The 131,884-nt window shown below is 42.1% G+C and overlaps 18 protein-coding genes and 2 pseudogenes across 21 annotated transcripts; 6 read left to right on the top strand and 14 right to left on the bottom strand.

Moving 5' to 3' along the window:
* Positions 1-5,308: 5,308 nt before the first annotated feature.
* On the bottom strand, positions 5,309-9,429 carry LOC102703707 (protein FREE1). Its single transcript, XM_040526408.1, has 9 exons — positions 8,536-9,429; positions 8,299-8,385; positions 8,071-8,202; positions 7,385-7,519; positions 6,932-6,997; positions 6,733-6,843; positions 6,081-6,173; positions 5,764-5,868; positions 5,309-5,683 (listed from the first exon to the last, which is right to left on the bottom strand). Exons 1-9 carry the CDS (start codon positions 9,301-9,303, stop codon positions 5,606-5,608), a joined length of 1,575 nt encoding a protein of 524 aa, XP_040382342.1. The 5' UTR covers positions 9,304-9,429; the 3' UTR covers positions 5,309-5,605.
* Positions 9,430-13,014: 3,585 nt separating this feature from the next.
* On the bottom strand, positions 13,015-13,888 carry LOC121055032. Its single transcript, XM_040526402.1, has one exon. The coding sequence runs from the start codon at positions 13,697-13,699 to the stop codon at positions 13,328-13,330; it is 372 nt and encodes a 123-aa protein (XP_040382336.1). The 5' UTR covers positions 13,700-13,888; the 3' UTR covers positions 13,015-13,327.
* A 1,110-nt stretch (positions 13,889-14,998) lies between these two features.
* LOC102712551 (adenylyl-sulfate kinase 3) lies at positions 14,999-19,106 on the bottom strand. Its single transcript, XM_006657811.3, has 7 exons — positions 18,714-19,106; positions 17,955-18,104; positions 17,001-17,150; positions 16,742-16,860; positions 16,559-16,643; positions 16,041-16,087; positions 14,999-15,520 (listed from the first exon to the last, which is right to left on the bottom strand). Exons 1-7 carry the CDS (start codon positions 19,048-19,050, stop codon positions 15,422-15,424), a joined length of 987 nt encoding a protein of 328 aa, XP_006657874.1. The 5' UTR covers positions 19,051-19,106; the 3' UTR covers positions 14,999-15,421.
* A 3,487-nt stretch (positions 19,107-22,593) lies between these two features.
* Positions 22,594-23,009, bottom strand: LOC102712273. The gene has a single exon (XM_006657810.2). It carries the CDS (start codon positions 23,007-23,009, stop codon positions 22,626-22,628), a length of 384 nt encoding a protein of 127 aa, XP_006657873.1. The 3' UTR covers positions 22,594-22,625.
* Positions 23,010-26,119: 3,110 nt separating this feature from the next.
* LOC102711992 (40S ribosomal protein S13-2-like) lies at positions 26,120-27,038 on the bottom strand. Its single transcript, XM_006657809.3, has one exon. The coding sequence runs from the start codon at positions 26,957-26,959 to the stop codon at positions 26,504-26,506; it is 456 nt and encodes a 151-aa protein (XP_006657872.1). The 5' UTR covers positions 26,960-27,038; the 3' UTR covers positions 26,120-26,503.
* Positions 27,039-30,727: 3,689 nt separating this feature from the next.
* LOC102711714 (probable serine/threonine-protein kinase WNK1) lies at positions 30,728-33,994 on the bottom strand. Its single transcript, XM_006657808.3, has 7 exons — positions 33,706-33,994; positions 33,577-33,614; positions 33,235-33,462; positions 32,803-33,023; positions 32,531-32,688; positions 31,991-32,423; positions 30,728-31,887 (listed from the first exon to the last, which is right to left on the bottom strand). The coding sequence occupies exons 1-7, from the start codon at positions 33,787-33,789 to the stop codon at positions 30,935-30,937; spliced, it is 2,115 nt and encodes a 704-aa protein (XP_006657871.1). The 5' UTR covers positions 33,790-33,994; the 3' UTR covers positions 30,728-30,934.
* A 14,472-nt stretch (positions 33,995-48,466) lies between these two features.
* LOC102711445 (O-fucosyltransferase 36-like) lies at positions 48,467-52,764 on the bottom strand. The gene is made up of 3 exons (XM_006657807.3): positions 51,442-52,764; positions 49,263-49,512; positions 48,467-49,155 (listed from the first exon to the last, which is right to left on the bottom strand). Exons 1-3 carry the CDS (start codon positions 52,707-52,709, stop codon positions 48,979-48,981), a joined length of 1,695 nt encoding a protein of 564 aa, XP_006657870.1. The 5' UTR covers positions 52,710-52,764; the 3' UTR covers positions 48,467-48,978.
* Positions 52,765-55,314: 2,550 nt separating this feature from the next.
* LOC102703416 lies at positions 55,315-56,385 on the bottom strand (annotated as a pseudogene).
* Positions 56,386-60,032: 3,647 nt separating this feature from the next.
* LOC102711166 lies at positions 60,033-61,340 on the bottom strand. The gene is made up of 2 exons (XM_006657806.3): positions 60,842-61,340; positions 60,033-60,657 (listed from the first exon to the last, which is right to left on the bottom strand). Exons 1-2 carry the CDS (start codon positions 60,948-60,950, stop codon positions 60,527-60,529), a joined length of 240 nt encoding a protein of 79 aa, XP_006657869.1. The 5' UTR covers positions 60,951-61,340; the 3' UTR covers positions 60,033-60,526.
* Positions 61,341-63,288: 1,948 nt separating this feature from the next.
* On the bottom strand, positions 63,289-65,546 carry LOC102710887. Its single transcript, XM_006657805.3, has 2 exons — positions 65,094-65,546; positions 63,289-64,998 (listed from the first exon to the last, which is right to left on the bottom strand). Exon 2 carries the CDS (start codon positions 64,751-64,753, stop codon positions 63,899-63,901), a length of 855 nt encoding a protein of 284 aa, XP_006657868.1. The 5' UTR covers positions 64,754-64,998; positions 65,094-65,546; the 3' UTR covers positions 63,289-63,898.
* Positions 65,547-69,864: 4,318 nt separating this feature from the next.
* Positions 69,865-73,638, bottom strand: LOC102710603 (primary amine oxidase 2-like). The gene is made up of 4 exons (XM_006657804.3): positions 72,846-73,638; positions 71,383-71,773; positions 71,183-71,296; positions 69,865-71,095 (listed from the first exon to the last, which is right to left on the bottom strand). The coding sequence occupies exons 1-4, from the start codon at positions 73,622-73,624 to the stop codon at positions 70,328-70,330; spliced, it is 2,052 nt and encodes a 683-aa protein (XP_006657867.3). The 5' UTR covers positions 73,625-73,638; the 3' UTR covers positions 69,865-70,327.
* Positions 73,639-76,585: 2,947 nt separating this feature from the next.
* Positions 76,586-81,805, top strand: LOC102703142 (disease resistance protein RGA5-like). The gene is made up of 3 exons (XM_015839459.2): positions 76,586-77,434; positions 78,484-80,570; positions 80,816-81,805. The coding sequence occupies exons 1-2, from the start codon at positions 76,602-76,604 to the stop codon at positions 80,555-80,557; spliced, it is 2,907 nt and encodes a 968-aa protein (XP_015694945.1). The 5' UTR covers positions 76,586-76,601; the 3' UTR covers positions 80,558-80,570; positions 80,816-81,805.
* Positions 81,806-82,463: 658 nt separating this feature from the next.
* On the bottom strand, positions 82,464-85,022 carry LOC102702868 (COMPASS-like H3K4 histone methylase component WDR5B). The gene is made up of 2 exons (XM_006658657.3): positions 84,229-85,022; positions 82,464-82,996 (listed from the first exon to the last, which is right to left on the bottom strand). The coding sequence occupies exons 1-2, from the start codon at positions 84,961-84,963 to the stop codon at positions 82,706-82,708; spliced, it is 1,026 nt and encodes a 341-aa protein (XP_006658720.2). The 5' UTR covers positions 84,964-85,022; the 3' UTR covers positions 82,464-82,705.
* Positions 85,023-85,217: 195 nt separating this feature from the next.
* Positions 85,218-88,277, top strand: LOC102702583 (pre-mRNA-splicing factor 18-like). The gene is made up of 2 exons (XM_015839843.2): positions 85,218-86,228; positions 87,708-88,277. Exons 1-2 carry the CDS (start codon positions 85,326-85,328, stop codon positions 88,113-88,115), a joined length of 1,311 nt encoding a protein of 436 aa, XP_015695329.2. The 5' UTR covers positions 85,218-85,325; the 3' UTR covers positions 88,116-88,277.
* Positions 88,278-88,643: 366 nt separating this feature from the next.
* LOC102710316 (protein YABBY 7-like) lies at positions 88,644-90,245 on the bottom strand. The gene is made up of 6 exons (XM_006657803.3): positions 90,162-90,245; positions 89,949-90,080; positions 89,679-89,793; positions 89,329-89,377; positions 89,074-89,149; positions 88,644-88,939 (listed from the first exon to the last, which is right to left on the bottom strand). The coding sequence occupies exons 1-6, from the start codon at positions 90,243-90,245 to the stop codon at positions 88,901-88,903; spliced, it is 495 nt and encodes a 164-aa protein (XP_006657866.1). The 3' UTR covers positions 88,644-88,900.
* Positions 90,246-92,567: 2,322 nt separating this feature from the next.
* LOC102702305 (pentatricopeptide repeat-containing protein At1g25360) lies at positions 92,568-97,144 on the bottom strand. Of its 3 annotated transcripts, XM_015839441.2 has the most exons (5): positions 94,423-97,144; positions 94,129-94,343; positions 93,266-93,319; positions 93,078-93,127; positions 92,568-92,980 (listed from the first exon to the last, which is right to left on the bottom strand). In XM_015839441.2, exon 1 carries the CDS (start codon positions 97,120-97,122, stop codon positions 94,705-94,707), a length of 2,418 nt encoding a protein of 805 aa, XP_015694927.2. In that variant the 5' UTR covers positions 97,123-97,144; the 3' UTR covers positions 92,568-92,980; positions 93,078-93,127; positions 93,266-93,319; positions 94,129-94,343; positions 94,423-94,704. The 3 variants fall into 3 exon arrangements, with proteins under 3 accessions (XP_015694927.2, XP_040381588.1, XP_015694926.2); XM_040525654.1 differs by having other exon boundaries at positions 93,078-93,319; XM_015839440.2 differs by having other exon boundaries at positions 93,078-93,319; positions 94,172-94,343.
* A 4,122-nt stretch (positions 97,145-101,266) lies between these two features.
* On the top strand, positions 101,267-103,829 carry LOC102702027 (molybdopterin synthase catalytic subunit). Its single transcript, XM_040525722.1, is given in 4 exon segments — positions 101,267-101,499; positions 102,921-103,227; positions 103,229-103,407; positions 103,410-103,829. Coding segments are annotated over 3 exon segments (552 nt in total). The 5' UTR covers positions 101,267-101,499; positions 102,921-103,033; the 3' UTR covers positions 103,589-103,829.
* Positions 103,830-105,560: 1,731 nt separating this feature from the next.
* Positions 105,561-114,005, top strand: LOC102701745 (annotated as a pseudogene).
* Positions 114,006-116,264: 2,259 nt separating this feature from the next.
* LOC102701468 (fatty-acid-binding protein 1) lies at positions 116,265-119,165 on the top strand. The gene is made up of 4 exons (XM_006658654.3): positions 116,265-116,723; positions 116,825-117,071; positions 117,792-117,883; positions 118,740-119,165. Exons 1-4 carry the CDS (start codon positions 116,366-116,368, stop codon positions 118,877-118,879), a joined length of 837 nt encoding a protein of 278 aa, XP_006658717.3. The 5' UTR covers positions 116,265-116,365; the 3' UTR covers positions 118,880-119,165.
* A 1,944-nt stretch (positions 119,166-121,109) lies between these two features.
* On the top strand, positions 121,110-126,729 carry LOC102701192 (vacuole membrane protein KMS1-like). Of its 2 annotated transcripts, XR_001550756.2 has the most exons (9): positions 121,110-121,445; positions 122,338-122,549; positions 122,742-122,820; positions 122,979-123,266; positions 123,955-124,109; positions 124,424-124,540; positions 124,645-124,830; positions 125,290-126,413; positions 126,543-126,728. XR_001550756.2 is itself a non-coding variant. In XM_015839893.2 (8 exons), exons 1-8 carry the CDS (start codon positions 121,397-121,399, stop codon positions 125,473-125,475), a joined length of 1,272 nt encoding a protein of 423 aa, XP_015695379.1. In that variant the 5' UTR covers positions 121,110-121,396; the 3' UTR covers positions 125,476-126,729. The 2 variants fall into 2 exon arrangements, 1 of the variants encoding a protein (XP_015695379.1); XM_015839893.2 differs by having other exon boundaries at positions 125,290-126,729.
* The last annotated feature ends 5,155 nt before the right edge of the window (positions 126,730-131,884 follow it).

The following is a 131,884-nucleotide window of genomic DNA, read 5'->3' as shown; positions in this document are numbered from 1 at the left end:
AAACATAGGGTTCTGACATGAATGTAAGGGTAAAACAGAGGAAAAAACGTAGAAATGACGGTTTGATTGGACCATAAGAAAAACACCGAAATTTAAGGAGAGATAAAGACTCAAAGAATTTTTTCCATGAGGTTTTTACCTCCGGTTAACTTTCCTCTAAAACTTGTATAGAAAAAGGAATTTTATAGGATTCATTCCTTTGATCCAAAGGGTTTTGTAGGAAAAAATCCTATAGGATAAAATCTTTTAAAATTCCTATAAATTTTTTTTAATCATAGGGGGCCTTACAGTGAATATCTAACCGAGAAATAAAAGTCCACGTCCCAATAAAAACCTTAATTTGATCTCCTTTTCCACCACCTGGAAATGAACATGGTGAATGTAAACGACATCAACATCGATAATGGAACTGTAGCGTTAAATCTTATCTATTTTGATGCAACGGTCACAGGATACACACTATCAAATAACACACTGTAGCTCCTGAAGTAGCATGCTATAGGGGATCTCGTTCCCATAGCCGCAGCCTCGAAGGCGGCGGCGAAGAACGACACCAGAAGAGTGGACGGCTAGGGCCTAGGGCACGGGAGACGATCCGGGAGGCTAGCGATCTGAAGCAACCTGTTGTAAATCTTGCGTTCTTAATTTGAATGACAGAAGTGACCCTGTCCATTTCAGTTCTTAAACAACCATACTAGCTAAGAACGCACGGTTACTTGCTTAATCACACCATTGGACACAATTATAGGTTGTCCACTCAACTATTTGCCATGTCCCTGTCAAAACAACCTGGAAGCATTATCTATGCAGTCCAATCGAGGTCCATATCCAATGCAGTTATCAACTGTATAGTAGCATGCTGCTGGTGGCTGTCTACAAGTATGCCGAGCCTGATGGGCGAGTCTGAGCTAACTGGGACTCTGGGGTGTGTGGTGTTGCTGGGTGAGTCCATACAGTAATGATAATCATGCAGAGGACATGGTTGGGGAGATCACAGAACATGGCACTTGGATCAAATGGCTGCATAATGGACACAGATAGGGCCACAATGCATATGTCTGAAAGAGCATGGCCTGTTTGCTATACATGCATATAACTTTCTTTAGTCTTTTGGAATTTGGAATGACATGATCAGGTTTATCGTTTTGAACGTAATCAAGTGGATTGCCAATTGAAAGATGGGATCTGAGGTCCTAATTGAACAACTTGGGGTTACTTCAATTGGGAGAATGTACTGATCCAATCCACCAAACTGAGTTTGGTACTGTACATAGGGCTGCAGTGTTAACTTCAGATAGTACCAGATAAGAATGCCTTCTTAGTGCTCTTTGCTTCTCTATCCCTTAATTATTAGTTGCAACATGAAGAAGATTCTCATGGAGAAAGGAGGTACGGACTAAGGAATATATGGAGTGGAGCAATTAATCCATAAGGTTTCAAGAACTGAAAACGGCTAAACTTTCTGAAAGGGTGGAGTTCAAGAAAGCAACATATGTTTTCCCCTAGCAATGTAACATCCAAATGTGCAAGGACAATGCAGTTAGCAGTCCAGAAGCAATCAAGAATTGCTTGGGACAATTCGGAAGTTGGGTTGTCATACTATTTATGGATCAAATGCTGTTTCAAGATTGAATAGATTAGGTGACCACATGCAGTGGTACAAAACACAGGCAAGAAACACAGATGAACAAAATATTGACACAATTCGACATTGTCAGTTACAGAGTAATCATACAGTACGGCCCTGCCCAAAGCGACGGTCAAAGACAGCAAGCATCACAGCATGGTCCAGAAGGATTAGGAACAGAAACCTCGCATGCATTGCATTGCAGGCTCGGTTAGTTCTCTCGCCAAGAAGATAAAAAATACCACTCCGAGCTCGTTCAGCTCAACTGGACGCAACACCAAAAAGGCAGATCATTTCACTCCGACCCAGCAGCTCTCATTGTAGCCTGCAGAAACTTAAGCAGCTCTATGTCTCAAGAATCAACAAAACACTGAAACACAGTGTCACAGCGTCACTGTCTGAAGAATTCATCAACCACACTCGTCGTCTCACGTTGTATTCAGAGACAGGCTAAGGTTAGCTTTGCCGTGCAGTTTGGTCACTTGTTGCCGACGAGTGTTCTACTACTACTACTACCGATTTTCTGCACAGACTTTCCCGTGGTTACATGCCTGGATGGAAAGCTTTCAGCAGCAGAATGATGGTGTTTCCGCTTAAACGCCGCGGGTGGGGGTGAGGAGGAGGGGAAGAGACGCTGCTTTCGAGGAGAGATCAATCATGCCGCCAACGGTGCCGGTGTCCTCCTCCTGAAGGGTTAAAACCAGATCATCAGTGACCCCCCTGCTCTTCTTCTTCTCCTTCTCCTTGATGGTTAAACCGAATCATCATTGGCAGGACCCATGGCCCGGTGACCCTAGGCATGCAACCGTCCGGGCTCATCGGATCACTGTAGTACAAGAAGACCCACCATGACGCTACGTCACTGGTATCTTAGGACGTGTTTGCTTGCTGCACTCAACCGCGCCTAGCTCATGTGTTGTTCTCAGGCGTCCGATTTTGGTCATCTGCGGCCGGAACGATCTACTTGAGCGATGGGCTCCAGTCTAGGACAGCAACCAAACACCCCCTTACGATGCCATCAGCTAGCTATACTCATGGTGTGTATAACTTAGGATCTAGAAAATTCTTGGATCCGCACCGTTGAACCAGATCAATTAGATTCTATTTGTTTTCTCTATAAGATTTAGGATTTTCTTTTAACACACTTTCCAAGCTTATGACGGTGTGTTTCATGCAAAAAAAAAGAGATTATATATCAAATGTGTTTAGAATACTTGTCTAAAGTAACTTTTAACTTCGCAACTATTAGTTTATTTATTTGTACATTTAAACAGTTACCCCCGAACAGATAATCCTCCTACGAAAAATTAAATAATCATAAGATCCAAAATCTCGCACAAAAAGAAGAGGGCAATATCTCTCAAGAAGAGGACACAGGTTCATGTCGTTGTAGACCATGCTGCGTGGGGGCATCCTTTCGTCCATGGACACCAGCCACATGCATGCATGGATGCTGCCTGCGTTTGCTGCTGCTGGCCTGTGTGTGGCCTGGCCTGCTACGAGCTATCCTGATTCCCTGCACGCTCTTTGCCTGGAGCTAAAAATGACACTGCTACTGTGGAGCGTGTGCAGAACTACAGATGCGGCTGCTTCAGTTTGGGTCATGGTGTGGTCACTCACGCGATGGCTATTATTTTTTTGGTTTAAGGAAATGTTGCTTTTCGAGAGGCATGAATGATAGATGTTGAACAAGCTGCTAGTGAAAGTGAGTTTTGGTTTTTAGGCTCCTGGATGCTTCAACTCGGCAACAGTTTGATCTTTTACCCCACGTTCAGTTCTTGTCTAGCAAGTAGTATAGCGAGTAATAGCTCGCGTTTTAGGCAATCATTTGTCTCGCAAAGATGCGTCGTTAGTCCAGAGCTGACAGGAAGATTGCACACGTCTTGAACCATCTCAAAAACCATTTCATTTTGCTCCTTGGAAACACATTTGGAAGAGCTAGGTCCCTTCCCATCGTAAGTTTTCCGTTTGGTTGGCCGTCAATAGTAGATGTTGAACAACCGATCTGACATGCTAAGCGCGGATTGCAACATCCAATGGCCTGTCACCTTTGTGATCAGAATGAAGAATCCGTCCATCACATTTTGATTTCACGTGTTTTCTTCCGTCGAGTGTGGGCAACATTTTCTTAATATTAGGGTTTATTGATGTAACGGCTCAACCCTCATCTAATCGTTTTGTGAGATGATAGAGTCAAACTACTAAAGACCGGCCAAAGGAAGTAGGCAAGGTGCTTAACCCCATAGTTATCTTAATAGCTTGAGAGATTTAGAAGCATCGTCTTCAATACTGCTACTCCATCACAGTGTTAGGATGGTATGGTAAAAAATAAGGGTAATTTTTTGTTCTTAGCGGGAGCCCCTGTCCTCCAAAAAAGCTATACATACGATCAATCTCGTACGACACCGAACGGACGGGAAGGAGAGCAGACGAGGAGCACGTCGCACACAGGGTGCACGCGCACATGAATTGGACAGAAGTTAGCCATCGTACAACCGTAGTACAAGAAAGTCCGTACGTATAGCATCTCTCCTTATCCTCCACAAGCTTCTTTCTGGGCCAGCAAACCTAGTCAGGACACACTTCCAGGTGTTGGTTGGGTTGTGTGTAGGAGGTTTTGGTGGGAGGGCTTTGGTTCTAATTTGTAGGGATGACAAAATCTCCATCAAGACCAGGAGAAATTTTTTCCCCATTAAATTTCTGTTTTAAAAGCTCAATAGGTGAAATCGCCCTGTTAGAGCAGGTACAATAGTAGGATATAAGCTAACTATAAACATATTTTAAAGAGATAAAAGGGAGAGAGAAAAGAAGTGTGTTACTAATTTATAACCCGCTGCACACGTGCTCCAAGACATAGTGTGTGTATGATATGTGGAACCATGTATTAATGTTTTATAGGCAACTATCGTATAAATTGACTATTAGATTGACAATAGATAATTAGAGCTAGTAGTTGGCTATACTATTAAACTTGCTCTTATCAGTGCATATATATAAAACCCTACTCAAACCTAACTAGGGATGACAATGGGTAAATACCCATCGGGTATTGTTATCACATACTCATACTCACTAGTAAAATTTTGTACCATTAAAATACCCATACCCGTCACGGGTTACCCATCGGGTTATCCATATACCCACAAAAGTTCAAAACAATCTAAATATCATATTTTCCATACAGTATATACATAGACATTAGATACTTAGGACATCACATATTTATATAGTGTGGTGGAAAATGTATGGATGGTTTAAATACCTATGATTTTGGTTAATTAGACTAGGCTAATATGATATTAGGCCATGACATGCATTTAAACTTGCTGGTATTTATTACCCATGGGTAAATGGATATGAGGATCATACGAACGTTTTCATACCCACATACCCATCGGATACCCACGTACCCATCGGGTAAAAGTATTTACCAAATTACTTATCCACAAGTAATATATTTAACTCATACTCATACCCTAATAGAATAAATATCCATCGAATCTTAGGTCATGGGTCCCGTTGCCATCTCTACGCCTTACCCTAATATTTTCCCCTCCGACCCCACCCAGTCACCCACGCAGCCAGCCAGCCACTCCTCTCCTTGTCGCCGGCCTCCGCCCACCCCGCTGCCAACTCTACTCATTTGTTTTTCTCTTGCATTTTGAGAGAAAAATGTATGTAAAAAACTCCTGTTGAGATGTATATGTGTTTTGAAGCATGCCATCACAAAAGAATGTTTCTTTGATATTCTCCACAAACACCCAGCATGTTCCAATTTTTAGCAGCAATTGACCTGACCATATATATTTTAGGATGAACCCATGTACAAGAAAAAAAAATCTAGTATATCCTGTCGTGGTCATCAACACAACCAGGAAACATCCACATATTGAACACACGCTTATCATGTATAGAATAGCAAAATAACTGAGTTATAAACAGAATAATTGCTCTAGACATGCTGTGTCTCCCGGTGTATCAATTGGCGCTGACAAGGAAAGCATGCTGGCATACCCCACATTCCACTGTTTCTGAGCCAGAACTTGGAACCTGAACCTGCAATTGCAATTTTTAGTTTGTAAGCACCAAACAAATTTGAGTTGTATGAGACTGAAGCCCTGAAATCTGTGACCTACCTGAAGATGGACAGTGCAAGTAGGACATGCAACTTCCCTCATTCTGGTCCCTGATGCACCTCCCGATGCAGAACCCGAGGACCTGCGATTTCTCTCCATTTCATCCTGTTGATCAAAGCATAAATTTGGTTAAGATCAGACTCATAGAAATGGTGCACTTTCCTGATACAGATGTTAGGAACTAAAATTTTGGCTGCAAAACATGTGCCAACAAACATTTGCAACTCTTACATTCCAACAAAGTATACTCAATTAATCCGTCAAGTAAATGTATATTACAAAGGGAAGTACCATCTAGTTTTAAGAACACAAATCACCTTAAGTTTTCTTGCAAGATCTTCATGACTTTGCACAGTGGCAGACCTGTTGGCGGCTTCCTGCGCTATGCTAAGCCTTTGAGAGACTTCTGCCTGAGATAAGAAACATTGTGGTATATGAACTATGGCACTGACCTCCAAATTGCCAAAAATAGTTATAATGCACAGCTATTCACGTTTGGCATTTGGTCAGTGAAATACTGCACAGTTATAGAAGTATATAAAACTACTATAAAGCAACAGGCAAAGATAGGTGGGGTTGCTGCAGAGGTTATGTGAGCTGTGCTAAATTTGAAAACACCAGCAACAAGAGAAATATACAACCAAGAAGAAACACAATCAAGCAGTACATGGGGGTGATTGTTTAGCAAAAACAAATGGCATATTTACAAACGAAAAATAATTTGTAAATAAAAATTTTATATACATTCTTAGCGATCCAAAAGCCAAAGCTAGAAAATAAACTTCGGTGAAAAAACTTGAAATCAACTCCAAATTTAAGGTTGAAATTTAAATTTTGGCTCATAAGTATAGGCAGAAGTAAAAAGATGGGGCCATAGGGGTGCATGTTTAAAATGGTCTAAATATACCTAAGATAACATCCAGTGAATAAAAATGAATATATAATTAAGTAACAAGTCGCAGAACATACCATGCATCTATCACAAACCCGGACAAGTGGAGCATTATCTTCAGCAGTCAGAGCAGTTCTTCCTTGACTGCATTTGTCACAAAATATTTCACCACAGTTCCTACAATGATGCTGCAAAGAAAATATCATCTCAGCTCATAAAACAATCATCATAAAAGTAACAAATAAGCATATCTGACAAAGATTGTATTCAAATTACCCTGCGGTTAAAAGGATTAAAATCAGCAGCACATGAGTGGCACTTATTCGCAGCCTCATCTGGAACCTAGAAGGAGACAAAAGACAAATTAAGTCTATGCAGACATTGATGAAGACCAAGAGAAGAAACTAGACCATGAGATTCACAAAATTGTGGTACAAGATGGCAATACAATCAGTGGCTACTGGCTAGAGCAGTATCAGTAATGCTCGACCAAAATGGTTACAGAGTATATTGTCATGTAAAGGACTAATCAAAAGGCAAACTTAACACGCTTAAAAAAAGGGGGGTGGGGGTGGGGGATATTACAAGAAATTATCAAAAATAGGAAATGGAATAATTGCAAGTAAACAAATAATAACCTAAGATAGTTTCAGAATTATTCTAAGATAGTTTCAGAATTACTCTAACTAAAATCAAGTAGTAGATGTGTGCAACAGCACCTCGACTTACCCAATGGTCTTTGACTTCATCAACAGGTTTTGCAAACATCCAGTCAAAACCTTTCTTCTTCTCATTCGGTTGTGCAACAGGTTTGCTACTGTCTACAGTTCCTCTGACTCTTGCATCTCCACCTATCTCCTTAAACTATAAGAATTTCAAATAGCTAAAAATGTAAACATTTTGTCAAAATAAAAAATAAATGCATGTATGAATAAATCCTGTGAACAAACTTTATTGCCAATAAAGGCATGCCAAAGCAGAATTGTCTTTTTTACACAAAAAGAGAACTTTAGTTTTCTACAAATATATTCAGGTGAATGAGTACTGCTAATCAATATGGTATTCAACTTAGCCAACTTATATGTAATTCATATAGATATACAAGGGAGTAATTCAAACACAGAATGTTGGAATTTTTTTTAAAGGGCTATATAAAACAAATGAATAGCATTCCATCATATTTGTTGTAATATGATGTATCTCATGTGTCCAGTAATATTTTGGAAAAGCAAACCATTCATGATATAAGTAATATCTTGTCGTTCCTGTAAGTAATGGTTCAAATACTCATCATTTTGGTTCTTTAATTAACAATTTTTACACCAAAGGCAGCTATTAGTAACGTGTTATAGAGCAAAGAAAGTCTAAAGCTAAGAGTCTTAAAAATAGGTAACGGAAGGAAGATGGTCAATAACCTGCACGGTTGCTGCCGTCACAATGTCAAGCAAATTACTGGAGGTGTAGCTGTTTGACTTCAACCTTATTCGCTTTGGTTCAAAATCAACTGGAGTCTTTGCCCAGAATGCAAATACAGTTGAATCTAAAACCTGAATAAACACCATGACCATGAACCGTCCATTAGAAAAACAACATTGCCATTATGTATCTGTGTTAAGAAGAAATAAACATAATTGTCTGCTTACATCCCATTTTGTCAGTGTATCAAGGGGATAGATCCTTAGAGTTCTGATTGTGCTGGGATCAAGCATGCGAATTCCATCCAGACCAATCTGCAATAGCAACATGAAACTATTAAAGGAATATTGGAACTAGCAAGGCCGCAATCTAGCGCATATATAATCTGAAGAGTTTCAAACATCGTAGCTCCAAAATTTGTGTGTAATTTGACCAATCCTATCAGTAATTCCATGTCATCATACCTGACAAAACACATCGGTAGGGCTCCCGGCACCCTCAGGCAGCAATTTAACCCGGAACTTCTGCGGACCACCGCTGGCATCCTCCTGACTATCCGCTTTTGGAACAGCCCTCGCAATTTTCCCAAAGCTCCCAGCCACACTGCCGCCATCGCCACCGGTGGGCCGCTGCTCCGCCCCTCCCGACGAGAGCCCAATCGATCGGCCGTAGTCATCAAACATCGCTGCACCAGACCGCGTCGGCGCCGTGCCCCGCGCCCCGTACGGCTCGGAGCCTCCGTCGCCGCCGCTATAGGCGTACGCCCCCTCGTTCAGGTAATCATCGTCGGCGTACCCCGCGGTAGGCGGCTGGTAGCCTCCGTAGTACGGGGCGTCGTAGGGGAGCGGCGGCGGGTTGGGTTCCGCCGTCGGAGCGTGCTGGGCGGCCGTCGGCGGGTAGTTGTAGTACGGCGCAGGCGCAGGCGAGGGCTCCGGATGGAACAGCGCAGGCGCAGGCGAGGGCTCCGGATGGAACGGCGCGGGGCTGGGGTTGTAGGGCGGCGGCGCGTACCCGGCGTACTGGGGCGGCGGCTGCGAGTACGACGGGGCCGATGGCGGCTGATCGGAGTACCCTCCCGCCGAGTAGGGCGGCGCGGAGGCGTAGCTCGACGGGATCGGCGGGGGGGCGGCGGCCTCCGGGGGGTACGGCGGATTCGGCGCGTACTGCTGCGGGTAGTAGTGCCCCGCCGGGGGAGCCGACGAGGCGTAGTCTCCGCTGCCGCCGGTCTGCATCGCGGGTGGATCCGAACGGCGCGCCAACGACGACGGCGGCGAAGATGTGATTCGATCGGAAGGATGGAGGGAGCGAATCGCGTGGGCGACACGGCCGTCCTGGGGGGGAAAGGTTAAGAAGGTTGGGGTTGCTTCGCGAGGGAGATCGACCGACTCGGCGATGGAATTTTGGTTAGAGTTGGATTAGGTGCGTGCGCGGAGGGAGGACGCTGGCCGTTCGATCCGGTCGTGGGTCGGGTGGGGGAACGGACGGCTGTGACAGCATCCGCGGTGGTTTCGGGGTTTGTTGTTGTTGGGTTGTTCTTTAGTCGCGTGGGCAAGACGTCGTTGCCTATTTAATATACACAGCTAGCTAAATAGAAACTTTGTATAATAATTTATCTATTTAATGATTTATCTATTTATTTATTTATAAAATATTTAATTTATCCTTTGACACATAAACCAAGGTAATCAATAGTATTAGTGAATAGATGAGACGCAGCGTACAATAGTGCTAGCGGTGTCGGTTTGGTATTGGAGCACGCACTCCTGCCGTCTCTTCGCAAAGAGACGTCGTGCTCGTCTGTTACATGGAGAGGGGGTTTTTTTTTGCAAATTTCGTAACATACAGACGGCTTAAGGACAGACGTTGTATATGCCCTTAGAAAGTCTAAACGTGGCATCTCCCCGTCTGAATTATAATTGGGCCTTTGCATGGGTTTGGAAAGGCCTATTATTGAGAGCTGCAAGAGTTGCCCAGGTATTATTTAGGGCCCGTCTCTCTCATTATATGAGTGTTGACATGGAAGAGAGACAATAGGAGAGAGAAAAACAGTTGCATTGCATGTAGTCAACAAAACATCGACTCTTAGCGCATAAAACGTGATGAGACAACCAGAAAATCTATTTTATACGCGTGCTGACTTTAATCAGAAGCACCGACAGGATGGAATGTAAATGAGAAATTAATTAGTCTATAATTATAGAGAATCAGCTTGAGAGACATTCTTTTGTACGAGTTTTTTCTGCTGACGTGGCTTGAGATAAAACCCATTGAACATGCCATAGAAAATTTATGTTTTTTCCCTGAGTTATGGCATTGGTTTAGTTTGAATCTCTCAACCATAAAAACCGTTACAACTTTAGTTCCTTGCTCAAAACCCACAATGATTTTCGATGAAATAGTGTCACGTGATATTCTAGTTAGAGTTTTTTTTAATATATATAATGTATGGAAGATAAGCTTAGATACCACAATACTTTCTTTATTTTTATTTTATTTATTATTTTTACTATGTTGAGGTTTTTATTATTTGTGCAAGCCATCACTATTTTTTTATGTGGTACCAGGATCTTTAAAACCATCATGGTTTTAATCAAGTAACTAAAAGTAAATGGTTTCAAGATATGGCGATCAAAATGAACGGCTTCATAGATAGGAGACCAAAACCGAACCAACGGTACAGATGGAGGGACTAAATATGGACTTTATCTTTAACCTATACCGGAAGGATTTATGTATTAAAATAGTGCATAAATCGACTGTCAGATGACATGTCTCAGAGGCCAAAGGTATGCTCTTAAAAAATAGAGCAAGTGGCACATATGCGTTTGTTTAAAAATGCTTAACGTGTACCATTGATCTTTTACTACTTTACGAAATACAGTATATATACTGTATGGCATTGAAAACTATATTGCATGCAAATTTAAAGCTATTTATGAAAACAAATCTAGTACCTTTCTCAAATAATCTAGGGATTCGAAGGTTGATAGTCAATCTACGTGCTTTTTAAAGTGATAGTATCCTACCATTAAAGTACAAACACTTTTAGACTTCATATTTCATAATGTAAACATTTCAAAATATTTCATGATATAATTTGTCGCAGCAATTACATTACCCGTACCTGTCCTTCCACCCACCCACCCACACACACACACACACACATATATATATATATATCCCACAGTTATTAAGAGGCCCTAAAGTTTTTCTACTAATCTTATTAATCTATACTAAATCTTATATTTTGCAATGGGTGGGGCCGTGGGGGTATGTATAAAGGCAAAAACATTTTTAATGCGGTCCTGTAATTGTGTCTGTATGATTATGCACGAGCTTTAGAGGGAGGTGTCTTGGGTCATGAGTAGTGTTTGGTATTCTCTCTTGAGCTGGGTTGTATATGTGGGTCTTTCAACTATTTGCTACCTTTTCGTTGCCACATTCCCAAATGTCATTCTCTTTGTTAACCTTAATTTTTTGTTATTGGGATGTAAGAATTATTGATTTAATGTCATTCTCATCATATTATGCCTCCACATCAATGCCACATCATCTGGGCAAGTTGATAGCAGTGATAAAAGGACATTGCTATCCCTAACTTTTTTAAGCAAATTTGACAATACAGAGAGATACTTTGCATAGAACATGTGCACGCAATTCACAAACTTAACTCCTCAGATTTATACATCAATATAACATAGAAAATAAACACATCTTTCGCTGGCAAGAATGGTTGCATCAAGTGATTGGTGTGTAATGTGCTTGCCAGGAAAATATATGTTTATTTTCTATGTTATATTGATGTATAAATCTGAGGAGTTAAGTTTGTAAATTGATGTGCACATTTTCTATGTAAAGTATCTCTCTGTATTGTCAATTTTGCTCTAAAAAAGGTTAGGGGGTAGCAATGTCCTTTTATTACTGCTGTCAACTTGCCCAGATGATGTGGCATTGATGTGAAGGCATAATATGGTGAGAATGTCACTAAATCAATAATTTTTACATCCCAATGGTAAAAAATTAAGGTTAACAAAGAGAATGACATTAGAATGACATTTGAGAATACGACAACTAAGAAAGTGGCAAATAAGTGGCAAATAGTTAAAAGACCCTGTATATGTAGCATGCGTACGTGGTGAGGGTGACACGCGCGCGAATATCATCAGGTAAATTAAGGATTTGCTCCTTAACAAAAGAAAATTATTCGTAATTAGAAGCAAAAGCGAAAACATGAGGGTGATAATTTAATTTCAGAAACTAAAGTCTACTTTAAATATGCTGACGAATAATTAGTTAGTATAATATAAGTACATTTAGTATACAAAACTTATAATTTTAGATCCATACATCAAAGTACTTTCACACAATATTAGTTTTGTAGCTATAACAGATTTAATTCGTGAGAAATTAGTGGCCAGACTTTAATATTAAAAACTTTATGAAATTCAAATACACCTTATTATAAAAATAAACAAACCGGGGGTATTTGTACAAACTTAATTGCAGTCACTCTACGACGACTTCTTAAAAAATAATAGACGATCACGAGATTACTGTCTACACCAGTATGAATTATACACCGACTATTTTTCAACTAGGAGTACGTACCGAGTACTTCGTCACCCAGGATCCAAATCACCTGGCATTGCTAAGCAAAGGCAGGCTAGCACAGCTAAAAAGAAGAGAGAACAATAGGGTACTGTACTATAGCAATAAAAATAATAATATATTTAGTGTTTCTTCTCTGTCATTAGTATGAAATGGCAGAGGATCTAAACCCTTACCGAAGATGTATTGGATAAGAGAGAAGACTCCCTAGGAATACATGATGTCGAAAGAGACAACCCGATATGTTCTTAATTGCTCTGGTTGTCATCGGCCCAATTATTGTCCGGCCACCAAATACATATACTCAAGTTTTCTTCGAAAATAATTAACCGCCGTCCAAGTCCAACTATGGATGTTGCACTCATGTTAAGAACAAAGACATCATTTTGATACCCTACCTTTTTTTTCCTTAATCAACGAAGTTAATTATCGCAAAATCATCAAACACCTAAAATCTTAGAAACAGAACAATCTTTAAGACGTTAACCAACAAAATTAACAAAAACACCATTTCAATTTGTTGGTTCAATAACCCATATATGTACAAGTTACAAAGAATTTAGCAGAAAAAGAAGAAAAAAAACAATGACGAGACGACGAATAAACCACGATTGAATTTGCATCCTGTACACTTATGGTTGGCGCTTCCTAATCGTCAGAATAATAGTAGTACTGATCCGACGAGGACATGGACGAAGACGAGGAGGAGGACGACGACGGCGACGAGAGCAAGAGGGACCTCTGGTACCTACCGCCGGCGTAGAGGAGCGCGCCCGACGGCGCCCGCGCCACGAGCAGCCCGCCGCGGCCGGAGCCCGGCACGTAGTAGTCCGGCAGCGGGAGGCAGAAGAACACGAAGAGCCAGTCGGCGAGGCGCTCGAGCTCCCGCGCGGGCGGCAGGAGCAGCGCGCGCAGCACCTCGTCGGCGCGCAGCCGCCGCCTCCCCGGCCTCGGCGCGCCCTGGCACAGCTCCGCCGGCACCCTCGCCGCCGCCGCCAGCCACGCGACGTTGAACACCATACCGCCTCCCTCCCTCGCCGTCGCACGTACGTGCACGTTGTTGCGTGCGGTTTTTCGCGTCGGTCGCGTGGAGTGGCGTCGCGGGGGCCGGAGAAAGGGAGGGAGAGGGTGCTAGGTTTAGCGCTCGCGCGCGGGGGGAGAGAGACGAGGCGAGGCGGGGAGACCGGGAGAGGAGTTGGCGTGGTTGGGTGGGCGACGAAACGGAGGCGGTGACGTGGTGCCGTGCGGGAGGGGAAGACGAGGAAAGGAGAGAGAGAGGGCGGGGGGGGGGGGGGGGGGGGGGGATCGGAGGCAGCTGCTGCGTACGTGCGTCGCATCAGCCGCCGGTGCGGCCGCGCGGGGCGGGTTTCGTACGGTTTTTTCTTTTGTCGTGAGCCGCGGCGTTTGACCGGACCGGCGGTGCCGGGCGCGGTCGTGTATACGCGAACGCGTAGGCGGACGGGCGGGTGTGGGCCGTGTGGCCGGTAAATCTATCCAGCAAACATTTAACGGATGCTTCCTCCGTTCACGATAACTTTTTAGTTTTCTGTCGGGTGATCATCCATCTTATTTAAAAAAAATTTAAAATAATTTAAAATAATTAATCACATGTGAAATATTATTTCTGGTTTATTATCTAATAAAACAATAATATTAATCATAATTTTTTAAATAAGACGAAGAGTAAACATTATCTAATTGATTTATTTTGGGACGAAGGAAGTATTTTATTAACGACCATATATAAACTTTAGACATATAAACTTTACATGTGTAAACTTTAACAATTAAATTTTATATGTATAAAATTTAAGTATATAAACTTTATGTATATATATATTTAATATAGATATATAAACCTACGGATTTAAAATTAGAAAGATTGAATCCTAGTATTTGGGTCGGGCCGGCGTGTGGTCTCCTCCGCGGCGGAGCGCGATGGACGCAAAACGTGCCGTGTCACTCTGGGATCATTTTCCTGTATTCGACGGAGTCACAGAGATGGGTTGACCCTGTAAGAAACCGCACGCTGCAGCTAGCTTATCCAAGGACACTATCACGGTGGCAAGTAGTTTTACCATATATTAGTAGCAGTATGTACGAATTAAAAATGCATGTGTACGGAACTTAAACATTGAAAGTTATAAAAAAAAAGGTACTATGATAACAAAGAGGTCTTTCAGAGGATCAATGTGGTAAATTTCTTTATCTTCCTCGTAATTTCATATATCTGTATTTTGGTTCTCACATATTACTTAAAGATCATATAGCAACAGGGTTGCCGCTGATCACGGAAGTTGGAGGAACAAAAATCTCAAGTCAAGGCACTTTAGGCATTACCTTCGCCAGGAATCCGTACGATCTCAAGTCAAGGCCACAACAATCTCATGTCCAAACAGCCTTGAGCTTGGATTGTTTTCAGATAATACATGCATAGGTTCTGGTCAGATAATACAAGAACAGTACAACAGAACTAAATGATATCTCCTCAGATCAGTTATTATCTGGGAGGATTTTGGTTCCCAAAACAACAAACCTAGATACCCCACTATCCTGATTGTCATTTTACAGAACGTTTAGTTGTGCAGTGAAAAAGGGAAAAGAATTAATCCCTTTGCTAGATCAACGCCTGTAACCAATCTACTAAACAAGTATAAAGAAAAAAAATGCCACAGTTGACTTATTTTGCACTAATCTAATAATATGGAGCAGAGAACTCTACCATAGCTTGATGCATCCCATCTACTCGTGCAGAAAGCCTTTCTCCTCTAGATAAGTGACTACTTGTCCTGCCATGTCCGAAGGTGAAGGGCATACACCATCCACTTCTTTGATCTCAATCTGTCACAAAAAGAAAGCGTTCGTGCTACTGGGTAAATGCCAACTTCATGTGAAGGGCACAATAAATGATGCGATGATAAAGATATAGATGTATTACTAGAGAACTACTGAGATTGAGTAATTTAGGTGTCTTCCAGACTGCTATGGCTGTAGTTTAAAATCTAGGATAAAATACAATGAAGGTCACAGTCTATATTCAAATAGCAAAATAGATGTATAGTGTGGCAACAATCATAATGTAATATTTTCCACCCACGACAATCATTCCCATCAACCAGCCATCAATACATAATTTATCATCGCCTCTCCTAAAAAAGCAAGTAGTTCTACAAGACTATTACTTCGCTACAACTAGAAAGGGATCATACTCTGCAATCTAACGCAATTGTAAATTCAAAATATTAATTAATATATGGACTATTGAGTTTCAACAAGCCCACTGATTTAGCATGAACCAGAAGGAACAACCACACTAGCTTTCTTTTTGTGAAGATAATAACAATTTGATTTGGAGATGTACCTCACAGTTTAATGGTGGTTCATAAGGGTCATCAATTCCAGTAAAACCTGCAACAGGACAGAATTAAAGCTTGAAGCATTAATGATTGAGTGAAGTATACATGATTTAAAAGCTGATACAGACTATTCATAACAAAAAGAAAGGTTGGAGTTGAAAAGGTAAGGACAAGTCTGCCCACAAGGAAACATGCTTTAGTGAAAATGTTTTTCTTCATAAGATGCCTGCACTTGCAGAAGAGTATGAGGGGAAAAACTTCAGACACGTGGTGCTTACAGAGATCGACAATTTTGGAGAACAGACACCTATAAGGTTTACCCCAGTCTGGTCTCTGGTGTTGCTCCCCCAATATATGAACAGTGTAATTCAACTTGGCAAGAGTAATTATTCAAGTAGGCAATCATTCAGGTACTAGAAACAAGTCTTAAAAAGGTAATGCGAACTTTAAAACAATTCACTCTTGTATTAAGTGCTCTTAGATTATTCGATTATGGAAATGAAGCACTGTATGATGATCTCACCCTTTATTTTTCCTGCACGAGCAAGCTTATAAAGGCCTTTTGGATCCCTTGACTCACACAATTCCAAGGACATGTTCAAGAAAACCTACAAAAGAGGTACCAGGGGCATTTGTGAATAGACAAAATTAAACCCCATGAGAAAGCCAGGTACACTTAAAAGAATAAAAACTAAGAATTCCTTACTTCAATAAAGCTACCCTCTGATATTAATGCACGACAAGACTCACGGTCCCTCCTATACGGTGATATCAAACTTGCAATGCACACTAAACCTGCATCTGCAAACAGTTTTGCTACCTCACCTGCTCAAAATAGTTGAATCCAAACGTCAAGCACAGGTGTGTCAAAATGTAAAATAACAGCAGAAGCACTATCATACTTTTGCTTTAATGAGAACTTCATTCAATCGGCAGATGAAATTTTCGTGCCAGTGGATACTTACCAACTCTGCGTATATTTTCAGCACGATCCTCAGCCTTAAATCCAAGATCCTTGTTCAAACCATGTCTTAAATTATCACCATCAAGAACATAAGCAAGATTCCCTCTTGTGTGGAGCTCTCGACCTAATGCGCATGCCAAGGTACTTTTACCTTGACAGTTGAAGATAAGAGAATGAAAATTATTAAGAAAACACCAGTAAATCATTATTTGGAAAGTTAAAGTTTGCATTGAGGATAAATGTTAAATTATGACAAGAGAACAAAACAATAGCAAGCAAACTATACACCAGCCAAGTAAATGAAGACATGTCCTTAAAGTATTATTGGAAATTCTACTGATTTGCCATTCAATAACCTTAAAGTTATTTGTCTGGATTCGTAGAAAGCAAAATTAGGTATAATATGTCATAAATTGACATGACTCTCTAAAACATAGCTGATCATTTAGGACATATTTTCATCTCTTAAACAGAGTTGAACTCATTTTGAGCAAACAGCTAATGATCGACTGAACATTTAGGGTAAAATTTGATAGGTGGCATTGAGAAGATATATGACATCCAGTGTTAGGATGACAAGCAGGACCTAGGAATACATGTCACTGAAACATCAATATTAAGTTGGCTCAGCAGTAAAATATGATGGAAACGATGCAGGTAAAGCAAACAATATTTCAGTAGTTGCCTAAACAATAACTATATAAACCTTTCAAGAACCAAAGAAAAAAGGCAATAAGATTTTTCGCAATATGTGCTCTGTAATAAGATTCACGCAAAATTACACCTTAAGCCTAAAATATCGTAGGATGCACTTTAAGAATACTTTGTTTAATGTTAGATATCATTCAGATAGACAAAATTTGTTGTTCAAATTACATATGCTCGAATAACTCGGTAATGTGCCCACATAAAAAGAAGAACAGAACAATGTTTCAAAGAAATTAATATTATTCACCTGAACCACTAAGTCCTGTGATCCAGACAACACAACCTTTCTGCTTTAGTAGTTTCTGCCGATCAGCCTGGCCAACTGCGCAATCATGCCAGAAGATATTGGATGCCTTCGGCACAGTGGACGACATTTGCAAAACCTTGTCCTCGTCCACTGTAAAATTAAAATCACAACTACTCAGATCACAGCAAGACAAAAAAATAGGCTATACGAAAGCAACATGGTATAATTTCAGAACTAATGGATAATATAGATTTATCTCTTAAACAACAGATCTCTTTCTTTTGAGTCCACAAAGTGTAAGGAAACAAGCTAACAAATCCGTGACATAAGCAAACGAACCAGACTGTGTATTCTAATTGCAGTCTAATCACTTGGTCAAAAAAATTAGAGAAAAAAAAAAGGATCACATCACACATCAGATCAATCGCTGCTGCAAACCAGTGAACCACCACCGGGATAGAATAGGTAAACGGATTAAAAAAATACGATAGCACCCAATACCTAGGACACACAAGCCACACCATTAAAAAAATCAAGCAGTTGAAATGATTCAAGTGACTGGGAATTTCTGGACGACGGGGATGCAATTCACGGCTCCACACGATCCCGCAGGGGTGCACCCAAACGCAATCGAAATTCCGCCCCCAAATTCCACCAGGCGGACACGGTCACCCGATCAACATGCATCAACCGGCATTGCATCAACTCATCGCACAGCGAAATACCGAGGGGGAGGGAGACGGGTTGGTTGGTGCGTGCCTAGGTTCAGCCCCACGCGCGCGCGCTCCTCCTCAAGGGGTCGGCCGCCGGCGCATTCGACGAGACGCGGGGCTCGGCGGGGAGGTCCCTGGCCCGCCGCTGCGGTTGTACACGGCGCGGGGAGGCGGAGGCGGAGGCGGCGTGGGCGAGGGCGGGGCGGAGGGGGCAACCCTAGATTTGCGGGAGGGCTCCGGCCCCGCGCGACCACATCAGGGCTCACCCAACGGGCGGCGGCGCGCGGGTGTCGTGGAGGAGGAGGCGCGAGGCGGGCCGCGTGATGCGCCGCGGAGGAGGAGGAGGAGGCAGCGGGGTGGTGGAACGGGCGGGCGGCCTCCATCGGTGGGAGGCCCAGACCCCCACGAGAGAATGGTTTGCCGCGTAGGAGTATTCCTTTTTCCTGTTGCCACCAGCGAATCTAGCCAGGTTTTGCTGCACGATTCAAAATGACTCCAAAAGTCGCTCAGTTATTCCACCTAATTACTGTACAATTGGTTCGTCCATTCTTAGATATACTGGCTACCCATTTCCTAATATGTTTCGCAACGTAAGTATTTTATAGTATGACATAGATTTATATGATGCTACTAAATCTAGACATATATATAAATTATATATATTTATCAGTAAATAAATTTAGACCACCGTTAGTACGTAAGACGGATATAAACAATATCTATTACAATTATGATTTTATATAAGAGGATCGAATATAAGTGCTACGAATCTAGATTGATCCTAAAATTGCATATAATAGATCGTGCCACATTCATTATTTGGTATTATTTGATAGATATATTTTAGATCAACCATCTTTCAACCAAAATATCGTGACTTTCTCCAAAAAAGATGGGTCCATAACTTTCGAGCTTCGACTTTCAACCATGGGATGACTAAGCGTTATTTTTTTTCCTTTAGATTTTTCTTGGCTTTTACTTTTCTTTCGCATGTACACATTTTGAACGGAAGTTTATGTTGTTTGACCAAATGAAGAGGAGTGTTTTCTAATATTTATAATATCTATTTAATGGTATAAATAATGAAATTAACTTGTACAAATTAAATTTTATTTTACAAAATAAGATAATGAACTTCTATAAAGAACCCTTTTGCAAAAACACATCTTTTAGCCATTCGTAAAACATAGGCATAAAAGCCAAAGATAAAAAAAAAATCCGAAGAAAGAACTCAATTTTTTTGATTTTGTACGCGCTTTCTCAAACCACTAGGTGATGTATAAAAGTTTATATATATAAGTTTATCGTCTCACATGTCTAAAATAGTTTTTCAACTTTAAAGTGGTTAAATCTATCTTTTATAACATTAAATATCTATTATAAAAATATTCATCTTAGAACGCAAATTAATTGGGTGATACGGTTGGATCACAAAGCCAACTTGCTTGCATCCCTCCATTTCATATCAGGACATCAAACTTTTTTAAATTTGATTAAATTTACATAGAAACACGACACTATTTTAATGCAAAATTAATGTACTATCAAAGTAAAATTGATGTTGGACTTAATAAAATAATTTGTTGTAGTAGTTGTTGCTATTTTTTATAAAGTTGGATTAAACCTAAACAAATTTGACCGTAAAAAATACAAAATATCTTATGACATGAAAAGAGGACCTAAATACTAACATTTATGAATTATGATCAACACACCCTTTTCATTCTTTATATATTTTCCTAGCATACCAATAATATGCATATTATATTTTTACAATTAGTGCTTATATAATACGGTCTTTATATTATAATAAATTTAGGAGAATATCCAAGCAATGATTACTACGTACACACCACGCAGTTAACATTTATTCTATACACCCACAATTGTTTTCGATGGGTTTGGATCTCCGTAATAGTCACATACAAATGGATCTGGTTCCCTATGTCAAACAGGGGCGTTACTAGAAGTAGGGCACGTTGGGCTAGAGCCCTACTCCTAGACCCAAATATCCACTGAAATAATACTTCAAAACTTAAAAGGTAAATGATAAAAGATATTTTTGTAAATCGTACTAATTCAGCCCTACTCGTGAGCAAATTTTAGTTCTGCACCTGATGTCAGTCACTGCTACAGAAAATCCTCACCGGTTTTCGATTAATTCTATAAATCGGATGCAAACGCATATAAATTGGCACATCCTCTAACAAAGCTTCATGTGGTGCATGTACGGTGGTGTTTCTAGCAAGAAAAGAAAAGCACTCGTGCTATGCTGCTCGTGGTGTACCCTCCAGAAAAGAAATCCGCCATAGTACATAACAGGGAGATTATTTTAATCACTCGGAAGAATATTCACTCAACTGTATAAAGTATAAACAGCATCTAAATAGTTGTTATTCTCTTAGAAATAATTGACAACATTCATATAAGTATACACACACCAATAGAGAAATGAAGTCCAAACCCGGTTCACATATTTACAAATAAAATAGACAAATGCCGACAACATTCATATCGAATTTGATTTTTTTTTGTTATTTATTTTCAATGTGTATATCGAATTTGAACTTTTGATTTTTTAGTAGATGTCGATATACTATGTGTCGTTAGCTTTTTCTTATCATTGAATTGCATTTGCATGCAGGATCTAAGCTTCTACTTGGATCATCCTTAAATCAATCTCTTTGCATGTAACTTTTATGATTGTTACGGTTTAGACCACCTAAATAACTTTGACAGTATGCATCTACAACCTCAAAGCCTCAAACACATCGACTCCATCGTAGCGGTGAACTCCGCATCTATATGTAGCCTAATAGCCTATTATTATAGAAGTGGATGTTATATATGACTAGAAAAGAGAACTGTGTGATTTAAACAACAATGGCAAATTTAACTAGTGAAAAAAAGAAAAGATAGTCTTAGGTCTAAAGTAAAACTCTAGTAATAAATTTTTGTCCCATGTGCAATGTATTTTTTTAAAAAAAATATATGTCGTTGTTTGCATTAAATTTAAAAGAAGATGAGATTAAAATCTATGTCCGTACTCATGTGGTCGATATATTTGACTGGTCAATGGCAGCAGCAATGAACCAAATGACACCACTGCAGGGAAGCACATGACGGCGTAACAATTGCACCTTTTTGTACCTCCTGTTTGTATAAAAACCATTAATTTAGGAACCACTTGCTGATTTACTAAACCAGTTGTATACTGCTACACTAACATGGCTTGATGTCAGCAGTGAAAACGAGAAGACGATGACGAATTAGGGCTTGTTTGGTTTATGGTTTGTAGCTATTTTCTGTCCTACTAAAATTAAACTGACATGTTTTTGGTATTACTAAATTTGTTTGTATAGACTTCGAATTAGTGGGCGCAAATTGATTACAAAACAAATATCTAAGTGGCATTATTGAAGTTGTCAAAATTTTGGGTCCGATATTTTTTCCGCATGAGTCGCCCATCCAATAGTGTTTTTGATATTATTAATTTCTACAGAAATGTGTCGTTACGATCGGGAATTTCTATATATTTGAAATAAACGAGAGATAAAACGTAATGAATACACTCCATACCTAATTGCACCACATCAACATGTCATAATTAAACTCAGGATTCATTCACCATCTCAAAAGAGAACAAAGAAATTGCAGCCAAAAGAAACAAAAATTCGAACAAGTTCGATCGACCACCCTTCCCTTGATCTCTGTACACGCACGGATCCCGCCATGCACACCACCAGCTCGGAGCCTCGGAGGGTGTCGCCGGCATGCAGCGGCAGGCCAGCAGCACTCCGGCCGTCCCCTCGCCGACCAGCCGGCCACCGGCCGGCCGGCCGTCCGTCCCGCGACCGCGACATGCACGAGCTCTCGTAGTCCTTGTGCCCGGCCGGCCTCAGCAGCTAGCTCGCTCGCTCGCTCGCAGGCCGGCGACGTAGCTCTAGCGCTCTAGCTCTTACTCGGCACCGGCCTGGTCGTCGAAGTTGAGCGCGTAGCTCTTGGAGTCGTAGCTGAACGCCGTCGGCTTCCTCCTCCGTGATCCCCCTCCCCCTCCGCCGCCGCCGCTCCTCCTCGCCATGATGATCTCCTGCGCCACGGCCTTCCACCTTAGCTTCGCCCTCGCCGACCGCTCCTGCGCCATGCGCCGGCTCTCCTCGCCGCCGCCGCCGCCGCCGCCGCTCAGATCCCTGCAGTACTCCAGGTGCCGCCCCGACGACGCCCTCGACAGCGAGCGCCCGAAGCAGGAGATCAGCCCCTGCGGCATGAACTCGGCCTCCTCGCACGCCATCGCCGTCGACGACGTCGCCGCCGCCGCCTGGTACTGCACGAGGCTAGCCATTGCAACACACGCAAAGCTCAGCAGCAGCAGAAGGGCAGCTCCAGCTCCAGCTCAAGAAGATATGGATGGCAATGGCGATGGCAATGCAGCGCAGCTGGTTAGATCCAGAGATATAAAAACCGAGGCGATGAACTGTCCGCCCTAATGGCGCCATGGGCAGAACATGTCTGAAGACGAGTTCTTTATTCAGATCAAATCGCTAAAGAAATGGCAAGCTGCAGATAGCAAGTGTACCGGAAGCGTCGTTGTTTATTTATCCTGAATTTGGCGGCATCAAGGAATTATTGCGTGGCTTTGATTTGACCAGAAAGTAGTCCCTCAATCCTCAGATCTGTTGCTAATTGAATTTGAGTGATTGCAGTCAGTGTGTTGATTGTAAAATGAACAATTATCCGTACCGTGCGCAGATGGCATCTCAATCCAAAACCTGGACTAGCCAACTATGGTAAAGTGAAAATTCAGGTTTTGTAGCCAGCAAAAAGTGATCAATAAGAAACTAACGATTATCTACTTGATTTGTTTTTTGCCTGAAATAATCTTATTACTAAGGCTATGTTCTTCTAGACCATATTATACCTCGGTTCTTATGTATATGTATTTCGAACTACTAAATTGTGTATTTTTTTATTATACTAAGTTTCTATATATAACTTCATCATCTCACATTTGTGGAGTAGTTTTTAATTTTATAAGAATTAATTTCATCATTTATACTAATTAAAGAACTATCAAAAAGTTAGATAATCTCCTATCTTTCATTAAAAAAATAGCACAGCATAAGTGGTTGTTTGGATCTAATGACTTTTTTTTAGTCTCTTGTCACATTAGATGTTAATTAGGAGTATTAAATATAGACTGATAACAAAACTAATCGCATAAATAAAGACTATTTCATTAGATAAATTTTTTAAACCTAATTAAGTCATGATTAGTAAATATTTACTTTAGCATCACATATGCTAATCATGGACTAATTAGGCTCAGTAGATTTGTCTCGCAAAATAGTATTAATAATCTATATTTAATACTTCTAATTAATATCGATATGATGGAGATAAAAAGAAGCTGGGGAAACAAAAACCCCTAGGATCAATCAGGGTGTAACATAGGGTGCCTTGGCTGCTTTGTCAGAGAACAGTTGAAGTCGTTTTGTTTTGCCTTTTTTAAGAGCCGGATTAATTAATTAGGGTGTTGGACAGTACCAGTAAGCTAGTGGCCTAACGATGCTAGGCAGCATATGCATCTCCCATAAACAAATCTACACACCAAGCACACGATATCAGAAATATAGTAGAACAACTTATCTAATTGAATCAACAATCATTCACCCTGGCAGGTAAAGACTAAGCGAATCCTTGAGTTTCAAACACGATTAGAGTTTAATGAACTCTACAGGGTAAAGATTAAATACTTTCTCCGTTTTATATCATAAGACTTTCAGCATTATACAGATTATACACATATTTATTAATATCTATTTGAATCGAAACGGATAAACTAAATTTAAATAGCATCATTAATACTCTGATGGCGACCTCACAAGAACTTAAATGCATTAACGAAAAATAAAAACTACTAGAGCGAGTAGGTACGATATCTGCAATATACTCAAATCAAGTATCCAACTTGATCAAAATCATACAACATTATTAAGATCAGCGGCGCACATACGACGGGTAAACCCAGCGCCGCAAGCACCAGCCAACAAGTCGTCCAGATGATAAAGTGCAGACGCTTTATTTGATCAATCATTGTAAAGTATGATGCAGTTAGCTGCTGCTAGTTGGTCATCAGTACTAATTATGCTACATTTGCAACATGCACAAACACCTAGTGACAAACTGACAATAGGTCCGATTGTTTCATGTGAAGCAAAATCTACCTGTTGGACTAAAAATATAGGATATCAGGTTGCCAGATTTTGGAATATATTCACAAACCACTAATCAAGTTTAATTTGCTGTATGCTAATTGCTTAAATATCTTGGGTCATGCTAAAATAACCGAAAGGAGACAGGCCCCTAATAGACCCTATTGCACTGGCAGTGAGTACTGAGAAGGGATTTGCCTGCATTTTGGAGCTCAACTTGCCAACCATGATAAGTAGCTGTATGTTCACTGGATCATTGGACATTGGCTGAGTAAATAACCCAAGAAAAGCATTTGATCCAGTCAGAACAACGGATTTTGCACCAACCATACTATTGCTAGAACATGTAGCCAATTAAAGAAATGTCAATCAAAACATTTCTACCCAATGTAGTTGGTTCTAAAATGAAATTATGAATGTTAGTTTCACATTGTACACTCACCCTTCAAATTTAGTGCTAGATTAGCTTACAGAGATCTTAAATTTAATATCCATGGATTAGCCAACCAAATGGCTTCAAAAGACAAAAATGTGATAGTCATAATAAACTTCCAGCTACCAAATGTTATGGCATATAGATTTCTCAAATAAAGACAATTTTCACAAGAATTCATTTTGAACTGCAAGTGAGCTCTGTTTCTCAAACATACTCACAAGCAAGCATATCTATTTGAATGTTAGCAAAGAAAACTCCAATGGAGAAGAAATGTCATAGATGGATTCATCATAATTTGTAAAACCAACAAAAGAAGTAAAGAACTACTAGTAGTCTATACTCTGGCAGCGTTCGGCAATCTCACTTCTAACCCAAGATTCCCTCGTTACGTTTTCCGCGCCGGATAACTAACCCACCCTCACCTCACCCCGAACGAAGCCTCTATACACCAGCAAAATCCAACATGTTACCGGTTACAACCCTGAAATAATAAATCTTTTACAACCTCACACTCAATATCAGGCATCAGCACCTCTAGACTTATTTGATCAAATCATCAAAATACCATTTTCCATGGCAATTTGTGTTACGCATTGCAGCATACCAACTTTAAAAACCTTCAAGCTTACCCTATTTCTGTATAGCTCATAGTCCTGAATGTCGAACTCTGGAACAAGAAATCAAATGTTCCTATGTTCCAATTCAGTTTGGAATATAGTACTACTCTTCCCAGTTCAAACTAATAATCAGTAATCTACGCTAGCCCAAGTCATACTAAACCTAGTATAATTGAACACTGGTGCAATTATCCATGTCAAACCTGACAAAATGAAAAAAAGTACTTCATTTCGAAAACCTGATCATGCATCATACATCACTTGAAGTACCACATTTTGAAAAGTAATGCATTTTCCATGATCATATCATCACACATCTTTGGAAAGCATCATCCAAACACAAAGCTAAACTAAACTACAAATCACTGTGAATAATCTTACTTTCGGGCAAACAAAAAAACTGACAAATCTCAGTAAGCAACTTCTCTTCAGGTGCACAATGTAGATTTAACACCTTGCATCACTACAAGCATTCCTTTCCTACTTAAGATCAAAGAGAATTCCATGGCTGTCGAGAAGAACAGAAGCTTGAGGGGAGGGGGGGGGGCAAAACCTTCACGCTTCCACCTCCTCAGGCCACGAGGGTGCTCGCGGTGGTGGAGTCGTACTTCCAGGAGGCGGGGATCTTCTTGTTGAGGCGGTAGTAGCGGGCGAGGCGGTGCACCCTGCTCTCTACGAGGATGAGGCGGAACTTGGTGTCCCTGTCCTTCCTGTTCCTCTCCAGGTGCCTCCTCATCGCCACGGCCTTCTTGATGAGGGAGTAGAGGTCCTCGGGCACCTCCGGGGCCAGGCCGCGGGACTTGAGCACGCGGAGGATCTTGCCGCCGGTGACGCCCCGGGCGAGGGGGACGGCGTGGGCGTCGCGGAGCACCGCGCCGATCTGCGAGGGGAGCTGGCCCTTCTTGGCGGCCCGCACGATCATCTCCTCCACCTCCGACGCGGACGTCTTGACCCAGCTCGGGGCGGCCCGCCTGTAGGGCAGCACCGAGCAGGACATGCCCTTCCCGCTGCTGTACATCCGGCCCATGGCGGCGAAGGATGGCTGCGTCGAGCGGTGGTGAGGTGGGACGCTGCGGCTGCGGCTGCGGCGGCGGCGGCGGCGAGGGAAACCTAGAAAAAGGGGAAGCTGCTGTGGTGGAGTATATAGTCTATATCACAATGTAGTGGGCCTAGAGGATGCAAATGTGGATCCGGCCCAATAAAAGCCCATTAGTCTGCGGCCCATTGTGATCCATTTGGTTTCTGAAACGGCCCAATGAGAGCCCAAAATCAACTATTAGTCGAGCTGTACTCAGGAAAATTCTTACAAAACTACTGTACTCCCTCTTGCCATAATGTATGATTTTATACTTTTATCTAAATTATATGGATACTACTAATAAACATGGACATATATACAACTCATACAATGAATTTAGGGAGGGCCGGAGAATCTTACGATATGGAACGAAGGTATATATTCCTCAACTGTTTGATTTAATTAAATGGAATATAAAGAAAACCAAAGATTCAAATTGCAACTTTTGTGAAACATTTGTAAGATTTTTTTTCTCTGTGTGTATCTCTTCTCCTCAACTGTTCATCCTCTCTATACATAGGACAGGATCACAGGATTCTGAATTAAAATCGTGGCCTTTCCACATCTCTGTCACATGTTTATAGCTAATGCACAGGTCCAAAGTTTACGGCCGACCGTGTCGGCATGCACTCTTGTTCAAAAGAATGATCAAGTGACTAATGACGAGGCTTCTTTTTTCAGAAAGCTACTGCTATTCTGAACTGCAAGACGTATGACAGCAGCTTGGAATACTCATGTGTCATGCTTTAATTTTGTAATAATGATGTAATTACTACGGTTAGAAAATTTCCTTTCTCTCATGTAGGAGCTAGAGTAGATCGAGGGCCATCACACAATCAGCAGGCAGAGGCCCCCCACTTCGTCCTTTTATTTGAAAAGCCAACGATATATTTACATATAAAAATAATTTATAAATAAATATTTTATATACATATTTATAACGACTTCGTCCTTTTATTTGAAAAGCCAAACGATATATTTACATATAAAAAATAATTTATAAATAAATATTTTATATATATGTTTATAACGATCTAAAAGAAAATGCTGAAAAATAAATTTTGATTAAAAAATTATAAAAATCAACTTTAAAGTTAAGATTAAAATTTTAAATTTTAGCTTATAAACACAGGGAAAAGCGAAGAGATGAGGTTGAGAGACCATGTCCTAGCCTTAATGAAGTGTCTTAGTTATTGATTTTTTTTCAATGCATCGTGATTAAGATATGGATGCTAATGTCACTTGGTTAAGAGCGAATACAATAAGTAGTAAATATGCTCTAAAAATTAGCATGTCATATTTATGCTTATATAGAAAATAGAGGAAATGAGAGAAAAAAAGCGGGCAACAAATTTCCAGTAACCTACAACATAAGCAGTACTACAACACAAGTATGGATCATATTGATGATACAACATATATATATATATATATATATATATATATTTATTTATTTATTTATTTATGTGTAACTATTATATAAGTTATTATATGTTAGTTTTTAGTGTTATGAAAAGATTTTGGAGCTACTAATTAGCTCTTCTATGGACTAGTCCCTAAATCTACTTTTCATCGGGAAAAAGAAGACCTCGTGTGATATTGGGAACTGTGGAGTTTAGGTATATAGCCAATAGACTTTTGCATCTATCAAGCGGTGTTCTGGAAATCCAGTTCTTTACTTCTCCCGGAAAAAGCAACCTCCTCATCTGCAATTTTGGATAAGGTCATAGGCTATTTTATGATCTACTCCTACTCTTGCTTGTGCCACCAATAAGACTTTTTCTTTTTTTTTAATTGGAAGCAAAAAGAAGTTAGGTTAACCCATTAGGCTTATGGTTATAGCAGATGAAGTGCATTTCTCAAACTAAACATGACCAATCCCCCATATAATTTACTCGTATGATTCCTTGGATAAAAAAGGACTCCTATGGGAATGTGTGATTGTCGCAAAAATCAATCCTCTGATAGTATTACTTTGCTCTAAAGGACTTATGTCAAATATTACTGCTTTCTCTGTTCTATAATAATTTTATTTTTTGGTTTTTTAATATAATGCTTGACTCTTCGTTTTATCTAAAGAATTATGATTAATATTTTTATTGTTATTAGATGATAAAACATGAATAATATTTTACGCGTGACTAATTTTTTTCGTATAATTTTCAGCTCTGAACATGGCCAATCTTGAGTGACATTTGTCTTGTGGCATTAACTGATGGACATGTATACTGTAGATAAACGTGTACTGTTTTAATGCTAGCTAGAATTAGGCAGGTCAGCAATATGACATGTACCCATGAGGAATTGAGGACAAGAAATAGACTGATAAGAGTGTACCCCTGTGTTTCTCCTCCAATTAAATGAACTTTGGGACAGGGGGTACAGGACCATTATCCAGAAGCTGAATTATTCAATGGCAAAATCAAAAGGCTGCTCTGCATTTCTTCTCCTACCACCCTCACCTCACCCTCCTGCCTTTGATGCTTATCTGAATCTCCTTTTGCAGTCTGAATATACAACACTCACACCTTTGGAAAAAGTTGTTAGGTTAACCTGTTAGCCACTTTTATCAGGATTGTGTGGGTTCCTTAACTGACTGTCACTTTTGACTCATCTTCAGACACTCATTTTAATGCCAACTTTTAGTGACCACAAAAAGGCTGTCCATCCCAAACAATGGAGCCCACTTAGAATTATGGATAAACTATTGTTATGGATCATCTGATAAGGTATCATTAAATCTTTCTAGTTTAGACCACAGTTTCTTTGCATGTGTCTGTTCATTTCCACAGAATACCATAGGCTATGCCAAAAGTATTATGATTGGGGAAGAAAAAGAAAGATATCTTGGACCCCAAATGTGATGGCCAAATCTTCTCCACAAGTTATCCATGGAGGAGGACTCATTTGTCCTGCTCCGGCAAGACGAGCTGGCAGTAGCAACTAGCAAGGCCTGCAAGTCTCAACGTGTGGACCAATGGTGGCGTCGCCATCTTGCACATCTAGCAAGTGAGAACATTATCAGGCAGCATGTGGTGATCATCCTTTGCTCTACACAACCAACACATACAAAATTGTTGCCGGCGAAAGAGGTTTCTATATGTTCAGTAAAGTGGCCGTTTCTGTGATGACCAAATATTCTAATGTCTCTTTTCTTTTTCTTTACCTCAAAAAACACTACGGTTATGAACAAGCGAGAGAAAGAACAGAAACAATATCTCAATGTCTGTATGCAGTGTGCGGTTGCCAAATGCCAACCGAGTAGGATGGAGTGGTGTGATGGGAGGATCAATTGACTATAGTGCAGTATCAATTGAATTTTAGTTGGCAATTACAGTTGCTGGCATGTCTGTACCTTTGATACAACCTCCAAATATTCTACTGCCACTAGTAGATATGGATCATTGATGTCCACTTAGAGGTGTCATGTGCCATCAGGCTCTTTGGGACAGTTCCGGCTCCTAATTTGGGCCATGTGATTCACAGCTTAGGCACATTGCTTTTTGCAGTCCTGCTTTATGCCTAATTAACTAAAGCAAGAACATTGCATTCTCTGAAGATATGAAAAATCAATCATGTGTTGGCTTGCTGGATCATAGTGCACAGCATGAACACAGGAATAGTTCTTTGGTAGATGCCTAGGTGAGTAAACTAGGCTGCATTCAGGGAAGTAAATGTAGCAGATTGCACTTGATCATCCTAAAAAGAGACTCTTCTTCATCCAGAAAAGAAACCTTTTCTTCCGAGAAAAAACAAACCCTCCAGATCCACAAGCTAGGATATTACACAGCTCCGGTATATCCACAGATGATCCCAGTCGTCAGTTTCTTCCCTACCAAACTATACTTCATATTATTGCATATAAAAAGAACCAAAGCAATGTACACTCTATACTCTATGGAATTTACACTGCAAAAAAGCATTTCAGGCATCAACAGCATTTAGGGTTACAGATTTTGTTCTTGGGAGATTTGTTGGCAGCTGAGCTCCTGTGTAGTAACTCCTAGCTGTAAACATGAGATCTGGACTGCTCTGTGCATCAACCTCACAAAGGCAGGCCATTTGAGCTCGTGGATCGGGGTGCCGGCTGTGACACTCTTGATTATTCATGTCATGGTGATCATCAGTGTCTCTAGCACCTGGGTTTCTCTCGCAGTTAGGAATGCGGAAATTGTGGTTCTTACCAATATGAAAAGACTGTAACTTGTTCAGTGAAGACTTCGTCCGCCTTTCTCCATTCAAGTTGTCGAAGTCCAGAGATGGATGAATAGCTCTCTTTAATTGTGCCATTTTCCGTGCTTTGTATTTGGCCATCTTTACTTCATGTTTCATATCAAATCCTTTTGATTGGTGGTTAGTATCGTACTCATAGTGACGAGGTGAGCAAGACTGTTCCTGGAATGAACTAAAACAAAACTGATCAGGACCTCTTCGACCCATCTGTACAAACCCATTACTGTGTATGGCCTCCTTATCTTTGATGAGTTGCTCTGTGTGGCCACCTCCATCATCAGAGCTGCCTCCAGAGTCCTGCAAATCGGACTGCTCCCCATTGGCTTGGAATGTTATCTCCTCAAACCGCCCATGTAGCTGTGAACATTGGCAGCCTCGAGCAGCTGATGACATGTAGGCATAAAGTGAACCACATGATGATACATTTGATCCGCAGTTATGGCAATACATAGTGTCTTGAGATTCTTCTATGCCTGGACCAGGCCTCCAGTCTGGCACCAGTGCACTAACCTCACCATCAATCATCTCAGCAATTCGAGTAACCTCATGGTCGGTTATATCTAGCTCGGCTACCATCTCAGTTGCGACACTCAATGCAGTATCGGCCTCTATGTCAAAAGGAAAATAGATGTTCCGCACATGCCCTGCAAATTGAGAAATTAGATTCAAGAATATCTAAATTTGCTTTTTTTTTTGGGGTACACTGAATTCAACCTAAGAATTTAAGGCATTGGACATTATGCGTACCATCGTTATCTGCAATCCGTAGTCTAAGGAATATGCTTCCATCCTCACTTTTCCTCCCTTTGATTGTGATATCCACATTGCCAAGAGGCTCATCTTCATGCCCATTGAACAGGTCAATACCATCAGCTTTAATGTCATCATCTTCATAATCCCATCTATCTTCAGTTGGCGTATCCTCCTCAATGCTTTCAGAGAAGCCATTACTTATCATGGAGACATTGCTATAAGCATGTTCTAAATAAGGCTGCTGCAGATAGTTCATCAGACTGTACTCTCCATCCCCTGGACAAAAAACCATATCATCGACCTGTAGGAATGGGTCCTTGAGCAGCTCTCTCGCTGATAGCCTCCGGGGTGCAGTGGCCAGGCACTTCTCGACAAACTGCCTCACCATTGGATCTTTAACCTTGTACAAGGCTTCCGGCTTGGTACCCTACCAGCCAAACCACTAGCTGAAATCAGCAAACTCATTTCGAACAAGGGGCACCCTTGAATCACAAGTGCTGCAAACATTAAAAGGATCCAGGAGGAAATTCTTACAGAGATCACTTTCTTATAGATCTGCACTGGGTGTGTACACTCACTATATGGGTACTCAAAGGTGACCATCTCAAGCACACACATCCCGAAAGAGTATATGTCCACCAGCTCGTTGTACTCCTCCTCGTACACCTCCGGCGCCATGAACTCCGGCGTGCCTAGCCAAGCAATCCAACACCTCCACTCCATCAATTTCCAAGAAAAAAAACTATTGCAATTTGAGATCAGAGAGCACAATCCAGTAGCACTATCTAGCTAATCAGACGCCTTACCTACGCAGTGGACAGCGTGGGACTTGCGGAGGATGGCAGCAAGGCCAAGGTCCCCGATCTTGACCTCCCCCTGGTTGCCATTCACGAAGATGTTGTCACACTTCAGGTCCCGGTGGATGATGGGTGGATCATGGCTATGCAAGTACAGCAATCCACTGAGGATTTGCCGACACCAGTGCTTCACCGCCCATATGTTCACCCTCATATGCTTCTGCCTATACCTAATCACCACCCCCGACCAGCAAATTAGATCACAGCAGAAGATTAACCCAAGAACCAATCAAACACGCACAAAAAAAAGATGCCATCTTTTGCAATTCGTGCAGAAAAAAGAACATCCTTTTGGGAGACTGGGCAGAAAAAGGGAACTTTGAGGCGGTCGGTTACAGCAGCAAGGGGAAAGGAGCTAGCTAGTTAGTAATAATTGCTTACTGCCGGAGGGTGCCGGAGGTGAACATCTCGGTGATGAAGTTGATGTTGCGCCGGGAGACGTCGACCCAGGAGGTGTAGAACTTCATGATGTTGGGGTGCTTGAGCGTCTTGAGGAGGTGGATCTCGCAGTAGAGCCGCTCCAGGTCCTCGGGGCTCTGCAAGAAATCGTGCAGCTTCACCTGGTTCCACGCCACCTCCATCCCCTGGTACTCGTCGAACGCCCTGTACCTGCACACACCCACCCCCCCTCCTCGCGTCAGATCAAAAGGAGGAGACGGAGTAAGAAGAAGAAGAAGAAGAAGCAGCAGCCAGCTCCGGCCAGCGAGAGCGCCGGGATCTTACACGGTCTTGGACGCGCCCTTGCCAAGAACGTCGTTGTACTGCAGAGCACAGAAGGGATCAGCAATCTGGTAAAGCAGTAAAGAATCAAGAAAACGGCAGCGAGGGGAGATGGCGGCGGAGGTACCGTACCCGTCCGTACCGGCCGGTGGGATCGACCTCCGCGTACTCCGGGCAGTCGCCGGCGGCGGCGGCGTTGGCCTTGGCACCCATCATTCTAGCTCTCCCAGCCTCGCCTCTCCCGGCTCGCCGCTGCTACAGCTCCCCCCGTGCTCCTGCCGCGCTTCTGTACTGTGCTAGGAAGAAGGGTGGATAGGGACCGAGGAGTGGGAGGAGGAGGACGAGAGGATTGATGCAGGAGAGAGAGACCTGCTCGAGGAGATGTGGGCACACATGGTGTGTGGGCAGAGAGAGAGAGGAAGTGAGGTGGATGACGAGGCTGATTTGATCGATGTGCACGAGATGAATGGATCACAAAGAAAAAGGCAGATAAATTTGGGATTTTACTGGTGTTTTTACCTGAGATGAGATTACTACTACCTGGCTGTGTTGGTTTTTCTAATTATTCTGTAGCTGACAGGAGCTTGAGATTCTTGATATGGTCGTTGGTTAGTTGGTGATTACTATACAATTAAGGGCAGTGCTGATCACCCTCATGTGGTAGCAATGACAGATCAAAATTATTATCAGTACAGGGTTGTCGGCGTAGAAAAAAACATAAGCTGCATATATTTCGTATGAACACAAAGATATGCATAAGTGATGTTGCAATAAACAGGTTTTTTTACTGTCTTATGAAGAAAAAGGAAAATTTTGGAATGCTGGTAATTTTCTTTGCTTTCTGGTTGCTTTATATACGTATCACTATGGCCTTTCATATACTACCTCTGTCCCAAAATAATTTTATTTTTCGTTTTTCCGTATCCAACGTTTGACAATTCGTCTTATTTAAAAAATTTGTATAAAAACTTAAAAAAATTAGTCACGTATAAAGTACTATTCATGTTTTATCATCTAGTAAGAATAAAAATATTAATTGTAAAAGAAATTTAATAAGACGAAGAGTCAAAATATTGTATCAAAAAACTAAAAAATGATCTTATTTCAGAACGGAGGTAGTAGTACAATAAGATATTCTTAAAAATATTTAGCCCATTGCAAGAACCATGAATCAATTTTCGAAAGGGAAACTTGCGAGATTCTTCTTAACCAATAGATGAGAAAGGAGTGCACACTCAGAAGGTGAATACTACGAGGATGAAAGCCACTGTCAACAATGCTGCATTTTTATTCTATCTTTTTACAGGAAGATAATCATGCTATTGAGAAAGAAAATCTAGTTGTGAAATCGATCGTGAAAAAACCCATAGATTATAAATTGTTGTGGGTCCTTTCTTGTTGTCCTGTACGTACCATCAAAGATAAAACCTTGGCTTGTGCTGAGTTGGAGAGCTCACTCATTTGTCTGCCTCTTGATGACGAGACCCCTCTAAATGCTATGCTTCCCCCAGCAAGCACACCTGGGCCATGGTGGTCCATTTATAATTATATCCATACAAATTGATGGTTGATACCAATACATCCTTCTCTCTGGTGGGTAGTTATGGCCCATGTTCGACAATTTCGATTTGTATTCGTCTTATTTTTGGTTGGTATCTTCTATACAAGCTACACCAATACAAATGCAACACCACAGACAAGACTTTATTTTGAGAGAAAAATATAACCTAAACATCATTAAATACTACCTATGTTTCACAATTTAAGGGATTTGCGCTATATATTTGTATATTCAAAATCTCTTATATTATAAGTTGGAGACGAGGCTAGTACTACTGTTACATTTTTAGAAAAATATACTACTGATGAGATATGATATATTAACTGGATGGTTTTCTTCATATAATGTCCCTAGAGTCAAGGGCGGAATCAAGTGTAGGGCAGTTAGGGCTTAAGCCATATGCTTAGCCCTATAATCTCACTTATATATTGTCAATTTACCATATAAATTATAAAAACAATAAATCACATGTTAATTTAGTCCTACACGTGATTAGTTTCTAGTTCCGCCCCTCCCTAGAGTGGCTTAAAACTTTGCAATTATGTGTAAGTTGAAAGTAAGACTTTGAGAGAGAAAAAATGTTTCTCTGTGGTGAATGTCCTAATAGCTAAATCATTTGTGATAATTATTCAGGAGAACATTAGCTATTATAAAATTATAAAACGGGTTTAAAACAATATGGTAATAAATTCATATGCAGAAATGTCCGATAGTTAAAAGTGTGCCCATTAATCCATTTATCCATTAAGCATAAAACAACGTTGCTAGCAAACGCTTGCTTGCCTTATTTCCTTTTGGACGTAAAATTGTATCCATTCCCATCAATAAGAGAGGCAGAAAGCATAACTCAAATATATAAAAAACTGCAATTTATAATAATTTATGTATCACTTGTAAGACAACTTGCCATGTTGCTCCTTATCCTTCTGTCCTCATGTGGCGTGCGTATCTTTTTTTTTTCAGCCAAAAACGGAAAACGCATATGAAGCCACTATCAATAATTAATAAAATCTGCCGTGAAAGAATTAACCTCGGAATGGATTGCCTTGCATTGCATTCCTTGTACCCATCATTTTCTTCTGATTATGCTTATAAGCCAAAATTTAAAATTTTTAATCTTAAAATTAATTTTAGATATTTTCACTCAAGTTTATTTCTCAGTTTTAGTTTTTATATAAAAAATTTATTTATAAATTATTTTTCATTCATAAATACTTAAACTTTTTTTTCAAACCCGAACCATCACCCCTTGGTCTTCGGTCCCATGTTAAAGTAAAAGAAATTCAGTTTCCGAACTACATGTCAAACTTTGGCACACCACGGAATCGATCGAGTGTCACTGTTACGATCCTTCTTGGCGATTTTTCTGGCTGCTGCTTTTACTGATACGGAGTAGTACTTCTACGTTTTGATGTGTCCGTGGTTAGTCCTCACGTTTGGCGCTGTGGAATGCTCTGGATGGCAATCTTTTTGTCAATGTGGGCGGTATACTCGATTGACCCGGTGAAAAGATTTGAAAGCTAGCGCTGGTAATTGCTCGATGCGACACAAGAGGGACAGGTACGGGTATCAGCCTATCAGGCGCCGAGAAAAATTCGTGAAGGAAGTTAGGAAGAGGCTCCAGCCACCAGCCACGATCTCTACCCCGTCCAATCGTTTCGATCTCGCGAATCATTTGTGCACGGTTCGGTGACAACGCTGGCCATGGGCTGGTTAGGCTCCGTTCTAAACGGCTGAAAGAGCCCCAACAACTCTTCCATACGTGATTCCAGACGGTTAAACGGTATGCTCTGTGATAATTTATATAACACTCAAATATTAATTATGTTTCTTGTTTTAGTATGGCTAATTGGTTAATTGTGGTGGTTGTGTGCATGTGTGTCAATCCGACATGACGATTCTTTGGTGGCTGAGTCCGGACCACCCATTTATCGTCCTGACCGAAACACGGATAGTTATTATTTGAATTTAACGGTATATTTGTAAATAAAAAATAATTTATGAGTAAAATTTTTATATACGTATTCTTGGTAATATAAAATATATAAAAGACAAGACTGAAAAATAAACTTTACTTAAAAAATCCTTTAAAATAAACTCCAAATTTGCAGTTATGAATTCAAATTTTGGTATATAAACATAATAAAAATAGAAAGATGGGGTGCCAGAGGCAGGCTGAGGATATCTCGGCCGCAAGTGCGCGGGGTTTTTAATTTTTTGCCACTATTTTTCACTCTCATTTAATCTCTCTCACAGCTACAATGAGAAGTGGCAAATTTATTACCACTGACAAAAAGTTAAATTTCTCCAAGTGCACAAGAGGTGAAAACAGTCGAAATTGAAACTGAAAGTATAAATATAGAAACACCAGTCGATCCGTCGAAAATCAATATTCAGTCCTTTTAATCTAGTAACGGGTGCAAGAGAACGCTAGAGAAATTCAAAGAAAGGAACGATATTCCAACACAGACAAACGCCCGATCGACCGGGAATTTTCCGCTGCCGTTTTTACCCGCAGCAGCGTGATCGCGCGCGGTGTTCGGGTAGGGTAGCGTGACTAGCGTCTAGCGTGCGTGCGCGACGGGGCAGAGCACATGCCGGCCTCGTGGCCACGCTGCCCCCCGCCCCGCCCGGGTCGCGCGGCGGTACACGCCCCCCGTACGGAGATCCGGAAAGCTCGTACGGCAGCGGCACGCCCACCCACCCACCGTGACCACCCCACGCCGCGCGAGAAGAAGAAAAAGAAACAGCCGCGACGACGGCGACGTCTCGGTCGTGCGTGCGCGGGGAGGTGGGGGAAAGAAAAAAGCAACGAAAAGAAAACCCCGCGACGCGACGCGTTTGACGCGGCAACCTCCGCATCTCGTCGGGGTCGGGGAGGGGAGGAGGGCCCCCCGGGCTCCCGCGCGCGACACGGCGCGGCCCCCTTTTCCACTGTGTTTTTTTTTTCCTCTTCTCGTTTTCGCCCAGGCGAGCCACCGATCGATCGATCGATCCAGCGACCTGTGGGCCTGGCCTACAAGCTGTGCTCGCGCGAGCGAGCGTGCGACGCTGCAGAAAATGCTCGGCTGATGATGAGGGGAAACAAACGTTGGTGGTTTCGTCGGGATGACGATGACAGGGGCACCGGTTGGGGGGTTGCGGTATCTGGGATCCTTGGAAACGCCGGCACGGTGTTCGCAAGTACAGCGGAGCGCTGCATCAGCAAAGCCGTGATCTCTTGTCCTTGAGCTGCTGATGATTGATGAGAGAAGTTGCGAGTCCATGTGGTATATCGCGTGTGCTAATCACACGGGTGTACATACTACATAGGATCCTATGCTTGAGTGGTAACTTATATAAGGTTTTTTAATATAGTAAATATGTAATATCAAAAATACAATAATAATCATTCAAAAACTTCACATATTATTAAGGAATACTATTTCCTATTTCTCTTTATGGGGTTTATTTTTCTTTTTTTCTACCTGTATATGTGTTGTGGATTAGAATTTTTTGGTTGTTCCCGGGACCACATAGGTCATGCATTGCGATTGCGATACAAGCGAGGATGTAATACAACTCTTAGAAAAGATCTGAACGGCGCGAATGCTATATTTTGCTGATGCAATTAGCTCGTATGTACAATCAGATTGTGCCTGCGTAAGCTTGGTTGTCCATGGAAGAAACTGATCCTTTTTCAGCGAGCCGGCAATGGCCTGTCTTTTTCTTAGGATTAACTTGTTGAAGTTGCATTTCGACATCAGTGTACCAACAAATCGTTGAAATAGAAGGGTAGAAAAGCTGCTGAAGAAAGGAGATAGATCCAAATGTAGTTTTGCCTCCCGTCTTTCTTGAAGCAACATTGTTTAATTACCTAACCTAATCCTAGCAGCTAACGCAATCGCAGAACAGATGGCTGCAAGTAGATGCTCTCGGTAATTTTAAAAAGAATATAATCAGGTTCAGTTTTTTTTTACCAGAATAATGTTTTTAAAGCTGGCAGCTCCGTACGTACGTATAATACGTAGCTGTACACCTGAACCGCGTTATCTGATGGTGATAGCGTGCAACAGTTACGAATAGTGATGGTCAGATGGTGTCACTCTTAACGGCATTTATTTTTCATATTGTTCAGAAAAAAACAATAGTAGCTGACCGCCCGTGGCTTAACAATAGTACCGGCTAGCTAATTCATGACGGTTGATAGTTGATTGCACAACCTAAAAACACCCTGCCTAGCAATAGTCAAATAAGAGCAACCCCCTCTTGATATCACGTGTATATACATTAACCTTTACTTAACAATTTAAAAAATATATATTTAGGAATAGAGAGAGTAGATGAGGGTGATTGTTTAGGTATTTTCATAGAAACTAACATACTACCCATGCGTTGCAACGAAATTTTATTTAAAAAATATTATTAACATGTTTTTAATAATTTTTGTATTTATCATCTGTTTAATTGCTACGTATATTTGTTATTACACGTGGGTCTATTGGTCTCGTGGTCTTTTTCTTCTCGTAACAAATAGAGTTAGTGGTAATAGATGACATATTGGATCCATAGTCATTTAGAGTTGATTTTTGGTTTTTTTTATGATAGTTTATTTTTCAACATTTATTTTTAGATCCTAAGAACATATATAAAAGTTTAATTTATAAATTATTTTTATTTGTAAATCACATTTTCTATCAAAAAGCCAAATGATGACCATCTTTTTAAACAAGACACTGAAATTTCAACGGCCAAGATTGTATCATGATCATGCACCAAACCTCATTCCCTTGTTTTCTTATGGCGTTATTTCTCTCGTCAACACACAAGTTGTGAGACGTGCCACCATCACCCCCACCCCTAGTTGCATCCACCCCTTGCTAGACGACACTATCACCAGTAATTGATCAACTCCCTGGTTGAGTAAATGTTTTGTTTCACAACTCCGCGGAAACTAGTTCCCTCGCACCACCAAGCTCCCTCGTCTTTGGTGGGTAGCACGGTGGGACCTATCCACCACCACTACCATTTCATTGTCACTCGATTTGTGTTGTATCCACCACTTATCCTGTCCATCGATAACTTTCCATCTATGATTTTGGTGGTGCCACATCCCACCCACCTCGCTGCCACGTACTGCCACCCCTGACTTCCTCTAAACCCAAGGGTATACCTTCTTTTCCTTTACCTGACCCCCTCCCTAACCCTTCAACCTCACTGCCACAGCCGCAGAGTCGAGAAGCTCCAAAGAGGAACATCAGAATATGAATATATGATGAATCTAAATGTTACGGATTTTAGTTTTGGTGTGAAAAGAATATCATTTGGGTGGAGTGCTACTAGTTAAGTTAGTTAAGTTTGTGGTCTTTTATCAACGAAGGATAAATGATAAAATGTATCTAATTTTTGTTATAGATATAATAATATAAGCTATATAATTAGCTATTGTAAAACTAAACATCTACCACCTTTTTTCCAATATGTCTTACAATATGAAATAGAGAAATTACTTTAAGAAATAGGATAATAAACTTCTATGTAGGTTTAAAAAACATACAACCATATCTTTTAACCTAAAAAAAACATGTGCGTGAAAACTGACCAGCTACTAAGGGGTGTTTGGTTACCACTGACTTTTCACTGTCACATCGAGAATGTTTAGATATTAATTAGAAATATTAAATATAGACTATTAATAAAACTCACCTCATACTCTGAACTATTTCGCGAGACGAATCTATTGAGCCTAATTAGTCTATGATTAGCGAACCTAATTAGTCCATGATTAGCGAATATGATGCTACAGTAAATATTTGTGAATCGTAGATTAATTAGGTTTAAAAAATTTATCTAATAAAATAACATTTATTTACATAATTAGTTTTATTATCAATCTATATTTAATTCTTCTAAATAACTATGCGACCAGGAAAAAAAAACTCTCATTCCAACCGGCCACTGCCTTGCGAAAAGAACCCGCAGCACCACCAGCATATCGAAGTTGCTGTCTCCGTACACGGTGCGCTCCTAGCAATCCTGAGACCCAGCCAACCAGGTCCGTGTGCGCGTGTCGTAGCACAGCGGATGGATTGATGGGATGATGGGGTTGGGCTGGGGAAGCGATGGAGCAGCGGTCAATAAGTGCGGTCGGTGGGGTAACGTTCGGAGGCGACGAAGATGCCGACGAGAGACCCGCACATGGGGATCGACGACGACGGTGCGGACCTACGACTGATTGGTGGACCGGTTTCGCCTCTCCACGGATTTGAGATTCCTCTCCTCCCTTTCTAGGTGAAGAAGAGAGAGAAAAAATAAACTCGAGAGCGAGCCGCCGAGCAGCAGGGAAAAACGGGAGGCGAAAGAAAGGGGGAGAACGAAAACGAGAGGGGCGTCTTTGGTTTTGTTTCTCGCTCGATCGCCGCGCGCACGCACGCACGCATCGAGCCAAAATCCAGCGACTGCATGGGGCCGGCCAACACCACGGACACGGATGGAGTGACATAGCCCGTGATATTCTCGGTGATATATTGAGCTGACATATAGAATCTACGTAAATCCAAACATATATGGGTCCACATATCAGTGACTCAATGTCACGAAAAATATCACGGAACAATCACACCAAATCTTATTTCCAACGCCACGCCACGCCACGCGACGCTACGCTCTCGCCACGCGCGCGAGTCCGCGGCGAGGCGACGAGCGGTCGTCCAAATCCGAAGAGCAGCGGAGGAGCTGAAACGATCGAATCTCGTTTGCACTGACGCGCGACCGGTTGGAAAGGAAATGGGATCCGGAGGACGCGTTCTTTTTGAGAAGTTGGAGTTAGGTGGTTAATCTCACGCAAAGAGAAATACTTCCTCCACCTAAATTAATAGTTATATAAGAGAAAACTAAAAATACCAAATTGATCATTATATAAAGAGAAGGGAGCCTATTATGCATTAATTATAGTGTAAAAAAACCCTTTGGTTAACACGCACATTAAATGCTTACATGCATCTATCCAATCAGCTTTGATGTATATGTAGCTTAAAATTTGTAACTCTAATTTTCCCATGCTAAGTAAATAGATTTTTGGTCTTTGTATCTAGACCTTATATGATGATCAATTTGGGATGTAGATAGTATGATTAACATGTGCTCAGTCAATAATTAAATATTAGACTGTTAAAAATATGTTTGTTTGATTTTGTAGAGAAACTTCTACATGAAAAACTTTCGTACGAAGCGAATCATTTAACAATTTGAAAAGTACTCTAATGAATATTGAGTGGACAGTTAATCTTACTAGTTTAGAACGTGTCCAGAATTCAATGGCAAGTATGCATCCTCGCACACTGAAACGTTGGATGTTAGCTCACACAACTTGCATGTGAATATATATGTATTTGGATGGGTGTGGGTGTGGAGCGTGGAGGTCGCTAGGAATTATGGACAAGTTGCTTAATTATTCTCTTTTCGAGCATAAGAGCTGTTTCACGGTGTTTGAAAGGTACTGGAGGTGTAGCTCACCGAAGCAAATCTGTAAATGTCACGGTTGGAAAATGCACACATGCATTGTACTTTTCGATGATTCATACAATGGTTCTGGAATTTTGACTAGTTAATGGCGTGGTAAGAGAGACAATCCATAACGAGAGACTAAGGAAAACGCTATCATCCTCTTTTTTTTTTTCTTATGCATTGACATGTATTTTCAGGTATAAAATGAATAAATTTGTTGAATGAATATAACATCATATTTTTGTGAACAGGGATACGATTCTAAACTCTAAAACGGTGCCAATTTCGTCTATTGCACATAAATAGTTATAAATTTTTAATTTAACATGAGATGTATCACTGCTATAAATATGTAAGTTCAACTATAATTACTATAAGTTATTTGGCAGCAGTCAATGCTATTCATTATAGGAATTTTGATAAAGAAAATTTATTTATCACTAAAGCCGAAGTCAGTAGGAGTACTGGTATGAATAAATTTAGACCTTAGGATCGAGGACGTAGTTCTCTCATAAAAATCCTCTGTGTCACATAACAATTATACAAAATATAGTAAAGAAATCCAAATAATCCTTAGATTCATCTAAGATTTGATTCCCAGTAAAAGAAAAGGAAAAATAGAAAAATACGGACAAAAAATGAATCCACTTGGTTTCAGACTTGGTACAACCAAAAATCACTGTCTCTTTTGGTTCGCACAACCAAAAAATTATTTAGGTCTATAGGAAGATTAAGAAAATGCATAATTTTATCAAGAACTATATACAAAAGAATTGAAAAAAAAAGAGACTCTAACAGAAAAATAGAGTCAGACTCAAGTTTCGAAGTAATTAAACATAATAAGAAAATGAACTCAGGCTCACGTTTGAAGTAATAAAAAATAACAAATATGACAATTAACATACTTATACTACTCTATTAGTCATAGTTTAATTTTGTTATTTTCGTTAAAACTTGTAGAAGGCATATTAAAACTTGTATAGGTTATAGAATAATGTCTTATATTAATCTATCTTATCATTTTAAACAATGTTTATCACTATTTAGATGACCGTAATAGATAAGAAGATATCTTCTCAAGAGTTCATAATCCACTCTTCGAACATGCTAAATATGACATTCAACATGATTTTGTCCCAACACCGAAAAATAGCATAAATCGGTGCACATCACACCATATATATTGCAATCGTGGACGGAAGGTAAAATGTCTATTTTGCATATATCGTAGCCTGCAGGTGCAACCTGACACGATCTACCAATACACCAATCAAGCTAAGCTCGCATCGGTGAGGATTTAAATTAGGGCGACGGGCAGCAATCTACCAATACGCCAGTCAGCAGGCTCGTCAATGATGGCACGGGTATCGCAAAATCAGAACATTGATGTCGTGTTCAGACAAACTAAACCACATTATCTCGCTTTGGGATTCGCCTTTGTCTTCAGTTGGCGGTGTAGAGTTGTGTTGTTGCCCATGTGCTGTGAGGTGTTCCGGCAATAGGTTTTTTCTCTTTTTTTTAATCCGTCTAGGCTTTTTACTCTTTCTTAATGAAATATAATTGGTAGTCCTTCTGTCAGTCGGTTTAGTTAAGAAAAATTTAGTGCGAAGGCATGAAAAAATATAGGCGGTGCTAGAAAGCCAAATAAACAACACATATATTAATTAAAAATTACTGACATAATATTTATATTAAATATAAAGTGCAAAGAAACCAAAAAGATAGACCAAAATAATCTGGTTAGTATTAATTTTGAAGCGAGAGGATGCACGATGTTAATTTTGAATAGACTAAATGAATTCGTAGGGTCAAATAAATATACAGAGTTACAGTAGGAATCTATATATATCTTATTCACTAAATCTATCATATGTAACTCACCCTTACATCAGATGTAACTCATGTACGGTATCTTGTTAATCGAATCAAATCAACAAGTTTTCTGTCACACAAACATCAACCGATCAATGTTTTATTCAACACTAATACTGATCACACACACGCGGCTAAAAGCGCTTTACATAGCCGATTATATTAATGCCAGCTAGCCGCCTGTAACCGAAGAAATGTGGAAACGTTTTTCACATGCAACTTATTATGAATTTTGCCCGGCCGCCTGTGGAGAATTTTCGCCGATTTTAATGTTCTCTCGACAAGATCTTTCCTGCTCAATATTAATTTATTCTTACAATTAGGCAATATATATATTGAACTGCTCGTAGTTTGATTAATAAATCGATACAGCTAGTGCAATCGGAACATGCGTGATCTCGGTTCTTTGAACTCGATCAGATCAACCCAATTAATCGATCGCATGGCGTCACCCTATCTCCTCCTTCACCTCATTCTGGAAAGGATATCACCGTGCGTATCACGCTTATGATATGTGCGTGCACTAATATACTCTCAGGTTGATTTGGCACCGGGAATTTCGTACTTCCACATACGCGAGACGTCTTGATCTTTAACCGAGTGAGCTGGGTTGACGAAGACGAGAGGAGGAGTAGTTTCCCGGGGAGCTCACGCCAAGGCTGGAAGGCGGGGCCGGAGGCCGCAACGACGCACGTGAGCTCTGACCGTTGAAGCTACCAGCAACTTCAAGTTCCAACCGCAGCTTCACGGATTGGCTTCACCAGCAACTTCAAGTTCCAAGCGGGCAGCGAGCGAGCAGGTGGCGGCAATCCCAGCCCGACGGTCGACGTTCTCACCGCCATCTCCACTGAGTTCTTCCTCTACTCATTTCTCTCTGTGTGTTATTTTTGCAGGGCCCTGTTCGGGGTTGGGGCCATGGAAGAAATTCATCCCGTTTTTATTTTTGAGGCGGGGGGCCGGGGCCGTTTTTTCCAATCCGTTATGTTGTCAACCCTAGTCATGGTTTCACGGGCAATAGGTTTCGCGCCAAATATCACTGTATCTATCTAAAATGTAATTGTTTATAGATTGTTTAGTATAGACTAATGAGATGTTAAAAGATTTTCATTTAGTTATGTCAATGGCTAATTTTAAATCTTCAATTGAATAGACTTTCTTTATAACCATGGACAAATCTAGTATGGGAGCAGAAGCCCTCGCTACCTTGTTAGGTCTATGGGAATCCTACCAAGCCTCTCATAAATTTTATGTCAAAGATCAATGAAAAACAGGCTGAAGTTGTAGATAATTTATTCGGATCACTCTAGTATCGTTTTTTAGATCTGCCACTTATTGGCGTTGGAATCACTAGAACGATTAAAATCATGGAAAGCAATAAAATATTATAATATAATACAATTTAAATTATATATACACACGGAGGGGGGCTGAGGGAGTAAACACTTAATCATAAACAATTTCAGCCTTCGTCGTCTTCATATAGACTATAGAGAGACACAACGACCATCGCTACTTCGACCTTTTTAATGTATTCATAGTGCTCCTACGTAGAGAGTGGTCTTAGCTCGCTACGTAGAAGCCATATTGCTTTGGAGGAGAGTGAGTGTGGAGCTACGGTAAAATTACACTAGGATCAAACATTGGGAGGACAAAGCCACACAGGGATGTGAGGGGCATACCTAAAGCCCATCCACCCCGGGGGAAGGAGAGAGGTGGCGGACGGAGTACGTGGAGCCGCGCCACCCCAATCTGCGCCATCGATGCCACAACTCGATGAGGGGACACTACTGCCCAATCTACGTCGTCACCGTCAGTCGATTGACTCCGTTGCCATGGATCTGTGTTGTGTCGTCCACGTCGAGCTCGCCATCACCAGACATGGGTGGGGACTGAGGGAGTACGGTGGGAAGAGTGATAATGGCAAACAAAGAAGATGGATAGTTTTAAATTCAGTTTCTAACTTTCAGGGTGGTTATAGTAAAGTTTTAAATTGATACGTAAATAGGAAAACAAATTAAATGCTAAAATTAAAAACTAAGTATTGATAAAGAAAATAATGTGTCTTCATTCTAATTGAAACTTAGAAAACATCAAACTGGGAATGCCCTTTCCCTAGCTTTTGGTTGCGAGGACGTACAAGGCTCTGTTTGGAATGCTGTCCGTCTTTTCCCTGGCTCGTAACATTCCTGTGGAACTGCATGCCCGATGTTTCAGACGAAGACGTACCGCGGCCCGTGTCTAGTCTGGATGGATCGAAGCCTGACCACTGGAAGAAGTACCGTCAAGCTCGCGAGCTCGGGAGTGTCTCAACTTTGAGCTCTGAACTATGAAACCCGACCCCGGCTAGAGAGACGAAGAAGGCGACAAGACGAGACATGATTCACGTGGACACGTACGCGCCGAGAAAATGGACATTCTCCCACGTTTAAATAGTGGTTTCGTTAGAATGTTATTTTAAAAACGTGTTTCTATAAAATGTCATACTGAGTGAGTGTTTCCAGCCACTTTACCATATTTTTTAGTTTTTTGAGTTTTTCAAATTTTTTGGCTTATCAGCCGAGTGATATGACAAAAATGACCCTGGTTCTAGTTGAATGAAACGTGTCCCCAGCCACCGTGCCGCCCCTGTGACCCCGTGCTCGTGCCCCCGTGCTCAGTCGTTATTCTGAGAGGAAGAAGACACCGGCTCAGATGACGACCAACACGTTTCATTCAACTAGAACTAGGGGCATTTTCGTCATGTTGCCTGGCCGATAAGTCAAAAAATTTGAAAAACTCAAAAAACCTGAAAAAATGGTAAAGTGATTGGAAGTACTAACTCAATATGGCATTTTAAAGAAACACGTTTTTAGAATGATATTTTAGCGAAACACTATTTTAGCGTGCCACGATGTCTATTTTCTCGTACGTGCCCCATCCCAGCAGTGTCCGCGCTGCGCTGCACCCAACCAACCAACCAACCGGCGCTTCCGGTGCAGCGGTGTACGGTACGGGCCGCCGCTAGCGGAAGCTACTGCCATACGACGTAGCTTGTTTGCTCGGAGCGCGAAACGGCGGCAACCGACGATGCGCTCCAGCGTGGGTCTGGCTCTGGCAGATGGAGAGTGAGAGAGACGTCGAGGCGCGGCGCGCGCGGATGCACGGCGCGTCGAGGCCGCGGTTGCAGAGCGACTCAGCGACGTGACGTGCGGCCTATGGTATCTGGACGGGCCGGCCTGCCTGGTGCGCTCGGGTGGCAGGGCCCCAGACACCGCTTCTTTACATTACAAAGACATGTTTGAGGAGCTTTTCTTGCCTATAGCTTTTTTTCAAAAGCTGCTTCTGTCAAAAACTGTCCTAAACAGTTCATAACTTCTGAAAATTTGTAGGTACAGATCCTAGAAAATAAACTAAGAATCTAGAAGCTAAAAAGGCTAGGTTTAGAAGCTTTTCCATATTCTCAGAATCTGGCTACCAAACAGTTGCTAAGCTTTTCCAGATTCTTAAAACCTGGCTACCAAACAGTTACTTCTCGGCTCCCTAAACAAGCCCAAAAATTCCTTCGGCAATAGCACTAGCTGTTTAGCACTGTTTGATGTGTTTCTTTAAAAGGACAGAAGAATAATATTCCATATAAATAAGCAATGTAACGGTGATTCATATGTTTGCGATATACAGTATGTTACTAGAGAGACGTCACTTTTGATAGACAAAAGGGCTTCGTTCACGTCTCTATCATCCTCGTCTTACAGTCAAAATTTAAATTAAAAATTTTAAATTTAGAGTTGTTTTAAAATATTTTTACCTATGTTTATTTTTCAGTCTTGACTTTTTTATCACTAAGAATACCTATATAAATTATATATTCATAAATTATTTTTTATTTACAAATATATCGTTTGGTTTTTTCCATAAACACATAAACCATCACCATCCCTGTGAGTCCATGGCAAGTGCGATTAGAACATGCAAATCACGGCGAACATAAATCTTGTACCGTGGCGTGAATAAGTTGGATTAATTAACACAATCTGAGGCCATCACAACCTCCTGAGAGCCCTCCTTTCTCGCCAGACTTCGCTCGGCGCATAGCCAGCGCGTCAGCAATTTCAGGCAGACCAATGTCCAAAATGCGTTCAGTGCTGACTATCAAACACTTGCCATCGTGTTCCACAGAGTACAACAAACAAGCGTGTCGCATATTCTCAAAGCAAAGGCCGAGCATGAACACCGAGCACACGGGAAAAAGAAAAAACACCCAACTCTTTCTATTGCCTAACCAACAATATCACGGAAACGAAACACCCAAAACTCTTTCTATTGCCTAAACATGTAACAACACCGAACAAATCAATGTGGGGTACCGGAACAAATCGCTCTTTTACACTAGGATGTACACGCCAATTTACAGGATGTGTATCACCAGTTTACAGGATGTGTATCACCAGATCGTAGGGGGAAAAATGGGTGTAGCTGTCAATTCTTTTTCTAGGATGTCATTTTCCTTTTCAGTCTTGCTCTGCAATGAAGTTGGGCAGCTCACCCTGGCAGAGGTACTCGTCGCAGTGGGACGCAGATCCCCAGCCCCTCCGCAGACGAAGGATATCGTCTGTGAAGGTTGAGCCTGATGAACCTATGAAAACGTTCGACAATGCACAGATCGTCTTATCAAGCATTGCCTCAACCTGCAAAAGGGCCAAAACCGACTTGCTGTTTAGTACAACCTCATCCTTGCTAACAGGAGAAAATTATCCAAAAAATCTGGACAGTAGCTCTGAAACATCTGGGTTACCTGACTGTCTCCACCCATGTGATTTCTGTATAACAAGGCGTCCCATTTCTCAGAACTGTGGTGCTCTGGCCTTCTCACGAGAGGGACTTGCCTGTCATTGAACACAACCAAGGATTGCAGAACATTTGTCTCACTCTCGGCAGCATCAGTAGACAGATATATGACTGGGGCATTAGCTTTCTCAACGATTCGAAGAATGCATTCTGCTGCCTGGGGGATAGGGAAGAAGCAGCTCTCTTTCTTCACATTACTGCAGGAAGATGAGAAAAATCAGTAGATGTCTCACTACTCAAAAACTGTCAACTCACACATACATCAATCAAAAGAACCACAAGAACATAGTACTTGCAAGAAAAGACTTGAGCTAGCAGACTGGCAGTAGCAGTAGTACCCCTTAAATTACTCCCAATGCACGTCACAGCTGCACAAGTCATATATCATCTTCAAACAAGCTTCTATAACCAGATTCCTTGTAGTATTTCAGTAACACAGTAGAATTTTACAATTGCCAGCCTAAAAATAGGTGGCTCAGAACTATGTCCTAACAGGAGATAGCAAATACAATAGCAATCACTTCACATTCCACCAAGCAAAATAATAAAAAAGATAGGACAACAAAAGATCAAATATCATTGTGCTTAACTAAAATAAATCTCCTTAACTTAAAAACGAATTTTCATCCTCAGCCACTGTAAGGTGCTGAGCGCTACTCAAATTTGTCTAATAGAAAGTGTAATGTAATTAGGCTCAAATAGGGAGGAAACTTCACATGACATTCAACCATGCTGCTTCAAACGGTGAGAAAACCAAGTGCAGTAACCACCTCCAAAATTGGCAGCAAAGATGAATTGTTTTTCCTTCTATACAAGATGTGTCTAGTTATTTTCAAACCATGCTAGAGTTTCTTGAGAGCTCAAGGGTTCTACTGGCCACATGTTAAGAGCAACTGACTTACTACCTCCGTCCCAAAATATAAGCATTTATAGGTAATTTAGGAGGATTAAGATTGAGTAAAAAAGACTATGGTGCCCCTTAATAAATGAGGAATTTGTGGGGGTGGGATGGTACATGACGATAAAATGGAAAGAATTTTGAGTGAAAAGTAATTGATTGGACAAGTATACTGTGAATAGTTATATTTTGGTACAAGATTCAAATCTTAAAAATATATATTGGAAGACTGTCTGTGAGTTTTGAAATACTTTTACTATGTCATTGAGGATAACACTATTTTTATCAGCAATGTGGATTAGTTGAAAGTCTTCAATCTCTAACCATTTTAGTTTTGTAGGCGCCAAAGTGCTGACAAGGTTTCTTACAAGATATAATATATGGTAAAGTACAACCACTAAATTGCTTCAATCACTGATATATTACTGCAATTGATTTAATAATTTACCCAGTTTCTTGGTATATTAAAATTAAAATGCTGATAATTTTGTAAACACAAGGCGCTATGTAAAATTCTTAAGACAATCGCAGTAAGATATAATATTAACATGTGGTGATTGATTAACATCTGCTGAACAAAGAAATCAATGCATTACTATGTAGTGCTTACAAGAAAACAGATAGTTGATTTGAAGTAAGACAACAACAGTATTTCAGTATATTAGTCAATGTTAGAGAAATTAGCCAAATAGGCAAATATTATAGCTCCATATTATGGACAGTGGTTTTGTTGCTTCCTAGAAGTTATAGCATATGCTATAGGAGGCTCGGACTATCACACACCATTTATGGCAGATTTATTGTTAACCAGGCTCTACGCTGCAGCAGAAGTTTTGAGAAGGCCCTAGTCAATATGATCAAAGTTCACAGTACATACAAGTTGACTTCTGTAACTTTTATCTGCCTAGATCTAAGTGAAGCATCTAGGAACAGCTTTAGGCGTCCATAAGAAATCAAGTGTTTGGTTTCTATGTGACTTTTTCATATTCCCGATGAAATCAAGTGCATAGTCTCCTTGTGAGTTATTTAAGTGGACAAAAATCATGTTACAAATTGCAATTTTAAAGCCTAAAAAAACAACTGAGCACGAAAAGAAGATATGATTTTGTTAAGCCAGAAACTACTATAGCCTAATGGGCATGATCTTCTTGTAAAATAAACTCATCAATTCAACATATTTGTATTTCTAAAACATGGAGGTGGGCAAAAAACAAAAGGGGTATCTTACCAGAACTTCAGGAAGCCATGTCGCCGGAAATGCAAAGCGATGTAGTTGCCACCCAAGAAGGTCTGAACAAAGCGCTGTGCAGTGAGCATTATAAGCCTACTTGGCTGGATCAAAGTCTTGCATTTGTGAGCCAATGGACCACCAGGTTGCATCACCCACTCTTCTTCAACATCAGCATAGAACATGTCACCGATCGCAAGCACCTCAGCATCCGTGGTAAACTTTGGCATGATATCATCCACAATTCTCTTCTTTGGCTCCTTCAGTTTTGCATCCTCTGGCCAAGCCGCCTGAATCTTTCCCAGTGAAATCCCCAATCCCTTCAACTTCTTAATATGGTCCTCATCAAGGAAACATGGCGGTGATGCTGCGTAACATATGAACTGATCAATGCTCACTTTCTTCCTCTTCTCTGTGAATTCCTCATAGGACATTACAACCTTCCTTCCAATGCAATCATTAATGTGATTGATATCAAGCACCCGGTCATACTGATAATCTACTTTCTGGCTAGGCACAACCAGGATCCGGCCAAGCAGCGCCGCAAAGAACATGTGCTTCTCTAAGCAAATCAAATGGTTCGACATTTGCCCAGAGAGGCAGATGGCGAACAGGAAACGATCTTTCTTGGGGTTCCACTCTATGGTCCGCCTGTTGGACGGCAACTCCCTCCTCCTGCACCCAGCAACCGGCAGATCAAGATCCAAACCATCGTCGGTCACATTGCCAGCAGCGCCAGAGCGATGCGCGGAGAGGAGCGCCGACTGGATCTCGCGGTTGATCTTGATCTGGCTGAGGAGCGCGTCGTGTAGATCGGAATACGAGATAGCGGTTGAGCTGGAGGCGTCGGTGGTGGGGGCAGTGGAGGCCGTGCGGTTGAAGAGGCTGAGGAGGCCGGAGCGCTGGGAGCGGAGGAGGTAGAGCGCGCGGAGCTCGGCCTCGCGCATGCGGGACGCCGCGGGGTCGGTGGCGGGCGCGGCGGAGGGAAGGCGGATGGAGGCCGGGAGGCGGAGGGACGAGGCGCCGCCGAGGGACACGAAGAGCACGAGGAAGAGGACCGGGAGGGCGACGAAGAGGAGGAGGTAGCGGCGGGACCAGAGGAGGCGGCCGAGCGAAGAGGAGGAGGGGACCGCGGCGCGGAGGGCGGAGACGTGGAAGGAGGCCGCCGCCGGGGAGCGGGAGGAAGGGGAGGGCGGCTTGGCGTGGTTCTGCGGGACGAGGGTCTCGAGGTCGTCGTCCTCGTCGGAGACGGAGGGGCCGCGGTCCATGGCGGGCGGGCGGGCGGAGGCGGGTGTCGGTGCGGCGGGTGGGAGTGAGGAGGGGAGGCGGGAGTGGTGGAGTGAGGTTAGAGCGAAGAGTTGATGGAGATTGGAGGGAGGGTGGACGACGGCGACGGTCGAACGGTTTGCTGCTGCTGCAAATGTTTGGTTCCTTTCTTCTTTGTGAGAAAAAAAATACTTTTCTGTTGCCATTATATTATATATCTTTTCTTTTTTATGTAAAACTATATCTGTTTCTTTTATAGATGATCATATGGCCTCAGGCTCAAGACCTAACAGCCCGGCCCAAAGCACGATGTTTTGGCCCGATCCAAGCACGAGACGGCCTGACGATGAGTGTGCCCATGTTAGCCTGGCCTAACATCCGTGACGTGTCTAGGCTACTTTCTCAGCACGCTGGGCTAACACGGCCTAGCACAAAACAGGCCAGCACGATAGGTTGGCTGTTAACGCCGGATTTTGGCAAATGACCGTTATAGATTAAAGTATGGTTAAAGACTGAATCAAACAGAAGAAAGGGAATCGGCTGGAAGAAAATATTGAAGACAACACGAATTCAGCCGATAGAGTTTCAATCGGACAAGGAGTGAAGTTTGATTGGACCGGAAAGCTCAGAGATAGATTCGGTGTTAATTAAGAGTCCGTGTAAATTAGTTAGCTTTTATCTTAAAGTTTGTTTAGGATTTTATATCTAATTAAAGTCCATGTGTAATAGGTTAGTTGCTTATACGGATCCATATTTGATTAGGCTAGTTAGATCCCGGCATATAAATAAATGATTTCGCGGCTTTGTAGAATCATATCAACTACTCAATTTCGGCGTATCGCCAACCTTCTCGACTGCTTGAGCTCTCGGCGTGAGGTTTGTCAGCTTCGCTGTGTAAGTTCGAGTTCGTCAAATCCATCGATCGGTTAGAACAGAACTGTCTCGATTGAGTTCGATCTCCTGCCTACATGGTCGATGGTTTGCTTGATTTCTTATTGCTATTTTGATCTATTCGTAGCTTGAAGTAGTGGTAGGTTCTTGATCAAGTCCTCGTGAGTTCCTTTATTCGAACTGATGACATGAATCCGTTTAACTTGTTTCTGTCTCGGTTTGGTTCAATCAATCTAGTTGACTAGGTTTGTGTTATCAGATTAGATCGAGTGCTCGTGAGGGCTTATCGCTGGGTTCTAGCCAGCATTATCCTAAGTAATTCGTCGGTTTATTTATTCAACATATCGATTTTCATGTTTCTTATAATTATATCGTGCTCGACTGTATACTGTCTTGGTTAAGTCCGATCTATGTACGTTTAGCCCGATCTGGTTGTAGGAATTCGTCCGATCAGCTAAGATTAATAAGTAAATTGATGGATTACGTTGGTCTAATGTTTAATTACTCATGCATTGCAATGCTTTACTGATTTTATGCATGATCACGCTTAGACTTGAACTGTCTTTGTTAGGTCCGATCTTCTAGGTCTAGCGTAAGTATGTATGCGTTTGGTTATTATTATTCTGTAGCAGTAATTGTCATATTAGTCCAATCTATCTTGAATTCCAAGTTTAGCTCCCTATCAGTTGCTGACATCACGCGCAATAAGCACCAGGTCGGTCCGATTGGCCTGTTGATCTTAAAACTGTCTCGATTAGTTCCGATCTTTTAAGATTAATTGGTTGATTGAGCTGTTCGGTGATTATATCACTCCCGATTTAGCCGATTAGGCATATTTCTATTCACCATCACGAAATTCATGTAAAGCCAATCGTCTAGCTTATCGGCTAGGGTCCTGAAACGGTATCGGCTATCCGGCCGATAGCGATTTTGGGTTTAACTGTTTTCCATGTTATATCTTGTCAGTTACAGGATCAAACTGACTGGCACGCCCAACAAATCTAAGAATTAGGTCCTGCACTGGAGTGGTCTTAGAGTAACTCCCAGGCCTTCATGTGTGATACGTTGTTATTATTTTCAGCTTCAACAGCTCTCTTTTGAACTGCTCTGTCTATAACTTGTGATATTACTTGTGATTTGTGATATTGTTACTTGTGATATCGTAATCTGTTAGATTTTTGTTTCTAAACAGCTGTATGTAAATTGTAATCTGCTGTAACTTTATTGATATGTGATACTATTGTTCAACTTTATGATATTGTTGTAAATTGTGTAATTTTATTTTGTGAAGACTAAACTTGTGTAATATCAGATTTTATTATTTGTGCATGATTTTGTTTGTTCAACCGGGCATTTTCACATTGTCTGTGCCAAACTGAATTGAACAAGTGTCAATACTCAATACATATTGTCGTGCCTAGGCCGACCTGAGCATAGTGGGCTCGTCATGTCGTTGGGCGGCCCGGCACGCTCAGATTGTTGTTGGGCCGTGCCTGGGCATGAGGTTCAGCCCGTGGACAAGCACAGCCTGGCACGAAGTTCTGACTGTGCCGTGTTGGCCTGATAGCCACGGGCCGTGTCGGGCGGATCATATGGCCATCTATAGTTTCTTTATTTTTTTTTCACGGTATAAGGTTTTTTAATATCGTTTAGATCCATAAGTATACTGGTCTACTTATATATATACGGTATAAATATGTATAGTGATTCCGTCATTCATCTTGTTTTGAGCGGCTCTGTTACCTACGTAGAACTAGGCTTACCAGATAGTAAACTTTTTGATATTGTTGAGTTTTCTAGACTTCTAGTTCTAAGAACGAACTTTTTGATATTGCTCTGCCGTAACCTGCTAGATGTTGCCCCGTAACCTGTGCAGAATGGCTTCAGTAATCCAAGATCAGTCAACGAGCTCACGCGAGTCATTCGGCGGTGGCATCGCCTACGCGGCTACGCTACGGTTCACCGATGCACCAGGAGAGGCAGTCCGCGAGCGTCCACGGGCGAAACCTCCAGGTGTGCTTCGTTAGGCGAGAAGGCTGAGTTGTTCCGTCCCCGACGTGGTACCCGTCGATCTTGCCCTTCTCGTCACAGTCGAACCCCACGTAGACGGTGTCCCCGCGGATGGAAGAAGAACACATGCTCGCTGGAAGCGACACCGAGCGAGACGATCCGACGAACACCGCACGGCCGCTCAAGCTCTCCACCGGCGTCAGCGACCGCCGCCGCCGCCGGGCATCCATGTCCATTCGGTACGCCGCGCATCTCCTCTTGAGCTTGTGGCCGCCGTCTGCGCGTATCATTCGGTGCCGCAGCAGCAGCTCCCCGCCATTGTCCACGAGGTGAAGGCTGTCCGTCATCGCCATGAAGTAGTGTGGCGTCGTCGCCATCTTGGCGGCCATCAGCAGCCGCAGTGGCTGGTCTGAGCTGATCTCCAGTGTCATGGTGCCCTCTGCGCTGGCACAGTAGATGCGGCCCGGCAAACGACAAGGTCGAGTACAGCCTAAGCCTGTGGTCGAAGGAGACCGAGGTCCAGCGCTCATCGCCAGGCTTAGCGATGGCGAGCCCGCGGTGGAAGGTGAGACAGATCGCCACTGTGGAGTCGTCGGCGACGGCGACGCCGCGCACGAGGAATTCTTTGTCGCCCTGGCGATCGTTGAGCTGCTCCGGCGTCAGCAACGTGGCGAACGGCGGGAGGTCGGTGAGCTGTCCCGTGAGCGGGTTCAGCAGGCGCACGCCGTGGGGGGCGTGGCTTTGGGACAGCAGGGGGAGGCCCTCAGGGGTGGGCATGAGCAGGTCGTGGTCGGCGAGCTCCGGGAGGTCCATGTGGATGCACTCGCCGGTGGAGACGTTGAGGAAGCGGTGGCGGCGTGCGGCGGCGGGCGCCGAGTCCTCGATCATGAGCCACTGCCGGGGGAAGAAGCGGCCGTCCACCGGGTCGCGGCGGCTCTGCGCGCGCGGGCTGGCGCAGTACCCGCGCCACGGGCCGCACACGGCGCGGAAGCGGACGTAGTCGGCCACGTCGGTGGCGAGCAACCGCTCGGCGATCAACCCTGCCGGCCCTTCCGTGAGATTCCTCCAGTCCCTCCTGCGACCGCCGCGGAACAGATCGGGTCAGAAAATCCAAGAACGCGATTCGAACGAAAATCCCAAGCAAAGAAACAAGATTCGTTTCGCAATTATAGGATACAAAATGTTGTGTTTGTAAAAATGACTCTCAAAACATTGGACAATTAGATTCTCATGATATTAGAGGGTAATCTAATCTAAATAGATGTATTTGTTTAGAAAAGTACCCATATTGTCTTTGCACCTTATAATACACTGTTTCATCTGTTCGTCTCCCGAGATTGCTGACCGCGTACGCCCGACAACGCCATCGGTTCATCATGGCGCCACAGCCGGCGGCCGGCCCTGGTCGCTCCCTGGATGCGCCGGTGGCGCAACGGCCGTGGCGGCCAGCCCTGGCTGTGCCTTTAGTTGCGCAGGAGGCGGACGGCCCTGGCGTTGCCCTAGCCACGCGGGCTGCTGGCCTACTGCACGACCTGGCCGTCCCGTGTCAGGAAATATTTCTACTGCTCCGCAGAGGTTGAGGACTTCATGCTAAAAACAAATGCTCCAAACTCTGTACTCAGCAATATGCTAAATAGCGGGCCTCATACTCCAGGCTGCACAGTACAGCCCAGCAGCCAGCCAGCCAGCAAGCCATGGCCGGCCGAGAGGCCAGACAGCACATGAACTGCATTTTTCGGTCAGTGAATAGTGTATTATACGGTGGAAGCATAATATGAGTACTTTTCTAAACAAATATATATATATTTAGATTAGATTAATCCCTAATGTCACGAGAATCAAGTGTCCAGCGTTTTAAGAGTTATTTTTACGAAGATAATGTTCCGTATCCTATAATTACAAAACGCGTTGTTTCAGTTGTCAGAATTGCAATTTTCTCGAGTAAAATCTCGACGGGGAAACGAAGCAGGCGCGGGCGGGGGTACCAGTCAGGGCCGGAAACCGGGGAGGAGCCGTGCAGCGGCGGACGGCGACTAGGAGCGGCGGTGCGCGCGCGCTTCGCCCCCCAAGACGGCTCCTCCCTCGTCGCATCGGCTGCGGAGGAGGCGCAAGCGCGGAGGCGATCTCCCCTTCGTCCCGCTCCGGGAGAATGGACCTTGCCGGCGCTGGCGCCGGCGCCGGAGCAGGAGCACAGCTGAGCGTCGAGTCCCCTGGGCCGCTTCGCCCTCCGGGGCGCGTGCGTTGATGCCGCTTTCCGCTTCGGCATCAGTCTGTCTGAGCCGCCGCCGCGGCAACGGCAGACGGCAGTGTGACGTGATCGGCCGGAGCGGCGAGGCGGAAGCCGAATCGACGAAGCACGTCGGTGAGCGCGACGAATCACGGAACCAAGTTTATGTTTTCTTGATGAGTAGATACTATGCCCTACCAATTTATACATCTCCCTGACCGTATCAGCTGTGTATCGTATGCTACTCCACTTTTGGCTTTCATTCAGATCAAATCCGACTCGGGCTAGCTACGGCCCGATCACATATGGGCCGTTCCGCTCTCAGACTCGGCCTATGTAAAAAGGAAAAAGTCCACTCGTCGCCTGTCAACTCTGAACTAAGTTTGAATCACACCCCTTTGCCGCAAAACGCAAAACGCATAAGCGAATCCCTAATCTTTTGGTACCGGTGAGGTGACCTACCTGGCTCGTTGATTCGGTCATTGTCCTATGTCATGCTTAGATGGTACTACCTCCGTTTCATATTGTAAGTCTTTCTACACTTGACTAAATTCATTTATGGATAAATGTATATAGTTTATATGTGTCTAGATTTATTATCATCCATATGAATCTAGGCAATCTTAGAAAGACTTACATTACGAAACGGAGGGAGTAGTACATTTTATTTTTAAAAAAGAAAAAATTGGTGGGATTCACGTGTCAGCGAGACATTATCTCTCTAATCTCAGCTCTAATCTTCCTCCCTGCAAGGGTGGACGAAGTCCACCGACATTGCAACGGCACTGCTAGCCCGGTTATTGAGTTGAAAGAGGTGATGGTGGAATCAGCAGGAGCCCAACAATAGTTAAGTTAGTGTAGGGGTGACGGCGGTGGCTTCATAGAGATTGAGAGAAGGGAGCGTGCAGGTGGAGACGGAGACGGCCTTGGGCCATTCACAATGCGGCGGACGTGGCGAACGGTCTCACCACACCATGTCCTCCGCCGGCTGTCGTGGTGGAGAGAGGGAGAAAAGTGCGTTGCCTCGTCAAGACGCGCGCGTCCTCTGTAGAAGACGAGTGCATCGGGAGAGTTTTGAGCTAGGGCACGACATTGGGGAGGTTGTGTCTCTGCCTCCGCATGCCCTGGCATGGGCCCCAACACGCTGCCATCTGAGCTCCTCCTAGTGAGGCAACGTCGTCGCCCGAGCACTCTCTACTCGCCACGTTCGCCGAATCAGAGCTCAGGCAGCGGCGAGGCTCCTTAGACCATTCGTCATCGTTGCCCTGTGCGCCCGCCTCCGTCGCCCAACCACTGCTGCGGTCACTCGAGCTCCGATCACCATCGTCGTCATTGCCCAACTGTCCCCTCCGTTCGATGTGGATCTGAATGGAGGTGAGAGAATAGAGAGAGAGGGTGGATGGGGGAGAGGAGAGAAGAGAAGAGGAAAAGTTGCAACGTGGGGGTCCATCCAAAGGCACATGGACTATAAAGGGAGTTGTTCAAGCCTAAAAAATCCAAGTTGGTCATCAGACCACTCATTCACAGTGTGAAGAACCCTAGAAGCAGCTAAATATATGTGTCCCTTTAGACGTCTAACATGTTGAGAGGACCCCGCTAGAAGAAGCGGGAGTCGACCCGAAAAGGGAGGCTCCTTGATCCGCATATCTCCAAGCCTACTCTGTCAGTGTCATCTGTGTGCGAGTGAGCTAGTCGCCATCCTCCAAGAAAAAATATGAACTGTGGGGGATTGTGCTTAACACTATAAAACAAATTAATTAAGATTGATGGATGTTCTTTTAACAACAAAGGAACGAACAACGAAAACACTTTAAACTTTTATAATAAAAAAATTATAAACATAAAATATAAAAATACCTGTACGTATTCCTAAGACACACAATGTTCGGGTGGGTTCCCCGCATCACGCGGGAGAGGACGGAGTCCGGACTCCGGACGCCGTTGCGACTTGCGTCGACCAACCCAACCCAGCCACCCCGAGGTTGACAAACAAACCATGCACGCGACGCTACCCCCGGACCGATCGAAAACCACCCGCCACCCGATCACCCGCATCAAATCCACACGCGAGTACGCATCGAATCCTCTCCCTCCCTCCCACCCACACGTGTGGCCATGGTCAACCCAACCCGGGCACCCTGGCTGCTCTCGCACGCGAGCCACACGAGCCACCAGTGATGATTGATCGCTAGCTCTGTACTGCACAGCTTTTCTCGTCCTCTTTTTCTTTTTTTCTTTTGTTGATTTGTTCTTGCTTTTGTATGTACAAAGCCAGTAAGCCACTGGCACGCGTTACATGTGCCATTCCTTTTTTTTCCGAGAAGTAAAGGAAACAAAAAAAAAATCGCTTCCTCGCAGTGTCGGTGAGTGACATATGCGAGGAAGCGAGAAAAGAGGAGGAGCTCATCGTCGGCTATGCACGCAGCACGCCGTTTCCGTGGCTCAAAACGGGGTGAGACTCAAACTGAAGTGACTCTCTCTGTTCCCTACCATGGCGAGCGGCGGCTAATTAACACGCTCGTCGCCTTTTATGTACACCGACACTTTTTTTTTCTTTTTTCTTTGGCTGGTCGCTTCGCCTGCTTCTCACGCTCTCTCGCCGGCCGCGCCGCCGTCGGTACGTCTCGGAGCGCCATGCTCGTCGGTCGGACGCCGGCCCGGAGTCGTTCGCCGCCGCCGGCGGCGGCGGCGTCACTGCTTCAGCCGCAGCGGCTGCGGGTGGTGGTGGCCGTGGGAGGACTCGACGAGGATGGACCAGAGTATCTGCACGTCCTCGCACGGGCACGACTTCACGTCCTCGTACAGGATGTAGATACCTCTCTCTGCACAGCCACCACACGAAACAAAGCAAAACCAAACAGCGACTGATCAGTCAGTCAGCTCATCTCGCAAGAAATCGCAGCACAGATCAAACGGGCAAATCACAGGTTCAGAAAAGAAAGAACAGAGGAGAACAGCAACAACTATAAAGATGGGCAAAGAAGTGGAGATCAGATGCCCACGTACTCTTCCTCTGGGCGGAATGCATGCGAATCCAGAGCTTCTTGATAGGGGCGAGGAGAGACTGGAGCCAGCCCATGGTCCCAGCTACTCGCCTACCTCCCTCCTTCACCATGCATTCATTCACCTCAGCTGCAGCATCCGAAGCAACACGTAGGTAGGCAAAAGACCAGCATATGATATGCCTAGCTAGCTACCCAGCCATCTTGCAGCAGCTGCAGGAATGGTCGGTCAGAGAAGAGAAGAAGAAGAAGATGAAGAAGAAGAGAGAGTTAGCTTCGAGGCTGGGTGAAGCCTTCTCCTCTCCTCTGCTTTACTATTCCTCCCCTGCCTGCCTTGCATCTTAATCACAGGCCTTAACAAATCTTGGTACCCCGTCACTGTCCATCCATATCTTCCCATGAATAAACAACGGAGAGAGATGGCTAGGCTAGGCGAAATGTAAATGCTGCTGCTTGCTAGATCGATGGCTCGCTCGATCGCGGAAAAGAAAGTTTCTTGTAATCGAAGAGAACACCACCGAGCTCTCTGTTAGGTCTTATTTAAGCTTTCTTGGCCATGGGCCCTGGCGTGTCAACAATGCAAGCCACGAGTGTATTCGCCAATGGCTTTGTTTTATATTTGGGAGAGAATTTGTACTGGCAATGAAAAAACTGTATGCTGCTATTATCAAGTCATTTGCATCGCCATGCGATGTACTCTCTCCACGACGTTGACTTTTAGATCTGCGTTTGACTATTTGTCTTATTAAAAAAATATAATTATTAATTATTTTATTATGATACGATTTATTATTATAGAAACTTTAAGTATGTCTTATAATTTTGTATATTTAGATACAAATTTTTAATAAAATGAACGATCAAATGTAAATTCAAATGTCAACGGTGTCATAAAAAAATATAAAGGGAGTATAACAATCTGCGGCAATCCAACCGTTCGGATACGATCAGATGGCCCAGATTTGAGCTATGGTTTTCCAGTTTTCAGAGTGGTTCCTGAGTCAAGGCTGATATGTAAACATCAAACCCCGTCGGCGAACAGTATATAACACTGGTGAGAAATGAATTTTGTGCCTACATGGTCTTGGTGCAGGTCACATCCAAATGTTGAGAAGTTAACAGGGTGTCTGTTAGAGCATCACAATTGTACCACGAGCCAATTGGGAAGGAAACAAAAAAAAAAAGAAATGAGAAAGATGATGAAACGATCGATGTGCGCCCTGAATAGGATGGTTTAAGTATCTTAAGAGATCATGAGAAGGAAATTGAGAAAGAGAGCTGACCTGTTGTTTCAGTAGTTGCCTCTTCCCTTTCTCCAGTGGAGAAAAAGCTTTGCTCCATCTGTAGTCCATCAGCAATTCTGGAGATCTCATGGGGCCCCATTAGAAGGGAGGAATCAGTGGAATGCCAAGTCAATGTTTTTGCCCCACCTCTGGTGTCTCATCATTTGGGCAATATGGGATATTCTTTGCTTGAGCAAATGAGCTCCTCAATGCTAACCAACCAGTGCTTCTAGAAATTCAGTGGCATCTTATGTGAGATAGCACTGAAGCAAGTACTCATGTTTGTTTCCTTGCACCTATCATCTGTTAGGTTTACAATTTATATGACACACACAGCTACACAGGTACTTTGGAGTGACAGTTACTGACAAAATTGACACAAATACCGTATTAGCTGAATACTAAAAAAATGTGGTAGGCATGAAAACATGTTGACTGTTGTACTGACTGGAACTGGTGTAGTCCAGGATAAAAGAAAATTAACATTATCCTTGTAGTAGTAGGTGTATGATGCAACTTTACTTTTACTTTTTTTTCCCCGGTGCACATCCAAATAAAGAAACCACCAATATGAAAATCAACTAAACTAAGGAGTTTACGGACCAATATCACAAAGTGGTGGAGCTCAGGGGGCCGTCAACAAAAGGGAAAAAAGTTCAAAAATAAGTATTTGGATAACATTTTGCGATCAGCGCTTTAAATTATAACAGTTGAGAAAAAAAAATAGGATACTGACTTGCCGTGTCCCACTTCCAATTTTACCAACTGAATTTTCCATCAGCAAAATAAACTATTGCTCTGGGGCATTTTAACTTCAGCCTTCAAGCATTATCAATCCTCTAGTCGTTAAGAGCCAGCTAGTAATATAGTCAACAAGCTAGCTCTATAAGATTCTTTGTAGTCTTCTCTCAGTCTACCTATACAATAGTTAGTTTTTCATCATTTATACAAGATTCACATGTCTCTAATAAAGTTTCTTAGTTTTTGAATCTGACTGGCTATAAGCTTAGAGCAAGTATAATAGCAGGCTATAAATCGACTAAATACTGATGTAGAGTAGAGAGGGGAGAAACGCACTATAAGCTTATAAGCTTATAGTCAGCTTGGGCACAATAACCAAAAAACTCTGAAAGAGACATGTGGGTTCTGCATTAAAGATAAAAAGCTAACTACTATATGAGTGAGCTAAGAAAAGACTACAAAGAGTCTTATAGCCAGTTTATTGACTATATTATTAGCCTTGCTCCAGTCCGTTTCTCTTCTCTCTCCTCTACATTACCATTAGGCTGGCTTATAACCTATTATTATACTTGCTCTAAGAATTGTCAAAATGCAGCTCACACCATGTCCAGAGTTGCACCTTTTGCTAAATTGGCAGTTGGCACAGAATACAGCACAGCACCAGGCTCTCTCGATTCAGTAGTACATTTCCACTTATCCTCAGTGTCTCACACATAATATTAGAGCACAAGAACACCAAAGTCTTCAGAAAAAAAACATCATTTTTTGTTTTGCTTCTTGGATTTGTGATCAGAATGTATATGCCAAAGACATGATGATACAATGGGGCACTATAATCTGACATTCTGTCTAAATACCTATCTAGCAAAAATTATATGGGTTTATCAATTTTTCAACTTGCTGAACATCGCTAGAATACAAAATGTTAAGAAGCATGAAATCCTTGCACAAGGTTTTGTCAGGCTTGCATATTCTTACTGTTAGGATTCATTAATTTACGGTGGAGTTGCCGAAGAAACCTGTCATCATGTTTCTGACTATTCAATCTTCCATGCATGAAGTATCAAAGTGAAGCCAAAACGATGTGCTTGAAGCTCCTTTTCATTCTGCGAGCAAGACCTTAACAGCAATTTTTCCATGGATTGACCTGACTGAAACAAGAACACGGCACATCCACTCGACGAACCAAAAAGCCACTCGTGGACATCCCAGAGTACCTCTACTGGAAGTCCATCAACATAGACCGTCTGGTTTCCTCTAAACTTCCATGCAAGTCTCTTCAACTGCATGACTCTCTTCTTGCCAATCCTGATTTCTAGGCTTGGATCCTTCAACCCTGATGTGTCGCACTCTATGGTGATATGGTGGAGCTGACCAATGTCCAAAAATCGAGCCTTAGCTGAATACACCTTCTTCCCATAAATATGCTCCTTCCTGGCTATCATCACAGCACTGGAAGCTGATACATCTGACGAAACCCTGTGATCCCCCTCCTTGGGCATGTCGCCGAGCACAAGAACGGCTTCAAGATCACAAACCAGGGCAACATAGAAACCTTCGACGGGTTCCGGCCCGGCCGCAAACTTCGCAGACGACAGGTCCCAGACGATATCCAGCGCGCCACCATCCACCTCCATGGCCTTAGAGCCTTTCCTCTTGGAGAACAGCCAGGGCTTTATCTCTGTCTTGCAGAGACAACGGTTAGAAGAGTCATCAACTGCGATGGACAGTGCCTGCCCCATGGTCATCTTGCTCCAGGTGACGGTCACGCTGCAAGATTTGCCACGCAGTCTGGCTAGGTAGGTGCACTGCACCATGTTCTGGCCACCTGGAGAAGAGGAATGGGCGACCTGGACGCCACTTTGACTCAAGCAAGATGCAAAATCTCTCATCGTGATGACCGCGACGGTTGCAAATTGCAAGCCCCCCTCCTTTGCGGCTTTCCGACGAACAATTCGTGCGCAGGTGCCCTACTTATCACTCGCACCGTCACACACACGGCGAGCAGGCTGTTCCCCTCACTTGGACTCCTGACGGCTGAAAAAAAAAGAGGGGGGAGCCTGCGCATCAAAAACGCATCTTTGCGCTCGATATCCCAAGATTTCCCGAATCAAATCCAGGCGTGTTCACCTGAAATCTGAGACAACAGCAGCACCGCAACAAATCAAGAACCCGAACCACAGAGTAGCACCATCTACTCCCAAAGATAAACCAGAGAAGGAACAGCCATACCTTTCCTCTGCGAAATCAAGAACCACCGGTGAAGAACGGAGTAGTGGCCGGAGATACCAAAAGAGCACCAAGAGAAACGGAAAGCCTCAGGAGCAGACAGGGCAATCCGGTGGACGGCCGTTTTCACCTCGCCGGTGCGCCAAGAAGGAACTCCCAACTCCAACCGCTCCACGGCCAACGTGTTCCCCCTCAGGAGCAGTAAACCAGCGCCATCAGCAACAGTAGCAACAGCACCACCACCTCTCAATCTCTCTCTCTTTCTCGGTTGGTCCGTTTGAGCTCCGCAGCAGCAGCCAGCAGCAGCACAGCACTTGTTTGTACAGGAGTAGAGCCGAGCAACCAAAAGCAAAGCGGGCGGGAGGAAGAAGACAAAGAGGGTGTGGGCTGGTGCCTGTGTGCGCCCAAGCGCGAGGCGAGGGCGACCGCCACCACCAGAGACCAGCGTGGCGTTGGGGAATGTGGGCAGCAGAAAAGACGCGGAGGCAGGCAGACAGGGCGTCGGGTGTCGTGTGGGGGGGGGGGGGGGGGGGGGTGGCGCGGCGCGGGGGTGCGAGCTGCAGGCCGCGCTGTCCAATGGCAGCGCCGGCGCGCGAGAGGTCGCCCTCTCCGCGGACATGTGAGCTCCGCCGGTGGGTCCGAGCCTTTCCTCCGTGGTGGATCACGGCCGCATGGGCATTCCCTAGTCCCTACCCTGCATTCTACGGGAAGGTTTGGCCTTTCCATACGGAAATATGTACTGTTAAGCATCATTATCATCTTACTTGCCATTAGGGGTGGACAGAAAACTCATGACTAGTTAGCTCGCTCGACTCGTAATAAGCTCGGCTCGGCTCGTTTTATTTTTCTAATGAGCCGAGCTGGCATTTTAGCTCGTTAGAGATAACGAGCCAGCTCAAACTGGCTCGCGAGCCTAACGAGCCATAGCCCACCCCTAGAGACATGCCACAATCTAAACCTGGAGGCCCACTAGCCACAGCCTAGCCCAATAAAGAATACTAACCCTAGTAGAGCAGCAGCATGCTCCTTGCGACCTTGCTCCTTGACCGCTGCCGCACCAGTATCACGCATGCAGCAAGCCAGCAATCAACATGTGTACTCTCACCTCGAGCACTTCCGACGACGTTGCTGCCTCGCGCCACTCCGCTGGCCAGCCGCCGCTCCGTCGATGGCCGCGGCCCCAAGCTCCTCCACCGCAGCCGCTGCCTTGTGTCACTCCACCACCGGACGCCGCCTCACGCCGTGGTTGCGGCTTGCGGCGCCGCCTCGCGCCGCTCCGTCAACGGCCGCCACCCCGAGCTCCTCCGTCGTAGCCGCTGTCTCGCGTCGCTCCGCCGACCTCACGCTGCTCCGCCGACAGCCGCTGCGCCAAGCTCCTCCGCCGCGGCCGCTGCCTCGCGCCACTCCGTCGCCAGGTGCAGCCCCGAGCTCCTCCGCCATGGTCCACCGGGCGCTGCTCCGAGCGCCCCCGCGATGGTCCGCCACGGCCACCATCTCGCGTCTCTCAGCCGACGGACATCGCCCCAAGCTCAGGAGCCTAACGAGCCAGCTCGAGCTTTCCAACGAGTCGAGCCGAGCTGGGTTTTGAGCTCGTTAAGATAACGAGCCGAGCCGAGCCAGCTCGTTATCTTAACGAGCTAGACCGAGTCGAGCCGAGCCGAGCTAGCTCGATATCCAACCCTACTTGCCATAGTTAAATTTAGCAATTTTACATAAAAAATTCCTCCAAAAGAGTGGCTATTTGACTTGCCATGCCATTTGAATGGCTAAATATGAGTCCTCAATGGCCAAATCTAGCAACTCATTTCCCCACTAGCAAAATTACTATCCGTGGGTCCCACGTGGATGGGACCCCCTTGTCATCCTCCCCTTGCCAGGATTTGGAGAGTGGGGATAGAGAGTCTTTTGAAGATACTCTCAGAATTCGAGTTGCCAAAACTAAAATAAATAGCTAAATTTTAATTTGGAGATTCAAAATTTAGTCATTCTTTTATAGATGCTCTAAGCAGAGGTACTAAGTAAAAAATCAACTAATCGAGCAACGACCAAAAGAATCTTATAATATGATTTTTAATTATCGTTAAGATTTATATATAAATAGTAATAAATCTAGACACATGTATAAAACATATCCTAAATAAAAACAAGAGTAGGGGTGGATAACACTTAACAAGCTCGCTTGGTTTATTTGAGCTCGTTATCTTAACGAGCCAGCTCGGCTCGACTACGTTAACGAACTAAAACCGTAGCTCGGGTTGGCTTACTAGATGACTCATTAGGCTTGTTAACGTGATAAATCTCATTTAAATCATCACTTTAACATATAAATTTATCGTTTTATTATATATTAATATAAGAATAGACAATAATTAACAAATAACTCACTAAATATAATAGTTTGGATGTGATTATAAGACTAAGCCCTTGTTAATAAGTTCTAGATATATAAAAACATAGTGATATTGGGTGCTATCGAGATAAACAAGCAGCTTGCGAGCTGGCTCGTTAAGCTCATGAGCTAAAATCTAAGCTTAGTTTGACTCATTAAGACTACAGGTTCGAGTTGATTCGAGCCAAGCTTGGTACGAGCCGATCCGAGTAACGAGATTTGAGTTTTTTGTCTACCCCTAGAGAGAAGTAGTACTAGACGAGTTTAGTCAAAGTATAATTAGGCCTGTTGTAGTACTAGGACTCTGGCTTCTAAATCTTGCCTAATTGGAGTTGGAATTGTAGAGGTACCTAAACGTGTTGCTTGAAGACCATTCCACCACGTAGTTTAATTATTTGGAATGCTTCGGTCTCTTTTACAATATTTTTTGTGGGTGTAAACTATTTGATTGGTCTCAGCTCCACCTAACTAGGATCCAAGAGCTCGGTCTCTACCAAATGGGGCATCAGCATAACATTGATATATATCTTGATTGCCCCTCTTACTCTTTTATATTTTTCTATTGTATTTTTACTTCTTTAGTGCCCATATTGAGTGTTTTTTTGAGTCTGTTTTACACTAACTTCATTGTTAATGGAGCTAGACTAGCTTTTTGAAACATTCTCTTTTTCCTACTCTCAATTGACGAAGCTCATAACTTATATTCAAAACGCATTAAATATCAAAAAATAATATGCATCTTTCTTACCTCCTACAAACAAAAAGTGTGCCCTCTAGCCTCCGGCATCAGTAAACCATACTCAACCTTCTTTCCTACCACACTTCTCTATGGTGCTATCACCTCTTTTGCCTTGACAATGTTGTCACCGCTTAAACTTCCAAGCTTGCTTCTGCTAGTGACCCCATCCATTATTCTCATTGGTTGTTGCTAAACGTCCTATTTGAATCGACCAAAATATCAACCATTCGCATATGTGTATGCGAATTATGATTTCAAACTAAAATCCCACCACCTGTGGATGAGGTAGAACTGAGGTATATCCAAATGACTAAGGTCATCAGAAAATGTCAATACCGTGCTATGCATGTAGCTAGTTCATTTCTTGTAGATGACCTAGTAAATTGAGCACACTTGGTCCACTCAACCTTGAGTTGGACATGGTGCTCTTTTCTCTCCTATACAAAACCCTACTCACCATCATAGGAGCCCAATAGCTAGGACGACAACAATGGATCCTCCTCCTTTGCTCCCTTCTTAGAGATAGGGTTGTGCAGTGGTGGCTCGCATAGAGCTAGCAGGCTCAGCGACATGGTGGATGTGAAGATGGTTGCGGTCGAAGTTAGTACTGGGCAGGGTGGCACGACAGTGGTGGTGTTGTTGGTGGTGAAGCAAGAGGATGATAATTGGTCACATTGTTGGGCCTAGCCATGTCAACCATGAGTAGTGATGAGGTCAACGATGGCCAGGGTGCACGTTGCTTGGCTAGGCAAGATCTGCCCGATTAGCACATTGGTGTCTAGTAGTGTGCACAATGACAACACCATGTGTGTTGTTGGCAACAAAGGTGACGGTAGCATTGTTGGTGATATAGATTGCTTGGATCAACAACGGAGATGGTGGTTGGTTAACTCAACAGCATGCCAGGAGGAAGGCTAGTTATAGCAACAACGCCAGAGGCTGGAGGAGATGGTGGAGGCCAATGGTGAATATAGTGAGGTGGTGGCGACAACAATGGTTACTCAATTAGATAGGCTATGTTTAGCAACTCCACGAAGTTTCAGGTATGCGATGATAAAGGTGTCGCGTCGGTCATTCTTCGGTGAGATAATCTTTGGTAGCTTGATTCTAGTCAACGACAATGGGGTGGCGGCGAGCTCGCTCACGTCACGAGGCAATGAGTGTAGTGCTACGTGACGACAATGATATATCAACGTGGACTTTTGGTAAGATAGGTAGTGGCACTTTGGTGGAGAGGGTGCTCTACGACAATGGTGATATGGCAGTGATGGAGTCGTCAATGCTTTAGAGACGGATGGTTTCGAACGACGTGACTAGTGTTTGATGATGACAAGGTGGTTGGGCATACTAGTTTCATTTGTTTCCTTTGCTCATGGTCAGAATAGATGAGCTTCCGTGCACCCCATCTTTTAGCTTATGCTTATAAGTTAAAATTTAAAATTTCAATAATAAATTTAAGTTGATTTTGTATTTTTTATCAGTTTTTTTTAGCCTTGTCTTTAAATCGTTAAGAATACGTATATAAAACTTTTATTTATAAATTATTTTTCGTTTGTAAATATGTTGCTTGTCTTTTTTATATAAAAGAATAATCATAGTTGTGGTGTCTACGACGGTGGCCAGAGGGCGTGGCGGTGGAAGGCCAGGCAAGCTCCGTTCTCACCAAAATTTGAAGCGAGGAGGAAAAGCTTGAATCTTCTTAATCTTTGTTTTTGGTTGTTTCTTTTTTGCGTATCTTAATCAAGAGATGTGAAGTATATCTGTATATGTACTTATGTAACTTTGGGCTATGTATATCATCTGTGAAGAGAGAGGATAGATTTCAACTGAGCAAGACCTCTTAGTGTGGATTGAGCTGAAAGTCAAATTACTTACCCAAAAAAAAACTGAAAGTCAAATTCAATTGAATTTCACGAGTTTATTTTATTGGAGATCATTGTCTCGCACTCCGAACCAGACAGCGAATTCGTTTTCTTTAAGACAAGACAATAATTCGAATCAGAGATCATACCCGGGTGAAGGGATCACTTGCCGGTTGCCACGGAGCGTGCCGAACCCGACTTCACTTGCGCCGTCGCACACGTGCGTGCGTGCATCACAGCCAGCCATTCAGCTGGAAGCACCGGCGCACGAGCAGTTGCCGATAGGCTGGCCATGGCGCCTGGCCGGCCTCGTCCTCATCAGCGGGTTCCTCTCGAAGAAGTTGGACGGCCGGAGCTCGAGCCCGCCGCTCAGCGTCGGCATCACCGGGAAGTCCTCCTGGCACGGCACGTGGTGCAGCCCCACCGTGTACCACAGCACGATGTCCTCGCCGCGGATCGCCCTGTTCCGCCCGCTCCACGCGGCGAGCCCGTCGTCGCCGGTGCTCTGGTCGGCGTACAGCCCCGACGCCCATTTCTCCGACCTGCTGTACGGCGTCACCCAGACCTGCTTCTTGCAGTAGGTGGCGCGCCTCTGCGGGAAGTCGTCGTCGTCCAGCACGGACGCCGCCGTCGCGCCGGCAGGGACGATCCGGTACCCGACGTCGTTCCCTATCCTTGTCTTCTTACCCGGGTTGACGAACACCAGGTCGGCCGGTGGCCCGCCGGCGCCGAGGTCCACCTGCCCATCCGCCTCCCTCTCAGCCACCTCCCGCCGCACCGTCCAGTAGCTCCTCCTCGGCATGTCACCGCCGGTGTCACGGACGGCGGTGACGGTGCTCTTGACAAAGGAGTTGTTCGTACCATCGACGTCGAGGTCCAGGTGGTATGTGACGTAGTGGTCGTGGTACACGGCGATGGTGTTCTCCGACACCAGCGTGCCGTGCGCGTCCTGCTTAACCTCGTTGGCGTGGGTGTACGCCGTCCCCTTCACCTCGAGTAGCCCTGTGAGAGACACCTGCGACGATGCGCCATGAATCTACAGGCTACTACTAGCTCCATGATTCGATCCTGCTTCGATCAGCTCGGCAAGAAGTGATCATACCGCGAGTTTGATGGAGCCGCTCGTCTTGAACTCCCAGTCCAAGATGTAGTCGTAGTTGCCGGCGGACACCACCATCCTCACCACCAAGCTCACGTCAGGTCGGACCTCCGTGATCTGCCTCGAGAATCACACACCAAGTTAGAGTTTTCGGGGCACGACGCCACGAGGACGAAGGGCTCTCTGTGCTGTTCATTCATCACCAGCTGGTTGGGGAAGCCGGCCTCGGTGTGGCGCCAGGCGACGTCGCCGGCGTAGCGCTCGAAGACGCAGATCATGTTCTTGCCCTCGACGGGGTTGCCGTCCTGGCCGGAGAAGTAGCCATCGAGGTAGGCGGCGTTGGCGGGGCAGTCGCCGCCGGGCTGGAGCGGGAAGGCCCAGAGGCCGAGGCCGTACTCGCCGGCGTCCAGGAACGTGCGGTAGTACCACTCCTCCACGGGGTCCATGTACGGCACGAAGATCTCCGACACGAAGCCGCGGTAGAGCACCTGCCGCCGCTGCGCGCCGCCGGCGTCGGCGTTGTGGACCGACGCCAGCGAGATAACCGTGCCGGCCCGCATGTCGAAGCCGACGTGGAACTCCCAGTTGGCCCACCTGCAGTTGCAGCACAGCATATGGCGACATAATTGTGCACGTCGCATTGGTTGTGTTTTTTGAATGAAAGATAAAAAATAAAATATTATTAGATTTTTTATAACTATTTAAGGGCAGTATCAACGATGAAATTAACTTTGAGATGATAAACTTCATCATAATTTTTTTTAAAAAATACACCGTTTAACAATTCGAAAAATAAACGGAAAAAACAAATGAACAATCTATCTCAAATAACAGTATAAACACTGCCATTGTTTGACGAGGAATGAGTGAATTGGTGATAGGGACCAAATACGGACCATCGCTTCACTCCTCTGCATCCACGTGAAAAAGAAAATCGATTCAATCGACCGAAAATTAATTAATGCTGAGCCCTCCAATCTCTTGATTTATTTGTGCATACTGTTTACTGAACTTGGACATTCAAAATTTTTCAATCCGTCCCTCGCTGATGAGAAAAATCAACCAGAAGATCCTAATCAAAACGAGCATATATCTCACGTTTTATATCAATCCAAACATGTCACGATACATCTCTATGCTAGTACTCCCTCTAGTCGCTTTTATTGGTCGTCTCAGACAGCAAAATTGTTTAACGCTAACTCAGTTTTGTTGGTCCGCGATGACAATTATTTTCGTCTGGAGGCAGTACTTACAAAGCATTGCTATCGATTGTTAGATTATCTGAGTTTTTATATAGCTATTTAAAATATATTTTAGATAGGTAATATGATGATTTTATATAACAATATTTTGTAAAAAAGTACATTGTTTAATAGTTTAATAAACATACCTGTAAAAGTCAATAAAAATTTGAAAAAAATGTAAAGCAAAAAACTCAATATGAGGAAAAGATAAAGCCATTGCCGTCCCCTGACGGTGACAATATATGTTTGTTGGGATTTCTGATGCGTGGTGCACGAGCTTATTAGATTTTAAATTTAAAAATATCGTTACACTACGTGGATGTTTCACACGGCACAAGCAAAGCTGCGTTGTTTTGTGGTAATTCACGTAATAGGTGAGCAGATTTAGCTCAAAACAAGTTGCTAATTGTCAAAATGATTACCTGACGACGTGACCGTCTATGTGGAAGCCTCTGCCCTCCGGCTGCACCACCACGCCGGGCGCCGGCGCCGTCCCGGTGTACGGCGGCCCGACCTTGCCGGCGCGGTAGTCCGTCCCCTCCGCCTTGGGCACCGGGTACGCCACCCTGTCCCTGTACCCGACGATGGCCATCCGGTCGAGGTCCACCACCAGCGTCACGCCCTCCAGCGGCCGCGCGTAGAAGTTGGCAGTCGCGCCGGCCACGAAGCAGAGCACCTTCGCCACCCTGCGGCGCGGGGGCTCGCCGCCGAACCATCCGACGGGGAACACCGCGCAGAGCACGTCGTCCATGCCCACCCCGCGCCGCCGCACCGACTCCACGAACGGCGGGTGCTTGGGCGGCAGCGCCACCGCCGCGAACTGCTCCTCCAGCGTGAGCGTCGGGAAGCCCGCGCCGCGGTGGACGGTGTGCGAGAGGACGGACGGGGCCGAGGGGTTGGCGACGTCGACGCGGAGCTCGTGGGACTCGCCCCCGGCGCGGGCGATGACGAACGCTCGGCGCGGGAGGACGAGGCGGGAAGCGCCGCCGCCGCCGTAGACGTAGGAGAGCACATCGGGCTTGTCGGGCTCTTCGAGGCCGACGTAGTGGAAGGTGAGAGGCCGGGCTGGGACGAGCGGGGAGGCGAGCACCGCGGCGCGGACGGCGGCGAGCTCCGCGGCGGAGAGGGGATCGAGCGGGTGGGGGCGGGATGCGCCCGCGACGGCAGCGGCGACGGCGACTGCGAGGAGAAGAGGAAGCATCGCGCGGAGTGCAATTTGGGCGTTGGGATTAGCAGTGACAGCGACAGCTTATTTGTACTGGATTTAATTTAATTTAATTAAATAATAATCCACGTCGTTGGTTTGCAGCCCATGTAACTAGTTGGGCCGGAGTGGAAGTTTTGGGCACGTGGGCCCCGTCTAATGTTTGGGCCGGACTGTAGTACGTGCTGTTTGTTGGGCCGGAACCTGGAACGGTGATCAGGCCCACACGGCCAACCAAGGGGCCATACGAATAAGTTCACCGGAGGTGCCTCAACTAAACATCGAGGTTGTCCGATGTCCCTTAACCTCAAAATTGAAACATGCACACCTAAATTTATATGATCCATTCAAAAAAGTCTCTCGACAGTATTAACTTATTTTTTAACTGGTTTTGCTAATGTGGCGTTCGGTGGGTCCCACATATTAGGTTTTTTTAATCTTTTTTCTCTTTTTTTCTTCATTCTCTCCCTTCCTCTCCTCTCCCTCTCTTCTTCCTCTCTTCTCTGCTTCCCAAGCATGAGTGGTGGCGGCCTGTGGGCTAGGGTGCGGTCAGTGGTGTGTGCCCCCGACAGCACCGCCATCTCCTTCTAGCTTAGCCCGCTGATGGTGTCGATCATCGGTCAGCCACCAGTACTGCCATGTCGAGCGGATGATAGTGGTGTTGACGGGGTGGTGAGAACGGTGCCCCTAACGCCGCGAGCGGCAACGAGCACGGTCATGTCGCCCATCGCAATGAGGTGGCCTGGCACGAGGAATGGGAGGAAGAGGATGTGTAGTGGCCGCTGCTCATCCCTGCGAGCAGCGATGAGTGTGGCCATGTTGCCATCTAGAATAGAGTCGAATACAACCTTAGAAGCCTAGAAACTTTATGCTTTTTAGAAGAAAGAAGATGAGAGCTAGTGCGATGCGTCGATTGTGTCCGCCGCTCGCTGACCCCACTGACCCCCGCTGACCACCGTCCATGCCCCAGCCTACCGACCCCTGCTGCCACTCGTCGACCGCGCCCTAGCCTGCAGGCCGTCGCTCGCCAACCATGCCCTCGCTCGTAGGCCGTCATTGCCCACTGTCGGCCCTCGCCGCCGACCGCCGTCTGCGCCCCAGCCCGTAGGCCACAATCACTGTAGCAGTGTTGTAGCAATCAGATCTGATTTATCCATTTCTGATCCAACGGTTAAAAAACCAGTACAAATTCACTGTACTGTTTATCTCTACAGTAGTACATACTACTGCATAGGATCCCATCTCTCCCCGCTGATTTTGCAGGTACCTCCAATTACGAGGGTGCCATTTTGCTCGCCCTTGACAGCACCACCTGCTCCTACTGCACTTTGCCCACCGAATTCATCTAAATCGACCTTGAAGTTCACCTGATCTAGTTGCTCACCCTGCTTTTTTAGCAGCGAATCAATAGCATCCATCCACAACACCATCGCTTCAAATTTCTCCAGCAAGTTGCCTTGTCGAAAAATTTGATTTGTACAAAAAAATTTCTAACTTTAATTTTTACCCTACCTTGCCTTCTACAGAAACAAACCAACTAGCAAAACTATCACTAAGCCCACGTTCGGTAGGAGGATGGGTAAGCTAACTTACCCAGCGCGAAAAACATGTAATCAATTTGTACATGATTAATTAATTATTAAAAAAATAAAATATATTAATATGATTTTTTTAAATAACTTTTTTATATAAAATTTTTTATAAAAAATATACCGTTTAGTAGTTCAAAAAACGTGCACGTGAGAAACGAAAACGTTAACTTAACTAAGGGACGGAGGGGGGATCGTGCAAAGGGGACATCCCGGACAGCGCATTCAGTGCTCCACTACTAGGAATAGATACTGTCGCATTATTTGGCATTGTTTTTATTTGTCACTATCTTTTTAGCTTACTTGTCACGAGATTATTTATTCCATGCTTCTAAAAATATGATTACACAAAATCCTTTCTTTTACTTTGCTTAGTCCACATTTCAAAATTATCTGTTAGGCTTGTTTCTTAAAATATTTGATTTATCTCGATGATAAAGTAAATTTGTGACAATAATCCAATAAGCAATCTGTTTCAAATGTTTATACCCATCTCGATCCAAGCTCGTCCATGTGTGTCAAAATGTTTGTGCGCGGATAAGAGCGGACGAAACTCGCGGTGTTTCAGGCTGCGTTATACAACTTATTGGCCTAGCTAATACTCCATCCATTTCGCAACGTAAGACTTTCTAGCATTGACCAGGTTCATATGATACTAATATATATATATATATATATATATATATATATATATATATATCAATGAATAAATTTAGTTGTCATATAATATGAAAAGGTAGTAATTGTTTTCCGATAGCACACTTTCAAACTATTAAATCGTATATTCCGTAAAAAATCATATAAAACTTATTTAAAAATCAAATAAATATATATCTTTTAATTTTATAGTAATTAGTACTTAATTAAATATATACTAATAATCATCTTAAAAACTCCACCAAAATCTCCAGCTTACGTGTAAAAAAAAGGCCCAAGCTTAAAAGCTGTTTAGAACGCCGCCCTAATCATCTTCCACCAAAATCTCTCGCTGCCGTCACAACGCGCTCACCCACGTCATTGGTTCTCACTAGAGCCCATGCTTCAGCTATCGCTGCATGCTCCCCCGCTGCCGCTGCTGCTCTCTCTCCACTGCTGAACTCCACTTTCTCCACTCCAACAAAGCATTTTACACTGGCTCCATAGGAAAACTTTGGTCGATCTGACAACAGAAATCTTGTCATCGAACTTGATTTCTCCAGTGCAAGGTGCGAATCGCACACTCTTCTCACGCTTTCTTGTTTCAGTTTGCATTCCAAATTGTAAAACATCTGAATTTGAATTTTCTTTTTGTTGGTTTGGTTGTTTGATCTAGTAGGGGTGAGGGTGAAAGAAAACCTGACACCAATCAACTTGGGAGCGAGCACGAGAGAGGAGAGAGCCTTTCGATGGAGGCTGCGGTGGTAAGCGCGTCGCACGGCGCCATGGGCTCCCTGCTCGCGAAGCTTGGCGATCTTCTCACGGCCAAGTACAACCTGCTCAAGGAAGCTAAGGGAGAGATCAGGTTCCTTCAGGCAGAGCTCGAGAGCATGTACGCCTTCCTGAAGAGGATCTCAGATGCAGAGGAGCCCGACGAGCAAGACAGGTGCTGGGCCAAGCAGGTACGGGAGCTGTCCTACGACATTGAGGACAGCGTCAACGAGTTCATGCTCCGTGTGGAAAGCAAGTCTAGCAGCAAACTGCATGGATTCACGGGGTTCGTCAAAAGGAGCATCAAGTTATTAACAACCATGAACACTCGGCATGGCATCGCCAAGGAGTTCGAAGGACTCAAGATCCGTGCCAAGGAGGTGAGCGAGCGGCGAGCGAGGTACAAGGTTGACGATGATGCTGCTGTCAAGCCAAAGAACACAGCCATCGATCTTCGCTTGCTGGCGCTCCATGCGGAGACGGCGAGCCTCGTAGGTGTCACGGGACCAAGGGATCGCCTGATAAAATTGATGGAGGGAGAGGATGTGCCTGCGCATCAGCTGAAAGTGCTCTCCATTGTGGGATTTGGAGGGCTAGGAAAAACTACACTTGCAAATGAAATTTACCGCAAGATAGGGGAGCAGTTCCAGTGTCGAGCTTTTGTTTCTGTGTCCCGAAATCCAAGCACCGGGAAGATTCTGAGAACTATACTATCAGAAGTTGGCTTCAGAGCTCCTACCGACAGCAACATTGAAATGTGGGAAGAGACTAAACTGATTAGTGAATTGCACAAATTCCTTGTTGACCAAAGGTATACCAGTTAGGACTAATTGTGATCTAATTAATTTATAATGTGTCAGATTATTTTCTACCAGATCGTGAAGTTGTTCTTCTTTAGCGTGCTAGCTAGTGTTCAAAAGAATTTATGATGTGTCTATTTTTCTGCTTTCAACCTTTTATGCTTGTGATTATATAGGTAGGCTAAGCTATCCATGTTATATCCTGATATGCCAGATATAAATGCATTAGTACATCCAATTATAACTCAAATGACTTGTAATCGATCTATTGTTCCATAGTTACTTCATTATTTTCTCTTATATGTCAATTAATATAAAGTAAATTTCATAAAACTATACATATTTTTTCAAACTATCATGAAACTACGTATTTAAGCCACTGTATCATAAAACAACAAATTTAGCACCAAATTTATCGTAAAAATATAGATTTTATATTAAGTATAAAAAACTACAGATTTAGTAGCAAAATTATCACAAAATTACATGTTTGGTGTTAGTACTATCACAAAACTATAATGCTTATAGCTCCAACACAACGGTAGTGATGATTTAAACTCTGAAATATGTAGTTTTGTGATAAGTTTAGTACTAAATCTATAGTTTTATGATACGTCAACTTAAATATGTAGTTTTGTGATAATTTGATCAAAGTATATGTAATTTTATGAAATTTACTCATTAACATATACAGAGACCAGACAAACCTAATTAGCAAAGGCTTACAACTGCTATCATGGGGCTCTGGATGTTGCCTTTTCATTTCTATTATGCAAGTAATGTTCCACAAATTAACATTCAGGTGTCACCACTAGTACCTAAGTAAGACTCAGTGCTAAGAAATAGCCAGCACGATCCAAGAGCTATAGTTTGTTGAAGTTGTAGCACCATACAGCTTGCTTTGGCATCCCCAATTACCCATGGTTCAGCAGTTTGGCCTAAGACCCAAATTAACATTCTCACTTTTGAAATTTTACAGATCGAACTTTTTTCTTGCTATTGTTTGACCTTGGTAATTACTTTCCCGATGCTTGTTTACACTATTTTACTTATTTGGCAGGTACTTCATTGTAATTGATGATGTATGGCAAGACTGGGCATGGGATATTATAAAATGTGCTCTTCCAAAGAACAAGAATGGTAGCAGAGTAATAACAACTACACGGATTGCGACTGTTGCTAGGGCATGCTGCTCTGATCACGTTGATTATGTTTATGAGATGAAGCCACTTAGTGAGCAAGACTCAACAAGGTTATTCTTGAAAAGAATATTTGGTTCAGAGGATGCTTGCCCTGCATATTTGAAAGAAGTGTCAGCCGAAATTTTGAAAAAATGTGGCGGTTTGCCCCTTGCAATTAATACAATATCTAGTCTTCTTGCTAGTCACAAGCAAAACAATTCAAAGGAGCACTGGGTCTATGTACGGAACACTTTAAGCGCAAATTTTGATGTGAGCCCAAGTTTGGAAGGGATGAGACAAATATTGAACCTTAGCTACATAAACCTTCCTCATTATTTGAAGGCTTGCATGCTATATCTAGCTATTTATCCAGAGGATTACACAATCCGGAAGAATGATTTGGCTAGGCAGTGGGTAGCTGAAGGCTTTATAAGCAAAGTTCATGGGATAGATCCAGAGGATATTGCAAAGGGCTATTTTAATGAGCTTATCAATATGAGTATGATTCAACCGGCAGACATAGTCTATAATGGCGATGTGATGTCTTGCAGGGTCCATGATATGATGCTTGACCTTATTCTACATAAATCTGCAGAAGAGAATTTTATCACAGTGATAGATGATATGCAACAGTTAACAGGACAGAGAGATAGGATCCGTCGACTGTCTATCAACTTGGATGGTGCAAGAGATGATAGAGAAGCGGGATCCATCCAGCTATCCCAAACACGAACTTTGGCAGTATTTAGTAGCCCTTCACAATTCCCCTCATATCAGGAGTTCAAGCATCTACGAGTTTTAACAATTGAGCATTTCAAGTATGACTTGTCATCACCATTACTTGACTTAAGTAGAATATCTCATTTGTTTCAATTGAGATACTTATACATCGGATCGAATCATCCTGTGGTGTTACCTAGTAAAATTGGGGGACTTCATCAATTGGAAACGTTCGAGATATATGCTAAAATATATTCATCTAAAGGAGAAATACATTCGAAACTACCAACAGATATTTGTCGTTTGAACCGGTTAATGCATCTGATTGTTTCACCGGAGGTGATCTTTCCTTCTGGTATTGGTAACATGAAATCCTTGCAAACTCTACGGTCCTTTAGTTTGGAAAACTCATTAGACAATTTCAAGGGCCTGAGTGAATTAACCAATCTGACAAACCTTGAAATCGGCACATGTGACATGATTACATCTATTGATGAGAAGACTGCTAGATATCGGGAAGCTATGCGCACTTGCCTTGAAAAGCTTTGCAACCTCAAATGGCTGGTGTCATATGCGCCATGGAAAGACTCGTGCTTGGATATGTCCAATCTAGTACCTGCATCTTTCCATTATCTCCAAGTATTTCATCCAATTTCTCCTGCCTTCTCAAGGGTTCCTGTGTGGATCGGTCAACTCCACAATCTCTGTGACCTGTATCTTACAGTTAAGGAAGTGTTGGAGGATGACATTGGAATTGTTGCTCAGCTGCTCTCACTTATTCGCTTTGACTTGTCCATCAGGGGAATTCCTAAAGACAAGATCATCTTTCGTGGAAATGGATTTCCCGTTTTGAAGTATTTTGAAGTTAGATGTCGCAGGATTTGGTACCTAGCCTTCGAGGTCGGGGCGATGCCCAAGCTTGAAGGGCTCCAGCTATGTTTCAATGCTCGAGGGTGGGACAGGTATGGTGGTGCGGCACCTTCTGGTATGGAGCATCTGTTAGGCCTCAAGGAAATCGTCGCAAATATTGGAGAATATGGTGCCAACAAATCCAACATAAGAGCTGCAGAGTCTGCACTGAGGGACTTGGCTGTCATGCACCCTGACTTTCCTAAAGTCAACATCCAAACTCTTGGTAGTAATGCATATTACGAATTTGACAGCATGGATGAGGAGGAGGAGGAGGAGGAGGAGGAGGAGGACAGTGACACGAGTTGCGACATCACCTCCTGACCAGCATGTGCAGGTACGGTATTCCTTGCACCTTAAACCCGTATTTACATTTTTTTTTTGTGCCAGCTGATATATGCATGCATGTACAGCAGTATCCTGCTACGATTGTGTGTGTCAGCGTGTATGAGAGTAAAGCGGCTACTAAATGTTGATTTCTCTTATATATCTGCCATGAATCAGGTAGTTAGAGTTTTATTTTGTTTCAATTATAACTGGAAATGGTAAGCTAATGGTTGTGGCCTGGGTTGCTTTGCACAGGTGCTTCTTAGCAGGCAGCCATGCCAGCACTTTGCTTCTGGTAGCCCACGATGAGCCAACTCTTCTACACGCGTGGATGCTTCGTCATCGACTCCGGTGTATCTGTGTCTTGTTTTGGCGTATGTATTCGTTTCGTGCCGGGGGGGCTTTTTAACTATTCTTACGGAGAGCCACTATCCAGATGCCATTCTTTCAAAAAAATTTACACAAACATCACACGTAAGAGAGACAGTAACTATATAAATTATCAATTTTGCATATGTGGATGTACATGTCAGCTCGTCAACTTGGACCAGTGGAATGAAATAACATTTTTGCCCCTAGGGAAGTGAATACCGGAGTACATCGCTCTCTTTCTGGTGCGTTTCCCCCACCCGCCTAGCGCCGCCGCTCCTCCCGCCCACCGCTGCCCCGGCAAGCCCCACCGCTCCATTAGCCCGGCGTCGCCCCAGCTAGCGCCGCAGGTCCGTCGCCCGGCTAGCACCGCCGCTGCTCCGTCTCCTCCGAGCGCCGCCGCTCCGTGCGCCGGCGGCCCGTGCACCCCCGATCACATATCACATCGAGCGCCACCGGTCCCGATCCACGCCAAGCGCCCCCATGCATTCATGCTTTTAACTGATGTGAACTGATGTACGAATTGTTTATATTTTGCTGTGAACTAATGTATGAATTGATGTGTAGCATGGTATGGTCAATATTATTAGCTTGTTCTGTTATGTGTGACCTTGTATGGCCTACTGGATGCTCATATATTGATGTGTGACCTCATATGGCCTACTGCATGCTCATGTTTGCTGGATGATGCTTATTATTCAATTTGTGTACATGTTTGTTGGCTCTGCACATATATATGTCTGTATACTTACTGAAATTTTACTGATGAATATTGTTTAAGTTTTGTATATTAGCTAAAGTATTATATTATTAGTTGCTAATGTATATTAGCAACTAAGTTTAGTCAGGGTGGTCACACAGTCCCAGCTCAGACCTTTCATTTGTCAAGCAGCCCGAAAACAGGGGCAGTATGTGTCATTTGACTTCCCTGGTCCACATTGGCAAGCTGATGTGTACATCACATATGTAAAATTGATAATTTATATAGATGGTGTCTTTTACATATGGTATTTCTATAAAAAACTTTGGAAGGATGGCATCCGGATAGTGGCTCTCCATAAGAGTGGCAAATAGTTAAAAAGCCCGCAAGGTGGCCACTTCCAAAATTAAGCCACTGTTCTTTTTTTTTTTTTGAGAGAGAGAATTGCATGGGTTTAAGTGTGCTCTGTTTGTTGTTACAGTATATTATACAGTAACGGATGCTAAATGGATGTGTTCCTAAGCATGTAAACCACTCACAGCTCCATCATTTGCCTTATTTTGCTTATAATTAAGTCGAATTTTCATATTTAACTTAGAATGTTTCATCGTAGTACGCATGTATGACAGTTTTACCCACGTATCTCAAATGTAGGTCTATCATTAAGATATTTTTTGGATTGAAGGACCTTTACGGAAATGATTCAAATCCTAAGGACTTTTTTCTAAGTATGTTGTTTGGAACATAGGATTGGAGGTTGCCAAATTCCCTAGGATTTTATTCCTATACCTCAATTTCGTAGGAATTTAGCACATGAACCCAAACCTCATTCAATTTTCCTCTGAGAAGTCTAATTCAATTCCTCTATTGTCTTCCCCCAAAACATACTAAAAGGACAGTTTTACATTGAAACAAAGCAGTTCTGGGCTAAATTAACGCCTCTTTTCTGATCCCTCCAGGTTGAGATACATGCAAGACTGCTCCATTGAGACAGAAAGCATATTTCTCTTCGACTTAGCTAGTCCTGTCCAAGTTCACAAATGATATCTATTAGGTATATTCCTTCTACAAATTCATCAACTATCTTGAACCCATAGTCTAACAGTCCTATCATTGTCAAGGCCGCCCGACGCAATTTTATTCTCTGTCGGATGGCAGGACACCGAGATGACAGTGTCATTATGGCCTTCCAGTTTCTGAAGAATATTTTTCCCTTGGAGATCCCATATGTACACACAATTGTCTTCCGATCCACTAACAATGTACTTCCCGTTTGTAACGGAAAATGCAGACTGGAGGCAGTATGTTCTGTTCACATGTCCACTGTACATCTTCAAGAACTTGCCAGTGGCAAAGTTGCATAGTTTCTGCAATTTGGGAAGAACAAACTTATGAAGCATGGTTGCAGTAACCATATACTCTCCAAATGAATAGATATTATTTCTAACAATATTGCGTAAATGAAGTAAAACCACTACAATAAAGAAACCCATGATAGCATAACACAATGCCAAGAATTCTTAGGATGCTGCTTGATGCGAAGCACTAATGGACAATGATAACTGCCCATATGATTTTACAGTGTAAAACGTATGAGAATTGATGGGGTACTTATGCACAATGAATACCATGGATCAACCTAAGATAAACCACTGACAACATCAGTCACGCTGAAAGTTTCGATGCCTTTATATGCCTCCAATCACTTCATATTATGCATGATACGGTGATCTGATGTGCTGGCATAAACTTCAAGAAAGCATACACATACTTAGTTAGACATGTAACATATAAGCTCAAAATCTTGAGCAAAGGGTTCAACAAAGTGGCCTTCAGAACGAGGGATCATTGGTCATATAGGTAACCACGATTTAATTTACAGTAAAAAAAGGGACATCTATGTGTGAAACTGATATAAGATGTGCTACATGGTCTCCAACAATAGTAGATTAAATGCTTAGCACTTGGAAGAACACCCTGCTATAAAGAAAACCATGGATATGAGCCCATAAATAAGGCTAAGACAAGCTTCTATTTTATGTGAAGTGTAGCACCGTTATTTCAGTTTACTTTAAGAAATGAGAATTGAGAAGAATTTTGACTCATTGTCAAGTGCAATTAGAAAACAACAGAGAATTGGACCCATAACAAGATAGGGCCTGCAATGTTGTACCCAGATGAAAATACAGCAGTGACCCTGACAACCAAAAATAGTTGAAAGGAAGGAAAATGTTGCTTCAAAATTGTGGTTTGCATGCTATACATGAACAAACAGAGCTTCCAATCCTCAACAACAGTGCCAGAACCAGGGAGCCTGTAGAGCCCAGGCAAATCTAACTACACTGAGTTTGTGCGCCATAAAAAAAAATGCTATTTTTAATCACTAAGACAACAACGAATTTTTATTACGACCCCAGGCAGTCACTCCACCACAGTTCACAACTATTATAACAAAGTTTTGCGCATCAGAGCACTTACGGCCCTATGAATTTCATTTGCACTACAGTTCGAACAAGATAATAGTATGTTAACAAAGAATTCACTGCCTTTTAACTTACTGGTCACTAAGTGGCATGGGATAGGAGTCAATTGGTCATACCAGTGAATCGTCGAGCGTGGCGACCAGGATAAACTTGCCATTGGGCGAGAACATGGAGAACGACACCGCAGGCATCTTGTCGTCGATAACAGTCTTGAGGCAAGACCCGGTCCTCGCATCCCAAATCTTGCAACTTCCATCATGGCTCCCGGACACGATGATGGAGCCATCGCGGATGAAGTGCACGGAAGTGACGGGATCGGAGTGCGCGTCGATGGCGCGGACGCAGCGGCCGCTCTTGACGTCCCAGATGCGCACGGTGCAGTCGAACCCGCCGGACGCGACCGTGTTGTTGGTCTGCGGGTTGAAGTTGGCGCTGAAGACGAAATTGGCGTGCCCCTTAAGCACGCGGATGCAGCGGTCGGCGTTAGGGTCGGCGGGCTGGGCGCCGCCGCCTGGGTTGAGGCCGGAGAGGACGGGGCGGACGTCCCAGATGCGGAGGGTGCGGTCGTCGGAGGCGGAGCAGAGGTAGAACGAGTCCGTCGACCAGGAGATGTCGGACACGCCGTCGGCGTGCCCGCGGAGGGTGGCGATGGCGGACAGCGACGACGGGGAGAGCAGCGCCACCGTGCCGTCGAGGGACGCCGTCGCGAGGAGACGGCCGCAGGGGGAGAACCGCACGCACGACACGGCGCGGCTGTGCGGGGTCGCCAGCCGCACCTGCCGGTACGGCCGGTACGGCCGCGGCGGCGGCGCCTGCTGCTGCTGCTGCTGCTGCTGCGCCCCCGACGACATCGTCCGGCGGCGCGCTCTCGCCGACGCAAAAAAAAAAGGGGAAGTGTGAGAAGCGTTTGCGCCTCCCACAATAAACTAAAATTCGAGAATTTATCCCTTTTTTCCCAATGACATGTGGGCCCACCTGTGGTCACTGGCATGTGGGCCATAGGGTAAAATCTTAATTCGAGTACCATCTAAACGGGAGGGTATATGTGTAAATCTATCGGGTTGCGGGTTCCCGTTTCTTCTTCTCTTCGCTGTTGGCGGCGGCGTCCTTCCAAATTGTGAGCCGCGCCGCCGCCGCCGCCGCCTATCTCCCCGGGAAACGGCGAGAGCGCGGAGGAGGGCTCGGGGTGTCCCGTCTCCGGAGGCCCGGACCGATGGATCTTCTGAAGAGGGAGCTGGAGAAGAAGCGGAAGGCGGCGACGGCCGACTTCGGCGGGAAGAGCTTCGTGCGGCGGTCGGAGCTGGAGCAGAAGCAGCTCCAGAAGCGGCGCCACGAGGAGCACCGCCAGCTCCTCGCCAAGGCGCCGCCCGCGCCCTCCTCCGGCTCCGCCGCGGGTTCCGACCCCAACGCCGACCCCGCCCAATCCTCCGCCCCGAACCCTAACCCTAGCTCGTCCTCCTCGTCCGGCGCCGCCGCGTCAGTCCCACCGGGCATCGCCGGGAAGAAGCCCACGCAGGATGAGGCGCTCCTCTCCGAGGAGCGCCGGATCGACGAGCTCGACCTCCCGCGGCATGAGGTGGTGCGGCGTCTCCGCATCCTACGCGAGCCGGTCACGCTGTTCGGGGAGGACGACGCCGCGCGGCTCGCCCGCCTCAAGTTCGTGCTCAAGTCCGGCGTGATCGATGACATTGACGACCTTGACATGACGGAGGGGCAGACTAACGACTTCCTCCGTGACATGGTCGAGCTCCGCAAGCGGCAGAAGGCCGGCCGGGACACATATGTCAAGGGCAAGGGCAAGCGAGCGGGTGGCGGTGATGGTGGCGAGGGTGGCGCTGCCGGAGATAATGCTGATGATGGGGACGGGGACTCCCGGAGGAGTGGGGATGATGCTGATGCAGACAAGGACTCAAAACGGATGAAGACTAAGTTTGAGGAGCTGTGCGATGAGGACAAAATCTTGGTGTTCTTCAAGAAGCTACTCATTGAGTGGAACCAGGAGCTTGATGAGATGGCAGAGCTGGAGAAGAGAACTGCAAAGGGAAAGTCGATGGTTGCAACGTTCAAGCAGTGTGCTCGGTATCTCAGCCCCCTGTTCGAGTTTTGCAGGAAGCAGGTGAGAAATTGTTTGTACTAATCTAAGTTTCTTGAATAATGGATTGTTCATTTGGTTGAATTTTTAATTTTAGTAATTGTTAAAAAAAAAACTTAACTAGTAAAACAATGGGATGGATTAGGATTTGAATGAAGCTTATAGCTGCATAGCTCACCTGAAAGTTATGATCCTAGGTAATTGGGGGTTTTGAACAAAGTAGATAAAGCTCCAACCCTCCTTCCATATTGATCTTGACATGGAATTTTAGTGGTGGCTCTCGTGGTCCCAATGACAGTAGTTGGGGCTCGAGCCCCCTCCGGCCATGATTATACTTGTTTTGGTTCTTGTGCTTCACTGTTTAGTTTCTTTTGCCAAGGTATTGAGGTTCTTAAAGAACAGCTTACTAGTTAGTAGCATAGCAGGAGCTTTACAGGGTAGAATGATAATGACCATAGATATTAGAAAATTTGCAAAATGGTCTACCTTTTCTGATAAAAAAATGACCTACTCTTGTTGAACATAATGTACCAGTATCAATTAAATAAAAATCTATGTATGTTTGCATAATTTTCAACAATCATTCAGATTGCTCTAGAAGGCTTTGTGATTATATAGAGGGTATTGCATGTGATACAGTGATGGTTACTTATGATATGCTGATTGCCAGGTACTGATGTATTGGTAGGTATGTAGAGGTAGATAACAATATTACCGTATAACATTTATTCTGATTTCTGAGTACTTTCTTCACTCAGGGAGTTATCTGTAAGTTTGATATATCTTCTATGCATGTGAGGACTGAGCATCATTAGTGCTCTACCACTTCAAATACATGATGAAATGAAATTCTTTGGATATTTTAGGAGCAGGGTTCATGTATTTAAGAGCATCTCGAACAATTGTTTCCGGTGTGTTAAAAGCTTTTGTTGTTTATTGATATTTGTATTTGTTCTCTAGTAGCATCTATTCTGATCCCAGATTCATCGTTACATAGATATTTATCTCTGCCAGATTTAGGCCGCGTTCGGCCCCCCGTTTAGTTAACTTATACCTTCTTGTTTTCCACGCGCACGTTTTCCGAACTGCTAAACGGTGTATTTTTTGCAAAAAATTTCTATAGGAAAGTTGTTTTAAAAAATCATATTAATCTGTTTTATATTTTTTTAATAATTAATAATTAATTAATCATGTACTAATCTATTATTACGTTTTCCGTGCCAGACCATAAGTTAACTTACATATAAATGCCGAACGTGGCCTTAGTACTAGTATTCAGCCTAACTCTCTATAAAGTTCTTTTTTTTTGTTGTGGATTAAGCCTCAATGTAATTATGAATTGCCTCATGATGGATCCAGCTTCTTATACCTTTCTGGTTGAGCTAAATTGCATTGATCATATGGGGATATTGTTTATGCATTTTAAGTTCAATATGCACACCACTTATGCCTTGAGTGCATACTGTTTGAAATTCTGATACCATTATTTTGAATTATGTTTAGGTTCTTCCTGATGACATCCGTCAAGCATTGCTTGTTATAGTTGAATGCTGCATGAAGCGTGATTATTTAGCAGCAATGGACCAATACATCAAGCTGGCCATTGGCAATGCACCATGGCCTATTGGAGTTACTATGGTTGGTATCCACGAGCGTTCTGCCAGAGAAAAGATTTATACAAATAGCGTGGCACACATTATGAACGATGAGACCACTCGCAAGTATCTTCAGTCAATCAAGAGGCTTATGACTCTTTGCCAGCGACGTTATCCCGCCCTGCCCTCAAAATCAGTGGAGTTCAACAGCCTGGCAAATGGGAGTGACCTGCATGCCCTTCTATCGGAGGAGAAACATTCAGGAAATCCTCCCAGTGAGGATAGGCTCCGGCTAATGCCAGCATCGAAAGAGTGATGCTTCTGTGCACGAGCTTGAATCAGAAATAGAATATTTGAAATCTGTGTAATATGTACGCAAGGTCCGCCTTGTTTCCATTTTTGTTGTCATGCAAAAATCTGAGAATCGTGTCTGCTAATCAAATTACTGAAGAAAGCTATATTGTATGATCCTCTGCTAGAAGATTTCGTTGGCCAAGCTTCCATGAGTCAGTTTGGTTACATATAACCATTCCAGATGGCGTGCAGTACATGTTAGATTCATCGAGTTTGTTAAGAACCACCCTCTCATGATACTGTTAGATACTCCATCCGTCCCACATTATAAGAGATTTTGATTTTTTATTTGTAATGTTTGACCACTCATCTTATTTAAAAAAATTTAAAAATATTATTTATTTTGTTTATCATTTTCTTTATTATTAAAAATAGTTTAATTATTACTTATAAATTTTTATATTTGCACTAAATTTTCGAAGAAGACGAATGATTAAAAGTTACAAGTGAATAATCAAAATCCCTCGATGGGACGGAGGTAGTACAATCATGGAGTATTTGTTAAACTAAGTCAAGACTCAAGACACGACATATACTGCATTTATCATATGAAAGAGAAGAATTCTTGAACCACGTGCTTGAGATGTGCAACAGAAACATCCACGGATACAAGTGTGATCTGCAGGAGCTACAACTTGAATTTCTCCCGAAACATGGATCTATCTGCTGCCTACGCGTGCCCATCAATTTTGTTTACCTTGTTATGCAGTTTGCCGTTTTCAGGGGTAGTTCAGTGTAGAGGACCCCTCAGCCTCTCTTCTGCTGGATTCTGGGTAAGTGAGCCCACTACATCATAGTGGCCAATGGTAATTTGCTCATTATAAGAGGGAATTTGTGGGTGAGTATGCGAATGGATTTAATGATTTAATGAGCTAAGAAAAAAAATCAGGAAGACTGGTTTGGTCAAGATGAACTCTTACGTTTTTAGCAGCTGTGCTGAATGCTTGTTTGTGTGTGATGTTAGGCTCCATGCATTTGATCCTCTTTATCTCTTCCCTGACAACAAAAGGAACGTCACATATTTTCACCACCTCTCATCTGAACAATCGAACAGCATGGTAGAATAACATGCATGGGCATAATAGTATATCAGAAGAACATTCAGAGGTGTGTATACTATAGGTGTTTTGCAATCAGCTATCACGGTACGAATGTACGATACTACGATCACTTACTTGACGAAGCAGTTGTAGGCTGACGGCGTCCGCTGCCTCCTCCCCGGCGCTGCAGAAATGTTTTCAAGAACACGCTTTAATTGGCGCATCAAGAATCATCTTCAGACAAGCTGATATAATTTGTTTAGTTTTCTCGACGAAAAAAATCAAACAACATATTTATAAATAAAAAATAACTTGTGAATAAAATGTAATCTTAACGGTCGAAAAGTTAATGTTAAAAAATAAACTACCATGAAAAATTTTCAAAATAACTCTAAAATTAAAGTTAAAAATTTAAAATTTGTCCTATAAACGTAGGAAGCAAATCGATGAGGATGTATGACAAAACAGCAGGACAGGACACGTACGCTTGTTAGCAGCAGCAGCAGCAGCAGGGACATCGTCCTCTGCATCTCCTCCCTCCCTGTCGTCTCCGCTGCTCTCATCAGAGTACTCCCTTGGCGGCGGTTCAACATCAAGCTCCTGCTTCATATCGTATCTCGTCAGGTTAACAGATTTTGAATATCGTGAACGACACGACTGTGTGTGTGTGTGTGTGTGTCTGTCCATGCAATGGTGCAAAGCAAGGAGGCAATGGGTGCCTCAAAAAAAAAAAAAGCAAGGAGGCAATGGGTGACCTGAGGACGTATCTCGACGGACGCCGGCGGCGGCAGTGGCGGCGGCGGTAGGCTGACGGCGGAGAGGATGCCGGAGCAGTGGCCGCACTGCACGGCCACCACCCTGAGCACGCGGCTGCACGGCACGCTCACCTGCACGCACCACATCCAGCACCTTGCCGTGATCGAGGAGGCAGGCAAGTGGAGTAACCAATCGATCGGTTTCGCTCTTACCAGCAACACGGTGTCGCACAGGTTGCACTGCACGTAACCGAGCCGCTCCCGGAGACCGGAGCATGGGTCGCACGCCGACGACATTGCGACGGCGACGGCGACGGCGGCGGCGGCGGCGGAGACGAGCAGCTAGCCCGCGTGCATGTACGATATGGCGCAGAGCTGACAGGCTCACAGTTTATAGGCAGTGGCAAGAACGAACTCGATTATCATTATTACTGGATTATGATCCAACATTGCCTTGAGTTAAGAACATGAGCAATCGGAGCTGAACCATGTGCATGGCAGAGCTATCTTGCAATCAATGTAACTGAACCAGTTTTCTGAGTTCTCATGCAAGTGATCGACCTGAACAGGCAACCATGCCAGCATCTTGGGACAGGGCCCTTGTTTCTCAGTGCCCAGCTCACAGAGTCATGGAAAAATCTTATCAGGCCAACACCATATGGTCCATGAAGGTGAACCAGAACAAGAAGCTGAAGCAGACAACGAGGGCTTCGTGCAGTCTGCAGGTTTGGAAATACAGTTACTCTTGAATCTGCATGTGTACCATCAGAAAGCAACTCAGCCGTCTGAGAGTTGCCGAGCAGGAGCTCCTCGACTAGGTCGTTTCAGCACCTTGTAACTGCAAAGATTCCTACATTTCGGGTAGGCCAACTCAACAGTAGATTCTGCGACAAAGGGGTGAGTTACTACTTACTGTAGTTACCGTTTCTGAAATTCAGATGCACACATTGAGGAATGCCAGAAAAACATTGGCTTTGGTGATTGGTGTTACTCTCTCATGATGAGGTTATTATCAATATGCTGCACATTCAACTTCCTGCGTCAAAGTTGGTTCTTTTGCAATAAAAAAAAATTATGTAATATACTCACGCTAACGTACGACGTTATACACATAGTCTCAATTGATTTGAGTATATTAAGATATTAATTAAGAATCAAAATAAATATTATTTTTGACCAAAATAATAAAATAATATTAACATTGTAATAATATGCATTAAGACATTAAAAGTTAGAATTGAAGTAATAGCGGGAAATGTATTGTTAAGCAACTAGTAAAAGCGGTGCACATGTTCATTTTATCCTTTTTCTAATTGCAGGCTCGGAAGCAATTTTTCCATTGCCTACGTTGATTCAACATTGAACAAATAAAAGATCCACTTATTTTAACTATTAAAATAGGGAAAAGCTACATGATGGTGTCCTGTTGAAAGAGAAGACATTCCCATCAAAATGTACCGAGCAGCATAATGCATGGTCTATCGCACGGTCACACAAGACCCTTTATTTTTTTATTTTTGTTTATAAAGACCCTTTATTTTTATTTTTTTATAATTATTACCAATAGTGTATCAATTGGTACCACTATAATATCAATAGTATCAACTGAATATCAGCTGATACCCCCGTAGTATTAGTTGTTACCCCCTAACTATCAACTATTATCGTATGAGTATTAGTTGGTATCGATGTGATATCAGATTTGATACCGGTGAGGTATCTTATTTGGTACCTTAGAGTAATCACCCCGTTCTAAAACGGGCTAACTTGCGGTAGCAGCCCCATTAAAATATAGTACCAATAGGTTCCATGTACCCTAAACACTTAGTGCTATTTACTAGATATTTATTTCATATTTATTTCATATTATTGTCAGTGATTAATCAATAAGTTAGAAAAAGTCGATGATTTTGGATCACACCGGCACACTATTGGTAGACATATGCCATCCTTATTTAGCTATCGTCCACTTGTTATATGTACATCCACAACAAACTTATTTAAGCATGACATCTATTTAACTTTTTAAATAAAAAAATATCATGTACAACATCTATATAACACTTATCTCCAACTTCTAAATCAAAAATAAAAGTAGTGATCTATATTTTATATTTAAAACAGATAGATATTGTTTATTGCTATTATCTAAGCATGTGGGATAATAGTTATGTATTTCCAAAATGTAAATTAGTAGGGCTATAGTACCCATCAAGAAAAAAATAATAACATTGAAAGTGTTATTCTCTTCACAATTAACATCATTGGTTTAGCGGATTGTTGACATTCTAAGGGTATTTCACACCACTTGTGCTATTGCGCCACCATGTACTGTGATTGAACTTTGATTCTAAAGTTATATACTTTATATAGTGGATATTTATAGAAACTTTACAATTGAAAAGTTTTATATAAAGTATTCAATATATATGAAAGTGTGTGTTCTTTCTAATTGAAAAGATAATGTCAAACATCTAAAAATTTTATAATTGATAAGAGAATATCTAATATATAGGAAGTCTTAATATATATCGAAAGTCTTTTGTAACATCTATATCTTTATCTTTATAGAAATTCTCTCAATAGAAGATGATCCACGCTGTTGAATTAACACGGATGATTCAGATAGTAGGATTTGTGAAATCAGTAAAAGCAGTTGGTGCACGGTACAATAGACCAGAAAAATTGTGCCCGGGAAAAAAAAGACATCCTAAGATTTGTCGCTAGACAATAAATATGCAAACTTGCTGCAGTTTGAAATGCCTCCCCGGCAATCGCTGTTTCTGTAAATTTGAATTGAACACAAATAAAATGCTGCAATCAATAGAAAATGCCTGTACTAATGCAAGTTGGTTTGTGTGCCGCGTGCAGGATGAAAATGCCCATTGACAAAGTATGCACAATTCAGAAACTCATTCCGTTCTCCCTTGCAGCAGCAACAAGCTAGCAAGAAGATCCATTTTTTCATAAAGATTTAAATAGAATCGGCTGGATGTTTTTCGAGGGTTCCTTTTAGGGATCAAGCTAGCTCACTGTGAAAAATGAAAAGAAAGCAGACGTATGAGATGAATTGAAGGAGATCAACGTGATAGGAAGAGGGCAATGAAATAAGGGAGTGAGAAAGGTTACCATTGTAGCTTTGCTGGCGTCCTGGCGATATTCCGATTCATCCTGTGTACCTTTTCAAAGAAAGTGTGAAAATTAACCTTTGAAACCTAGAAAAATCAATATTATTGCACATCCTACCGCTGGCAATTATGTAACTATTATATTTGCATGCAATTATAAGATTTGACTAATCGAATGTTCTAATTTACTTGTTCTCCACAAGACTGAAGAATGAAGCTTTCAAAAGCATCGACCAAGACCTCCTGCACCAACACAAGAGGTAAAATATGAAGCAAATTAAAAAAAAAAGCAAGCATGGTAAATTTCAACACCCAACGTGATGTTTTATTAGTTATTAGTCTGGTGCATATTTGATAAACAGATTTGAACGTTCACAATAACGATAGAGCAAGCAAGTTGTTCAAGGGGGAGAAACAACTATGACGTAAGCAGAAACGGTGTGGACCTTGTGTCCCTCCCTCCCATCATCATGTAAGAGCAAAGTCTCTCAACAATTAAGGTAAAAATAAAAGTATAGCCCTAAATACATAATACAGGGTAGCCTTGTTGCAATGCAAATTAATGCAGAATATCAAGACATTTTTTGATAGCTCAGCTTATCATATGCTGTTTATCATAATGGGCCATAGTCACCATACAAGCATGGTATACAAGAAATTTTGAACTCGCACTATTTTAGGCACACATGAAACAGAACTTCATAAAGAAGCCCTCCCATGAATCAACAAAAAGTTCCGACCAATTCCATTAATTTATAGCTATTATGAGAACTAGCAAACTAAATCAAAAGTTCATAGTAACATTTCATTTGACAGATTATAATTATTATCATAAGCTATGATGGAATCAAACATCTCATCTAATTAAGAGCAGGTCTCAAGCCCTCATATATTTTTCAAACAAGGTAATATCGTAGCACAGCAAGAACATTGCATACTAACAGTAACAGTATAACTACATAAGCAACAACTTAATCATAACAAAGCCTACAGAAACAAGCCAACCAAACCATTTTTACCAGAATGAAACCAAGGCACCATGCACACAGTACCTGAATGGGAACGGGGCACTAGAAATGGCTACAGAAACTTCACCTCTTCTCATAAAGCGCATCGATGTACTTGCTGAAAACGAACTACTGCTAGTTGACATGATCGGTAGCTTAAGAGATGAATAGTTCTGACAGTGCTGTCGACGACGAGCCCACGCTGTTGGCGTGGCTGCTGTAGATCAGGCCGCCACTGCCAAGGACCTCGCTCTTCTTACCTGAAGAAGAAATTAGTAAAATCAGAACACAGACAGACAACCAAGAAAAAACAAGCAACAAACACAGAGAGGAACTCACTCTTCCCCATGACGAGAGAGGCCGCGCAGAAAAGAACCAGAAGAGGCTTTTAATATTTGATTTGTTCCCTTCTTTTTCTGCTCACCCCCTGTACTTCCAATACTTGTAATAACATCTCTTTAGATCAATAAAAGTTCAGGCTAGCAATGCCCGCTATAGTTTTCTTAAAACAAAAATCTGAATTAGTCCATTCTCCTAAACCATATTCAAGCCCTCTATTGAGACAGGGACCACAGGAACATCTGTCAGAAGGCATGCTGCTATGACCGCAGAAGAAAATATTCACCAATAATTACCACATGAACATTCTCCATCCTTGAAATGATGAAACCGCCTGACATCTCTAACGACAATTTCCCGTCCGACCGCCTTTGACATGAAAATCATTGCAGTATGACAGTCACCACATATTCTCAAGTTTTTTAAAACAGTAACTGTAGCTCCAGGAGGCAACTTTAGAAGTCCAAATCCAACTGCCAGCTTCTCACTATGTGCAAACAGTACATATTCCTTTTCATGGGGCTCCATATCATGCAGCACAAACTTTGTATCAGGAACATATCCCAGCTTTCTCATCCTAGCACCAATCACTTCAAGGAATTGGTAGACTGCCTGCGCTTCTGGATGTTTTGTATCACCAACAAGGAACACATGGGTTTTGCTTCCTACTTCTATCCAACTGCACCCAGGCTCTTTCTTGACCCCACGATCACGCATTAGCTTTCTAACTCTTGCAGCATCGACCCAACGTCCAGCAGCTGAATATGTGTTAGACAGTAGGATGTATGTTCCATCATGCTGTGGTATCATCCTAAACAGCTGATCTGCTGCATAGGCACCAAATTCCATATCTCCATTGGTGCGACAACCAGAGAGAATTGCCTCCCAAATGGACGGGGTAGGCTCGAAAGGCATTTTCTTGATCAAATATCTAGCTTCTCCAATTCTTCCAGCCCGACCAAGCAAATCTATCAGCCGTGCATAGTGATCTTCTCCAGGACTAATGCTGAAGTCCCTCTTCATGGACTCAAAATAATGGAAGCCTTCATCTACCAATCCAGCATGGTTACATGCTGTCAAAATTGTGAGGAAAGAAATTCGATCAGGATATATGCCTTCAGTAACCATCTTGTCAAAGAGCTCAAGTGCCTCCCTACCATATCCATGTTGCCCAAGTGCTGAAATCATGGCATTCCACGAGACAGAGTCTACATTGGGCATCACAAGGAACACAACACGAGCATCCTTAACAGCGCCACACTTGGCGTACATTGTTAGAAGTGCATTTCCAGCAGAATTGCTCGCTTCAAATCCACACCGCACAAGATGAGCATGAAGTTGCCTTCCATGCTTCAGTGCTCCAAGTTCACCACAGGCAGCTATTGCACCAGCATAGGTGTAGTCGCATGGCTTGACATCCTCAACTCTCATCTGGTTAAACAGTTTCAGAGCATCTTCTGAGAGACCTCCGTGGACATATCCTGAGACCATCACCATCCATGACAAATCATTTTTATATGGCATCACCTTAAATAGCTCAGCTGCTTTGTCCAAACACCCGCTATCAATGTATCCTGACAAAATGGTGTTCCAAGAAACAACGTCCTTCAGTTTCATAGTATCAAATATCCTTTTTGCAACCACAATATTTCCGCCCTTTGAGTACAAAGTTACCAACGCATTGTTAACAGGCAATGCTGCATCAGGAACGAAATTTGGCTGCAACCGAATAATCTGACTATGGACCGACTTCCCGTGCACAAAGAATCCATTATTTGCACACGCACTCAGGACACTTGTAAATGTGAATTCATCAAGTGGAACCTTTTCTGACACCATCCTCCTGAATAGCTCAAATGCGTCTGCACACATTCCTGATTGCACATACCCTGATATCATCGCATTCCACACGACATCGAACTTTCCATCAACCTCCTCAAAAACTGATCTAGCAGCACTAACATCACCTCTCCTGACATAGCCGACGACTATAGTGGTCCATGTGAGGTCATCCTTATCCGGCATTTCGTCGAGCACCTTCCGTGCGTCCCACAAGGCCTCAAGCGTGTCACACTTCATGTACAGAGCAATGAGGGCATTGGACACAGACAAGACAGCTGCCGCGCCGGACTTGAGCACTGAGCAGTGCAGCTGCGTGCACTGCGAGGTGGCGAGGTTGTGCATCTGGCCGACGGCGCTGAGGAGCGCGGTGAAGGAGTAATCGTCGGGGCGAAGGGGGCCGGAGCCCAGCAGGGTGCGGAACACGGAGACCGCGGGCGCGGCGAGGGACGCTCGTGCGAACGCGGATATCATGGCGTTGTGGAGCACGGTGTCGCGGCGGGCGGGCGGGACGGCGTCGAAGAAGGCGGCGGCATCGCGGAGGCGGCCAGCGGCGGCGTGCGCGGCGACGAGGGAGGTGGCGGCGACGGGGCCAGGGTCGTAGCGGAAGAGGGCTGCGGGGGTGGCGAGGTCGGGGGAGAGGGTGTAGAGGTGGATGAGGCGGAGGGTGAGGTGGGGGTGGGACGGGGCGTGGAGGAGGTTGGCGGTGAGGAGGCGGGCGTGGAGGCAGCGTAGGGCGCGGAGGAACGTGGAGGCGTAGGCCGGCGCCGGGGAGTAGCCCTCGGCGAGGCGGCGGAGAAGGACGGAGCATTGGTGGGTGAGGGAAGCGACGGCGAACGGCGGCGGCGCCCCGGTCGACATCGCGCGGCAGAGCGGAGCAGAGCGCGCGCTGCGGGGCAGCGGCGAACGCAAGGCCTACTCCGTTCGATGACTTCGATCTTCCATTTATATAATGATTTTCTTTAGTCGATATACTACATCCGTCCTCAAATATTTAACATTTAATCATTCATCTTATTTAATTTACGTAGTTACTAATTATTTTTTATATCATTTTATTTATTTTTAAGTATATTTTTATACATATATATAACTTTACATATTTTTTAAAAAAATAAATAAGATGAATAGTTAAATATATATAAAAAAGTCAACAACGTTAAACATTTAGGGACAGATGGAGTAGTTGAGTTTTAAATATACTTTTCATATTAGTCTTATTCAAAACATATATATAATTATTAGTTATTTTGTTGTGGTTTATTTTATTATTAATGTTTCTTTAAGTGTGATTATTAATTTTACAGGTTTGGAAAAAGTTAAATAAGAGGAATGGTTAATATATATCTAAAAGTTTATGATAAAACAGTTATTAAAATAGATGTCATAATTTTATTAGCAACAGTGATGGTGCTTTTGCTACGGGTAAAAAGAATCATGATATATTAACGAAACCATAAAATATATATGAACTCAGTAATAATTAATTAATTATCTAACCAAATGATGGACAATCAAGCCCATAAAAGACATAAATTAATTATCGCAATTTTTCACCATGATCAAATAATAGGTACGTAAATGTGAAATTATCTGGCCAAGAGTTCATGATTTGCAAAATCATTTTACATTTAATGTAATAAACATTATTTGAATATTATTTCTCACGAAGAAAAAAGAATGATATGATGACTACGATAAAACTATCAAAATCACATGAGCAAACTCAAATACCAGCAAACGACTTGGCAACAGAGTGGAGACTTATAAATGGCTAGAATCATGCCGATGTTGCGCACAACAATTTCATGAATAGGTCATCCAAGAATCCTAGCTACTAATTTATCATACATTCATACTCATCTTTTCCCTTCTAAGCTAAAATTTAAGATTTAAATCTTAAATTTAGATTTAATTTTATGGTATTTTCATCGTAGTTTATTTTTTAACATTTGCTTTTAGACTACTAAGTTCACGTATATAAAAGTTTTATTTGTAAATTATTTTTTATTTGTAAATATGGTGTTTCGCTTCTTCCCTCAAATGGCAAAACAATGACCAGCTATACAAATTATCAACTATAACAAAAGTATGATCTTGTATTAGAATGAAAAGCAGATCATATGCTTCATTTCCAAGTCAGCATGATAATGTCATTCATGAACAGGTTGTTATAATTACTTGAGTAGAAAAACTGAAGCTCCAAGAAAATAGTTTGGCTCACTCTTTGATTGTGTTTTGTTTCACTTCTATAGCTCTGTTAGTTGCATTCTAATAGCAGACAGAACATCCCTCAGATTCTATTTTCACCAAAATATTTAGCCATTCAATGCATTGTTTTAGTATTTTAGATTAACAACAAACATCTTATTTATTCTCCATGTCCCCCTGACTTTCACTTAGCAAAACAATGGTATCAAGCCTTATAGATATGATAACTGCTATGATTGATTCAACCCGGCAGCTCTACCAAATGTGACATATGTTTTAATATCTTGTTGAGCTGTGAGCTCGAGTTTATGTTGATCATGGTTTAATGACCATAATTATTAAACCAAAATATGACTTAATGGTTGACGTAGGTTCGTGGTTTTGATGAACGCGTCATATCAATTAAGAAAAGGTTCGAGAAAACCTTGTGAGACATCCATACTTATCATAAACCAGTGTGGACAATGGCTAAACTGGTAGGTTAGCTCATTCCTCTCCTAGACACTTAGAGAAGGATGGACGTGATAGTTTGGATCGGTCCGAGTATATGTTGAGTGGCTTCCGAACCCATCGTGACACAATCGAAAAAAACAGTTGTTGCTCGCTCCCACAACCCTAGTGCACAGGTAGGAGGGGGGCGTGGGTGCTTGCTCAGGTGGTGGGGGTGCCCCTGCCCATTAGTTAACCTACCTCTCTCGTTTTCCGCGTGCACGCTTTCCAAACTACTAAACGGTATATTTTTTATAAAAAATTTCTATAGAAAAGTTGTTTTAAAAAAATCAAATTAATCTATTGTATATTTTTTAATAATTAATTAATCATATACTACTCTATTACTATGTTTTCCGCGTCGGATAACTAACCCCCTCCAACCCACTACCTAACGCAGCCTTAAGCAGTTAACATCTTATGGATTTGGGTACACAATCTCTTAACCAAATAATCGGACTTCTAATTTTCAAAATAGTGTTTGGTGGTTGTTTGACCAGGTAGAATTTGATAATACTTCCCCTGCTCCGATTACTCTCTTGACTGATGTAAAACTGGTGGCTTGTACTGATTTTAAGGATTTGGAACAACCATCACTTCATGGTTATTATACTGATCGCCTCATTACACTATGCAAAGTAACATGCTATATAATTTTAAATTTTGGGCTATTTGCGTTAAATCTCCTGGAGCAAAAGGGATTTCTATGCCAATCGGGGATGTGATTATGAATTGTAGTTCTCTTTATATCGTCTCCAACGTAATTCTTTTACCGAACACTTTATATCGGTCAGCATATATTGAGGTCGTGTAAGCAACTGTGGTTAAAATTATCATGCCCAAGAATCTTCTGCATAAATTTCTTGCTTTACAAGATTGTTAAGCGGTAAATGATCATATTACTTGCTAAGCTAATCATAAAGTTGTTCGGCAGAACAAAATCTGCTCCTTATTTACCCATGACTATGCTTTTAAGAATACATCCATAGAAACCGCAAGCGTATAAATTTATAATACAAAAAATCTTTGTTTATTAATTTAAAATTAACCACTATCATTTACTTTTCAGAATAATTCTGAGCCAATGGTGGGACTATGTGATGACCATTGGCATGTTGAATATGGTACAAGACTATTAGTTGTGTTATAATTACTTGTGGCACCTTTTTGACATATTGTTTTGTAACAAATACACGGTAGCTATTATATTTTTTTATTATTACGTCTAGATCGTCTTGTTAATAATTGCTCATGTACTGCTATAATATGCATTTCAGTTGTTTGATGTGTGATTTTATATTTAAAAATGATAATGTGAACATTGTTATTTTGTAATTTATTATCAAACATATTATGATACAGTAGTATTATCACGGGCGTATTACTAGTATTAGTAAAGATAAAATACAATTTGTTTGGGTCCAAATTAAATTATTTAATTAATATATGCGCATGTATAATCTAATCTACCCTGGTCATAAAATATATTACAAACTTTCTATAAAATATAAATTTGTATTAGAAACTTTATATATATATCATGCATAGACAAAATCGTTATATTAGAAGATTCCTATAAAATATACAATATATAACTCCTATAATTATGCTATATATACACATACAACACAACCAAGGCGTTGCGTATGATTTAAAACTTAGTAAAAGTCAAGTCCAAATTCAGAATATAATTTTATTGATTTTTTTCTAAACTGTACTTGCTTGCAATTTTTTTGGCCCGGAACTCAAATCAGAAATTGATGTTAGAAAAAACGGTGAGTTATGTGAATTTAATATTTAATATTATTCTAAAATTAAATATACTTGATATTTAGAAAAGGTGGAGTTATTTAAAACATGTGGTCACTTTTGTTATGTTTGTTATAAATCTGATGATTATAGTATGTTATAAATAGGTAAGTGACATTTGTTATAAATCCAATGATTGTAGTAGATTATAAATAATACTGTCATCTCGTGACATATATTATTTAGTAGCAAATAATGCTATATCTATTATATTTTTTATGAGGAATTATTACATAACTGACCGTAGCTTGATAGCTAACCACAGATTTGAGTTTTTTTTTCAATTTTTGACCCGTTTTTAAAACTTGAAGCAGCTGTCTGCCCTGCTGTCAGGTTCAGTTAGAAATCAGAATAAAATAACATAAGAAAAAGAAAAAGACACGCGAAAAGACAAAAATACCCCCTCATCTAACCTTATCCCCTTCTTCCTTTCCCGTTGGAGGCAGAGCAGCTGTGCGTTTGCGTGCGGCGGCGGCAGCGAGTAGCGGCGGGCGGCACAAGTCGGCGGGGGGCAGCTACGCGAGTCGAGGCGGCGGGCGCCGGCCACGCGAGTGGGCGTGAGGCGACGGGCGGTGCGAGTCGGCGGGCGCGGCCGTGCGAGTCGAGGCGCCGGGCACCGGCCGCACGAGTGGGCGCGAGGCGACTGGCAGCGGCGGGTGGCAGCCACGCGAGTGGGCGCGAGGAGGGCGCCGCTGCGTTGTGGCGCGGCAACCATGCCACTGTCATCCGGTACTTCCCCACGCATGTGAGGCGAGGCCGTGGTCGATCTGTTTGTTTCGTCAGGCCAAAATCAATCATTTCTTCCCATCGATCGATCCTCCCAATGCTGCTTGCTAGATACTCTTTTATTTACTTTGTGTTGTGTTTGATTACCGAATTAATTAGCGTTAAACATGTGCATCCAACATGGGTTACCAATTTTTTCCCAGTGATGATTGATGGATGTAGTTATACTCCTCTAGCCTCCACATGTTTTTGTATGATATATTGCAATGCAGCTGAATTATATAAGGAACTCCTGTTATCTGTTTGGCTACTTCTTATATAGCTGATGTTAGAATGTTACCATGGTTGCTATAGCCAAACGAAGAAAGGAAAACTCGATATTTCTGCTTTAGTTATTATTTTCTGTAGGTTAATGATGACTCGAATTTGAGCTGAATTTTGTTCAAATTTTAGTACAATTTGTCAATTTAATCAAACTTTAGTCAAATATCAAACAAATTTGTCTCAAATATTAAACATTAATTAAATATTATAATTAAATTATTTGTTACAAGGGACATATGTATAAAATTGGGCCAAATGTGCAATAAGCATACTAAGTATGGTCAAATATGTAAGGATAAAAACGTTCATTTATGTCTCATTTAACACCGTTATACTCACTTAACAGATTAAGGTCAGTCGATTGTTTTAAATTTGAAACCAAGGTCAAAACTGCGAAATGAAAAAAATATGGTCAAATTTATAGTTAGCTCTGGAAATAGGGTCAGTTATGCAATAGCACATTTTTATGATATTCGTGTTACTCTTGCTAATAATCACTCATGTACTACTCTACGAATTACTCATGCTAAATTATATTTCATAATTGACACTTTGTATTTAAAAATAATATTTTAAACGCTATTCTTTTATAATGTATTAACGAACATATTAAGGCATTGTAGCGTTAGCATAGACACATTACTAGTAAATATGTGATGTATTTAAGTATGTAGTGTTTACTGTAATATACCATATGGAAACTATGTAATTTAGATTGTTTTAAACTGTTGCGGGTATATGGGTGACCAGATGGGTAAGGTTTATCCAAGCGGATATGGATTTGGGGAACCAATACCAGATAGGTATTTACACATTGACATCCCTAAGCTTTCCTATAACTGTCAAATGAACAGCATGTCAGCATATACACGAGTAAAGAGATCTGTACGTTTAATCCATTCAGTTTGTAGGGTCTAATAGTAAGTAATACTTACATAGTGCAATGTTATTTCCTGATGTTTAATATGCATAACTTCATCTTGTCTCAATAACCAAAGAATAAATCTCTGAATTTTTATCTCATCATTTTTTATCTCTAAATTTCACTGAACCTGAATCGGTTGTTGCTGCCTCTGAACGTCAAATTTCAATACTTACAGATCCTGTGAGCTCTCTGAACTTCTGAAGCCATGTGACTCAGAAGAGGGATACATCAGCAGTGACGTCATTTACTCCTCTTCCCCACCAACGCGGCGACTTGGAGCTCAACCCCATGGCCGGCGACGAGCTCCCCGGGGCGGGGGCCACGGCCGATGAGGACCTTGTGGAGATCCTCGACGAGGGGTCGGGCCGGCTGGACATCGCGCGGTACGTGGACCATGTCCGTGACCTGGCGGTGGGCGCCATCGCGACGTTCGAGGGCACCACGCACGACAGCTTCGAGGGGAGGCCCGGTACGAGGCTACGAGTCCATGGCGCGGCGCCGGCTGGTGGCGATCCTCCGCGAGGCCCGCGCCGCCCACGCGCTGCGGCGGCTGGCCGTGGCGCACCGCCTGGGGACGGTCCCCGCCGGCGAGGCCAGCGTGTTCGTTGCGGCCTCCGCCGTGCACCGCGCCGACGCGATGGAGGCGTGTCGCTACGTCATCGACGAAAGGCGTCCGTGCCCATTTGGAAGAAAGAGGTGTACGACGACGGCGAGGTCTGGAAGGAGAACCGCGAGTTCCTCAACCGCGCCACCGACGGCGCCGCCGCGGTGACCGCGCCGGCACCGAAGGCGCGGGGCGGCGGCGGTTGCTGCGGGAGCAAGGTGAGAGTCAACGAGAGCTGATGCCAGCCGGCGGATCGCGATCAAACGGACATGAATTTTCTCCCTTTTTAACTTTTTTTTCTTTTTATTGAAAGAGAAGAAAATGAACTGCTTGTACCCACTAGAAATTAAATTCCGTGAAAAAATAATAATGTGACACGGAATAACGATATAAAGTGGATTCTACCATCGAGCCTTTGTGTGAAATTTCAGGAGCAATTTGTTCTAACACCATACATTTGTCCTAGAGATGGTTGGCTTCAGAGGATGATTCTTAAAGTTTTTTCTAAGAACCTATTTGATAAAAGTTTTTTTCTAAAACTCTATAACGTGTTTATCTCAAATTTAACTTAAGTAACCATATATTAGTCTTAAAATATAAATACTTAGTTAAACTAGTTAAGATAAATACATTATAATAACATGTTTATCAACATTATGGACGGTGCACGGTGGTACCACGTGCAAAGGTTCATGCGTGGGATGAGATCAGGGAGCTACGAGGGGTCTCCGCATCCTGCACGGACGATGTGCTTATGCACGTATTCCCCAAACAAACCAATCTTACGCTTTTTAACTATTATAATATTTGATTCTTCGTCTTATTAAAAAAAATTACGATTAATATTTTATTTTTATTAGATGATAAATTATAAATAGTATTTTATGTGTGACTAATTTTTTCTAGGTGATTTTTTTAAATTATAAGAATTCTAAAGGAATACAACTATAGGATAATTAAATTAGAAAAATCATAATAACTTAGTGCTAGCTACATTAGAATTATCACTTATATTATAGTTATACTCTAGGTACATCCGTATGACTTTTAGAAAAAGACTAGCTAAATATATATCTTTATTACGGATAAGGAAAAACCATGCACATGATAGAATTATTTGGATGTAAGAACAGTTTCATTTCTACACGTGGCTTTGTTACCTTTGTATATTAATGGGGTGTTTAGTTGATGAAATGAAAATTTTTACGTGTCACATCAGACGTTTGATCGGATGTCGGAAGGGGTTTTCGGACAAGAATGAAAAAACGAATTTTACGGCTGGCATGGAAACCGCGAGATGAATCTTTTGAGCCTAATTAATCTGTCATTAGCGTATGTGGGTTACTGTAGCACTTATGGCTAATCATGTACTAATTAGACTCAAAAGATTCGTCTCACGATTTTTCACGTAACTGTGCAATTAGTTTTTCAATTTATTTATTTTTAATACTCTATTTAGCTATCCAAAGATTTGATATGATGTTTTTAGGTAAAAATTTTTAGAAACTAAACGGGTCTAAACTTGTGTTCTATAGCTATAGCTAAAATGATATATTAATAAGAACCTTTTTTATAATTAAAGGACATGGAGTAGTTAAAAAAATCCAAATGAGATTCTCTAACAAATGAACAGTGCCATGACTTAGATGCATTTTCAACCGTTTGATTCACAACCAACGTATAAGATCGATCGCTCCAGTGCCAATGAACAGATGTGGCTGTCATGTTTAAAGTCATCGCGCTTTAGTAAAAAGCTCATTTTTATGGTGTGTTTTTATGGCTTTTCTTAGCAAAGTCGGAGAATCTAGATGGAAAAAAATCAACTAAAAAATCAACGTAGGAAGTGAGGCCAACGTTGTCTTTTATTTAATAAGAAATACTCCTCCGTTTTATAACATAAAATATTTTACGTTTTTGCTTAAAATATTTGATCATTTGTCTTATCCAAAAAATTATGGAAATATCATTTATTTTGCTTGTGACTTACTTTATTATCAAAAGTTTTTAAAGCATGACTTGTCATTGTACTAAATTTTTGAATATGATAAATAGTCAAACATTGCAACTTAAAAAAAGTCAAACATCAAACATAAATAAGATAAATAGTCAAATGTCGCAACTTAAAAAATAATGAAACGGAGGTCTCCAGGATGATTTATAGCAAAATAGGGGGGGGGGGTAATTAATTCAGCTGAGCGCTGGTCCTGGCAGTCAACAAACACCTTCCCGGCTTCGCCCTCTGGCTCTGCCGCTCCGGCGATCGGCCGAGCGAGCGGCCATGGCGAGCGGCGACGCCGAGGAGGAGACCTACACAACTGACGACGCTCTCACGCGCGCAGGCTTCGGCAGGTTCCAGGCCCTCGTGCTGGCCTACGCCTGCGTGGGGTGGATCGCGGAGGCCATGGAGGTGATGCTGCTGTCGTTCGTGGGGCCGTCCGTGAAGGCCGAATGGGGGGTTTCCGGCGCGGCGGAGGGCCTCGTCAGCAGCGTCGTCTTCGCCGGGATGCTCATCGGGGCGTGCCTCGGAGGCCTCATCTCCGACAGATACGGCAGAAGGTATCATTTCATTTTTTCATTTTCCTGCATTTTTTTTTCTGGTTGCCACACTTCACTCCAAGTTCATACATTTCAAATGAGTGGCTCAGGAAATTGGTGTAGAGATTGTGCCGACTGACAAAAATTATGTGCAGTTTAATGCTTTCTTTCTTTTTTATGAGTTTATTGGATCAAACAACACAGATTGTTTTGATTGAACACTTGAAGTGAAAAATTGTGAAGTTATGCAAGTAAATTGGTGGAAATTTGTTAGGTAGTTTGAATATGGATTCATTGGTTCCAACCTCCTATGATGAATGTGTACCAAAAACGAGCACAACATTTTGACTGAATCCTTTTTTATTGAATCGCCAATCGAGTTATCTGATACGCAAAAGCAAAGCTATACTACATCTAATATGTATACTGTTCTCCATTTCCAGAATTGGTTTTCTTTGCACAGCATCTGCCACTGGTACATTTGGTTTGCTCAGTGCCTTCTCCCCCAACTACGGAACCTTGCTCGCCCTCCGCTTCATTGTTGGCTTGGGATTGGGAGCCGGCCATGTGCTCTCTACCTGGTTCATAGAGTTTGTTCCTGCTGCAAAGAGAGGTACCTGGATGGTCGTTTTCCATTGCTCTTGGACTGTGGGAACAATCTTGGAAGCTCTGTTTGCCTTAAAATAAATCAGAGGTAGCGAAAGCTAAATGGAAGAACGCCGGATGGCACGGCGATTACGTGTTGATCTCATATGCCTAAATCGGCAGATTAATTACAGCATATATATAGACGAATCTGCAGCACCGGCTTTGCCTAATACATAGGTAACAACCTGTTTTATCTAAAACCGGTACATACATATCTCTATCTATACGGATTGCATACAATAACAGATTATCTAACACTCCCCCTCAATCTGATCTCACTAGATTAAGATTGTTCTTAAACATTTCAAATGGTCTCACCGCAAGAGCTTTGGTGAAGCCATCAGCTGTTTGATCTTTGGTTGAGATATACTCAATTTCTAGTAGCTTCCTTGCTACTCTTTCTCTAACAAAGTGATAATCAACTTCTATATGCTTCGTGCGAGCATGAAACACTGGATTAGCTGACATATATTTCGCTCCCATGTTATCACACCAAATCTTGGCTGCTATGGGGACTTGTATTTTTAACTCCTTTAATAACGTCTGTATCCACATAATCTCAGCTGTTGTATTAGCCAGGGCCTTGTATTCGGCTTCTGTGCTGGAGCGAGACACAGTTGCCTGTTTTCTAGCACTCCAGGACACAAGGTTATCTCCCAAAAATACTGCAAATCCTCCTGTAGACCGCCTATCATCTAGACTGCCAGCCCAATCTGCATCGGAGAAACCGCTCACAAGAAGTGATGATGATTTGCATATTTTCAGTCCCAACTTAACAGTATGTTTGAGGTATCTCAAAATTCTTTTTACAGCAGCCCAATGTTCTGTTGTTGGAGAATGCAAAAACTGGCATACCTTATTTACTGGGAAAGAAATATCAGGTCTTGTCAGTGTTAAATATTGTAAGGCTCCAACAACACTTCTATACCGTGTAGCATCATTTGATCCTAATGGACTTCCCTCATTCAGTGATAATTTTTCAGAAGTAGATAACGGAGTGGTAACTGGTTTACAGTCACTCATTCCCACCTTTCTCAACACATCTGTTGCATATTTTTCTTGGCTTAATAGAATGCCATTAGTTAACTTCTTTACCTCAATGCCAAGGAAGTAGTGGAGTTCACCTAAATCTTTTAGAGCGAAGTCCTTTCCAAGATCCTGTAGCAAGGCTGAAGTTGCACTAGGTACAGAGCTGGCTACAATAATATCATCAACATAGATAAGCAGAAACATTGTAACTTCTCCTTTGCTGTAGAAGAATAGAGATGTATCTGCCTTTGAGGCTTTAAAACCTAGTTCTTGTAATTTTGTACTTAACCTTGAATACCAAGCTCTGGGAGCCTGTTTTAACCCATATAGCGCCTTATCTAGCTTGCAAACATAATTTGGCAAAGAAGGTTTCTCATACCCTGGAGGTTGTTTCATGTACACCTCTTCTTCTAAGACTCCATGGAGAAAGGCATTCTGTACATCTAGTTGTCTCAAGCTCCATCCTCTAGATACGGCAATAGATAGTACTGTTCTAATAGTAACAGATTTAACAACAGGACTGAATGTGTCCTCATAATCTATGCCATACCTTTGCTTGAAGCCTTTCGCCACCAGTCGAGCCTTGTATCTATCCAGTGTTCCATCTGCTTTTCTTTTGATCTTATAGACCCACTTACAGTCAATTACATTTCTTCCTTTCTGAGGCGGAACCAAGTGCCATGTTTTGTTTCGCATCAGCGCCATATATTCTGCATCCATTGCTTCTTTCCAATTTTTGTCACCCAATGCTTCATCTGTACTTTGGGGCTCACCTGTAGAGGTAAAACATCCATATTTAATTGTACCATCAGTATATACCTTTTGCTTCCGAATGCCGCTACGCAACCGAGTGTGCGGACGAGTTGGTGCAGAGGATCTTGATGGCTCAATCTCCAGAGTGTACGTATCTCCCCCTGGTTGGTCACCGGAGTGCTGGACTGGCACTGTCTCCTCTTCTTGGCGCGTGTAAGGGTCAGTTCGGTCGGTGTTGCCACCTGATTGGTCTTGGTCTGCTGCTTGCATAGGATTGCCACCTGATTGGTCTTGGTCTGCTGCTTGCATAGGAGATAAAGGTGGCAGCGGTGCATCATTTTGTGCTAGACTACCTGCTGTACTTGTGTCACCTTCTGGAGCATGCAGTGTGCACGTGTCGCCTTCTGGACAGCTGGTGCCGCTGCCTCCTGGACGCACGTCGCCGTGTGGGCGGTGCTCCAGCTGTTCTGGCCGGTGCACCAATATCGACGGCTCCGGCTCATTTGCTTCGTCCACCCGATCAATTGTACCTGAGACAACAATTTCTCCTGCACTTGGTTCATCAGGGTTAGTATTAGGCATATGATTATTCTGTATTTCTCCCCCTTGATCATAGCCGTATGGGAGTAGGTCAGGTGGTAGAAGAGCCACTTCAGAGCGAAGACGAGCACCAGCGTTAGGATGCAATTGAGCAAAAGGAAAAACGGTTTCATCAAAGGTAACATCACGGGAGATGTAGACTCTACCTGTGGAAGGATCAAGACACTTGAAACCTTTGTGTATGGTACTATAGCCCAGAAAGACACATTGTTTGGATCTAAACTGAAGCTTGTGAGTGTTGTAGGGACGAAGGTTTGGCCAACATGCACATCCAAAAACACGGAGTGAGGTATAATTAGGTTGTTGTTTAAACAACCGCTCTATGGGTGTGTCAAAGTTTATAACTTTGCTGGGGATGCGGTTGATAAGGTATGTGGCGGCAAGAAAAGCTTCATCCCAGTATTTTAAGGGCATAGAGGCATGTGCAAGTAAAGCTAGGCCAACCTCAACGATATGACGATGTTTTCGTTCGGCAGACCCATTCTGTTGATGGGCGTACGAACAAGAAACATGATGGGATATACCGATCTTGTTAAAGAAGGAGTTGAGTTTTTCGTACTCACCACCCCAATCAGTTTGAACTACTATGATTTTTCGATCAAAGAGACGCTCAACCAAATTTTGAAATTCATGAAACTTATCAAAGACTTCAGATTTATTTTTGAGAAGATAGATCCAAACAAACTTACTATAATCATCAATGAAGCTAACATAGTATTTTTTTCCACTAACAGAGTTAGGGGCATTGCCCCAAACATCAGAAAAAATAAGTTCTAAAGGATGATGAGAGACACTGGATGACTTGGGATATGGCAATTGGTGGCTTTTAGCCTTTTGACATGCATCACAGACAGACTCTTTATTTTGCTGAGAAAGACATGGTAAATTATTTGAGCTAAGGACACGAGTAACAACTGGAGTAGATGGATGACCCAAACGACTATGCCATCTTGAGAAGGACGGCGTAATGGAACATGCTTGCTTCACCGGAGAGGATGGGGATGGAAGGACATAAAGCCCTTGTTGCCGTCCTCCTTTAAGAATCGTGTTCTTCGTGGCTCGATCCTTAACCAAAAAATATTTAGGGTGAACCTCAAGAAAAACAAAATTATCATTGACAAGACGATGAGCAGATACAAGATTTTTCTTCGCTTGAGGTACATGAAGTATATTGTTAAGATGTAAACCACGGCTAGGGGTAGAAATAACAGAATGACCGATATGCATAATACTCATACCTACGCCATTTGCCGCATGAATCTGATCGTTCCCCTTGTATTTCTCCCGAATAGATAGTTTGTCTAGCTCGCCGGTGATATGATCCGTTGCACCCGTGTCGAGATACCAGTTGGCATCTACACCGTAGGCCGCAGCGTTAGTTGCTGCAGCGACGTGCTTCTCATCTGGCACGTAAGAATCATCAAATCGGTGCCAACATTCAGAGGCAACATGCCCCCTTTTGTAGCAAACTTGGCAGACGGGTCGATTGTCGACACGCTGTTGATTGCTGTAACTTTTGCCGCGCCCTCCATTTCCACGGCCACGAGGAGCAGAAGCAGGCGCACCACGCCCGCGACCAGCACCACCACGATATGATGGCGCTCCTCGTCCACGATTGGCAGCATTTGCAGAATTGTTATTCCGGAGATTTTGCCTGTTCTCATAGTTCAACAAAATAGAATACAATTCTGCGACAGTAACAGATTCTACTCTTGTCACTAAACCAGCAATAGCAGGCTCATAATCCTCATCTAATCCATTCAGTATAAAAGCTACTAGATCTTCTTCTTCCATGGTTTTACCACTTGCTGTTACCTCGTCTCCTAGCGCCTTCATTTTGCCAAAATACTCGGAGACAGATAGATTACCTTTCCTCATTGTACAGAGAGAAAGTTTGACATTGAGAGAACGTGCTCTTGTCTGTGACATGAACATGCTCTCAATGGCGCGCCACGCATCACGCGCCGTCTTGGATGTAGCGATCTGGGTGAGAACATCACGCGACAGCGAAGAGAAGAGGAAGCCGAGGACTTGTTGGTCCGCGGCAAACCACTCCTGGTACGCGGGATTTGTGGTCATCTCCACCTTGTCGCCCTCCTTGCGCTCGATCTGCTTCGGAGGAGCCACGGTCGTGTCGTCGATGTAGCCGTCGAGTCTTGCGCCGCGTATAGCAGCTAGAACTTGCGCACTCCATAGTGCATGATTTTGTTTCCCCAGTTTCTCAGAAATTTGGAAACCAAAGAGAGGATTGGATACGGCTGTGGATGAGCTAGCCATTGTTGAAAATCAATCTAGGCTGTGGAGCTCTGATACCATAAAATAAATCAGAGGTAGCGAAAGCTAAATGGAAGAACGCCGGATGGCACGGCGATTACGTGTTGATCTCATATGCCTAAATCGGCAGATTAATTACAGCATATATATAGACGAATCTGCAGCACCGGCTTTGCCTAATACATAGGTAACAACCTGTTTTATCTAAAACCGGTACATACATATCTCTATCTATACGGATTGCATACAATAACAGATTATCTAACATGCCTGGGTATTTTGCTACTTAATTGCTTTACTCTTTAACCCTCAGTTTCTCACTGAGCAGATATCTGTATGTGCACAACCTAAGGAAACATATAAAGACAATTTATAGTAATACTCAACTGCTTAAATGCTTTGCAATATTTTTAGGGAAATCACAACTTTTACATTACTCAACATAAATCGTTAACTGCACATTGTTTGTACTACTATATGCTTAGAGAAATTTTATGGTCCTTAAGAAAGTACCTAGAGGTACCAAATTTTTAGTGCAGAATTTTGGTACCGCGAGGTATTCTGGTACCAAGTTTTTACATTAGAAAGTATATTAACTCAAGGTACCATCTCAAGGATAGTAAAAAAGATCATATGCTTAATGCAGGCTGTCATGCCAGTACTCAGATGGAGGTGGCTGCTTGCGTTGTCCTTGGCCCCATGTTTTCTCCTTCTCGTTTTCTTTCCCGTAACACCTGAATCACCAAGGTATCTATGAGCTACTGTCACCTTGGAAACAATAGCAATAATGAACAATAGTTCTCTCCCTCCTGGTACACTCACTTATGTCCCCAAAAAGAGAGTCAACAAAAGGCTCAATAATTCCGAGACAGCACTTCTAATTATAGAAGAAGGTAATTCTGGAATTGATGAGGACACAAGATCCAAGCCCAGTGGGATTACTGCACTTGGAGAATCTTGGTCATATGATCTAATAAGATCAACCTTTCTTCTCTGGTTTATCTATCTTGCAAATTATTTTGCTTACTACGGTGTGATATTGCTGACCTCTGAACTGAGCAATGGTCAGAGTAGGTGTACATCAGTCAGGACAAAATTTATGCAACCAAAGGATGCCAACCTTTACAAAGATGTGTTGGTGACCAGTATGGCAGGTATGAATGTACATTTGTGCTAGCTGCCACGATTTTTTTTTCTTTACTCTTTAGGTTAGATAGGCTATTACAGTTTCAGACTTTTCAGCTGTTGATTCAAAGATTTATGGAGGAAAAATTTAAGGGCACAGATAATAAAAGGTGTTCTTTTAACAAGTTGTTCAAGAAAAAAAAAACCTAGTGATTTGGTGCTTATTACTTACTCATCCATTGTTAGGATTTGGATTATAAGAAACCAGATTAGTAAAAGTACACATATGTAGTGCAAACACTTTATCATCAATTGGTAAAAGTGAAACGTAGAATATAAACATTAGAGAAAGAGCTTGTTGAACTGAAAAGGTTACAATATATCGCATTATTATAATAGTGCTGAGGTTTAATTTCATAATAATCTCTTCACTTCGATGCTCCAACTGCTAAAGAACATGCTCTACTCACCAGAGTTTCCAGGGCTGGTATTGGCGGCTCTAATGGTTGACAGAATTGGTCGGAAAGTATCAATGAGTATCATGCTTGTGCTGTGCTGTGTTTTCTTGCGGTACATTTTGGACAAGCTTTAGTAACTACCCTTCTATTCTGTGCTCGGACTTGCATCATGGGAAGCTTTGCTGTTCTATATGTCTATACCCCTGAGGTCAGTACCAAGTCTCTCACATTGTAAATTCTACTATATTTGCTTTTGCAGTTACCTCTGATCTATTCGTTCCCATCCTAAAAGGCTCAAGTTCTAAATAGAGTACTTCCACTGATAAAAGAGTATGGCATAACTGACAGAAGAGATACTTTACATCCTTCAGTACTGTGATGATTGGAGACAGTGGATCATAAATCTTTGCCTTTTTGATTTAACTCTAACATATGAAAATTAGTGAAAACAACAAATAAAATATGGCACAAATTATAGAAGTTGACCCCACAGGAGCATGTAATCATGTATGCGATCCTACAGGGTTGAAGTTTTTGGCTACAGAACTGGTTGGAAAATATCAGCTAGCTTATAATCAACTGTAAGATATTTCTAAATTCCAAGGTGATATAGTTATATGAACCATTGAACCGTGAAGCAGATGAAACCAAATCACATCCCACAAGATTGCTACCAAATCGCATGCCATAAGATTGCTAACCTGCTGCAGCATGTGTACATAAAGATGCTCTGCTGCACCTTAGTTTTCTTCTCACTTCTAATATATGGATAATTAGTTTTAGTTGGTAGTAATAGATTTCCTTCAGGCAACCATGCGTGTTCATGATCTGTTGCACATAACTGACAAATCATTTATGTTGTGCCAAACTTTCTCGCATAAAGCATCACGGTACTAAAGGCTGCATTTTATAATGTATAATGAACGACCTCTAATCCTTTCTATGTCATTCCTATGCAGATCTATCCTGCAGCATCCCGCAACACTGGGGTAGGAATCACATCTTCCCTTGGTCGGACTGGCAGTATAATTTCGCCTTTGGTAACTGTTGGCTTGCTAGAGAACTGCCGTCAGAAAGAAGCAGTGTTTTTCGTGGATCTGATGCTCTTTCTAGCAGCAGTGGCATGTGCCCTCATCCCTCTAGAGACCAAGGGCCGCCAAATCCAGTGATGCTTTCTTCAGATTGAACATAGATGTATAGAACCACGTTACATTATACTTCCTTAAGTTTTCTTGACAACGTTAACTTTTGAATATACGTTTGATCATTCATTTTATTCAAAATTTTGCATAATTATTAATTATTTTATTATGATTTTTTTGTCACTAAATGTACTTTAAGCATAACTTATAACTATACATATTTATAATGATTTTTTTTTAAAACGAATGATCAAATGTGTATCCAATAGTGCGTCAGATATAAAATGGAGGGAGTAGTTGGTTGGAAACTAGGTTATTCCTGCCCAGCAAATGCTTACACCTGCCAAAACCCACTGGCATCCTGGATTCAACAAGGATGTGGTCACCTTTGCTTGGGCAGTGAGTGCTATACCAACTGAAATGAACTAGCTCAGTGATTATCAGACAAGGTATCCCAAAAGTAGCAAACAGAAACTGTATAAATGCACCATTGCCTACATCCTATAAGAAAAAAAAAATGGAGAATGATTTGAGGCAACACCATTAATCTGAACAAGAAGTGCTGGAAGTATGGAAAATGAGAGTTATCTACTTTTTTGATAGGAGACCTTATATGCAAAGTTTTCTTTTAAGTTTGTATATTACAGGGTCTCAGTTCCGGCAATGGCCATGGCCAAATGTCGTTGCCTGCAACTGTACAAAAATTGAAAAATTGAATGACACTGTATGCACAGGACAGATTGTCCAAAAGATAAACTTCCAACAGAAATTGCATTGCAGATTTGGTTGTTTCGTCTTCCCGTTCATTTTCTCGGAAAAAGAAGCAACTACAGCATCTGCAACTCTGTTAGTTTTAAGCAGTTGCGTCACATTGCAAGTTGAAACGGTGGATTCCTCCATGATGAGAAACTAAAAGGAAATGAGAAATTATGAAAATATGATGTGGGAGGAAGTTAGAAGAGAAATTGATTTGGATTCATGTACAAAATAGAGTTCCGAATTACCGTGGAGAGATCCAAAACACCAGTGACTACTCACTAGTGACGGCAACCATGCCCAATTACTCATTTACCCGTGAATAAAATAGTCTATTAGGGTCAGTTCTTCATTTTATACCCATGGATTGGATCAAATTTATGTATGAGGGTTAATAGTTATGGGTATGTGTTAACCAATATCCATGTCTGGTTCACTTGTTTACGTGTCAAATCTAATCAACATGTGAGTTTTATTAGTTTGTAAATGTTTTAATATATAGTTAAGTTAAACTTTAATTTATATTTTGCACTCTGATATAGACATGTTAAATTTACCTCATGTATAAATTGTTTAAAAAACATTCCGGTTGATAGTTAATCCATGAGTAAAATTATTTGTTATATAATTTCTAGTCTTTGTATCAAGTACATATATTAATAGATAAATAGGTAAACTCATAGGTACGTGGCAACCCCGAGTTACAGATATGTGCAAGGTTTCGTTCTCACCACGAGTACGAGTATACCCATGGGCATAAAATTCTCATGTGCGCGATTAACGTACTACCAGTGACATAGTACTTACTAGATTTTTGTTCCTTCTCTACTACATACGTTGTCCTAAAATGTTTAGTATTCAAAAGTTATCCTAAAGTAGTGTCTATCTGTATATTTTTTTAATTAATTACAATATTTTCCTATTTAATTTTACCAACTACGCGTATATTTTAATACCGGGCTTAAATCTAAGAATCTTTGTACACTGAGAGGGGCTATTTTTTTTTAAAACACTGGTGGGGGCTACTAACTAAGAGGAATTACCTCCATAAGAGCAAGTTTGATAGTAAAGCCAACTTACTAGCTATAAGTTTATATTATAGTCAACACATATAATAGATTGGCTATAATTTTTATCTCTTATCTCTTTCTCTTATCTTTGCATTTAATGCATTTTTTTAAGAGTTGGTGTATAGCTGACTCTTGCATGAGAGCCAATCCCACTTTTTTTCATTACCTCTTTCCTTCACATTAGCTTATAGTCAACTTATAATCTACTATTATACTTGCTCTAAGAGCAAGTATAATAACAGGCTATAAACCGGCTAAATGCTTACATGAAGGAGAGAGAGGATGAGAGAGAGTGTAAACGAGCTGTAAACTTATAGTCAGCTCCAAGAAACCCTGTGAGAGTGTATGTGTCATGTATTAATGATGAAGAGTTAACTACTATATATAAATTGATTAAGAAAAACTATAAAAAATTTTATAGCAGTTTGTTGATTATATTATTAACCTTGTTCACTGCCAGAGGAAGACGAGAAAGTTTCTTTCAGTACACCAGCACTGCAACGGTGCCGCCGCGCCGGCTCACTCGCCACGCGCCACCGCCAGCGCCGCTCACCCACATCGCGTGCTCCGCCCACCTCAGTGCTTCACGGCCGCAGCACGCCGCCTCGTCTCGTCTCGTCGCGGCCATGGTATCCCCCCGCTTCACCACCGCCACCTTCCCGCGCCTGCTCCCTCCCCCGCCACCCAACCGGCCGGCCTTCGCCGCCGCACTCGCCGCGGCGGCCGTAGCGGCGGCGGCTGCAGCAGCCGCCAGCCGCACCTTCACCGCCAAATCTGCCGGGCGGCCGCCGCTCCCGCACCCCGCTCCATCGGCCCCTCTCTGGGCCTCCCTCTCCCTGGCCGACGGCGCCGCCCCCGGCTCCGTGGAGCCCCGAACCGGCGCCGCATTCCCCACCGAGACTGCTGGCGGGCGCCGCCTTCTCGGCGTCGGCCTCCGCAGGACCACCATCCTCGGCCTCAAGTCCATCGACGTCTACGCGTTTGGTAATCCACTAAAAAAACCACATCTTCAAATCTCTCCACCATTCGGAAGAGAACCGCAGCAGCAAGAAATCCGCAAATGCTGATGTGTTGTAGAATCGTAGGTGTTTATGCGGATGACCACGATTTGAAACAGCTGAGGGAGAAGTACCAGAACCTCCCTGTCGCTGAACTGAAGGAGAATGCAGAGCTGATCAACGATGCGTTAGAGAGTGACATACGGATGACGGTTAGGCTTCAGATAGTGTATGGGAGGTTGAGCATTCGCTCCGTGCGAAGCGCGTTCGAGAAGAGCGTAGGAAGCAGGCTAAAGAAGTTTGGGGGATCAGACACTAATGAGTTGCTTCAGAGGTAACTGTAATTCTGGTTCCTGCTGCTGTGCTTTTCATCAGACAAACAATGAAGCTTCCTTGGCACTGATTTGTTGATGCAGATAAGGTCTGCCTCAAAAATTGTTGCGAATAAGGTTGCAACAATTGTTTCTTACCCCACATTTGATTTGTCATGTTTCTTACCAGCTACAATATGTCCATTTAGTGTCAGTGTGAGTGAGGCTCAACTGCGGAATGCATTAGCATTTTTATGGCCCTTTCGAATGGGAGATACCAAATTATAACTTGGCTTATTTTATAAGAGAACTCCCAATGCATTGTGTAGAGTGCTTGTAGTTTCATATTGGAACAAGCAAAACGTCAGGACACACATTGAGTGAACTCCAATTTCTGTTGTATTCAACTTCAGGCTGATTGGCGTTACTGTTATACTAATGAAGGTGATAAAATATTTGCCTTGACTCGAACTGTTGGTTTAATAATCCAGCGGTTAGTGAAAATATTAGCTTGTTAGGTTTTTGGATTTGCATGTAGCATCAGTTGCTTCTTCTATTCCTGGATATAGATAGCTTTCATTCTCACATGTAGCAATTGTTAGCTGATGGCAATTACTCCAACTTCAAGCAAATATTTTTGCTCTGTTTTTTGTGTTAAAGCATGCAGTTCAATGTTAGCATATGTTCGTCAATTTCAATTGTTACTAAGTTTCTTCCCCTGTTGACACCTTGATCTTCCACAGTTTTGTTTCACTTTTCAAGGATGAATACAAATTACCAAAGGGGTCCGTGATTGAGCTCTCAAGAGAATCAGGCCATGTGCTTAAAATAACTAGTAAGCTCAATTTTCACTTTCTCGCATCTTTCTCGTAGTATTTTCATAGGCAGCTCTGTAGTTGATGTAAGATATTGTATATAATACTCACTTCGGTGGAAGGAAGGATTTTGAGAGTCAAAAGGAAATGTTGTTACAATGAGTGGGCATGCATCCAATATAGCTTTCTGAATACTTGGGATCATTTCTCGTCCTGTTCGTGAATTTAGACCTAATGTTGAGTGCATGAAGAGCAGCTAATAAGTTAGCACAGATAATGCTGTAGAAAATTCATGGCCTTTTCACAATTAAATAAACGAATATTTATCCTGCTTTCATCCTATTTTCGTTTGCTTGCCTACACACGCTAACAAAAAAGGTGTGATATTTAGGCCTTGTTTAGTTCCCAAATTTTTTTTCCAAAAACATCACATCGAATTTTTGGACACCTAAATAAAACATTAAACATAGATGAACCAAAAAAACTAATTGCACAGTTATGGAAGAAATCTTGAGGCGAATCTTTTGAGCCTAATTAGCCTATGATTAGCCATAAGTGATACAGTAACCAACATGTGCTAATGACGGATTAATTAAGCTCAAAAGATCCGTCTCGCGGTTTCTAGGCTAGCCGTGAAATTCGTTTTTCCATTCGTGTCCAAAAACCCCTTCCGGTCAAACATTTGACGTGACACTTCTCCTAAAAATTTTGTCAATCTAAACACCACTTTATCTTGTCTCGTGGTAGCTTTTCGATGCCATGATAAATCCCTGACATGATCTGTTGCCTTTTGTTTCGTTTTCATATTTCCCAGTATAATTAAATGGGCACACCTAACATTCTTCGTTAATAAGCTGTCTTCTGTGTTTTGTGTAGTTGAAGGAGAAGAATTGGGGAGCATACAGAGCAAGCTTCTGTGCAAGTCTATTTTAGATCTTTACATTGGAGAAGATCCATTTGACAAAAATGCGAAAGACAGCATCCAAGAAAATATGGCTTCTATTCTTAAAAACTAGAAAGAAGGATGCTTGGGGTTAGATGACAGAAAATTTGTTTCAACGGGCTAGCCCTTCTGTTTCTGTGTATTCAGAGTTATGACAGCACTAGCTCTTACGTCTGTTCAAGTATATACTTAGCAGCCTTTCGCACATGCATACTGATTTTACTCCTTTTGCCTTAAGTTCTCTCAAAATGGAATGAACGGAGTAACCATGAATTTTCATCTCGCGTGGCACTTCAACAACTGGAAATTGACCCAAGTAAACATCTTCAGAGAAAAATGAGAACTGCTGTGTTATGCAAATGTCCCATTGGTCTGCAGATTTACAATAGTTAGCTTCGCTGTTGCTTGGTAGAGATGCAATCAAGCTCCGACTTGAACATCAGGCCATAAGGGCTGTGTTATTTTGGTTGATAAAAAATTATCTGATATTTTTATAGTTATATAACAGTATAAATAATGAAATTAACTACTATAAAATTAAAATTTTTCTCTATAAAAGTGAGATGATAAACTTCTGTATATATAAATTTTTTATTAAAAAAATATGCCGTTTTAACAGTTCAAGAAATAAGCTATAAAAGTGGAGAAATAACCTGACCCAAAAGAATGCAGCTAAGGTTACCTCCTAACATCTGACCATATATAACCTGAGCTGTAAAACTTTCCAGCATGCTCTTGATCATGCTACTGATAGTGAGCCGCATAGATCATGCCACTGTATCTTTGCCTGCAGAATTGATGGAATCTTTGCTTGCAGAATTGATGGAGCATGCTATCTCTAGCATTTTAAAAAACAACTTCTTAAATAGTCTAGCTCTTAGTAAATAACTCACAGTATAAATGACTCTATAATTTATTCTTACTTAACATTAAAATATGTATAAGAGACTATCTCTTAATTAAGAGATAGTTTTTATCTCTCTACTGTTAAAAAGTTATATAGTATGGCCTCATAGTGAGTTTGTTGCGATCTCTGAAGCAGCAAAAGTAGCATTTTCTTCCTATTCTTCGACACGGTTAACCGTGGCTGCTAGTCAGGCTGTCGCAAGGCCGGGTTGGGAACTCGTCCAAGGCGAGATCGATTCCTTTGCAAGTTTGCATTGGGGGTAGATGGCAACCTTCCGGCGAAGAAAAGATGACGGGTGCCTTTAGCTTCTCCGGTGTTATCGTCGTCGCGCGGTGGCGTGCACGAAATCTCGGTGTTTTTTTTCCCGTGACTACGTAGATGACCCTCATGATCGATAGGTCTGTGATGATACGTGGAGGTGTCGATTTGTCGAACAACGCGTGTCCAATTTGGACAGGTTTGAGAGGGAACAAAAATGCCACCAACAATGTCAGAACAGAACGCATAGTTTTTTTGAATCTTCCGTATAAAGAGAGATGGTTAAAATAAATCACTGTGCTTGTTATAAAGATAGTCTGGTTAAAAATATTTGTGTTTTAGATAAGATTTAATAAAACTTATATAATTCTGACAAACAATTTGTATCAAAATAAGTTTATGATATTACGATAGTTATTTTCGGGTAGAATCTATTGATATTATTTATCTTGTATTTAAATTAAGCATTTAAGAAATTACTAATGATCAAAATTTTAGAAATTTGACTAAGTCTTCTTCTAAACGATAAATATTTTTATGAGAGAGGTAATATAACGATCGACACCTAATTAGAGAAAAAGATTAATATTTACCAACTGATAATAATAGTCCATATTACGGCAATGGTGTATGCGCAAGATACTATTATGTTTATACGGCCAAAAGAGAAATGCGCACTCTCCGTTCGAAATAATTTTATCTTTTTAGTCTAAATTATATTTATTTTGAGATTGATGAAGTATATCAAATCATATACTTGAAATGTGTCCACTCACAAAATTGAAATGGCAAAACCCGCGAGTTTCAATTTTAACGAGCAGGGGGAATGAGTAATGCTATACATCTCTAGAAACATGCAACCATAGATCAACCAAAGAAATGATAGTTGATATGCATTGTACCTGTTGATCAATAGTTGTGCGTAAGTTATATAATATGGTCCTATCGATAACAATTCATAGGGGAATCCGTAATGGTAATAATTAATTTTAACTCACATCTTATTAATTAAAATAAATTACTATCGTAAACAATGAAACGCCTGTTGGAGTGATAGTTACGGCAACACGTTTGCATCCGACGCGGTGAATTAAGCCGAATGCGTTACGGAAAAGGAAAAAAAAAAAAAGGACGTTCCTTTGTGTTTTCCTCTTTCTTCACCCTTGCGCGGCCGTTGCGCTCGCCAAAAAGCACCCAATCTTTCCGGTCGGAAACGGAGCCCGATTCCTTTGCGCGCCTCGCCATTCGTCGTGATTCTTCCTCCTCAATCGAGGAAGCGGCGCGCGTTTCTGCGTCAAACGGGAAGCAAAAGCTCGCGCTTTTTTTTTTCTCCTTTTCATTTCAATTGGTGTATATAGCTGAGGACTCCGAGCGATCAGAGATCTGATCTAGGGCGGCAGGGGGTGTCGACCCCGGGGCTGCGAGATGGCAACCGCCGGCGCCGCCGCCGGCGCCGAGGACCAGGCCTTGTCCGGTGAGCAGCTGTCCTGTGTGTGTGCTGTTCTTGTGATGGCTATCTGTCTGTCTGAAATCTTGATTTTTGAAGCCGTGAAGAGATTTAGGAATTTGTTGCTGTTATTTCTGAGATTTCCTTGGGTTAGTATGTGTAATTAATCAAAAGTTTTTTTTTTTGGGTTAGGAATGCTTATCATCGAGGTTTTCCTGAAAATTTGGAATTGTTTCGTTTTCTTCTACGCATAGGAACAATTCGATGATCTGTGTCCTGCTTTCCTGTCCTGCTGATAGCCTGGTACAGATGGACGATTGAATTGTTATTTTTACGGCTAGAATTGCATGCTTGATTTTTGGTATTATTCATCCTTTTTGTTGGACTTAGGAGGATCCCTCTCTCCATGGTTGATAGACATTGCGAAGGTTTTTTATTCAAGTTGGTTACCAGACTTACAAATGCTCGAGTTGATTTTTTCAGTCAATATTTAAGTTAAATTTCGTTCATTTAGATTATGGCTTTTGAAAGATTAGTTTTTTTTTTCCTACAAGCTATTTTCTAATTGACCTATAGAATCATTGGGTAGAGGATGATATTTTCACTATTTTTTAGCTTTGTCGCTTATGTTGTGTTTTGGCATTTTACAAATGCAAATTAAATTTTCAAGTCATTGTACAGAACAAAAAGTCTAAGGTTTCTAAACCTGTGGTTTGCAATGTGCGTTGTGGCTGCACTTTTCCGTACATTATCAGAACATGGAGGCAACAAATTGAGCACAAGCTTTGGATTCTTCATACTCCATAGTTCCACCTTCGCTATTAACATGGGATGAAACCAATGAATGCTTTGTCTATTTGTCGTGTTACGATCACATTACTGTATATTTTTGTTGTAACAGATTTTTTATATATTTCAGAGCTTCATGAAAAGCATCGAATTGACCTGGAGAGATTAACGCTGACTTCTCAGCCATTCAGAACGTTCGCATTATTTGCATTAGCCATTGGAGAAAGTATAAAAAGCACATGTGTGTGTGTTCTGAAAGAAAGTGCTCGATTGAAGTTCTTGGTTTTTTTGGTTGTCTCTGCCTGGGTTATGCTCTTGGTCACTGATGGCCCACATGAAAAGGTATCATCTTCTCCTTTATAAAAGAAATTTTAGAGCATCCACCAGTTTATACTAATACAATGATGAGACGCTTAATTGTGCTAGTCCATGTTAGGCAAACATATGTGCTCTCTTCCTTCCCTTCTCATGACTGTGAGTATGGTGCATGCACTCCTGCAAGTGGATATAACATGGTTTCTGTATTCAATGCAGCATGTCCAGGAGCTGCTTTGGTATGTCAGATTTGGATTATGGTGGGTCATACTAGGGGTGGCTTCATCCATTGGATTAGGTAAGCTCATAAGTACAGATTTCATTTTTAGCTTTGTGAAACAGTGGAAACAAGATTCAATCAGTTGAGTAAAATTTTAACTTGCATCTGAGCATTTACTTGTAAACAAATACTATAGAAGTTTGGCTCTGAAGGCATAGTGTCATTTGTTTTTGCAGGTTCTGGTTTGCATACATTTGTATTGTATTTAGGGCCTCATATTGCCCTTTTTACAATCAAAGCAGTCCATTGTAGTCGAACTGATTTAAAGAGTGCTCCTTATGATACTATTGTCCTTAAAATGAGACCTTCGTGGTTGGAGAAAGACTGTCTAGAATTTGGACCTCCAATGTACCAGGATACAATTCCATTTAGCAAAATACTGCACGAAGTTCACCTTGAAGCTTTTCTCTGGGGCATTGGAACTGCACTTGGAGAACTTCCTCCATATTTCCTCTCGAGAGCAGGTTACATTTGTACTGCTTTGCTGCTATAATACAACTTGATTTTACTCTTGTTTCACATGCTCACACTATGTCATTTTTCATATTCAAAATTATCACTACAGAACATGGCAGTTTTGAATCAGCTAAATTTGGTATCATATTTCAAACTTCCCAAACTTGCATGAACATGTGGTAGGTGACAGATGTGTCGAATTATGCAGCAGAGTGTGCGTGGAGTCTTGGGAGGAAGAAACTTCTTTAATGTTGATTACCTCACAGTTTTGATAGACATGAAATTTTAGCTATTTGTAGTCTAAGGAAAGGAAAGAGGAGAGGAATGAACAAATCCTAACTCCCTCACAGGGTGAAATAGAATTGAGGTTTTGAGCAGTGCAACTGGAAACTTTTGTGCTGCATTTCACAGCCAGAATCAGCAATCATTTTTCAGGACGTGTTTCTAACCAGCCAGTGTAGGAGTGACTCCCGTGGAAACCTTGATGCTATGCTGATCAGACATACTCTACCGCTTAGGATACATATATGATAATACATTTCTTAATACTGTGCTAGGTTCTGTGCCATAAGGTTCAACTTGGAGTTCTAATACAGTAATACGAACATGTAGTTTTTCACTTATGTTTTCTATTTTATTTTTTTTATCTTGGGTCGGAAATAATTCTTGATGCAACTCACTATAAATGAACCCCAGCTAGGATGTCAGGACGCAAACTAGACGAGCTAGGAGAGTTGGATGCTTCTATTACAGGAGAAGGTTTCTTATCCTCAACCCTGCATCGGGCTAAAAGATGGCTTATGTCTCACTCAGAGCATCTTAACTTCCCTACCATCCTGTTACTTGCTTCGGTTAGTTGTTTTCTTGTGTACATTTATTTGTTTCCTGCCATATTTTCTCATGGTACCAAACTTATGGTTGGCCTTGTAGGTTGTAGTTCCTCAACACTCAACAGTTTAATTTGTTTGGTGAACTCCACTCAAAATGTTTGACAAACCTATTATATTAACACACAAACAATTGTTCCTGAAAAATAATAGATTTACTTTGTTACTAAATCTGATCACTGAAGCAATGTCACAATGTGGACAGTTATGTTCTGCATATTATTATTCCCTTGTTAGATATTATGGCATATGAAGAAACTAACTTTACCTTTCATTAGGTGCCAAACCCCCTCTTTGATCTTGCCGGTATTTTGTGTGGGCAATTTAACATTCCATTCTGGAAGTTCTTTCTAGCAACTTTAATCGGAAAGGCTGTTATTAAGGTTTATATCCAGGTTTGCTACTTAAAAGCTCTCCTGCAAAGTATTTTCTTTGGAGTATTTCAGTGCATTTTAACTTGTTAAGTTATCTAACCATACTTCACAAATAACTTCTGCAGACAACGCTAGTAATTACTCTCTGCAATAACCAACTTCTTGAATTGCTGGAGAAAAGGATTATGTGGGTATTTGGCAATGTTCCTGTGGTATCATCTGTTCTTCCCTCTTTAGTTGGCAAGTTGAAGACAGCAAAGAAAAAGTTTTTATCAGCTAGTGTTGCTGCATCAGCTTCAAGTGCTGTAAAGGTACAGATCTCTTTTAAATTTTGGGAAATTTTGAATACTTAAAATCTACGGCACACATCAGGTGTACTTTCAAAACGTTGAGACAGTTTCATCATCATTGTGTGGTTATGTGTTGTTTTCAAAATTTGTTGATTCTGTTGATGTCATTGTTTTTCATGAAAGGATGTGTTCTAACTTCTAGATGACAGAAATTGATGGTCTAGCAGCAATTTATATTCTCTTAGAACTTTTGCAACAAAATTATGGTTGTGTTTTACATATTCGTAAGAGCACACTTTGTAAAACTTAATTCATGGCTGCAATAATTAACTGTAACATAAATTCCAGAGTGATGTAATTCCAAAAACGATTCATAGTAACATCTACCACTTGATTTACTGCTGTTTTTGCTTAACCTGTTATCATTTCTTTCGTGGTCTTTGTTATTTTTCCTAAAGTATCTTAATTATGTGTGTGCAGGAAACGAAGTGGAACCTGTCATTCTCTCTAATCTGGAATACCATAGTGTGGCTTTTGATCATGAACTTCATCGTTCAGATTATTACTTCTACAGCACAAAGCTATCTCAAGAGGCAACAAGAGCTAGAGACCCGTAAGAAGTTGTCAGCGACATGTACAGTTTCTGAACCTTCCCCTGTGTTATGAAATTAATTCAGCCCAGATCATTTCATCTCATATAAAAATCAGCATTCTTCACGCACCTGAGGATGATACAGTTAAGTTGCCAACTCCAAATATGGCTATTTACAACGCGCTGTAAGGCCGGTATTGTTCAAGAAATTTACATAGGTAGTTGATACATTGTACATAACCTGTCCCATCAAGCCATGACAGGGAAATTAGTACCCCTGCATTATTGTGGAGCACTACCTGTTGCTGTACTTAATTGAAAGCCACAAAAAGGAAAATGCATGACTAGCCCTCCGATGTAATGCGTCCCCAGCTACAATTTCTGGGGCCCAATCTGTACATAGCAACCAACCAAGGTATCAATTACACAGGGAAGCTATTCATGCCCCGATGCCTTCCTATCCTCCTCTCTTCAGTTGATTTTGTCCCTGCAGCGGCAATGATTTCCTCCCTGTTGAGGTATTATTTGTCCTTTGTTGCTGATGGCTACCTGATGAGATTTCTGTTCCTGTCCATGCACAACACATGACAGCAGATGGTTAGACTGAAAAGGTTGCATCTTTATCAACTGCACTGTGCCTTTTCTCCGTGAAGTTGCATCGCCTTGTACTACTCCATCTTGTGACGTAACTTCAGTGGAGATTGAAGTTAAATTATTGGTGTTCTTTGCCCGTAGAATTCTGCTTCGACAGATACGGGTCGCTGATATTAATCTTGTCATGTTAAAGAAAAGCGAGGAAAAGGATGGGCAATACTGCAAGAGTTCCAGTTGAATTGGGCAGTTGAATTCTGCTGCTAAACTGGAGCGTACTTTTAACTCTTCCAGATTGACACAAAACGCTTTCTTGCAGTTCCAGCTCAGTCAGTCTTCTTCAAAATTTAATATTGGTGTTTACTTAGGTCTCTAGGGGATAAGAACAACTCGTAAACTGGAACATCACAACCCTAATCAGGTAACCTCTACATTAGGCGAAGTATGAACTGAACTTTCAATCTTTTAGGCTATGAGGTTGCAATTGACTCACAATGTTCAGGGAGCAATGAAGCGTGTCCTCCTCTGATTTTTTTTCTGTTCTTTCCAGAGGAAAGCTCCCCAATTTAAGAAGAAATAATCAGGCAGACAATAAACATATGCTTTACCACTGAACTCTTGGTCCATGCTCCACTATGTAGGAGATCTTGAATTAGTTATGACATGGTGAACTGAATCAGGCACATCATTTTTCAGTACTTGCGTAGTAAGTGCGCAATTCTGTCCACAATCTTCACTTGAAAACTATGCTTAACTTCAGATTAGGGGATACATTTCAGTTAACCCAGAATTTAGAGTGTTTACAATTAAATTCGCGTATCTTAACTTTTTTACCATCCAATCTGCATATACTCTATAATATATCATCAAGACTGTTAATTAGTCTATTTGGTAGCACTTTTCATCTATTTAGGCCTTGTTTAGTTCCTAAATTTTTTTTTCCAAAAACATCACATCGAATTTTTGGACACCTAAATAAATCATTAAACATAGATAAACCAAAAAACTAATTGCACAGTTATGAAAGAAATTTTGAGACAAATCTTTTGAGCCTAATTAGCACATAATTAGCCATAAGTGCTACAGTAAGCAACATGTACTAATGGCGGATTAATTAGGCTCAAAAGATAGGCTAGCCGTGAAATTCGTTTTTTTATTCGTGTCCGAAAACCCCTTCTAACATCCGATCAAATATTTGACATGACACTTCTTTCAAAAAATTTCTCAATCTAAACACCACCTTAATATCTAAATTCGCCAGTTAACCACATATATAAAACCATAGAATGCTACCAGTAAGAGGACAAGTGTCATCAGTGTATCACCTGACTGATGAGCAAATGAACTGCAAAATGTGGGGTAATTGATAAATGCACGGCCCACAGGCCTATCCTGCGGACAATGCTATTTTCCTACACTGTCTCTACTGCTGCTAGGTAGCCCAGGTGCTATTGTCCTTTTCACCCCATTGTGTGATAGTATGCTACAGTAATGTGATACTGCCCCTATATGTCAGCTAATGCAGGGAAGCACAAGGCTTGTGTACATGCTGAGAGAATATGATAGTACTACTACTGCTGCTGCTGTAAAAGTCTGAACCTACCATCTTCAGATCTGCAAAATAGGAGCCCAATCTCCAGATCTGCAAAATTAAGGCGGGTGTTTGTTTGTAGGCTGGTCTTAGTCATATTGAATGTTTAGACAATTATTATAAATAGTAAATATAGATTATTAATAAAACTCATCTATAATCTTGTATCAATTCGCGAGACGAATCTAATAAGCCTAATTAATCCATGACTACAGTAAACATTTGCTAATTATAGATTAATTAGACTCAAAAAATTCGTCTCATAGATTAGCTCTCATTTATAAAATTAGTTTTTTTATTAGTCTATGTGTAATACTTGAAATTAATGTCAAAACATCCAGCGTGATATGGGGCTAAAAGTTGGGCTCATCTAAACAACCCCTTACTGTATTCCTAGGTAATCGTGCCATCAAATATTCTACTGTTTAATCCCTTTATTAAATTATAATAAACACTATTCGTTTCATCCTAAAATATAAGGTTTTATAGAGTTCTACGGATGTATTAAGGGTGTGTTTAGTTGGAGAAAACTTTTAGATTTAGTTATCACATCAAATATACGGACACATATTTAAAGTATCAAACGTAGTTTAATAACAAAACAAATTACATATTCCGCTAGGAAACTGCGAGACAAAATTATTAAGCCTAATTAATATGTCATTAGCAAATATTTACTGTAGCACCATAACACCATATTATCAAATCATGGCGTAATTTGGCTTAAAAGATTTATCTCGTAATTTACATGCAATTTGTATAATTATTTTTTTTGCCTATGTTTAATGCTCCATATGTATGCGTCCAAACATTCGACGTGACATCGTGAAAATTTTTATTTTGTGAACTAAAGAGGGCCTAAAGAATTATGTGGAATTAAATAGCATGTGGCTACAATTGGCTAGGGTAAGAAATTATGTGAAGAAATTAAATAGAGTGTGGTTGTGATGGGTTAAGATAAAAAAATAATTGGAGAAGATGTTCATTCCAAGAAGAAAATTTTAAACGCTAAAAGGCAATATATATGGAGGGGGCATTATTTATATACTTTTGGGGGAAAAAAGGAAAATAATTCTGCAAGTATCATGTGAGGCCAGCATGACATAATTGATAATATTCTATCTCTGGTATGACTGTATGATCGAGCTATATATTTGTATTCATTTATTTGAAATGTTGGTATTCAGGGGGTAACATGGGGAGTGTATTTAATACCATATAGTTGTGGGCAGCATATATAATATATACACCAGGTCATCTTTGGAAGTACGCTTGCACTATATTTAAATCTAATGACATTGTTTAGGCGGCTAAACCTAAACGAGTAGTGACAAGCCATTCTAGAGCTAGCTAGCACCCCTTCCCTCCTTCCTGCCACGCTACTCCTATTAATTTATATAGTCTACGTATATATTTATAAATAATATCAGGTCCCTTTCAAAACCATTATATCCACGATAATACGCCTACTACAGTCATTAACACGTACGCGCTCCGTTTTTTTATAATATAAGATGTTTGACATTTTTACTTATAATTTTTGATCATTTATCTTATTTAAAAATTATAAAAATATCATTTATTTTGTTTGTGACTTACTTTATTATCAAAAGAACTTTAAGCACAACTTATCATTTTTTATATTTCTACTAAATTTTTAAATACGACGAATTATCAAAAGTTACAAAAAAAAATCAAACATTTTACATTATGAAACGGAGGTAGTACTTACTTGTAAAATAATCGCCAGTGATACTGATATAATAACAAAATGCCAACAAGAGCAATTGTTTAGTCCTGAGGATATATCTTGGTATATAAAAATTGTGCTACAGCTTATAAAATTGTTTGGCTGTGGGGGCTAGACAATAGCCCAAATTAGTACAATATATACAAATGGTTCAGATGTGTGTTCATGGCTATAATTGCACTAGTCAAACAAAGCTTTCACAAGTCATGCACTTGCCCTGGATAAAATAATTGGCCATACCACCAATATTGTATCTTGTGGTAAACATAACAATAATATCATGCACCATGCATGGATAAAATATTGCAATAAATAGAAAATTGTGCGTCGCCAAGCTTGTGTGATCAATCTCTCTAGTGGATGGGGGCATTGGCATGGTTGCTTGTCCATGTCCATGTTTTTTTTTTAATATTAGGCTTGAGAAATTTAAACCTAGAAACATGATCCCAGATATAATATTATCTTGGGCCCAATAAAGTAAACACAAAGAACACAAAAAGATTAGAACCAACTTACCTCGAGTTGTCTCCCACATCATTAGTTTAATTAAGCAAGTAGATTAGTATAAACTTATAAAGAAAACTGGACAAGAAAGAGCCTTTCAAGTATTGGGCATCTCTTTTGTTAGACCTCATTATCGTGTTTTCAGCCTTTCAGGCCCTTTTATAGTCCATTCTCCCTCAGTTGTCCTATAGGATGTAGCAGCAATAGATCTCAAAATAATAATATATACTAGCCGCATTGTCATAGAAAACTATGCATTAATGACCAAATAAAATTTTGTGGTTAACCAAAATCATTAGGGGTTAGATGGGCATAAAAAAGGCTAAAAATAGGAAAAGTGTTTTATGGGAAATTAAACGCACATGATATTTGCAATTTATATTAACCAAATATCAACAACTTGGCACTGCTTGCAGCAAAGGCGTCCAAGTTCGATTAATTTGTGGGAGTTAATTTGACTTGTAGAACTGCCAACCTGCTCTGCAAAACACAGAGTTTATTAAAAAAGCAAAGGACTACTAGTTTGGCTCACGTTCATTACGCGCTGAAAGAAGTACTGTCACCTACTCCTTCAACATGCTCTCGTCCTCACATACAGTGTTAGGTTTATATTTTTTTTAAAAAAAATAGAGTGTAACAAATTATAACCACTATTTATCTTTTATGTTGTTAACTAATCATAACAGTTCTCTAACTCTTAAAAAATTATGTAAACTATGTAACTGATTATATTTTAGAATAGAGTAAGTGAGTTATTTTAGTAAGTTGATGAAGAAAGAAAATACTAGTAGGGGCAGATCCGGCCTAGTTATTTTTTCTCCACCAGCCCTTTACTCTTAAACATTTCTATCTTTTTCTTCTTTTATTCTTATCTTTCAAGGTGATCCAGCGAATATAGAGGCTTAAGCCCTCAACACCACGCTAGTTCTGTCCCTGCAGACTGAAAATACTCCCCTACAAAAAGTTTTTTTTTTAATATTTAACCAGCTATCTTACGATAATATAATAATTTGTTTCTAACGTTGGACCGGCAAAATAGTTCTGTCATTAAATGAAACATAGTATTAAACTTTATCGTACCAAATTTGATAATATTTGAACTTGCCCAATCTTAGACTCTAACCCTAAGTAGTGGTTCTTCAGAAATACAGCGTTGACTGAGGATAAGCTATATCTTGGACGCAGAAGATCAAGGGTTGAATTTGCATCCAGACACATGCATTTTCAATTGTGGGTAAAGTGGTAGGAGTGAGACAATTAGGCTGGTCCAGCTTTTTAAAGTAGATTCTTTTAGATGATCATGAAGTCTAATTCCCCAACTTCATTTCCCATGTTCGAAGTAACGAGCATCATCATCATGACCGTCATCTCGTGGAAGTCCTTTTTTTTTTTTGCATTATCTTTACTCCTTTTGCACGATGAACTGCATGTTTTACGGCAGGTGAATTTTTTTTTGACGTAACGGCAGGTGAATTACGTTTCTGTTTACAGAAATAGCTGCAATTACCTACCTTTAGGAAAAACACAAATGGACATACCACTTCCCGTTTCTATATTTGTTTCGCCTGGTAGTTCAGTTCTTAACCCTAATAATATTGTAGTAAAGACGTTAGTCAATAAAAAAATGTAATCTTCGTTTAATTTTTAATGTTTGATATCGTTGAACTTTAATTACAATTTGTCTTATTTAAAAAATTACATAATAATTAATATTTTATTTTTTATCACCACAAATATTTTAAATATGAGTTGTATTTTTACAAATTTACATAACATTTTTAAATAAGATAATGGTCAAACTTAATGGCGTCGAACATTTAAAACTAAGAGAGTATTTAATAGCGCAAGCTTAGCTAGTTCAATATAATTTATTGTGTTCTCCATAAAACATTTTCATTAAATTTGGTTCCAAATTTAGGTCCCTTGGTTGATCTGTCTGTTATATACTTACATGTGAATCACTTATATGAGAGGGAAAACAACGATCTAGTAAATGGAAAATAAGGAGGAATTCTGTTTTCTGACTACATTGATTTGCTCTAAAAAT

This window comes from Oryza brachyantha, chromosome 7, assembly GCF_000231095.2.
Source record: "Oryza brachyantha chromosome 7, ObraRS2, whole genome shotgun sequence".
NCBI lineage: Eukaryota > Viridiplantae > Streptophyta > Magnoliopsida > Poales > Poaceae > Oryza > Oryza brachyantha.
This window is presented reverse-complemented; position numbering and strand designations above follow the sequence as displayed.

Excerpts from the sequence above, each read along its gene's own strand:
- LOC102703707 (XM_040526408.1), bottom strand. The coding sequence starts at position 9,303 with ATGCAGACCGGCGGCAGCGGAGACTACGCCTCGTCGGCTCCCCCGGCG. Across the intron at positions 8,203-8,298 it reads ATACACTGACAAAATGGGAT|GTTTTAGATTCAACTGTATT; the intron begins GTAAGCAGACAA and ends GTGTTTATTCAG. Across the intron at positions 5,869-6,080 it reads ATCTTGCAAGAAAACTTAAG|GATGAAATGGAGAGAAATCG; the intron begins GTGATTTGTGTT and ends TTTGATCAACAG.
- LOC121055032 (XM_040526402.1), bottom strand. The coding sequence starts at position 13,699 with ATGGTGTTCAACGTCGCGTGGCTGGCGGCGGCGGCGAGGGTGCCGGCG.
- LOC102712551 (XM_006657811.3), bottom strand. The coding sequence starts at position 19,050 with ATGGAGGCCGCCCGCCCGTTCCACCACCCCGCTGCCTCCTCCTCCTCC. Across the intron at positions 16,861-17,000 it reads TGAAAATATACGCAGAGTTG|GTGAGGTAGCAAAACTGTTT; the intron begins GTAAGTATCCAC and ends TATTTTGAGCAG. Across the intron at positions 16,644-16,741 it reads CAGAGGGTAGCTTTATTGAA|GTTTTCTTGAACATGTCCTT; the intron begins GTAAGGAATTCT and ends CCTCTTTTGTAG.
- LOC102712273 (XM_006657810.2), bottom strand. The coding sequence starts at position 23,009 with ATGGCTAGCCTCGTGCAGTACCAGGCGGCGGCGGCGACGTCGTCGACG.
- LOC102711992 (XM_006657809.3), bottom strand. The coding sequence starts at position 26,959 with ATGGGCCGGATGTACAGCAGCGGGAAGGGCATGTCCTGCTCGGTGCTG.
- LOC102711714 (XM_006657808.3), bottom strand. The coding sequence starts at position 33,789 with ATGATGGGTGCCAAGGCCAACGCCGCCGCCGCCGGCGACTGCCCGGAG. Across the intron at positions 33,024-33,234 it reads ACCTCCGGCACCCTCCGGCA|GTATAGGCAGAAGCATATGA; the intron begins GTAAGCAATTAT and ends GGTGGTGATTAG. Across the intron at positions 31,888-31,990 it reads ACGGATTGCAGATAACGATG|GGCATGTGCGGAACATCTAT; the intron begins GTACGCATAATG and ends CTCAATTTGCAG.
- LOC102711445 (XM_006657807.3), bottom strand. The coding sequence starts at position 52,709 with ATGGACCGCGGCCCCTCCGTCTCCGACGAGGACGACGACCTCGAGACC. Across the intron at positions 49,513-51,441 it reads CATGGCTTCCTGAAGTTCTG|TAATGTGAAGAAAGAGAGCT; the intron begins GTAAGATACCCC and ends ATCTTCCTGCAG. Across the intron at positions 49,156-49,262 it reads ACATGGGTGGAGACAGTCAG|GTTGAGGCAATGCTTGATAA; the intron begins GTAACCCAGATG and ends GCCCTTTTGCAG.
- LOC102711166 (XM_006657806.3), bottom strand. The coding sequence starts at position 60,950 with ATGGTGAAGGAGGGAGGTAGGCGAGTAGCTGGGACCATGGGCTGGCTC. Across the intron at positions 60,658-60,841 it reads GCATTCCGCCCAGAGGAAGA|AGAGAGGTATCTACATCCTG; the intron begins GTACGTGGGCAT and ends GTGGCTGTGCAG.
- LOC102710887 (XM_006657805.3), bottom strand. The coding sequence starts at position 64,753 with ATGAGAGATTTTGCATCTTGCTTGAGTCAAAGTGGCGTCCAGGTCGCC.
- LOC102710603 (XM_006657804.3), bottom strand. The coding sequence starts at position 73,624 with ATGCTTCCTCTTCTCCTCGCAGTCGCCGTCGCCGCTGCCGTCGCGGGC. Across the intron at positions 71,774-72,845 it reads ATAGACGGTCACGTCGTCAG|GTGGGCCAACTGGGAGTTCC; the intron begins GTAATCATTTTG and ends CTGCAACTGCAG. Across the intron at positions 71,096-71,182 it reads GCGGCTCCATCAAACTCGCG|GTGTCTCTCACAGGGCTACT; the intron begins GTATGATCACTT and ends GCATCGTCGCAG.
- LOC102703142 (XM_015839459.2), top strand. The coding sequence starts at position 76,602 with ATGGAGGCTGCGGTGGTAAGCGCGTCGCACGGCGCCATGGGCTCCCTG. Across the intron at positions 77,435-78,483 it reads AAATTCCTTGTTGACCAAAG|GTACTTCATTGTAATTGATG; the intron begins GTATACCAGTTA and ends CTTATTTGGCAG.
- LOC102702868 (XM_006658657.3), bottom strand. The coding sequence starts at position 84,963 with ATGTCGTCGGGGGCGCAGCAGCAGCAGCAGCAGCAGCAGGCGCCGCCG. Across the intron at positions 82,997-84,228 it reads CCACGCTCGACGATTCACTG|AAACTATGCAACTTTGCCAC; the intron begins GTATGACCAATT and ends CCCAAATTGCAG.
- LOC102702583 (XM_015839843.2), top strand. The coding sequence starts at position 85,326 with ATGGATCTTCTGAAGAGGGAGCTGGAGAAGAAGCGGAAGGCGGCGACG. Across the intron at positions 86,229-87,707 it reads TCGAGTTTTGCAGGAAGCAG|GTTCTTCCTGATGACATCCG; the intron begins GTGAGAAATTGT and ends AATTATGTTTAG.
- LOC102710316 (XM_006657803.3), bottom strand. The coding sequence starts at position 90,245 with ATGTCGTCGGCGTGCGACCCATGCTCCGGTCTCCGGGAGCGGCTCGGT. Across the intron at positions 89,378-89,678 it reads TGCTGCTGCTGCTAACAAGC|CGCCGGGGAGGAGGCAGCGG; the intron begins GTACGTGTCCTG and ends ACATTTCTGCAG. Across the intron at positions 89,150-89,328 it reads GCCTACAACTGCTTCGTCAA|GGAAGAGATAAAGAGGATCA; the intron begins GTAAGTGATCGT and ends TTTTGTTGTCAG.
- LOC102702305 (XM_040525654.1), bottom strand. The coding sequence starts at position 97,122 with ATGTCGACCGGGGCGCCGCCGCCGTTCGCCGTCGCTTCCCTCACCCAC.
- LOC102701468 (XM_006658654.3), top strand. The coding sequence starts at position 116,366 with ATGGTATCCCCCCGCTTCACCACCGCCACCTTCCCGCGCCTGCTCCCT. Across the intron at positions 116,724-116,824 it reads CATCGACGTCTACGCGTTTG|GTGTTTATGCGGATGACCAC; the intron begins GTAATCCACTAA and ends GTAGAATCGTAG. Across the intron at positions 117,884-118,739 it reads CCATGTGCTTAAAATAACTA|TTGAAGGAGAAGAATTGGGG; the intron begins GTAAGCTCAATT and ends TGTTTTGTGTAG.
- LOC102701192 (XM_015839893.2), top strand. The coding sequence starts at position 121,397 with ATGGCAACCGCCGGCGCCGCCGCCGGCGCCGAGGACCAGGCCTTGTCC. Across the intron at positions 121,446-122,337 it reads CGAGGACCAGGCCTTGTCCG|AGCTTCATGAAAAGCATCGA; the intron begins GTGAGCAGCTGT and ends TATATATTTCAG. Across the intron at positions 124,541-124,644 it reads TTATTAAGGTTTATATCCAG|ACAACGCTAGTAATTACTCT; the intron begins GTTTGCTACTTA and ends TAACTTCTGCAG.